The sequence below is a fragment of the Podarcis bocagei genome (genome assembly GCF_964188305.1).
Source record: "Podarcis bocagei genome assembly, chromosome: 1".
Lineage (NCBI taxonomy): Eukaryota > Metazoa > Chordata > Lepidosauria > Squamata > Lacertidae > Podarcis > Podarcis bocagei.
Genome location: NC_138125.1, coordinates 62,921,844 through 63,066,022, shown reverse-complemented (window position 1 = coordinate 63,066,022; position 144,179 = coordinate 62,921,844). Strand labels below are relative to the sequence as shown.

Genomic DNA, 144,179 nt, shown 5'->3' with positions numbered 1-144,179 from the left:
AGTAAATTTTTGCCTGGCACCCCAAAGCAGACAGCATTGGTTTACGGTGGAACCTTGGTTTTCAATCATCTCGGAAGTTGAATATTTCAGCTTTCGAACACTGAAAACCCAGAAGTAACTGCTTCGATTCTCGAATGATTTTCGGAAGCTGAACATGCCATGCGGCTTCCGTTTTGAGTTTCCCTATTGTATTGAGGCTTCCATATTGAGTTTTTGGTTTTCAAACATTTCGGAAGTCAAACGGTCTTCCAGAACGGATTACATTCGAAAACCAAGGCTCCACTGTACTAGTTTACGGCCACCATTGAAAAGCCTTCACACTCCCAGATTTTCAATTCTTTAAGGGAAGCACCAAAACAAGGGACAGACATCCCAAAAACGTAGGGTGTGTGTGTGTTTTGGAGGTTGTTGTCTGGTGTGGTTGTGTGTGGTGTTTGATTTATAGCAAAGCAACACAAAAATATCATTCACAGTTGACCAATAATATAGGTTGCAATCTTAATGCTATTTACTCTGGAAGAATCCCTACTGAATTAAATAGGTTTTACTTCTGAGTAGACCTGGTTAGGATTATGCTGTAAATCTGTGCTGCACTCTTGGGACTCAACTTCTGAGTAAAAATGCTTAAGATTGCAATGTAAAAATGTTGTCTCCGGAATTATTAGATGTTTGTAAAACCTGACATGAGCCGATCCCCATTAAACATCTGTCTGCTCCTGGATCATGCTGTTGGCTATCCAAAGCTGTTCACGGGCAGAGCAGTTTTCCATTGCTATTCTTTCCATGCCGTCCTCTTGACACTAGCCACGCAGGAATGCTGTAGATTTGCAAAAATCCAAATAATGAAAAGCTTTTCCTTAAACTGATTCTGACCCTGCTGTGTCAAGACTTGATTTCAGTTAAGTGATTCTTCAGGCTTCCTGAGCACAACTCAGGCGTAACAGGCATGCAAACAAAAACAAGGACTAAAAAGGGGGATTTCTCCTGCCATTTGGGCACTTCATCTCTCAGGTTCAGATCCATGGAAAACAACTTGACACGGTTGTTATCAGCAGACCTTCTGCAATAAAACAATTTGTATTTTGAAGGTTACAGCTCACAGGTTCCTGCTGTCAGTTCTGTAGATGGATGATGAAAGTGTTCCAGAAAAGCTATCAATGTATTAAATCTTGAACCAAAAATAAGTTAGTGTGGTGGAATAGAGGCAGCCTTCTCTGCATAGGAACCTCCTTCAGTGTTAATAAGGCTCTGTTGCAAGTGGTACAAATTAGGTGTCATCCTCATTTCATAATGACTTGCCACCTTCCTTGTCCTTTGCTGTTGCAACTGCTACTCAAAGGTTGGATACCAGAAGACTAAGCCCTAAGGAATGGCTGGGTTTGGCAGGGAAAAACCTAAAGGCTCTCTGTGTGGGCCTAGAGCTAGGAAGGACTAACTGGAATGTGTCCTTATCTGAGAAGGGAAATAATGTTGAGTTTGTGGGTGTCAGACCACTATAATCTCTAGACCAGGCTAATGTTAGAATTTAGTTAAAGCTTGAGTGTTAAAACTGGGTGCCAAACCAGGAGGCATGAAGTTATGTGCTAGACACCTCAAATCCCCTGGAATCAGCAAGTTTTAAAAGCTAATTAAGCTAGGCTAGCCTCCTGTGTTGTAGTAATAGGCCACTAAGACTCGGTGTGAAATGGCAAATGGTTGGGACCACTCTCCCTCAGTAGATAAAGCCAGAGTTTAGAATAGGAGAGTTAGGGGTAATGTGACAGAGCAACAATGTGGCAGAGCAGGAAGACTGATGGTTGTTTGAATTCAAGGCTGTAGCTGTGGTAAAAGCAAGACCCTCTAGTGGTGATTATACTGTGAACTCCTCCATAGGCTCAGGTTGTATATATGTGTAAATGAACCATATAGCATGAAGACCCCACAGTCTCCACTGTGCCTCATTCTCAAAAGGAGACCCTGGTTAAGCTGTCTGGAACCCCTGAAATCTCGCACCACTCGGATATCGGGGTGACATGCAACAATACATATGCAACCCAGGGCTTCCACTATCAGGGGACAGGAAAATACTGGACACAATACATGCAATATACAGTGGTACCTCGGGTTACATACGCTTCAGGTTACATACACTTCAGGTTACAGACTCTACTAACCCAGAAATAGTACCTCAGGTTAAGAACTTTGCTTCAGGATGAGAACAGAAATCGTGCTCCGGCAGCACGGCAGCAGCAGGAGGCCCCATTAGCTAAAGTGGTGCTTCAGGTTACGAACAGTTTCAGGTTAAGAACGTACCTCCGGAATGATTTAAGTACTTAACCCGAGGTACCACTGTATACATGAAGAGGCATCATGCAAATAAAGGGTGTGTGGTTCTCAAAAAGAGAGCGAAGCCTAGAAGAGAGAAATGGAAGCAAAGACTCAAAAGGCCTCAGTCCACTTTTAACCTTGTCAGAGCAAGTGTATGGGCCTCGCTGCTGCCCCCCTCAGCTTACTGGAAGGAAATGCATTTTTCACATACAGTGTACAGCTGAATCATAAACTGGGAATTAAAATAAGACTGCAATCCCTGCTTCAAAATTTACTCTATATGCTCTTACCTGCAAGAGAACACAATTAAACTCAGTAGGGCTTACTAGACATGCCCTTGATTGCACTATTAGGCAGCCAGGAATGTCCGTGTCAATTTAGCTCAGTGCATGCAGTGCATTACAGAAAGCTGGATGACAAAGAGGCTCAGGGTGGCTGTAATTTCAGCTGGTCCACAAAAGCTTATGCCATAACAAATGTGTTTCTCTTTAGCTATAAAGTAGTTAACATCTGCTTTCTAAGCTGCATTAACAACACTCTGATATAGACAAATAGCATGAGCAAACCTCCAGTGTGGTCTTTGTCTTTAATATGACTCACTTTTCAATTCACAAATTAATTCTGCTTATATCAATTCTTCTTGTTCGCTGCTGTAACCTGGTCAGATCAAGTGATACCATATTGCAATTTACCAGAAACAAAGACAAGACAAAATGAAAAAGCCAATTCAAGGCCAGCTTTTCAAGTTCTTTCAGAATACCAATTATTTTTAAGGGTACTAAAAAAAACACAGAGTTTACTAGTCTTTTTGTTTTTAAAAAAATCCAAATCTTGCTGTGCTTACCCAAATAAAGTACTATGGGCATGACTTCATCACGTGCAATCATTGCACGAATTTCATTTACTGGGGTTTAAGGCAAAATAATATTATTCTATGAATAATATCCGTTGTATTTGACCAGCTTTACAGCTGAACAATATTAGCTGAATAATTTATTCATTGAGTGGTGCTGTATATTTCTTAACAGCAAGCTATTGCTTATTCATCATAAAAATGTACATTCTTAATAACTCAATGCCCCCAAAATATATATCATGATTAAACATAAAATATGTATTAGTGTCAGACAATAGATTTCAGACATTGGGTGGATTTTCTAGAAGCCCAGGGTGACTATGGGGGAATATTTAGCATTAAAATGAATAATGAGTAATTCCTGTAAATAATCTCTGTATTGAAATGCCTAAACAACAATCATGCTGTATATAATGTTTTACAATGCAGATCCTATTGCTTCTGTTGAGGTCTTTACCCATTTACACCAGTAGCATAATAACACAATGGGCCGCAGAGAAGCATGTGCATTTCTATCACACAAAGGGTGAATAAAACATAAGAAGATGGTGCCAGTCAGACAACAAGAAATAGGCCAATGAGGAAATGTTCAAAAAGTTTGGGAGAAAATGTTTCCCTTCATCCATCGTCCTTACTGGTGAGTGGATTTGCTGATGAATTTAACTCTTGGCAATACAACCATGGCTTAGCTTATAAGAACCTAAGAAGAGCCTGCTGGATCAAGCCAGCATCCTGTTCTCACAGTAGCCAACTGTGCTAGGCTGTCCCTCCTCCCTCTCACATTCCAGCTCACATTCCTGTGTCCTTAACTCTCTTTGTCTGTTCTCATTCCCAGCCTCTGTCAGCTCCAGAACGAAGCTGACAGGGCGTCTGGAATGCTTTCTAAAGACACTGTGTCCATCTGCTGTCGCCCCCCTGGTGCTTCCTCTTCCTCCTCATCTCCCATTATTTCCCAACTTTTCCCCTCATCTGATTCTGAGCTGTGACCTCCCTCAAAGGCCTGCTGTAAATCTAAACTGCCTTCCTCTTCCTCCTCCCTGGTCAAACTGGGGAGGGAGCCTCCTCCCTTCCTCTTCTGCCCAGTTTCTGACAATAAGGACTCATGTTTGATCTCTGGCCTTTCCATTTAAAAGAGTTCAATAGAAAAGACTGTGCAGTGTAGTGCTTAATGTGCAGGGAGACTAATAGATCTGCATCAAATCCCTGCCCATCCATGAAGCTCTCTGAGAAACCTTGGGCCAATTACCTCTAATCTACCTCACAGGGTTCTTGTGAAGATAAAAGGTGGGTGAAGAGTGCTGTATGCTGCCTTGAGCTCATGTGGAGATATAAATGTAATAAATAAAGAAGATGGGTGTGGGGGAGGGAATAAAGAAGGCTGTGAAGAACACCTGTGTTGTTGAGAGAGCATGTTCCTCCACCATTTTGGTGGTTTTCCCATTGGCTTGGGCTCCAAATCTCTCAATTTTGCTTTGAAAAGTGGGCTTTTGCTCATGAAGGGCAGAAAGGCTTAAAGCCTCTGGGAGCCTCTCTTGTATTTCATGGATAAGGGAGTGATTCCTACCATGGCAGAGCAGGGGGGGGGCAACATTTGCCTGACCTTCTGGATAGTGGGTCACTGCTGCCTACTAGGTAGAACAGTGGAAGGGGCAAGGCAGCAGGGAGGTCAGTGCTGTGAAGACGAACTGGTGGAACAAGAACAGTGTTCCTACTCCTGCATTTACACAGTATATGCATATGAACCAGCCTTTAGATGTATACCAGTTTAGCCCCACTGAAACAATCCACTCTGATCCAGTAATTCCTTCTACATCCAAGAACTTGCATGGATCTCTATCTCTAGATTGGAACAAATGAGACTATGTTGTCTTGAATGGAAGTTTTGGGTTTAGCTGAGTTCTGGATCAGGTTGATAAGGTCATTAAGTTCAACTGGTGTTACTTCAATGCAGTTTCACTTAAATAAATTTACAACAGAAAGAAGAGCATTCTTATAAAGGCACCTGATAAAATAAGAAAGATATTGTTTGCTTGTCAACTGCATGCTTCATTATGTGAAATCATTATTCTGCTCTCACTTGGTTAAACCTGACAGCTGTGAATGTTATACTCTATAAGAGTAAATCAATTTAAAAATACAACATTTGGACCAAATTCACTTCTCAGTTGTAAATTCTGCTATTGACTGCCTTAGACTTTTGGTGAATTTACTTCAAATTCTGAACATGTGCAAACTTGGAAAACACTGAGTGCACTCATTTTTTCTGGCATAATGAAAGCAACATAGAAATATTAGCTAAAAGCCCTCTTGAGTAATATGTTGGCTTGTTGCACTGGCAATGGTAGACAATCATTCTTCACCTCAAGGCCAACAGTTCAAAATCCATCGTAGCATGATCGGAAATGAACACTGATACCATCTGTTGACTGTAATATTTTGAATATGAGTATATATCACAGTCCAATTCCCAGTGTGCAGGTGGCTGTAATAGAGAAAGCAATTACAGCTTCAATGGGTTAATTGTTACCTCCATTACTCCCTAATTAAGGAAAGCTACCTAAGAATCTATGGGATAAAAAAGTCATGTGTTCATGCAGGTGGACTTCTAGTGATTCCATATATTGGCAAGAGCGACAGTGTTCTATACTTGAAATAATGGATTGTAACAATGCTGTACTTTGACCATGAGAAAACTCCTGAGAAGATTTGGCAATACTACGTAATTGGGATTTAGGAAAGTGTTGTTATGGTTTGTTTTTCAATCGTTGACATCCATCGAAGCTGAATGTTTTGAGATTTGGTACAGATGAAAGAAAGTATGTTCTTAAAGCACCTGCTGAATCTCTATTGGCAGAGATTTCCCAAATAATAGGCTGATGACGCAAAAGGCTTGGTTTCTTGTTGGCCAATGAGCCTCGGCAACGCAAGGAACAATGATAGTCTCAGTGATCAAGCTGGTATATAAGGGTTCATCCTGGACCTAAGAGGCACCTAAGTTGTTTAGGGCTTTGTAAGTTAGGACATCTGTCTCCTGAGAAATCTCTATGTGGGACAAGAAGCTACAGTTACAAGTGGATATGGAACAACTGATTGGTTCAAAATTGGGAAAGGAGTACGACAAGGCTGTATATGGTCTCCCTGCTTATTTAACTTATATGCAGAATTCATTCGAAAGGCTGGGCTGGATGAATCCCAAGCCAGAATTAAGATTGCCGGAAGTAATATCAACAACCTCAGATATGTAGATGACACAACCTTGACAGCAGAAAGTGAGGAGGAATTAAAGAACCTTTTAATAAGGGTGAAAGAGGAGAGCGCAAAATATGGTCTGAAGCTCAACATAAAAAAAACCACACACGAAGATCATGGCCACTGGGCCCATCACCTCCTGGCAAATAGAAGAGGAAGAAATAGAGGCAGTGAGAGATTTTACTTTCTTGAGCTCCATGATCATTGCAGATGGTGACTACAGTCACGAAATTAAAAGACGCCTGCTTCTTGGGAGAAAAGCAATGACAAACCTAGACAGCATCTTAAAAAGCAGAGACATCACCTTGCCTACAAAGGTCTGTATAGTTAAAGCTATAGTGATGTATGGAAGTGAGAGCTGGACCATAAAGAAGGCTGATTGCTGAAGAATTGATGCTTTTGAATTATGGTGCTAGAGGAGACTCTTGAGAGTCTCATGGACTGTAAGAAGATCAAACCTAACCATTCTTAAGGAAATCAGCCCTGAGTGCTCACTGGAAGGACAGATCGTGAAGCTGAGGCTCCAATACTTTGGCCACCTCATGAGAAGAGAAGACTTCCTGGAAAAGACCCTGATGTTGGAAAAGAATGAGGGCACAAGGAGAAGGGGACGACAGAGGACGAGATGGTTGGACAGTGTTCTTGAAGCTACAAACATGAGTTTAACCAAGCTGCGGGAGGCAGTGGAAGACAGGAGTGCCTGGCGTGCTCTGGTCCATGGGGTCACAAAGAGTTGGACAGGACTAAACAACAAAATTAGGAGAAGGACCTTGAACAGGACTTGGTACCACATTGAAGGAACTAAAACTCACCAGTATGAACCAAATCTGCTCCACAGCCTGGAATCCAGGTCCAAAGCTGTGAAAAATAAACATTCTTGCATTCAGATAAAGAGAGCTACAGGGTGGAGTGGCTTATACTTGTATCCCATGCTGGAACCTAGTTCACAGGCACATCCAAAAGTAGATATTGTCCATCAATGATACTGCTTTCAAATGCATGTACATTCCAATGTATTGAGAAGCCTATCCACATTCTAGCACAATTAGTCACATGTAACTGTGTGACTAGAGCTGAACTGGGGCAGTTATCCAGTCCACAATCCCATTCAGAATCATAGACTATTTCCTCACTATGCTTCAGTCTTTATTTATTATATCTTCCTTATCTTGCATTCTCACAGAATTCATACTGATAATAAACTGTGTTTATTACAATTAAACTTGGCCCTGTTATCCACAGGGGCAAAACGGATTCTGTGATTTCCTCCCCTTTTTGATTTTTACATTCCTGCAGGAATTTTTAGAAATAATTGCTGAACAATAAAGACCAGTGTTAAATCTAAGGCGCTCCGAATGCAAAACAGTAATTGCATAGGTGATGTATCCACAGAGACAGCAATGATATATTGTATTGTCTGCTTTGACATAAAACACACACTATAAAGGGCTTGCAAAATGGCCTGGAATATGCAAGTTCATGAGCGGGAGGAAATGAAGCATAACTATAGACGCGAAAGAGGATATCAAAAATATCTCTAGCGAAAAACAGCAACAACAAACAGTAATTGCATATATTAGTTATACCTAAAAGTCAGGAGCATGATAAATAGTACTTGTGGAGCATTTACTCCAGAGTGCTATTCTAAATGAATGTCTGAACTTAGTATATTGCTTTTAAGGGCGAAGGGGGAAAGATAATATTGATGCAGTGCGCCTGCCTCTAAGGACAAATATGCAAAGTCAATGTGGCAGTTCTACTAATATTGGCCGATCTTCCTTTAAGACTAACAAAAATCATTTTTCTAGTTAGCAAGATCAGTTTCCGTGTCCCACCAGGACATGGTGATCTGGTTAGAATCATTCCATGGCTAGAACATTCTCCTCTTCTGTTAATTGGGTCACCTAGCAAAATAATGGCCTAGGTTCCTTAAGGGTAGGTTTACACCAGGGCTAGGATTCTATGGCTCCCAAACTAAAGTTCCCACCTTCCCATGGGCAATGCTGATGGCGGGGGCTGCTGGGACATCAATGGCATCCATTTTCTAAATTAATTGCTGGAGACATGTGCTGTTGTTTCGATGGCAACTGGAGCCCCCTGTGCCCCGGACATGCAGCAAGCCACACAATTAATGTAATGTGTCATAGAGTAGGAGAAGGTGTAGATATGCCAGAAATCCCACCTGCATTTTTCAAAAGGAGATAGCTTTCTTTATTTCTTTCTCTTAATATCTTATATCTGCAACTACACCCTGAAGGCTACACGGTTCGCAGCTACCGGTAAAAGCAGGATGGGTCCAGGCATAACTGGATAAATAGCTTTCTCTCTATGAATTTCAACACATGTGCAGTTGAGAGACTCCACAGTGCCTGCAGTTAGCAGTATTGATTTCTAGAGCATTTGTAATTTCCAAGTTTTTCTTTTTTCCTGGCAGTGCCTAATTGCTCCGAAGCCAGAGGAGAATTTCATTGGAGTTGGGTTTTTGACTTACCTGTCGAACTTAACTGCTAAAGTTATGTAAATGAGATGCTGGCATGGCATTTCCCACCCCACCCCCCAAAAAAACTGTCCATCAAACATGAAAACTAGTGAACATGACAATCACTTTTGGGGGTCATTCCTTCCCTTGTATCTGTGTCAGCTGTTGGTACTGAACCCACAATGAGGAAGTTTGCAGTGACATATAAGATGGACATTCTACTGTTCCAAGTGACTACAGGTACAGTTCTGTCCATGCTTATCTTCTGTGCCTATGGAATATAATGACACTTGGCATATAAAAGATTGCAGGCTGAGTCATACATCCATGGTTTGTTTCATCAGCAGTAAGTCTGGTTCTTTGGTGGGGGAGGGGTAGTGCTATGAGTTTTTGGGTACCAGACCCCTATAATTTCTTTATCAAGCTAGTGTTAGAATTTGATTAAGGCTTGGGGTGTTAAAATTAGGCCAGATCTCTGTGCATTAAGTTGTGTGCTAGACACTTCTAATCTCCTAGAATCAGCAAGTTTTTAAAAGCTAATTAAGCTAGGCTAGCCTCCTGTGTTGAGGTGATAGCCTCGGTGATGGGCCATTTAGAGAACAAAGCATGCAACCATGGAGACAGGGCATAGCCATCTAGCAATTGTGCTCTGGAAAAGCCAAGGCTTCCAGATCCTAATTTCCTCATTCTTGGGATGTTTCTAATTATCGAGGGATCCTGCTGTGCACTATGAAAGGAAGGCCACTTTGGTGTGCGAGTTTTAATGTGACAAGATGCGTCATCGCTTTGCATGTTTACTCACTCCAGCTACTGACAGCACAGCTTGGCTCCCATTTCTCCCTGCTGCTAAAGTTGCAGAGGTCCACTCTCTGCACAGAATCGGAGAATTAGATCCTTTCTGCAGTCCTTGCAGTGGCTTCTGCTGTGTGGGCTGGAGAAGTTGTGACTTTGGAAGGGCATGAGATGTGGTCTTCCAGCCCTTCAATAAGCATACAGAAGATTGAGTGTACAATTTAGCAAGGTTATATCCATTTAGTGTGGGAGCTCAAACAACTTCCAATCACAGGAAGAACATCCAGGAAGTGTTAATGGGTTTTTTTGCTGGGTGGGGGCAGATAAAATTCCACTAGAATGTTCATGAAAATACTTGCCAAGTTGAGGGAACCAAATGTTTTAAAAACCCTGCACATAACGGTTTGTGTCAGTGCTGACATATAAAATTGATCTATTTATTTTTTGCATATGCGACATCCTTCTCCTGGGAAAACTGATCTTATCTTAACATGACATTTCAAACAAAACAAAACAAACAAGCATCTATAGGGGAGTGCAATACAAAAATTTACACATGGGCTGACCTGCTGTTCAGGTAAGCTTTCCAAAACAAATCACTCTAATACCATAAGATGCAGATCTTTTGATATGCATCAAAATCTGCAAACTCCTTCAAAATGATACAGTCTACACTTTTCAGGCAGGAGATATTGCAGATAAGAGGCAGAAGTTCATTGCGGTACATGAAATCTGTATTAATCACTCCCCCAGAGCAAAAAGCATACTTCTCTCCAGGTTCTGTGGCACTCCAGATGTTGTTGAACTACAAGGCCTATAATTCCCAGTCATTTGCTATACAGGCTGAAGCTGATAAGAGCTAGAGTCCAGCAACATCTGGACGGCCACAGATCCCCCCAATGCAACTCTAAGATGTAAATCACCAGTTTTCATTTATAAGCAAGATACATGCCCCTGTTGCCATTTAGAGATGGCACGTGAGAACTGCAACAAAATGTTGCAATACGCCATGATGTTGTTCAAGATTTAAGTAATTCCTATCCCCACCTGAAGCAGTTGGCATTTTGGGCTACTAAACACACACGTCCCACATTGGATTGTTTGGGGGGGTCCCCCTTAGGTCCCCCCTAAATATTTAATATTTTGTAAGCATAGCAGTCCCCCTCCAAGTCAACTGCATGGTACTGTTTTGGCACTCACAACATGAGCACTGGAAATGAGGTATGATAGGAAGTCAGGGTAGATTGTACCTGTTGATGACTATAAGTGTCTGCTTAGGGCTGTGCTACAGATTCTGTGCAACAGACAGACATTTTATTTTATTTTATTTTATTTTATTTTATTTTGCAAAATATTCAACAGAAAATACTTCATAAAACATTTCTCCTGTTCTAAAATATTTGCAAGTAGAAACTAAAATGTTTCTATGAAAAGGTGGAGAGGGTTTGAATGTATAAAGTTTCCATTAATAGTATATCTATACACAGATCAAGTCTGTATTTCATTCGGTTGCTGAATTTTATGTCTTAATGTATTATATATATTTTTTATGTTAGCCACCCTGAGCCCGGTTCTGGCCAGGGAGGGTGGGATATAAATAATTTGTTCTCAGCCTTTTGGGGAGTCATGGACCACTTTGAGAATCTGATGGGAGCTATGGACACATCCCTAGATAAATACACAAAAGTACATACACACAAAATCTTGCATACTATTTATTTCATTTCATTGCCGGGGGAGGGGAGGACATTTTTTGTGCCCAGTTCACAGACTTCCATGGACCCCATGACCAGTAGACTGCCATCCTGCGACAGCTTTCTCCACAGTGGCACTGACCCTCTGGAATACCCTCTCCTGTATCACCCAGGGAGCACCAACAGTGGCATGTTTGAAACACTCTTTTAAAACTTACTTGTTTATTCAAGCTTTCCTTGATTATTTGAAAGGGTTTTTATTTTCCCTGATTGCACTGCTGAATGTTATAATTTAGTATTTTACTGCATTTTGATATTGTGTATCTCTCATGTGGGTTTTTGTTTTAGCTTTCTGCTTTTATGATTGTATTCCTTCTTGTAAACCAATTAGATATTTTTATGTTAAGCCATATAGAAGGTGTATAAATAGAGATTGATCAATGGGTAGTGGTTCTTCAGGATCTCATGCCCTGGTCCTTTTAACTTAGGATTCCAAGGATCAAACCAGAGACCTTCTGCATTCAAAGTCTGTGCCCTGCTGATGAGCTATGCCCCTCTCATGACATCAATAGAGCACCATTTCCCATCCAGTTCTGAAGACCTCTACAGTTCAGAAAAACCACTCTCTACTTAAACAGCCCACTATCCAACTAAAGGGCTTAAGAAACCTGGGCACGTGCCCTGACAAGAAGTGTGCAACCCAAAGCCCCATTAATGCCTTGGACAATGAAAGTCTCTCTCTCTCTCTCTCTCTCTCTCTCTCTCTCTCACACACACACACACACACACACACGTATATGTAATTACATTCAGAGCTTTTTTCAGCCAGAACTCGCCAGAACTCAGTTCTGACACCTCTTAGGTGAGCAATGTTGCCATTATAAGATGACAAGGGAGGTGTTCATGGTGAGTTCCAGCACCTCTTTTTCTAGAAAATTAATGTATTTTAATATTTTGTTGGAAGCCACCCAGAGTGGCTGGGGAAGCCCAGTCAGATGGGCGGGGTATAAATAGTAAATAATAAATTATTATTACTATTACTATTATTATTATTATTATTATTATTATTATTATTATTATTATTATTACAACACTGCTTATATCACTATAATACAATATATCAAGAGAAGACAATGTGGTCCCTTCTAGATGCTGGGTGGATTCTAACTCCCACCAGTCTCAGAGAACATGGCCAGAGTCACTTATGTGAATGGTACTCCATTCTGTTTTGTGTCCAGTCCTTTGGAGTCCTGTATCTGCTGCAGGTGTGCCTACACAAATTGTACTTTAACCCCTATGGCCTCACTTAATCACAGATACAGAGAGCGACTTTTCAAAGTAGAAGCTGTTTTTAAAAAGAAGCCTCTGCAGATCGAATCTTTCCTCCGGTTTCTCCCTATGAAATATTGATGGTTCACATCTCACAATGACTTTACGGTGATGAGGTTTTGTAACACTAAATAGTGTTATTCCAAATGGTTGTCGATATTATGGAAAGCAGAATTTGGCCTGTCGAATTTGCTTTCCTGGGTAGATGTAAGTAAGACACCAATGTGGATCTATAGCAGCTAACTATTTTCAGCACGTCCAATGAATCAATGCAGGGTGAATTCATTCATATAGTACAGCTGGCTTCGCAGATGGTGTAAACAGGAACGGTTTGGATTCTTAGATCACGGACTGCAGTTTCTTGAAGATGGACTTCTGGCAAGTGATGGGCTGCACCTCACAACGGTTGGGAGAAATGTTTTTGCCAAAAATCTCAGAAACCTCATCAGGAGGGCTTTAAACTGACTAATGTGGGGGAGGGAGACAGTGCTCCTGAAGGTAGGAGCCTATCAATTGATGAAGATGATCATCCAAATGTCATAGACCAAATGGAGCAAACAGCACGCGGACCTAGTGGTGGGAGGAAAAAATCCTTAAATAAGAGACACGGGGAAATGATTAATGGACTTCAATGTCTGTACACTAATGCGCAAAGCATGGGAAATAAACAAGATGAGCTTGAGCTCTTGGTACAGCAAACTAAATATGACATAATAGGCATCACTGAAACCTGGTGGGATAAGTCCCATGATTGGAATGTAATAATGGGGGGATACAATCTATTTCAGAGAAACAGACCAGACAAGAAAGGAGGAGGAGTGGCGTTATATGTCAGGGATGTGTATACCTGTGAAGAGATCCAAGATTCAGAACCTCAAAGCCAAAGTGAGAGCATTTGGGTCAAAATTAAGGGAGAGAAGAATAACAGGGACCTCATTGTGGGAGTTTACTATAGATCCCCAAACCAAACAGAGGACATAGATGATGCCTTCCTGGAACAGATGGCCAAGCATGCAAAAGGAAGGGAGATAGTAGTAATGGGGGACTTCAATTACCCGGATATTTGTTGGATGTCAAACTCAGCCAAGAGCATAAGGTCAAACAGATTCCTCACTGGCCTTGCAGACAACTTCATTGTCCAGAAAGTGGGAGAAGCAACAAGAGGAACAGCCATTTTAGATCTGGTCCTAACCAATGTTGATGATCTGGTTAGTGGGGTAGAAGTGGAAGGATCATTAGGCGCGAGTGATCATGCTCTTCTGAAGTTTACTATACAGCGGAAAGGAGCAGCCAAGCATACTAGGACTCAATTTCTTGACTTTAAGAAAGCTGACTTCATAAAACTTAGGGAAGTGCTGGGTGGGATCCCATGGACAGTAATACTAAAAGGAAAGGGAGTTCATGATGGCTGGGAGTTTGTTAAGAGGGAGATACTAAAAGCACAACATCAGGCAATACCAATGAGACGGAAACATGGAAGGTGCCTAAAGAAGCCAGGGTGGCTTTCTAAAGAACTTTTAACTGAGTTAAGATTAAAAAAGGATGTGTACAAAAAATGGAAAAGGGGGGAAACCACCAAAGAGGAATTCAAACAAATAACCAGCACGTGTAGACACAAAGTCAGAAAAGCTAAAGCACAGAATGAACTCAGGCTTGCTAGAGAGGTTAAAAGCAACAAAAAAGGCTTCTATGGGTATGTTCGTAGCAAAAGGAAGAACAAAGAAACAGTGGGGTCACTCAGAGGAGAAGATGGTGAAATGCAAACAGGGGACACAGAAAGGGCTGAACTTCTCAATGCCTTCTTTGCCTCAGTCTTCTCCGATAAGGAAAACAATGCCCGACCTGAAGAATTTGGAGCAAATGATTCAGCAAAGGAAACACAGCCCAGAATAACTAAGCAGATAGTACAAGAATACTTGGCCAGTTTAGATGTATTCAAGTCTCCAGGGCCAGATGAACTGCATCCAAGAGTATTAAAAGAACTGGCAGATGTGATCTCAGAACCACTGGCAGTCATCTTTGAGAATTCCTGGAGAACAGGCGAAGTCCCGGCAGACTGGAGGAGGGCAAATGTTGTCCCTATTTTCAAAAAGGGGATAAGAGAGGACCCAAATAATTACCGCCCAGTCAGTCTGACATCAATACCAGGGAAGATTCTGGAGCAGATCATTAAGCAAACAGTCTGTGCGCACCTAGAAAGGAATGCTGTGATCACCAATAGTCAGCATGGATTTCTGAAAAATAAGTCATGTCAGACTAACCTGATCTCGTTTTTTGACAGAATTACAAGCCTGGTAGATGAAGGGAATGCAGTGGATGTAGCCTACCTTGATTTCAGCAAGGCATTTGACAAGGTGCCCCATGATATTCTTGTAAAGAAACTGGTAAAATGCGGTCTTGACTATGCTACCACTCAGTGGATTTGTAACTGGCTGACTGACCGATCCCAAAGAGTGCTCATCAATGGTTCCTCTTCATCATGGAGAAGAGTGACTAGTGGGGTGCCACAGGGTTCTGTCTTGGGCCCGGTCTTATTCAACATCTTTATCAACGACTTGGATGATGGACTCAAGGGCATCCTGATCAAATTTGCAGATGACACCAAACTGGGAGGGGTGGCTAACACCCCAGAGGACAGGATCACACTTCAAAACGACCTTGACAGATTAGAGAACTGGGCCAAAACAAACAAGATGAATTTTAACAGGGAGAAATGTAAAGTATTGCACTTGGGCAAAAAAAATGAGAGGCACAAATACAAGATGGGGGACACCTGGCTTGAGAGCAGTACATGTGAAAAGGATCTAGGAGTCTTGGTTGACCACAAACTTGACATGAGCCAACAGTGTGACGCGGCAGCTAAAAAAGCCAATGCAATTCTGGGCCTCATCAATAGGAGTATAGCATCTAGATCAAGGGAAGTAATAGTGCCACTGTATTCTGCTCTGGTCAGACCTCACCTGGAGTACTGTGTCCAGTTCTGGGCACCACAGTTCAAGAAGGACACTGACAAACTGGAACGTGTCCAGAGGAGGGCAACCAAAATGGTCAAAGGCCTGGAAACGATGCCTTATGAGGAACGGCTAAGGGAGCTGGGCATGTTTAGCCTGGAGAAGAGGAGGTTAAGGGGTGATATGATAGCCATGTTCAAATATATAAAAGGATGTCACATAGAGGAGGGAGAAAGGTTGTTTTCTGCTGCTCAAGAGAAGCGGACACGGAGCAATGGATTCAAACTACAAGAAAGAAGATTCCGCCTAAACATTAGGAAGAACTTCCTGACAGTAAGAGCTGTTCAACAGTGGAATTTGCTGCCAAGGAGTGTAGTGGAGTCTCCAACTTTGGAGGTCTTTAAGCAGAGGCTTGACAACCATATGTCAGGAGTGCTCTGATGGTGTTTCCTGCTTGGCAGGGGGTTGGACTCGATGGCCCTTGTGGTCTCTTCCAACTCTATGATTCTATGATTCTATGTCTTCTTGCCCTGAGCTTCCTTTTCTTACAATAGCTGAGCCTGCTGGAACGTTTTGGCAATTTGGATTTTTAAAATTTATTTTACATTTGCTAATCTTGTCCAACAGGTCTGGCCCACTGATGAGGCAGGGTGAGGCAGCCGCCTCAAGCAGTGGAAGCCCAGGAGGCAGAGCCTGCCTCACCACTGCAAGCAGTGGAGAAGAAGGAGCAGCAGCAGTTTCTAGTGCGATCCTGCGAAAACCTCGCAAGATCTCACTGAGTGCATGAGATCTACATTCTTCACACTGCCTCCATTCCTCTTTAAGTAAGAGTTTTTGAAACTTTGCTTTTAAAAAAAAATTTACAAAACAAGAACCTGATTGTGTACATTTAAAGCATGTCCCCAAGGATCCTGGGAACTGTATTTTGTTAAGGGTGCTTGGAATTGTAGCTCTGTGAGGGGTAACTACTGTTCTCAGAATCTTTTGGAGTGAGGATGTGGTTTACCTGTATGATGTACACAGCACCTGTCCACCAAGGGTAACTGCATGTTTTTTTCTGTTGCTATATATGCATTTGCCACCTCCAGCATTATCCCTCTGACATCCAAAGAAGCTGAGACAAGCCTTGAAGTGGAAGGATAGCTTCTGCATAGAGAGAGGGAGAACCTTTTACAAAGTTTGTTTACAGAGTCATGCAGTCTACTGTTGGAAAGGACAAACATAATTTCTTAAAGAGGAAGGAGGAAATAAAGGCAGAAGATATATCACTAGTAAGCTCTAAGAAAAACAGAGGTAATAATGCAACCAACAGATGCCACAGGAATTTCACTTTAACATCTTTGCAACAAGGGGATGAAATGGCCACACTTTGGGGGATTGCGATGCATTATTTACCAGTATCCTGGATTAGCACAATGAAATAAAGAGCTACTGTGAACCATAATAGTTCTTCTGGGGCAATATCATCCACCTAGTTGTATTACTATAGCCTTCAGGCAGCGCTTCTTCACTTCTTAAGTTTTAGCTGACTCCATCTAACTCTACATTCTCCCACTTCCACTACTAAATTTTATCACTCCAATCCCTCAGTAGCATCCTGACAAGTGTAGTAGCCAGCCTTGCCCACAGTGGCTGAACTGACCTGTGCTATGAGCAGCCACAGCTGCCAAAACTCAACAGCATAAACTGAGTTGACTACAGAGGAAGATCGGGTAGGACTTTTCCCACCTAGCCCAGGGTACAACCTTTTCCAAGACACAGGAAGAAGGTACGGTGTGAAGAGTTCTATCTTGGGTGTTGGCCAGCCAGAGCCAAGCACCAGTAATCAACCGCAGCAGCTGCCACTCTTGCCCATATGAGACTTGAAGCTGGGAAGTCAGGAAGAAGGAATGGAGGTCCTTCCCTCCCTGTTGTGAAAGGGATGGTGGATTGACCTGAAGTCTCCTTCATTTGAGACAGGACTTTCCTCATTGAAGTGGCAGAGGCTTCACTCAATGCTTAAAGCCAGCAAGTCTTCACCACTAAGGCTTTCTGATGGAACCCCAATAGGTCCTGCTTCCTTATACCACCCGGGTGGCATGGTTCTTCCAGATGCAGTCCTACTCCGTGGATCACACCTTCAGTCCCTGGCACACTGCTGTGTTGACCAGTCAAAGACAGATGGTGAACCTCCTAGTACCGACCAATTCATATGCTTGATGCTGTCTGTCCTTGAAGAAGAATGTGAAGTCTGAATACAAGCAGTCCATAATAGTTCTCTTGTTGTTGTTTAGTCGTTTAAATCCCATGGACCAGAGCACGCCATGCACTTCGTGACCCCATGGACCAGAGCACGCCATGCACTTCTGTCTTCCACTGCCTCCCACAGTTTGGTCAAACTCATGCTGGTAGCTTTGAAAACACTATCCAACCATCTCGTCCTCTGTCGTCCCCTTCTCCTTGTGCCCTCCATCTTTCCCAACATCATGGTCTTTTCCAGGGAGTCTTCTCTTCTCATGAGGTGGCCAAAGTACTGGAGCCTCAGCTTCACGATCTGTCCTTCCAGTGAGCACTCAGGGCTGATTTCCTTAAGAATGGAGAGGTTTGATCTTCTTGCAGTCCATGGGACTCTCAAGAGTCTCCTCCAGCACCATAATTCAAAAATAGTAGTTCTCTAGAGGAGGTCAAATCCTAAGACCGTAAAGCTTTTAGTCCTATGTGAGTGATAAGCAAAATATCATCAAAGACTTCCTTGTATAATTTGGTAGAGCCTCTTTCATCAACAGTATTCAACTTTGAAATAGCTTCTTTTTTTATAGCACAAGACAAATACGTAACTTATGGCCTGGTTTGCACAAACTTGAACTAACAGCATACTGGTGCTCAATCATGCCCACTTCATTTTCTCCCTTTCCAGAGCCAAGAAACAAATCATGGTTTTGTATTATAAGCAAATAAACAGTCAGTTTGTTTTTCTCTTTCTCAAAAAAGAAAAAAGCCAGGAGCGCAAGCCAAGGTTTGTTTTTGGCTTACCAGCCATGGTTTGTTTGAGACAAACCACAAGTCCTGGGCTACATGTAACATTAAGCCAGAGGGTAAGGCAGAGTAGGCAAGGCTGAATATTTCCAGCTGTGACTTAATATTACATGTGAAAGCAGCCACCTTACACTCTTTTGCCCAATAATAAAAATAATACTAAATTTTATTTATACCCCACCCTCCCTGGCCAGAGCTGGGCTCAGGGTGGCTAACACCAGTAAAATTACAGTAAAAACATAATAGGGAGGGGGAAAACCAATTTAAAATACAGGTTAAAATGCAATTTAAAATGCAGCCTCATTTTAAAAGTAGCCCATAGATCAAAACCATAAGGGGAGGGAAACATAACAGACCATTTTCTGTTTTTATGGGTCACTAGAAACTGCAGCAAAGATAGCTTTTAATACACAATTCAAATGGGAGCAAATCGGGTTAGCACAGCAACTGGCCAATGTGGGGAAGCTTAAAGTTACCCACCACAAACATTTTGCTAAATTTCCAGCAGTGACCCAGCAACTTTCTTTCATACTTTCTTTTAAATACTCTTTTATTGTGCACCCTAAGAGTTTGCCGGTTGAACTACATGAGCACTGTATTCACAGAGCCCTGCAGACGGATCAGCTATTAGGAAAGTTCAGTGGTTGCATTTTATCATGAGACCTAGCAATGGCTTCTTTGTGGTAGTTAGCTTAAGAAGATGCTCACCAGGGGATCCTTATGTTCTTGCTCACAGACTTTAGAGGAAAGCTATCTGCTATCTGTGCCCAAAAAATCCAGCAGCTTTGCTAAGTGTGAGTAGAATATTGAAGCAGCTCAGGTTATTTTCCATAGTTATATTTCCACATTGCTGTGTACTATTGCCAGGATGCATACCCATTATTGAGATTATTTTCAATTTTTAGGTCACTAGCTTTGCTCCCTTGATCCTGCCAATTTGCTAAAAATATTATATTTTGTCTTGCTTTTTTAAACCATCCTGGAGGTATTGCTGAATGAATAAACAAGGCTGCAATCCTATACCCTCTTACTTGAAGGTGAGCATCACTGAACTTGCATATATATCTACTCTGGCTTATTTCTGGACAGACTTGTTTTATATATATATTTTATTAAATTTTCTGTTTTACAATTTCAAATACTCATTTTACATAGTTAAAATGACTTCCCTTCTTCTCTTTCCATGGTTCATTTTACATATCTTAAATCCCTCCATATTTTACAAACACTATAACAATCAATATTCCATTAGTGCATCCATCAAAACTTATTTACACTGTTGAATTTCTCTTAACGCTGCTAGTGTTTTCATCTATACACAATTATTTTCCGTATATTCAATAAATGTTTTCCAATCTTCTTTAAACGTATGTTCTTCTTGTTAAGTTATTCTGTATGTTAAGTCTGCAAGTTGTGCATATTCTGTCAACTTAAGTTGCCATTCTTTGGTTGGGACCTTGCTTGCTTTCCATTTTTGGGCTAACAAAACATGTGCTGCAGTTGTTGCATACATAAATAACCTTTCTGACAACCTGGAGATTTCATTCTGAATTATCCCCAACAGAAAGGACTCGGGGTTGGGGGGTTGGGGGGGGAGTACTTTTAAACATTTTTTTTCAATTCATTATTAATCATTTCCCAATACTCTTTTACCCTTTTACATGTCCACCACATGTAACGTTCCCTCTGTCTCTTTACACCTCCACCACTTATCTGATTCTGTCTTGTTCATCTTAACAAGCCTACTCGGATTTAAATACCATCTTTGAATCATTTTCAGGTAGTTCTCCTTCAAAGAATAACATGCTGTAAATTTCAAGTCACTTTCCCAGAGTTTTCCCCAGACGTTAAAGTCTATTTTGTGTCCTATATCTATTGCTCAGTGTGTCATTGAGGCTTTAACAAGCTCGTCTTTTGTTTCCCATTCTAATAACAAAACATACATTTTAGACAAAAGTTTATCTTATTTCTGGACAGACTTGTTATACAGTTGTATACGATGCATATAAATCCTGGATCTCTCAGAAACTAGCAGCAAGGTCCTTGCACACAACTGTTAAGCCAATGCATTAAGAGCTAGTGTGGTACAGTGGTCAGAGTATGGGGCTAGGACCTGGGAGACCAGGGTTCAAATCCCTGCTCAGTCCTGAAACTCAGTTGGACGAGTCCGTTTCTCAACCTAACAGGGTTGTTGTGGGGAATGAAAGGGGGCAGAAGAGAGCCGTGTACCACATTGGAGAAAAAGTGTGCTGTGACTGCAATAAATAAATCAAAGCAACAAAACCTAAAATAGCAGTCAGTTCAACAGGACTCACTCCTTGTAACTGTGTTTAGGATTTGCAGTCTGCACTTTGCTATATAGAAGAAGTATCTGGCATGTTGCACAAACGCCACCTGCATTTCAGGAATGTCCCCATGCTGTGTTGGACTTCACCTTGGATGGAGTATTTTTACTCCATTGGCTGCTGAAAACAGATGATGGTTGTGGAAAATGACAAAGCTGTTTCCTTCAGCACACAGCAGCAGAAGAAACTCAGGCAGAGCTTTCCGGAGTAGTTGGAAAGGGAGGTCAAAGCTTAGGATATTCTAAGTAAAACTGAGAGGGGGGAAAACAAATTCTGCAGAAAGTAGGAGCAAAACTTGAGATGTGTGTAAAAGACATCATCTGTTGTTGTATTGCCACCAGACCTTTAACACCTCTCCTTTTCTTTTGGATAAAATCATAAAAAGAGTGTGCAGGCAGCAATGCTTTACTGCCAACTAAGATAACAAAAGCCAATCAGAAAGAAGTGATAGGGAAACATTTAATCTTGCCTGCTGAAAAATAACACCCTGCTCTTAACAGAAAAACAAATTGGCATAAAAATAATTCATGTCAACGTTACCTGCTCTTGAGGCACTCAGACAAGTAAAGATTCACAAGCCTGTTTTCAAACTTTTCTCCATAATAGAAATTTCCTTGGGATTTTTAAAAACAAAACAAAAAAAATCTGCCACCCTAACAATTTTTATCTTAAGCTCTGAATGCTTTTCAAAACTCCTCAAACAACATGACTTGTGAAATGTGACATTTTAAAACCCAGACCCTCTATGCTCCTTCCAACGTGTGGGTAGTTAAGAAATCAGACAATGTGCTATGTCTCTCAGCCTGTTGTGAAGCTGTCAAAAACAAAACAAAACAGGCTACTTCACATAGAAGAGGGCTGGGATGCAATCCTGATCTCTGTTTGCGGAAAGGTTTTGGGGCTTTGCATGCGGAAAAGCAAGGGCAGTAGATGTTATGCTGGTTTGCCCTTCTTCCTACTGTGACACAGGGTAAAAATCTTAGGGACATAGGTACAAGTATCTAAGAAAATGGAATGTGTGGAAGCAGGAACACTCATAGCAACAGGTGCTAGGGAACAGTTGCTAGGGAGGAGAATTCAGTTAGGGAAAAGATGGTTGGAAGAGGAGATGGGGGGGACGCAAGTACCTGACAAAAAGGAAAAGAGTTTTGTCTCTCTGAAGTGGGTGTCCAACCAGCTGATAGTACTGGCTCTGAAACCCCCCGATCATAGAAAATTTTAAGGTTTTAGTGCAAGAGAATTCTATAGTTGTGAGAGAACGCTTAACACATCTCCCCATGGCTTTTTATTGTCTAAGCATGTTGAAGATGGATTAATGTAATTAAGAGGGTATTCTCCATAAATCAAAGAGGACACAGCAGGATATGGATAAGGAGGTGGTCTTCTAAGCACTGATGATACTGTAAATGGGACAAAACAGAAAATAAATGTGTATATATATTTACCTCCAGCAGGATCCAAGCATTAGAAAATGGTGACTTTCTCCCTGAATTGAGTCATTTTCCAATTTTTAATGAGTATTTTCAAATTGGTTTCATAAGAAATACTATTAAAACCATATTATCAATGGTGCATCCTTATCTTTTCTCCTCAAATTGAACACGGCTTCACATAAATATTCATGGGGGGAAAGGCTTTCATTTGCACATTCTAAATCCTTGCTGGATGGTCTAGCGCTCAGCTTCCAGCACTGTTCAATGTCAAGGGCAATGCATCTTTCTCTGAGCAAAACCTTCACGTTCTGCTAAAAATATGTAGCTGTCACCTTTTCATTTTTCAAATAAATAAAATGAAGTTTTGGGTGTGTGTTGTGTGTGTGTGTGTGTGTACTCTCTCTCTCTCTCTCTCTCTCTCTCTCTCACACACACACACACACTAGCAGAAGCCGCTACCTCTTTCTCAAATTTTTGAGATGTAGTTCTCAGACATTCTAGTCTTTAAATCAGCCTTGCAAATTTATCCACCATAGTTCCTAACCAATGATATTTTTAACTAGATAACTTGCCTATATACATTAATTTAAGGCACACTGATAGCCTGAAAACAATATTTTATAATTTAACTCAGTATAAACGTTAGTGCTTCCATTTACATACTTTATGGTCTGAGAAATTTCTTCCATAAAACCATTCTATCCCATGCCTCCCAAAGGCTTCCTAATAAACCAGGGAATTCCCTCTGCAGAAAAGCACACATGACACCTTTCAAGCACATTTGAAGCACATTTCCTCCTTCAGAGAATTCTGGGATGTGTAGTTTACCCTTCACAGAATTACAATTCTCAGCAACCCCTATCAAGCCACAGTGCCCAGAATTCTTTGAGGGGGAAGAATGGGCTTTAAATGGGCTTTAGGGGTACAGTATGTACATATCCTATTCACTCTATGCTTTAATATATATCTCTGGATCACTGCTTCCCTAAATGTCAACGAAAGTGGTGGCTATTTTCATTAAAGTGGTACCTTGGGTTACATACAATTCAGGTTACAGACTCCGCTAACCCAGAAATAGTAGCTCGGGTTAAGAACTTTGCTTCAGGATGAGAACAGAAATTGTGCTCTGGCGGCGCAGCAGCAGAGGGAGGCCCCATTAGCTAAAGTGGTGCTTCAGGTTAAGAACAGTTTCAGGTTAAGTACGGACCTCCGGAAAGAATTAAGTACTTAACCCAAGGTACCACTGTAACTGAAAACACTGAAAGGTGTGGCTGGGCTTGTTTATCGCAAAACAAATGGGCAGGAGAGTGCCTACACAGTTTGTCTTCTATCTTTGAATCTACAAGGACTAGAGATTAGTTGTTTCTTAAAAGGAAGATTGAGGATTTGGGCCAGCAGCAGGGACCCTACCCAGCGAGGGCCCTGGATCAATGGCTCCAACCATTATAATCTGGCTTTCAGCAAGAGCCCTTTAAACAATGGAGAATGGCATAGGAGAAAAGATCACCGACAGGAGTGTACCAAGCTCTAAGAGTAGAGAAAGAACCATACTCTGTTTGTATGTCTGTTATAAACATTTTTGTATAGTTCTCTGCTTCTGCCCCAGATGCAGCACCCATTACTTCTGGTCTGATTAAGCGGAACTGCTTAATTGGGGAGGAGGGTGGCAGAATGGACTGTTACAGCACTGAGGCACTCCTTGTATATTAGAACGTGTTGTTGCCTTGTGTATATTTTGTTCACATTTATTAACGTCTATGAAATTAAGCACTACCCTCCATATCCTTGAACAGATTTGCTAGATCTCAAGTTATCTGCACATCCACACAATGTAGAACTATAAATAAGAAAGGCAAAACAGTTTCAGAAGCTAAAATATATTAGGCAAAGTGACACATCTGTTATGCTGATTGACACTTCATTATCTAAATGCCTAACATCCTTTTTGCTTTTCAATAATGAGTTGTCAGTGTGCGAAGCCAATTACATTTTAAATGTTGCCATAGTTATTGAAAGGACAAGGAAAACTTTCTTTGCCTTTTCTCGCAGCTGAATTGGTGTTCACATCTCAGCAAAATATATTGCACTCCGAGGGATATGCACTAGCAAACAAGAGCAATGCCTAGAAACCGTTCACGTCTCTCGGACAAAGGAAAGATAAATAACGTTTTCAGAATCAAGTTAGCACATGCTACCATGCTGAGTACAAAGTAATTCTTCAAATGGAATTACTTTGCCTAACCTTGTACCATAGAAGCAGACCATTTGTTTATCTTAGGTGCCTGGCCTTGTATGCAGGCTGTGTCTGGTTCAAGCCCAGTTCATTGGGGCTAATAATTGATTTGAAAGCTCACAGGAAAGGTGGAGGGAATTACAATTTGGATTATATTCAACAGCAAAAGAACAAGAAATCAAAAAGTCTCTAATGGTTGTGCTAAGAAGTAAGATTTAGACCATTTAAATGCCAAAAAATCTAGCAAAGGCAAACTCGTACTTGACATTGCATTTCTATCCTAACCTAACGCTTCACTTGGTGATTAAGTAAGGTTGGTTTTTTTTGTTCCACTGAACCGCTTTGTGTTTTTGAAGGGTCAGTTACAAATGACACAAGTGCACACTAGAAGAAAATGTTGCCAGGAGATGCAAGCTATTAAGTGAGGGATATTATCCTGGGCAGGAGCTGTCAATCAAGAAGACATTTCCCTCCTTTCTTGTGATATTTGCATCTCTTCCCGGTGCCAGATTTAGGGTGGCATGAACAGTTCCTCTGCACAGGGTGCCGAGTCGAGGGGGTACAAAATTGAGAATATCCATAACAGAAGATCCATTTGGGAGGTGCCAAATTTTGGCCTCGCACAAGGCGCTATATTGTGAAAGATGACCAAAGTCTGCCACTGTTTGTCACACCATAAACTAAAGGCTGGCCCACATTCTTTAGCCTTCCATCTAGCTCAATAGGGGCCTTCATCACATATTAGTGATGTGAAGGGGACACCATGTAATGGAGGAGGGTCTATGCTTCTTTCCCTAGTGTTGGGCATGCTGTTGGTCTATGGTTGCTGACAGTGAGCTCATCTGCAGGAAGGAGCCTTTGCATGAGAAGGTGAAGGTTCCATGCAATCAGAACACTCAATCACTCCTAGTAATCCCATGATGCCTCATTCACAAGAATAACATGTGAAGCGATGGGAAAGTTGCTCCTTTATTGACAGGACCAGCCTATTTAAATCAAAGTTTGTCTTCTTAGCTCAGTTGGTGAGAGCGTGGTGCTGATAACACCAAGGTTGCAGGTTTGATCCCCATATGGAACAACTTGTAGGAGGTTGGGCTAGATGATCATCAGGGTCCCTTTCAACTGTACAATTATTTTATTCTTTTTTAAAAAAACAACAACAAACAAACTCCAAAGCAAGAATGTCATTGAAAGAAATGGGAACTGTTTTTGCAGTGCAATTTACAAGCGCAGGAGTGGGGCAGATTTGGATTGGAATCACAGCAGGGGACAAAGGGCTAAAGCCCATCTAAAGCCACATTAGGGTATCAATCCAAATCTCACCCTATGCTGGCATTGTGTGGGTTGTGGGGGAAACCACACTCAAAGATAGAACCACATCATTAAGGTCTTATGTAATTTGTCTCTCATTCAGTCTTACATCAGCTTCTCCTATTCCGTGAAAAGATCTGGAGAGGGGAGTTACAGTACCTAACCAGAAAAAAATGGCCCCAGAAATGATACAGGTCTAACAGCCCTACTGATCAAAATTAGCTTCAGTTAATCTGCCAATTAAAGCTAGCAAGTTTAAGGACACTACTCATTGACCAGGCAGAAACAAGAGCCTTTTGTTGCTGTTGTAGGAGAAAAGTAGATGGGCTAACAATTCATACCAAATAACTAAGGTTTGGTGAGGACCCAATACAGAATCATTGGTTCAAGCAGTTAGTCACAGAAGCAGATGTGAATATTAACCTGGAAAAGGGTGGGCAAGAATAGAAACAGAAAGTCAAACAATTTGACATAGTGTAAGAGGAACCATTGCTTAGCTTGTCCAAAGCAGGCAGTGAACCCAGTTAAAGACTGTCACCAAAGGGGAGATAGAATTGAGAGACTCAGTAGGATAGAGACACCCCAAATTTGATTGCAAATAGAAAAGGGGGTATAAGCTATGATCTGAGTCATGAAGAAAGAACTATAGGGTAAATAAGTAAGTGCAGGAGGAAGATCTGGACCTTTGAGTCAGATGAGTTGTTGAGGCAAGCGGAGGACACCTCCGCTTGCAAGTTAAGAGAACATTGGGCAAAGGAACTTAGTGTGTAGCTTCGCAGGCCCAAGCACAAGCAGCACATTGCCCAGCGGTGGGGGCCCCACCCCCCAAGTATTGGGATGAGAAAGGCCACAACGTTATTGATTACAGATGTAAAGCAGTTTTGGCGAAGGCATTGGATATGTATCCATTATTAACCAGCTCACCTGCTGGTTAGCCTAAATGTTAAAGATCCAGACACAATGCCTTAACCACCACCCAAGCTGGCCTTCCTTTGATGGTTCACCACCCAACTGATCACATCTGCAACCAATCCCTAAGGCCCTTTACCACATCCTGGAGCCAGAATTTGTTAGCCAGATCACTGTGGGGAAACGTCTGTGTGTGTGTGTGTGTGTGTGTGTGTGTGTGTGTGTGTTGTAGCTATAGCTTTAAAAAAAACCTTCAAAAACATTTGAACTTTTCCGATCTATCACTGCTCAGTTCAGAGGGTGGGAAGACTTCAATGGACTATAGGTAGCTATGGAAAAAAAATATCAGTTTTGGTTTTTCTCTAGGAAAGCATAGGCATAATATTACATTTTAGTTTCTAATCATTTTCCTAAATCAACCCTCAAAAACTCAGTCTGGCTTTAAGTATTCAGAAGATGTTGCTGCACAGCCATTTGGGGTTGCAGGATGACATTCAGAGCGTGTTATTGTCATGAAGGGTTGCAACCTGCCCAGCTTTCAATTGACCCGACTGGTTCCCAGTGTCAAGACAACTGGCAGATGCGCATATGCAAATTAACCACCACAGGCAAATATGCCCTGACCTTTTCCTTCCCTCTGGAATATGTGAAAACATTGCAATTTTATTTTTACATAGAATCATAGAATCACAGAATGGTAGAGTTGGAAGGGTCCCCAAGAGTAATCTAGTCCAATGCCATGTAATGCAGCAATCTCAGCTAAAGCATCCATGACAGATACCCACCCAGTCCACCCTCTGCTTAAAAATCTGCAATGAAGGGGAGTCCACCACCTTCTGAGGGAGTAGCAGTAGCTCTCAATGATATAAGTCTGATTTCTATGAAAATAAGAGCTGGTATGCTTCATTGAGAAGGTCAGAAGCTTATTACATAAAGTTTCTTTGGTGTGCTTTTCTTTGAGGGGGTTGTTTGTTCAGTTCACAAAGGGTTTGGTAGGCATGGTTTGCTCATAGCATGTGGTCTTAAATCAACACACAGTCTAGATATGGGCCAAGTTATAATTGTGTCCATGCTCCGGAGAAATTTCTCATAATGGCAGTTGAAAGGACAGAAAGATGAATTGGCGCTGCAGGTTTTGGTATTCAAATGCATCCTTTCTGTGCAGAAGTAACTAAATCACCACAGCCCCCTAAGGAGCGTTCAGTCCACTGACAGACTCTGCTAATAAAGGAGAACTCAAGGCTCAAATGTGCAAAGTTTCTCTATTGCAGAAAAGCCGCCACATCTCCTGCTACAGGAAAGCAGTCACATCAAACATGACACAGCTTACTTTCACAAATGCCACCTAAAATTGCAGGATCTGAAAAACACAGACCGCTTTTCATCTAAGCTTCTCACAATATCACAGAGCTCTGCACTTAAGGTTTATTCTGTGCCTGTTAAACAGCCTCTCTCCCTCTCCCCCCCCCCCACCCTCACCTCCTTTTACAAAATAAACTCACGTTACTTATTCATTGCATAGAAGCCCCTAGATGAAGTCTCTGAAGATAAAGCTCCTGTGGTAAGTTTGCTTTATTGTCCCAATGCTCAGATTGTACTAGAGATACGTGCATTCATTTTGGGACAAATGGAAAAACAAACCAGATGTGCTCCATTTGGTTTAATCTCTGTTTGTCCTGCGCTGATTGCTGAGGGGGGATGAATGGACACAAATGTCCATTTCATCAGGTGTGGGGAGCTTCTCTAGTAGTGGAAGTACAGTGGTACCTCGGGTTAAGAACTTAATTCGTTCTGGGGGTCCGTTCTTAACCTGAAACTGTTCTTAACCTGAGGTACCACTTTAGCTAATGGGGCCTCCCGCAGCTACCGCACAATTTCTGTTCTCATTCTGAAGCAAAGTTCTTAACCCGAGGTACTATTTCTGGGTTAGTGCAGTCTGTAACCTGAAGTGTCTGTAACCTGAAGCGCCTGTAACCCGAGGTATCACTGTAACTATATTTGGCTTCTTTTTACTTCTCTCTTTGCTTTACTATGTTTTGTTGCTATATCTAACAGCACAATGAAGGCTCATTCTACGGCTTCTCCTGGCAGCCACCATTTTGTTTTTCCTACAATGTCTGAGATCAGGCATGACCAAACCTGGCCCTCCAGCTGTTTTGGGATTACTCCCATCATCCCTAGCTAACAGGACAGGGGTGATGGGAATTGTAGTCCCAAAACAGCTGGAGGGCCAAGTTTCGCCATGCCTGCTTCAGATGATGCATTGTTTCATGGTCTGCCAGGAAAAATATAATGCCCACTAGTGGAAGAGCTATCATTTCAGTAGCAGCCGCCATATTGTTTTTCCCACAATACCATGGAATGAAGAGACCTGCAGGACCTTGTCGGAAAAAGTAAATATGGGCTGCCTGGATTGATTAGAAAAGCCAACTCCTCCCACTTCTACTACCATGGCCAGCTGCAAAAAAAACCCCAAACCAAAAAACAAAAAAAGCGAAAGGAGCAGGGTGGGGAGTATGCTAGCAAATGCCTGCCAAAATTAATTGAATGTTGCCTAATGAGATTAGAATTTCAGTAACCTAAATTTAACAGTAACCCCCTCCCTTCAGTTCTCACACATTCCTAAACTGTAACATTTTGACAGTGGAAAAACAGAGTTCTCCCAGGCTACAGCAACTATTTTCAATGCCTTATCATACACAGCTCAGATCACAAGCGCCATTATACACCATTCATTAATCATCTGCGATTTATTTATTTACTTGAAATATTCATATACAGCCTTTCTGCCTGACAAAAGGGCTCCAAGACAGCTGACAGTAAGTGAAAATGAATTCCTAGGAACACATAATATGATTATTTTACAAGGCTTTGGTGTCTTATGAGGGCTCTGAGGGGATGGTAATGGAAAATGTCCACTCCTCAGGCCTTAGATATTGCTGCTGCTCTGTCTGTTTACCCCACATTCTTATACAAGTCATTGATTAATTATATGATTAAATCTAAATAATGTATATGCTGCCAACTTTGCAATAGAGGGGTCTTTCTAAGATAGTGAGCTTACAATTTACAAGCGCTCGTTGTACAAGGCCGCCTGTAATATTATCTTCCATTGCTTCCACAGACAGGGAAAACCTTTTTATTTAAACAGGCAATTGGACTAGTGGCTGTTTTCTTTTGTTCTGCTGCTCTATAGTTCTAATTTGATTACCGGTATGTTTTTTCAACTGGCCGTCTTTTCTTTTTTATCTGCTTTTATCACTATGTGTGTGATATTAATTACTTGTTTGTGGATTGCTTGGTTTTATAATTGAGTTCATTGTTGTTTGTTTGCCACCTTCATAATTTTTAATGGAAAGATGGGGTATTAATGTTTGTACTTTTTATTTTAGAAATATATTATTGGGATACATTTTATTGTGTAGTTCATATTGTTATGGTCATGATCACTCCAGGCTCCCATGAAAGGAAGGGTAATATAGAAATAAAATGAAATAATAAAACAATTATATTTCTATAACCTAAATAACTGGGGGGAAAATAGGCAACTGTGCCTCTAATTCAGTAGGGTCCATCAGTAAAGACTAATTAACAAAATGTTAAGTTGATTAATCTACTGGCTAAAAGTTGCAGGCTTTCTCACTTTTCTTAAACATTGTCCCGGCCTTGCATCCCACACATAACTGCTGTTCTCTCCCAACTGATAAATCACTTCAGATACTTTTACTAGATATAGTGGTACCGCGGATCACATACGCTTCAAGTTACATACGCTTCAGGTTACAGACTCCACTAACCCAGAAATAGTACCTTGGGTTAATAACTTTGCTTCAGGATGAGAACAGAAATCGTGCTCCGGCGGCGCGGCAGCAGCGGGAGGCCCCATTAGCTAAAGTGGTGCTTCAGGTTAAGAACAGTTTCAGGTTAAGAACGGACTTCCGGAACGAATTAAGTACTTAACCCGAGGTACCACTGTATTTTTAATCTTCTTCCCAGAGTACCTGTCCTTCCCTTTGACTGACTAACAGAACAGACTAAGGGGCAGATCCACACTGTACATTTAAAAAATATTCAAAACTATTTAAAGCAAATTACTTTATTCAAATATTCATAGGAACTATAGTTTTCCACTCAAAGAGCTAGCCTTTCTAGCACCCTTAACAAACTAGAATTCCCAGGATTTGGGGGAGGGAGTCATGTGTGTTAAATGTGCTTTAAATGTATACTGTAGATCTGCCCTAATAGACACTTATGTGCTGAATAGAAGGCTTATCTTCCATTATGTAAACATGAGATACTACACCATCAACACTGGAGAATGTTGGAAAAATGCCCGGGAAGGGTGCTACCTTCCCAAGACACTGAGGCGTCTCTCCGGTAGTCACTCTCTGGATGGAAACTGCCCTGAGTCTAGAGAGACCGGTAATAAGCGACCCCTCCATCCTTAGAGGAGCACACTCGACTTCTGGTATCCCATCACAGAAGAAAGAGACAGTCAGTAGTCAGTCTACTCACTACTTTATTTACAGACTGTATGTGGAGCTCTCATCCTACATGTCTGCTCTCCTGAGCAGCTAGCACAGAAGTATGACTCGACACTTACTTCACTCAGAAGTGAACGTAACTCTCCAGTTACTGAAAACAAGCAGAGACTTCCTGTCTCACGCTCCCAGACATCATATGATGTCAACAACCATTGTGCTGCTTCTCGCAGCTGGTGAGATATAAAAATCCCAACAGAGAGATCCACTGAGGTGGGTAGGGCAGATTTCTTTGCCATTATATGTCAGGTGCCATTTTGAATCAAGATGACAGATCAAAACATGACTTCAATGTCACTTCACCCATTTTGGGGCATAGGTTTGGTCTCCTCTTGAGAGAGCCCCAAACTTGGCAAGAAGGTTCCTGATGTGGATCAGGAAACTTCATTGTCATTTGGACACTGGGATCCATTTTAAATCAAGATGGTGGTCCGAAATATCACCTGAGCATGACTTCACCCATTTTTTACATAGCCATCTCTCACAATACCATTGCCAAACTCTGCATGAGCATCCCTGAGGTGGGTTGGCAGTCTCTGTCAATGTTTAGCTGCCAGTCACTATTTTGAATCAAGATGGTGGACTAAAATGTGATTTTGGCATGATTTTACCTGCTTTTTGGCATGACAGGTCCCAACTCACAAATTGCACTATCCATTTAAAAATCACATTTTTTGTGTGTTTCTAAAAATTACCAGGCAGTGCCAGACACTCCGTGTTGGTTGTTCACAGAGCATAGAAGCTGTGCATAAGCCGGGAAACATCAGAGTAGGAAGCAAAATGGTTAAGAACACCACTCTCCTTTCCCTCATTTTCTCTGGTCTATTTAGCAACTAGTTAGCTATAAGTTGCTAAAATTACACAGAGTGCATCTTATTCACCAAATTAACACAATTAATTTGCATAATATGCAAATTTTCTTGGCCTGAGCTGGGAGTTTTACATATGGCAACCTGCTTAGAAAGCATTCATAACTGTGTGTGGATTATGCATGCATGTTCTTAGCTAATGAAAATATCAGATGGCGTGCCCCAGGAAACAACAGCAACCCTATACATCAAAACCTGTTCGTTTTCATACGGTTCATGGTGTTAAGTGTAAATTCTTGGAATAAATGTACCAGCAATGTATACACCAATGAAATTTTTGTTTTTAAAAAAGGAGAAATCAGTCTTAATATCCTATTGCATCCTACTGCAAGTAATGAATCCTTATGTATATGCATATACAGTGGTACCTTGCGTTACAGACGCTTCAGGTTACAGACGCTTCAGGTTACAGACTCTGCTAACCCAGAAATAGTACCTCGGGTTAAGAACTTTGCTTCAGGATGAGAACAGAAATCGCGTGGTGGTAGCGCGGTGGCAGCGGGAGGCTCCATTAGCTAAAGTGGTACCTCAGGTTAAGAACAATTTCAGGTTAAGAACAGACCTCCAGAACGAATTAAGTTCTTAACCTGAGGTACCAGTGTACTGTAGAATACCATAGCCAAATACCAGGACGCAGTGTGTGCCTCACAGATTAGGTTTCTGAATTGAGGTCTCAAGACAACAAAACTTACTCAGCAGATCCTTACATCGCTTGTGTCATATCTGCATACGAGTCAATTGGAGCAGCAAGGTTAAGCTTCAGTATAATTATTGCACAAGTGCAGCCATTATTCAAACGAAAGAATGCAAAACAAAGTCACAGCAAGGGGGAAACTAGCCAATAAGTGCTGCATCAGACATCTTCTCTTTTTTACCTGCATAGAGATAATCCTGTGTATCATGTCTTGTGTGTATAATGTGTACAGTGTCTTGTGTGTGTATCTGTGCATGTTACATACCCTGCAACTGCTCTGTTTAGTCAACTGCATGGCTCATAAAAAAGTGAGAGATCACAGTGCTAAAAAATGCACATGTATAAATTTTATGGGATAAATAAGAAATACGTAAGAAGGGGGTGGTGCGACAACAGAGAAGGCCCTCTCCCTGGTTCCCTGTGACCTCTAAGGGAAGGAAGGAAGGATGCTGTTTGTAGCTTCCTGGGAATTGTACCCCCACCCCCACCCAGTCCACTGCAATACCACAAAGCCAGGTAAGGGAACTTGTGTAACAGCACTAAGAATAAAGCTGTACAAGATATGGAGAGCTAATTTCAAAACCTGCTGGAAGTGAGGTTGTCCTTGGTTTAACTCAATAGAAATTGGCGAGGAGTGGAGCAGCACAGCTTTACCTCTTGATAACCTGTGTTGTTTTGCAGTGGTCTGTCCTTTGAGTATGATTCCATTAACTTTGAAGTGACTTTGATAGCAAGACTCTTTAATGCAAAGGGAATCCAAACTTGCTCAGTTTATGAGAACTGATGAGCAATGAGCCAGAGGTGATATGAAAGTAGGCAAACATTTAGCTGCTCTTAATTACTATTTATAGTTCTTCTGGCAGTAGCTATCTTCTCACGTTATAAATGACTTGCATAATTGCATTAAGCAGGGTTGCACATAACACTTGTTGGTCAATTACTTCTTAAATTATGTATGTTTACTAGATTAGAAAACATTATTTTTTCCTTTCACATGTAAGCCTCCAGTTCTAAATATACACTTAATGTATCCACAATAGTGTTGGCCATTTGTACTTAGAGACAGTATGTGGATGGGTGTTTTGCTAGCAGGGTAAGCTCTCGTATATAAACACCTGCCTTTATTTCTCCAGGTATGAAAGAGGTTTTAACTCAAATACGGACAAATCGATGGGTGCCTCATTCCGGCCTCCAAATTGTCTGTGAGACAAATGTGTTCGCTCCACCAGGGCAAGAAATCTGCATATTAATTAAAAGAGTAACAATACCAAATGATGCTGCAAAGTTAATGTTGTCCTGGGGCTTAATTGTCAGAAAGTTTAGAAGTTAACTCTAATAAAGTCAAATCATTTGTGATGTTATTAGAATTAACTTTTGAACTTCCTTACAAGAATGTTGAATCATTTCGGTTATGTGTACGCTAATATTCGCAAATCACATGCACATGCACGTTGTAGCTCAGTGACTGAGCTGGTTAAACAGGAAACAATGGAGTCCAAGGATTGGTGATGCAGCCAGTGGAGATGAGTCCATTAGGGCTAATGGGTCACTGCTGTAGCAGCCTCACCCTGTCCCCAGCCAGCCCCCACTTGCTTGGCCTTTCATTTACAACTTATCCAGGCAGTGGCATAGGCTGTTATCTTCCTGCTCCTCCTTAGTCTCAATGTTGCACTTGTACAAATCAGCAGGGAGGACAATGCAAACAAAACTAGAATTGGCTCTGTCTGTCATTGGCTCTGGCTCCACCTACTTTTGATATCCTCCTGCCTTATTTTCTACTGGCCTGCCTCCACCCCTAGGGAAGAAATGGCAGGAGCTGTCCTCTGGGTTCTCCTGGGCTCTGTATTTCAGAGCAACCCTCCCCATACAACAGCCTTTGATTCCCACTTCAACCACCCAGTTAGCTTGATTTGCCCCCCCTGCCCTGTTCCTGATGTAAACTTCACTCCCCCCTTCTTTCCTGGCTGGGGTGTGTGTGCCATTTTGTGGTTCACCTCAGGAGCCAAAATATCTTGGGTCAGCCCTGCCTGTTGGGCAGAAGCTACGAATTTTTTCTGCACACGTGACCACATTCAGATGGGTGAACTAGTGTGTTCACTGAGTGGATGCTATCTGCATACCTGGTTATACATTATTGCTATCAGAGGTGCCATCTTCACAAGTTGATTGAAGGGGTCCATCCTGACATTGCACACGCCTCTTCATGCAGCATTGTGAGGAGCCAGGGGGCAGAGGAGCTGAACACCCTCCGAACACCCAGTCCCTTAAAAAAAAAACAAAAAAAATGGTGGCGAAACTGTCTCAGCCCCTAGGAGAGTATGCTATAATTTCCAAAATCGTGATAGATCTTTGAAGGATAAACTCAGCAATCACTTGTAGACTAATGTCACTATGGCAGAGTGTACAAACACAAAAGAGAGAGTTGCCAAATTGTACAAAACCCACATAGTACATAAAAACACATGAGAAGTATACAAATATTATACAATTTGTGATACAGAATCACTTTGCAGCCCCTCAAATCACTAAATAGATTAAAAATACAAATGTCCTTGTGAAGAAGTATCTAAGAATGGATTGCAGATACATTGTTGTATTGTAGATTGCAGATACATTGTTGGACTCCCAACTTCTGGACTTCCATAATCTCTAATCATTGGCCACTCTGACTGGGACAGGTGGGAATTGGAGTCTAATGGCGCCTGGAGGGCACCAAATTGGCTATCCCTGAACTAGATCAAGGTGGGCGGAATGTTCTACAGTATCTCTTCCCCACCAATCCTACCATTTTATCTATTGTAGCTTGTTCTAAACTTGGGGCCTGCCCTTTTTCACCGCAAACCAATCTCAGCCTCTAAGCACTTCCAAGAAGGGAAGAATACTGAGACAAATTGCCTGCCTTCCTGCTTGGACATCATTCCTGAGATTTTTTTGGGGACTGGGGGAATATAGTTGTCTCCCTCACAAACCTGCAGTTATTTTCAGTTAGGGATGAAGCACATTGCTCCAAGGGAGGTCCATTAGCTCGAACAATTTATTCTTTTAGACATCTGGCAAAGCCTCAACTGTTGCAAAAGGCTTTTAATTGATTGTTCTCTTGACGTTTGCCTCCATGATTGATGTTTTATTTGATGTTGTTTGATGTTGTTGTACTTTTATATTGTATTTTTACTTATTGCATGATGTGTTCTTATGTAAGATCCCTTTATTGCACTCTGGGAAAGAAAAATGGGATATAAGCACCTAGGAAACAGCTTCCTACCAGTGTGATACAGGCAGTGGTTTTCTCTCTGTCTCTCTCCCTCTCTCCCTCCACACACACTGATTTATATCATACACTTGCATGCACACACAGAAAGACTTGTGTATTTCCATTGTTTGTTGTTGTGGAGGTGGGGGATGACTAACAAAATCAATCTTCCTGGCAAACTAGGAATATCCCCTCATGGACTCAAGTTTAGGATATTCCACCATTCTCCAGCAGAGTTTCTTTTTCTTTGAGAAAAATAAGTGGCTCATGTAAATGTGAACTAAGCTTCAATAATGAAGAAAACGGTAACAAAATAACATGATGAGAGAAACTAAATACAACAACATGAGGCAAGTCTGAGGCAAGAAAACAAGGAGAGGCAGGGGAGGGGCTGATTCCGGAGCAAAACACACAAGCCCCGCCCAGCAGATAACAAGCACTCTACTATTCAAATTAGGCCCCAGTGTTTTTCTTACACGTGTGATATAAATTGGTATTACTGTTGGGGGTGTGGTGTGTCTGTCAAAAGACATTCAAGAAGGCTGGAACACCATAAACCAAGAGTGAAGGGCAAATTTTGCCACCACTGCAGGAGTGTCTCCCAGGACACCGTATTCAGTCTTGTGAGGAAAAATACTGGGTACGCTGATCTTTCTCCTTTATTTCTTTGAGGCGCTACTGCTCTTGCCATTGGTGACCCTAACTGAGAAACAAGCCCATCCCTTCATTTGTATAGCACCATCCTATGGTTTCTTGGTCACACCCATATGTGATGAATAGTCACAGATTAAGACAGAATGTTGAGAGGTGGGAGAAAAAAGAGACATCCCAAACTCTAGGGAATGCAGCAAAGCTTCAGAAATGCATTGTGGAACTGTAGCTATGGATACAGGGACAGATCTGTGGCAAAAAGTGGCGAAAATTAATTTTACATATCATACAATGTTTTTAAAGAGAGTTATGATTTTATATCACATTTATAATAAATGGATAGAAAAGGCTTGGAATAAAACTGGAAACAGATTAGGCTGTCTTCATCCTCCCGGCAAAGGGAGGCCTGCCATATCAATTGTCTACTTTAGTTCCCTAATCCTGTCTCAAACACCTTCTTTGCAGCCCTTCAATCACATCTCAGACACACATGGACTTTTTGCCACCTAATTCATTCGCTAATCTATCAACATTCGGGCTACTATATGATTCCTCTGAGCATCATCCAGCACCACCTGTTCTCTCTCACAATGTTGGGCACACTGGATGCATCAGCACAGATTCTGACAACTGGTCAAAGCTATATTCACAGTAAGCTATATTTGAAATCTTCTACATTGTATTTCTTTCTCTTCTTTTGTATTCTGTCTCCTTTATTCCGCTGGGAGAACAGAGTCCATTAATTCAGAGATCATAGACAAGAGAATGCTGCTTCTTTTCATATTCATTCTAATGTTAATACACAGGAGGCTGTATAATTCCATAGGAAAAAATTCTACAGTATCTTATAATTTATCCTTTGTCTGTTTCACTTGTCTTAATGTTCTTTGACAACAAGAGCCCAAATATTTTTAATTAGCAGTATCAGCCTTTCTAGTTTTTTATTATTTTTGCTTAACTTTATTTAAATTCTTAAAGCTCTATTATAATTCTCCAGCCAATTTCATTCCACAGTAATTGCAAAAGTTTGATGTGCAGCCAAGAGGTGTGGACACTGGTGACATTACTGAGAGCTGTGGATTAGAATTTTACAGTGTGTCACACAAATATGGTGGCCTTAAACACAGAAAACTACAGATATTCAATGTGGAATCTGGACCAGAGGCAGAATTTGACTTCCCAATGAATCCAGCTACCATTATGAACCAAACACATCACTACACCTTGTCTGAGGATCTGCATCAGTTGGCAACCAGATGAAATCAGTGAGATTGATTTCAACTTCCCTAGTATCACAGGTTAGCAGTGTCTGGGATCCTAACAGAGGAGTAAGTAGCAGGACTGACTATAGCCCCTGATATATGTGATATATTTGTGCTGTGACTCAGACATCAAATCTGTTAATAACATGTTAGGTGAGCAAACTGTAGCTATCTCTTTGAATAATGTTGCTCCTCATACTTTGTGTTGCTGATTTTTTTATTTCCATCATGTTGTATTTCAAGGGTGGGAAAAATTTACAGACTGAGGGCTACATTCCATTCTGGGAAAACTTTTGGGTGGGAGGGTGGGATTAAACTACTGTACTTTACTGTACTTAGTATTGGAAGCATTAGAATTGCAACAGCAGGGACCATTTAAGGGGTTGGTTTTGTTATTGGTCTGAATGACAGCAGTCTCTACTTAGCTGGAGGTTTTAGTCAGTGGGGGATATCAGCCATTTGGGAAAATGGTTGAGATTTAACAGCAGAGTTGGGTGGGGGGAGTCTGAAGGAGTTTTTCTACTCTGCAGCCTTATATATGTCTACTCAACATATTGTTCTTGTTCAGGTTACCTCAGTAAAGTAGGATCAGATCCCTTTTTCTTCTGAACTCCATCTGCTTTATCCCAGTCATTCTGCTAATGCAAAGGATACCATTTTCCCTTGGGAACAAATTAGCATGACTGTGTTTCCAACTTGACAGTCCTCTATTTGAAGGGATCCTCTATTTGAAGGCCTGCTCGGTCCAAGCCTGGATGAAAAATAAGTAATCTTAAGAGGGGAAAGCAGGAGCCTTCAAGCTGTCCATCAGCAACTTGGTCCTCAACGTCAGCCTGAACAGAGATATTCAGGTCAGCTGGTCACAATCTTCACACTGTCATAAGCGGTGCTGTATTTCTATTGAAGATAGCAATTATTTCTAAATTTGCACCTATACAAATAAATTAGCACATGCAATTTTCTGCAAATCTGTATTTTGTGTTGCATTTCTTCTTCTTCTTTTGCAATGTGTAAGTGCTTACCCTGGAACAAATCAGTTTTGTGAGTTTACCAGCTCCAGTGACCAGTAGGTCTTGAGGCTAATCTGTTCTGCATACTGTCTTACTCCTTAATGGTTGCCACAACAGATGTTCCAGGTTAGGTCTCTATTTGCCCTCTTCCAGCGTAAAAATCACACAGAGCACTTCCTATGAAACAAGATGAACAGCCTAGAAAAAAAGACAGGTCTTTAATGCATTTCTGCTTACGCCAGAGCAGAGACAGGAATACCTGACCCAGACAAGCCACTTCCAAAAGGAAGAAGAGAACAGAGGCTGGAGGTCTTGCAGTGAGGAGTGTTTTGAGGTGAGGCGAGAGTGGGGAGGTTACAAATGACAGCCAGCAGGAATTAGAGTGCCGTCATTCCATCTCCTAAAAAGCATTAGTGGACAATGATGCCTGTCTCTGTGGAGATGAGACATGCATTTCAGAGAGTGAGAGCATAAGAAAGAAAGCCAAGAGATCTCTTGTCTTGTCTGAGGTGCAAAGGGCATCTTTCCCCTGAAAATGCTTGGCAAGAGGTGACTGTGGAGGCCAATGTCATTCTTTTTCAGGTGAGGGCCTTTGTGTAAGGACACGTTGGCCATTTTTGCTCTCTTCTTTAGGTGGACAGCATCAGTGTGAGGGTGCATAGGCCAAATGTTCTTCTGGCAAGCAGCATCAGAAAGAAGGTGTGAAGCAGTGATCCTTTTCTAACCCCGCCCCCACCCCCACTTTACAACCCCAGTTTAACCCATGGAACCTCCACAAATAGCAAAGTCTCCCCTGCTTCACAAGTTTACTCTCTACAACAGAGCTTTCCAAACTTTTCATGTTGGTGACACACTTTTTAGGCATGCATCATTTTGCGACACGGTGATTCAGTTTTACTAGCAAACCAGAGGTAAAACTAACCCATTTCCAGCCCCAGGAGGAGCACAGGGAGCATTCATATGACACATATACAAACTGCAGCTGACACACTAACAAGTTACGATACATAGTTTGGAAAGCTCTGCTTGAAGAGTGCCAGGAGTAGCAGTGAAGGGTGGAACTAGTGTGTATCCCTGCTGCTCCCTCCCTCATGTATCAATGAGCTCTTTTAATAAAGGGATAAGATTAATTGACAATGTCTCAATTTGGAAAACAAATCTGAAAGCTAAGATTTAATTCCCTCCTGGAAACTTAATTATATCTGTCAGAATGGCAAAGTCAGGTAGAGAAGACTGGTAATTTCACTAAATGTGGCTAAAACTTATACCCATAGCTACATGCAGTTGAGTCCAGCTTGTATTCAACAGTTCACATTTCTTGCACATTCCAGAAGCAAGAAAATGTTGATGTAGCAAAATGATGTAGCCACAGATCATCTCATATTATTCCCTAGATTCTGGTATATTACGTTTCATAACCGTGGCAGTATCATGCCAGCAAATATACTGAACCTAACAATTCATTAGTAGGGTATGAATCACTGCCCAAATAGTGCCTGGTTATTGACCCAAATATGAAAGAAAGGCCTCCCTGGTGAAACAGATTGTAAGATGCAAATATAGCATCAGGCTTGTTAATAGTTTTGTGAGGTGTTTTTTTCTGGGGGTGGGGTAGGCTGTGTGCTTGAGCCCCTTCTAATTTCTGGATCCAGCAAGGATTCAATGGTCAGAACAGCCAGGCCAGCTTCTTGGTGAATTAATGGCCCCAAAGTAACAAAGGGATAAGTATTTAAGTATCAAGAGATAAAAGGAACAACTGGCAAGTTTGGCCTTGGAGATCAAAACGAAGCAGGGCAATGGCTAGTAGAGTTCTGTCAAGAGAACAAGCTGGTCATCACAAACACGCTTTTCCAACAACACAAGAGATGACTCAACACATGGACATCACCAGATGGGCAACATCAAAATCAGATTGATTATATTCTCTGCAGCCAAAGATGGGGAAGCTCTATACAGTCAGCAAAAACAAGACCTGGAGCTGACTGTGGCTCAGATCATCAGCTTCTTATAGCAAAATTCAAGCTTAAACTGAAGAAAGTAGGAAAAAACACTGGGCCGGTAAGATACAATCTAAACCAAATCCCTTATGAATACACAGTGGAAGTGAGGAGCAGGTTTAAGGATTTAGATTTGCTGGACAGAGTGCCTGAAGAACTATGGGTGGAGGCTCGCAACATTATACAGGAGGCAGCAACTAAAACCATCCCAATGAAAAAGAAATGCAAGAAAACAAAGTGGCTGTCCAAGGAGGCCTTACAAATAGCAGGGGAGAGAAGGCAAACAAAATGCGAGGGAGATAGTGAAAGATACAGGAAATTGAATGCAGATTTCCAAAGAATAGCAAGGAGAGACAAGAAGGCCTTCTTAAACGAGCAATGCAAAGAAATAGAGGAAAACAACAGAATGGGAAGAACCAGAGATCTGTTCAAGAAAATCGAAATATGAAAGGAACATTTCATACAAAGATTACCATAATAAAGGACAAAAGTGGTAAGGACCTAACAGAAGCAGAAGACATCAAGAAGAGGTGGCAAGAATACACAGAGGAATTATACCAGAAAGATATGGATGTCTAGTACACCCCAGGTAGTGTGGTTGCTGACCTTGAGCCAGACATCCTGGAGAGTGAAGTCAAATGGGCCTTAGAAAGCACTGCAAATAACAAGGCCAGTGGAAGTGATGGTATTCCAGCTGAACTATTTAAAATTTTAAAAGATGATGCTGTTAAGGTGCTACACTCAATATGCCAGCAAGTTTGGAAAACTCAGCAGTGGCCAAAGGATTGGAGAAGATCAGTCTACATCCCAATCCCAAAGAAGGGCAGTGCCAAAGAATGCTCCAACTACTGCACAATTTCACTCATTTCACACGCTAGCAAGGTTATGCTTAAAATTCTACAAGGAAGGCTCAAGCAGTATGTGGACTGAGAACTCCCAGAAGTGCAAGCTGGATTTAGAAGAGGCAGAGGAACCAGAGACCAAATTGCAAACATGTGCTGGATTATGGAGAAAGCTAGAGAGTTCCAGAAAGACATCTACTTCTGCTTCATTGACTATGCAAAAGCCTTTGACTGTGTCGACCACAGCAAACTATGGCAAGTTCTTAAAGAAATGGGAGTGCCTGATCACCTCATCTGTCTCCTGAGAAATCTCTATGTGGGACAAGAAGCTACAGTTAGAACTGGATATGGAACAACTCATTGGTTCAAAATTGGGAAAGGAGTACCACAAGGCTGTATATTGTCTCCCTGCTTATTTAACTTACCGTATATGCAGAATTAATCATGCGAAAGGCTGGGCTGGATGAACCCGAAGCTGGAATTAAGATTGCCGGAAGAAATATCAACAACCTCAGATATGCAGATGACACAACCTTGATGGCAGAAAGTGAGGAGGAATTAAAGAACCTTTTATTGAGGGTGAAAGAGGAGAGCGCAAAATATGGTCTGAAGCTCAACATCAAAAAAACGAAGATCATGGCCACTGGTCCCATCACCTCCTGGCAAATAGAAGAGGAAGAAATGGAGGCAGTAAGAGATTTTACTTTCTTGGGCTCCATGATCACTGCAGATTGTGACAGCAGTCACGAAATTAAAAGACACCTGCTTCTTGGGAGAAAAGCAATGACAAACCTAGACAGCATCTTAAAAAGTAGAGACATCACCTTGCCAACAAAGGTCCATATAGTAAAAACTATGGTTTTCCCAGTAGTGATGTATGGAAGTGAGAGCTGGACCATAAAGAAGGCTGATCGCCGAAGAATCGATGCTTTTGAATTATGGTGCTGGAGGAGACTCTTGAGAGTCCCATGGACTGCAGGAAGATCAAACGTATCCATTCTTAAGGAAATCAGCCCTGAGTGCTCACTGGAAGCACAGATCGTTAAGCTGAGGCTCCAATACTTTGGCCACCTCATGAGAAGAGAAGATTCCCTGGAAAAGACCCTGATGTTGGGAAAGATGGAGGGCACAAGGAGAAGGGGACGACAGAGGATGAGATGGTTGGATGGTATTCTTGAAGCTTCCAGCATGAGTTTGATCAAACTGCGGGAGGCAGTGGAGGACAGAAGTGCCTGGCGTGCTCTGGTCCATGGGGTCATGAAGAGTCGGACACGACTAAACAACAACAACAAAGTAGCAAAGGAAATAGCTTTGTGCCAGAGGGAAAATAGGTGGAACCCCTCCTTCACCTGGCTGATGGTAAGAAGGACAAGGGCAAAGGTGTGTGAGAGAGGTGGGCTACAAGCAGCCTGTAAGCAGAAGCTGGAGAGGGAGAGACATGTTTGATTTCTGCTTGAACCCAAGGCTGTGACTGGCAGAAGCAAGACCTTCTTGAGGTGTTAATGTTGTAAGTCCCTCTCTCATAGGCTCATGTTGTATATATGTGTAAATAAACTATATATAATAAAGATACCATAGTCTCTACTGTCCAAGGAGACTGAACCCTGGGTAAACACTCCGAAAAGATAAACATTATTTAAATTCACGTGCCCTATTTAAATTTACTTGCCCACAAGGTCGCTAAATATCCTACCTGATTTCACAGGGGCCAAATGTTTCCACACTGAAAGGGGGACAGGATGGTCAGCACAACTTTATTAAAAGTCTTGAAATAAATCCATAACATCAACTCAGCTATTCATGTTAGCCATATGTGACCCAAAAGAAGATGAGAACCAACTTTGGTAAAACGTAGTAATCTAAGAGGCAGTTTATACACAATGCAGTATACCAAGAAAATGCCTGTTTTTGCACACAACTCCAATCTCTGAGTGTGAGATTTATCTCTCTTTTAACATCCCTACCCCCTGCAAATCCTAAAACATTCTTGACAGTGACTTGGTTACTCTTGACTGCACTGTGTTTCTTGAACAGAATACCTCTTCAAATTATTTTGCATTATGATGTAATATTGTTTGGGGGTGGAGACAGCATCCTCATTGCCAAGAATAAATTTAAACTGATAGATTAAAAAAATCATTTGTTTTAAAAGTTACTAATAAAAGCTATCAAGAAGTTTCAAAGAAAAGGAGAAAACCTAAACGGTGGAGGGAAGCAAACAATCACTACAGTATCATCCCATACAGGTGTGTGTCATATTAAATGAACAATACCAATTAACATACAAATTACAGTGGTACCTCAGGTTACAGACACTTCAGGTTACAGACGCTTCAGGTTACAGACTCTGCTAACCCAGAAATAGTACCTCAGGTTAAGAATTTTGCTTCAGAATGAGAATAGAAATTGTGCAGCGGCGGTGCAGTGGCAGCGTGAGGCCCCATGAGCTAAAGTGGTACCTCAGGTTAAGAACAGTTTCAGGTTAAGAACGGACCACCCAAACAAATTAAGTTCTTAACTCGAGGTACCACTGTATATCTACTCTTCCATATCATCTATAAAAGGATGACATAAATCATGAAAGGTTTGGTTACACTTACTGCACACAAATTAATATATTTGGACATTTCTGCTGTAAGCCATATTTTAGTTAACCAATTTTAATAATGAGACACTACTCTTCTCCCCGTTAGTGGGGACATGTATAATGATCTCTGGCAACGAGCCGGTTGACCAGCAGTAGGAAGACTCCCGTCAGTTCAAGATAGTTTTATTTACAGAAACAAACAAACAGAGTGGAGCTTCACACTCCCTGTCAGCAATGATAGATGCTCTAGTCTGAATCCTCTAGTCTGACCCTGCCCCCAACAGGAACTATGGAAGAACCTCGTCTTTCTACCCCTCCTCTCCCACTCTTCTTTGAGCCTTTCCCATTGCTGGAACTGAGGACCGAGAGCCTGGATTGGCCCTTCCCCACTGTCAGTGGACAGAGTTTCTGAGCCTATCTTATCTGTTTGCAGCCCGGCTTCACCTTGGCCACCTTCCAACTCTCCCTCTTCATCTGAGCTAGCAGTGTCTGGCCTGGAAAGGAGGGGCTGTGGGCTGTCAGCTCTGAAACGTAACACTTCTCCCTCATCTGCAGAGGCAGCCTCTTGCTAACTTACAGAGGTTGCCTCCGCTGCCAGGTCCTGGGGGCCCACGTTCCTGACAACATGTTTACCTAATGGTAATAAATTCCAGCCTAGCCCGTGGTGTTCCCTATGCACAGTCCCCTCGACCCATCACAACAGTATAATGAATGGGTTCAGAAGTTCCTCAAACTGTCACTATGTCGTCACTATTCAGTCGCATAGCAGACACTTAGGTTTGTGCAATTAATGTGGATTTTAAAATGTGCAACAGATCCACATTTATTTATTTTTTTAAAAAGGATACTTTTGTGGCGAGATAATTGATGGGGAAATGTACTAAAAGGTGTAAGATGGATGGAAATACATACAACTGCACAAACAAATAAAGGTGGATGCTCATTGTAGTATGACCTCCCCACAAACCAAACAGAATGAGTGCTTAGTAAAAAGTGGGCATTGTATAACCACTGCATAAGCTTTATGCAAGCAAATTAGAATTAATATTCAATCAACAGGTCATGTGGAAGAGCCCTGAGTGCCTTATTATTATTATTATTATTATTATTATTATTATTATTATTATTATTATTAAATTAAATGTGTATACCGCCATATACCCACAGGTCTTAGGACAGTTCACACAAAAAACCTGACCTTTTGCCAAAAAGAAAGTTATCTGGAGACACATTGTCCATTAACCTGCTTCACCAGTATTTCTTGTGTCTCCTGTTCTCTGTGTGCCAAAGAAGCCCAGAGGTACACTATGGCTCTTCTAGAGTCACCCCAATTTTTTTTACCAGAGTTGAATAATGTTTCAAGTCATTAATGAATTCTAGAGGCGATGAAAGAGCCAATGATCTCTTCTGCTATTTCACACAGAGGAATAAAAAATAGATTAACTGTCTACATAGCACTGCCTGCTGATAATAGCTAGACAGGTGGAAAGCTGGGAGAACTGCAGGAGATAGGCTTATTTGTCTCCATTAAGAAATATAAAATACTCTTTTTAGATACTGTGCACACAGGTGCTGATGAGGAAATATGCTGCTGTCAACTGCTGCAGTTCCATCATCCATATTCCCTCCCATGTAACAGTAGTTTCAGCCGAGTGTTATGCCTTCCATGAAGGTTTCACAGTCATCCATGATAAGGACTGGGCTATGATCAGTGCTGACATTGAAATATATAATGACCTGCTCTATGAGTTTGTGAAGTTTGTGAAAACATGAGTTTGTGAAACATGTAACTGATGTAATGTGTTTGGCCCACATATATTAGGTTTTGTGGATAAGTGAAAGAAAGTGCAATGCCAGGGGGTGGAAGAAAGCCAAAAACAGCAACTCACCTATGACAACGAAGGACATGATTTACAAATCTCTGACATCAGCACAAATTATCTGAAAATATGGTTATGCCGGGAGAATGAAATAAATGCCATCCCTCATGTAAATGGTCCTTTCCCATACAGAAGAAAGAGGCTCCTATTTTTGCAATCTATGATTCCACTGAATAAAGGTCAACCCTGTTGACATCACATGATGCGCCTGTCTGTGGGAAAGAAGAATTTCCCAGGACGTTCATAGGCTGGATCAGTGGCGTAGCGTGGGTTGTCAGCACCCGGGGCAAGGCAAGTAATTTGCGCCCCTAACCCGTGGATTTGCGCCCCCTAACCCGTGGATTTGCGCCCCCTAACCCTAACCCCCAGATGTTGCGCCCGGTGCGGCCAGCCCCCCCCTGCACCCCCCACGCTACGCCACTGGGCTGGATAAGTCTCTGTGAAGAGTGTAATTTGAAACCTTCCATTTGCGCATGTTCAGGAAGTTTGTCAGACTTGCTAGAAGAACTGAACTGAAAGGACATGTTTTTTCTCTAGTGTTGTAATGTCAGAAATAAACATCATGTAAATAGATTTCTGACTTATTTTCTTTCCCCTGCGGAAGCAGGAGGGAGGGGTTGTGCATTTTACCCACGCTTGGGAGAATGTCGCCTATCAAAATCTCCCTGGTCTGTCTGGATATCAGCCAGAGGAGGTTACCGGTAAGCAAGCTCCGAGGACAGTGAGAGGGGCCAGCCTCTATGGAGGGGGCTTGCAAACCAACAAACCCTGGACTCTACCTCCTCACCCTGTTATGACTATTCACTTAAGAAAAGAGAAGGCCTTGCAGCCACTTATAGTAAGTACAGTTACACTTAGCCAGTCTTTTATCAGCCCAGGCCTGAGGTCTTGGGTTGCCTCTGTCATGTTAAAATCTTATATTTCAAGCAATGCAAAACAGATTCATGAAAGGATGAAACCTGAGAAAACCTATTCCAATAAAAACTCCTAGCTGGATATAAGTTATTGAAATGCAAACAGTTAATCAAATAAATTCTTTCCCATGAATTATTTGTTCAGCTGTGTTCATTACAGAGACAAATCCACAGCAGAATGAAAGTTATCTGCTGTATTTTTTATTTCATTTCATTCTTTCATCTCCTGGTTTATTCGCAGGCCACAGGCATTATTCCTGTTTATCAGCATCTCATCTCTCTAGCTTCTTTTCATTTTCCTTTTAAAAAAGAAGAAGAAATATCTCCATTAGCTATAGAATTATCTTCTTGTTAAAGGCAGATGCTTACAAAACTGGGAAGAACAGCTGGCTTCCCAGTCTAGTTTTGCTTCCCAAGCTTTCATGTGGCTCTCAAAATAACACAGTAGCTGAAATGATGTCTAATGTTGTACTTAGAATAATAAAATTATAGTGTTGGAAAGGACATCAAGTGTCATCCAGTCTAACACCATGCAATGCAGGAATCTCAACTAAAGCATCCATTACAGAGGGCCATCTAACCTCTGCTTAAAAATTTCCAAGGAAGGAGAGTCCACCACCTTCTGAGGGAGTCCATTGAACACTGTTGAATAGCTCTTACCAGCAGAAATTTCTTCCTGATCTTTAGTTGGAATTTCTTTTCTTGCAACTTGAAGCCATTGGTTCGGGTCCTAGCCTCTGGAACAGGAGAAAACAAGCTTGTTACATCTTCCGAGTGGCAATCCTTTAGATATTTGAAGATGGCTATCATAGCTTTTCTCAGTCTCTTCTTTGAATTCTCAGCTCTTCTCAGTCTCCTCTTGGATGAATTTATTCATCCAAGTTGTTTATAGAGATGATGAACAACTGGTCCAAGAGAGAACCCTGTAGCAACCCACTTGTCACTTTTTCCCAGGATGTTGAGGAACCATTACTGAGCCCTCTTTGGGTTCAGTTAGTCAACCAGCTACAAATCCACCTAACAGTTGCCTTGTTCAGGCTTCCTGTTTCCAGTCCATATGATGGCGGAGGCTCTCTACATTGGAGAGAGGTGCAGGCGGCAGAGAGGTGAGCAAATGGGGCTAAAATTGGTCTCCGAAACCTCCTGGCGGTACAGGAGGACTAAGGGGCCCACTGATGCCTTGATGCTCCCTTCCTGAGCAGATTGCAGCGGGGGTGGGTGGGAGGGAAGTGCTGGGTGCTAAGTCCACCGCCATGATGCAAGCCCCCTGGGTCTGCCGTCGAAAGCAGGGGATGACCCTTGTAATTTTTGAACTCAATTGGCATTAAGGGCCCTTGCCAGAGAAGATGCTTGACATCGGAACTGCAGACTAAACAGCTGTAAAGGATTGATATTTGAGATTGGAAAGGATTCCAAAGGCGTTGGGAAGTGGAAAACGGAGAGGGGAGCTTCTTTGTTATATTTTGTATTTTGAAGTCTCTTGGGTAATTTGTCAACCGTCTCCTGAAATAATGATTATTGAAATAATGATTAATGACTACAAGTGAGAATCTGAATCTGTGTATGGAATGCTTAAAGAATAGAAGAGGGGGTGAGCCATTCCGTTTTGATTGGAGGATGTTTGAGAACTTGGGTCTATCCCCCTGGAAAGTCTGTGGAAATTTGGATCTGGAAAATTTGAGATAAACTCTTGTTATTCTCAATAAGGCCATTGGCTAGAGTAAAATCTTGGTGTGGTGGCGCAAAGAGAATAGACTGTCAGTGGCGTAGCGTGGGTTGTCAGCACCCGGGGCAAGGCAAGTAATTTGCGCCCCCTAACCCGTGGATTTGCGCCCCCTAACCCTAACCCCCAGATGTTGCGTCCGGTGCGGCCGGCCCCCCCTGCACCCCCCACACTACGCCACTGTAGACTGTGAACAACATGGAGAGATTCGGCAAGTCGCAAGTAAGAGGCGGTCCCTTGAGGAGGATGCTGGAAGAAAGCAGGAAGGGAAGGCGGTCCCAAACTGTGGGATGGTACTAAGAGAAATACCTTCCCCCCTCTGCACTGATGAGATTTAAAGGAGATGAGAATGGAGAGATCTTGGAACTTGTTGAGAACAAAGGCGAGGACTGTCATTTTTGGACAACAATAGACTTCTTGGAGTATTATGGGATGGAAGTGCCCAGCTTAGCAGGAGGAGGGGCAGAGTTAACATTGAGATACCAGCTATGCCCTGAACAACAACGATAATAGCACTGCAGGCACCCAGAAGGAATGCTGCTGAAGGTCATCTTTGGAAATGGAGATGTTTGATATAAATGGCAGAGGATAAGGCCAATGAAGATTATATATGAAGGTTATATATCAAAACTGTCATATACAGAATGAAAGGAAAAGAAGTATTATATTCTCATTTGAAGTTTTACAAAAGTATGTAAATGCTTTAAATAATGTTTCAACACGAATGGAAATGGCTAAGAATACAACTGACAATTAGGGAATAATTTTGGGTAATGGATTGTAACTGGAGACCATGTAAAATACTTAATGCGGTAATATTAGAAAGTAAGGTCACGTCAACAATGGTGAGTGGGAAGTCATTTAATTAAAATTGTATTAATTCGGTATTGATTTGTAATAATCTGTGAAGATTGGGCTGAAATTTGGAAAATCAATTTTAAAAAAATTGGCAAAAAAAGTTACCTCATCCAGCCCATATTTTAACACCTCCTCAAGAATATCATGGGTGACTTTGTCAAAAGCCTTACTGAAATCAAGATGCAGTACATCCACAGTATTTCCGATCCACCAAAAGAAAGAAAGAAATGAGATTATTCTGGTGTGACTTGTTTTTGTGAAACCCATGCTGGGTCTTAGTAATCACAGCATTATTTTCTAAGTGCTCAAAGACCAAGACCAACCATTTAATTCTCTGTTCTAATAACTTCTTTTTTTCCTCTTCTGAAGATGGGAACAACATTTGCCCGCCTCCAGTCTGCAGGGACTTCATCTGTTCTCCAAAAATTATGAAAGATTATAGACAGAGGTTCTGAGATTACATACACAACTCCTTTAGCACCCATAAGTGCAGCTCATCAGGCCCTGGAGATTTGAATTCAAATAGGTGTTCCCTTACCACCTCTTTTCCTATCTTGGGCTGCAGCTGCCTCCTTACACCATTTATTGTGTTATCATCAGGTTGGGCACTGCTTTTCTTTTGAGTGAAGATAGAAGCAAAGTAGGTGTTAAGCGGCTGCACCTTCTCTCTGTCACCTAATAGCATTAACCATCTTCTCCATGTAGAAGACCCTACCACTTGCTTGTTCTTCTTCTTGCTTCAAACCTAGCCAAAGAAACCTTTTATTATTATTTTTAACGTCTCTTGCAAGCCTGAGCTCATTCTGAGCTTTAGTCCACCTGACATTCACCCTGCCAACAATTGTTGGCTACTCATGTATACACCTCCTTTACGATTCCCCCTTTCTTCCATTTCTTATACATGTACTACATAAATCTCAGCTCATCTGCAAGCTCTTATGCAGCCACACTGGTTTCCTTAGATGCCTCCCCCCTTTTTTTTCTTGTTGGAATTGTCTGCATTTGTGTCCCCAATACAACACAGAGCAAATTTACTCAGCAACCCACACCATGTTGCTTGTTGCTATATGCACAATCACTGAGAGTTATTTCTTATGATGAAAAGATTGAGAGACACAAATTAGTGCTGGATCTCCCTAGCCTAAAGTAAGATTAGTTGGATCAACATCTCCCTACCTGCCAAATCCTAGATGAACACAGCTATCCATAATTCCATTTGCCGGCATTAAAGCATCAGCTCCCCATGGAGGGCTCAAGTCAACACGCAACTTTCTTCTTATAAATAAAAGTAAATATTCAGTCACTAGAGAATTAGAGAATAACTCACAGGGAGACAAATATCCCATTCGGTTCCTTTGAATAGGCAGTAAAAAAGAAAGCATAATATTTTGTTGAGTCCTTAGTCTAGTAATATTGTCCCTTAGCTACCACTTTTGCAACAAGGTTAGGAGTGCGTATAATAAGAAAATGGCCACCAATATTGCATTGACTCCATTCTAGACATATGTGAATGCAAACACACAAGATCAATGCAAATATATTGAAATATGATGAAATAGGTTTTAAAAATGGTTGTCTTGGAATCTAAAAGAAGAAGCTGGGGGGGGGGAATGGGAAGGAACAGAAGCATTGTGCACCAAGATGAAATGAAAATGGTCATGCTCAGGCATAATCTGGACAGTGGTGCAAAATGGCCACGTGACACATTTACAGAGTTTATTCCTATTGTGGAGATTTTAATTGTACTTGTGGATATTAAAATAGTACTTTTGACAGAGGAGATTCTAGCGTGCACTGTGTGGAGTGGGCGACAGTTTCTTTTTTTCAAGATTACAACTTCTGTGCTGACTCATTACTGTGTAGCCTGGTGAGTAGTCGAAGGCCATAGTTAGAAGTTAGCATGTTGAACTAGGAGTAGAGAGATGTGGGTTCAAATACCCACTCAGCCATGAAACTTGCTACATGGCCTTGGGCCAGTCACAATCTCTCAGTCTAACCCACTTTACTGAGTTCTAGGAGGAAGAAGAGCCATGGACATCTCTTCTTCAAGGAAGGGTGGGGTATACATATTGTTGCACACCACCCCAATCTCTGAGCAGTGTGAAATTCCAGGGGTTCCAGGCACTTACTCAGGGTTCAGTTTCCTTGGAATGAGGGCCAGCAGAGATTGTGATGCCTTTATAATAAATGGTTTATTTACACATATATACAATCTGAGCCTACGGTGGAAGGGCTCACAGCATTAACACACCAAGAGGGTCTTGTTTCTCCATAGTCACAGCCTTGGATTCCAGTAGAAATGGCCCTTCAGCCTGCTTCTTGACCAGCTCTCACACACTCAACTGTCCAGGCCTTTGTATTTCTCACTACCAGGCAGGTGAGGGAGGGGGCCCACTCATTTGCTCTCTGGCACAGAGCAGCTTCCTTTGTTGGACTAACAACCAAATTTAGGACCCTCAACTCACCAATAATCTTGCCTGGCTAGTTCACCAATAGAATCCTCCTGGCATCCAGAACACCTGCTGGGTCCAGGACCCCAGGAATTAGAAGGGACTCAGGCATCATACAGGCTAACCCCTCCCTTCAACCTCACAACAATGTGGACCACTTTGTGAACTTTTCTGATGAAAAACAGTATATAACTACTAGAAATAAAAAAGAAATAAAAATTGTAATAGTTAGTGAACAATAGAAGTAAAAAAAAGTTATATTCAGTAAAGATGGGGGTGGCCTTACCCAAGAATAAATCACATGGAACAGAGGCTAGTGTTTTTTGTCCATTTTCACTGAAGTTCATGAAAATCATTCCAGTTAGTCCTTGAAATCAAATTAAGTTCAGTGCCACATCCAGACGCTGCTGGGAATTGGATGCTTTCATCTTAATCCCTTTCCTAATACTTCTACCTCCCGCCTGAGTTAGGAAGACTGTTGACACCAATCCAAATTTCACCTGCAGTAGAATTCTGGTGGTTTTCTCTGTTGTTCGAGCAACGTATAGGCAGCTGATATTTTCCTTCCATGTTATTCCCACCCTTAGGGAATGTAAGTGTTCACAAGGCTGACAAGTATACTACAACTGAGATAGCCAAAGTGTCTTTTTTATTTATTTCCTCCCCTTCATTCAATTCCTCTCCTTGCCTGTGGAAAAAAAGAGTTAGAAAGCCAGCAGAATTTAGTGAACACTGTTAAGTCAAGGACTGTCAAGAGCATCTTGATAGACAGATGAGCTGTCACTTGCATTGGGAGTTCAACTCAGAGCAAAAGATATCAGTATTTGGCCATAACAGAACCTTGAGAGATCTCCTTGGAACTTGTATAGTAAGTTATTTCCCTCAAATGTGCTTCTTCACATGTATTGTGCAAACTTGTGGGATCTTCCCTGATATCTTACTGACACTTTTCAGAATGTACACGTCTGTAAAACTCCATCACACTATCACCCCTTTCTCCCCTGAATAACCTTTTCTAATCTATTGAATTTCAGTGAATTTCCTACTTAAGACACCGATGATTCCATACATATAGGAGTTTGGCTGATAAATCTTTCTGATATCAGTGGAGGAATATTAGCAGTCTGTGTGCTACATAAGGGAAGAAGCAATATTTCTTCACATACTAAAGAGTTTTATAGCAGTTGAATGGGCAATATTGTATTTTAAAAAGCTCAACCCATTTCCTGTTAAGAATTATCTTATTCTTTTCTGGAGGAGTATTGATGAAATGGAAATAAATAAAGAATAAATAAAATAATAAATCTGCCAGAAATAATGTTCCCTTTCGGCCCATCTTTCCCACTACATTTACATATTAAAGCATGCCCTGGACAGATATTAATATTAATCACTGTAATGGGTTTGACAAATATACCTCCTACAGCCACATATTGTTGAATACCCAACACTACTGAAGAGTAGCACAGCTTTGCTGAAGTAGATTTTCTTCAGAAGACCAAAATTTGGGATGCTGTGAATCTTTTTCATTGCTATTATTATTTAAGCATCTATATCGGTTGAGAAGAATTGGCGAAATAAACAAAAAGCAAGCCAGGTTGTTTCCAAGAGAGCCAGGCAGGGTCTCCAGGTTCCAGGAAGGACAGAGCTTGAAGGGAACTTCCAGTCTGTTTACAGCTAATCTCATGGTCTATTAAGACGAGAGCCTAAATGTTTTGCTGCCCTGGGAGAAATATTAAGATGCCACGTCCACACTGAAATCCACAGCTCTTGATTTTGGCAATGAATTATTGACTCTTGTTGGTTTCCTTTCCTGCTTCATTCTCCCAGCCTACTTGTCTGTGGACTGTGGCTTGCCATCTCTGTCCAGTTTCCCAGTGAGTCGTAGAGCTAAGGTTGGATGGGACTATTTACACACTCAGGACCATGTAAACATTGCAAAAGATGTAGGTGTCATGTGCAAAAATGTTATGTCTAGCTTTACATCTGCAAAGTGCCTGTTTCGCAGAGAACTATAGCAGATGCAAAGGGTTCTTGTCCAGCTAAAGCCGCAAAAACAGATGGAGTCTTTGTTTCAGTGTTGTTAATTGACTTGTCCCTAGGAGTCTGGGTCTCACTTATACAGTGGTACCTCGGGATGCGAACGGGATCCGTTCCGGAGCCCTGTTCGCATCCCGAACGGAATGCAAGACGCGATAGCGCGTCTGCACGTGTGTGGGTTGCATTTCGCTGCTTCTGCGCATGATGTCATTTTGAGCGTCTGCGCATACGCGAGTGGCGAAACCCGGAAGTAATGCACTCCGTTACTTCCGGGTTGCCGCGGAGCGCAACCCGAACTCGCTGAACCTGAAGCACATTCAACCCGAGGTATGACTGTACTGAAGAAGCAACTTGCTTATCTGAGTCTCTCTGGGACCAGAAAGAGAATACAGTGGTACCTCGGGTTAAGTACTTAATTCGTTCCGGAGGTCCGTTCTTAACCTGAAACTGTTCTTAACCTGAAGCACCACTTTAGCTAATGGGGCCTCCTGCTGCTGCTGTGCCGCCGCAGCGCAATTTCTGTTCTCATCCTGAAGCAAAGTTCTTAACCTGAAGCACTATTTCTGGGTTAGCGGATTTTGTAACCTGAAGCGTATGTAACCTGAAGCGTATGTAACCTGAAGTACCACTGTAGTTCTTTGAAAACTGGACTGCATTGCTAGCTGTTTAAGAGCAGTGTGTAGATTTGTATTTTCAGTGCTTTAGTAACAAGTTTAAAGTCAATTTGCAGTGAAACTTTGGAACTCTTTCTTGTGGCGGAGAGCTTACCAATTCATACTCTGTACAAGGTCGCTCTCCCCCCCTTTCAGGTTCGGTGGCCTGAAATCCCAAGAGGAATGAGCTCAGGCCTGAGTGAGGAAGAGGAGATAGTCTCCCCCTTCACCACCACCACCCAGTCTCAAGCCACATCTCTTGCCTCAGATACATGTTAAATGTAATTATGCCCTTGTACTTGCTGGTTATGAGAAGCAGTGTGTGTGTGTGTGTGTGTGTGTGTGTGTGTGTGTGTGTGTGTGTGGTAGCCCCCCTTGTCCCCCCAGCCTGCTTCAGCCAGAGCCCCTACCTCTTGGGACTTCAGGCTACTGGTATTGAAGTGAGGGGAAGGGAGATGTTTAAAGCAGCTGACAGAGCTGAAGTGGCTGATAATCTGGTTTGTGATGGGGAGAATGCTGCATTCTGTTAACTATAACTCTGTCAAACAGAGGCTGCATGAGGATCCCTAACAGCAGGTAGGCAGTGGAAGGTAGGAAGTGCTGACATCTGAGATTGAATTCTTGGATCAATTTTGCAAAGGCATAGCAACCTATTCTTAGTGAATGCTGAGATGGTGGCTCTTAGTGAGCTTGTGGGACTCACTGAGGACAGCAGAGGACAAATTACACACCTGTGTTTCCTTCCTAGTCGCTATACCAAAACTTTTATACCGTAAACACTGCACTTGCAAAACACTTCCGCCCCACAACCCTCTCCTGTTCTCATCCAAAGCTCTCCATTGAAAAATTTTGAACTGAAACAATTATAGTTCATTTTCTTGATTATGGATGTTATTTAAAAGTGAATAGGCACCAATTAGAAACCACATGCACATGCATCCATCTGCCACCTACCATCACCAAAGGAAACATTTTTGGGGATTTCTTAAGAAAAAAAATAGTTTGGATTTAAAATGAACCCCATAATCACATAAGAGGGGCCCTGCTGGGTGGACCAAGAAACCATCTAATCCAGGATTCTGCTTCTGAGAAGCTTACATGCAGGATATAATGTTTTAGACATTCACTCCGTATTTTCCTAGAAGTTCTAATATAGTATCATAAATTTTATAAAGGACCCAAGCTCTCTCTCACACAAACCTGAACTGGTTGGGCGGCCAATTTAAGAGGTTGCTTGCTTGGTTCAACATAATGAACTTTAACTAGTGTAGTTATCTCCTCATTGGACTGCAGCTCCCTTCACCTCTGACCATTAGCCATGCTGGCTGTGTCTGAAGGAAGTTAGCAGTATCTGGAGGGCACCATGTTTGTTACCCTACCTAAACAGTTACTGTAATAAAGCCATACTCCGGTTATATCACTTTTCTGCATTTTCCTACATCCCTGAAGAATCTTTCAAAGGGCATAGACAATATATCAGCTGTGTTGCTTTCCCTCGGCATCTGACAGCTGGAGGTGTACTGCATCCCAGTATGGGGGTTCCATTTAGCTATTATGGTTAAAACTCAATGATAGGCCTACCCTCCATGAATAAATTATGGAGGACCTATTCTCCTTAATCTTCCATGAAAATGAACTTTGCACAGATTTTTTTCCCCAGACTTGCTTCCTGATTGAATTTTGCTGTACCTGGTTTATTAGATTTTGACCTAGAGAGAACAGCAATACTCTACTCAGTAAGCAAATTTCCAGATAATTCTGTCTGATAAATATTCTAATAGGCTGGACAGTGGCATAACAAAATGAAAAATACAACAGTGTTGCTTGCTGGTGCGCGAGCTATTTTGCTGGCTATGCAAGGTTGGAAGCAAGAATAAATAAAATGCACATAATTACTGACAGGCAAATCTAAGAGAAATAGGATTTGTTTCTGAGATCACTGTGCATAGGTTACAACTAAACTGCTGGCCTTTGCAGGAAAAAAATTGCCTGCAGATGAAAATATTAATTTTGGGAGCTCTTAATATGCTATAAGAGCCCATGCAGCAATCTTCTAGGTCAATTGTGTATTAGAATTCACTGGCTGATGCTCCAGAGTAATGTACCAACATTTCCCAGTAAAGCAAACAAGATTTCTTCATCAAGATGGTAGTGAAGCTGAAGTCTTGCTAGTTTGTCTGCAGCCAGCATTAATACACTCTGCTCTCTTTGTGGACTGCTGATGAATAAATCAACAAATATAAGCCAACCTCAATTTACTCTGAATGTCATCGTGTTTTTAGGTTCGATCGTAAAGGACAGTGCATCAAGACACCGCCCTCTTTCAAACAGGAAAATTAATTGCATCGTACATTAATATAACTGCAGTACGGAACATTACAACTAACCATAATAAGCTGAGTTTTGCATAGCTTTGTGCAGAAAGGTGGTTAGCTCATAACATAAGCGTACTGTCAAGAAAATAAATTGCTTTTCTCACTTTTGGTCGCGGAGTGAAGCTACTGCAACAATTTAGCCAAAACGAGGCCCTTAATTATAGCACCTGTGCAGTGTAAAGGGACTAATGTTGACAAAAGCCTTGGCAGATTGCAACAGAAATTCAATAGAACGAAAAGTTTAATCACCAGTGAAATGTGAATGAAATAGATTCCACACATGATGGACCTGTCACAGGCAAAAGGTTATTAACGATTGTTAGAGCGGGTGCTTGTCCTTGTGTTCTTACTAAACCAATGACAAATAGATCTGAGGGAAACACCCACCAGCCCCGGAGAATACAAAGCAAGTGTGACTGAATAGCTTAGTCCTGCTCCCGACACCAGCAGAAGTAGCAGTCCAAAATCTGTAGGAAACAGATGATATCTCATTAGCATACAATGCAGCAAGTAACTTTTATGTTGGCCCCTTTGTACTGAAGCACAATAAACAAGCAGTTTTCTTCCCCTTTGATTTGCCCTGTTGACAAGAGAAGACCATAAGGCTGCTTCCAATCCAAGGACCACATAATGCTTGCCCATCACGTTGGTTGAAGCTGAGCATCCACAGTCCCTTCAGTGCCTGAATTTGGATTTGGAGTCTGTGTGAGTTTTCTAAGTGGTCCTAGTCTCCAATCACGAGGCTCCTGATTCAAGACTACAGAACAGGCTCTTTCAACATTTGCCATACTCTGCTCATCCAGGAAAAACCTAGACAAGCTGTTTTATTATGGGATGTATTCCTCGGGGGCAGTTTTGCACTTCCATTTAACTTACCTTCTTCCTTGCTTTCTGTATCCTTTTATCCTAACTTAGGTGTACATGGCCCCAGTATTATCAGACTGCTGGCCAATATTTCCATCCAGAGCACAAAGCCCAATGTGGATGTCGTCCTTTTTTCTATGGATACATGAAGAATGTGTTCAATTTTTCATTCACCCCCACAAAAGAAAAAAAATCCCCGCAGCCAGATAATAAGATTGGAAAGTTACATGGCAAAACAGTAAATCTTAGTAGCATTTTGAACCTTTGAGCTAAAGTTTCAACCAGTGTTATAAATTCTCAGCATATTACAGCGTTAAAAGGATTGGAGTATTGTTAAAACGCTATAGCTGAGAGTTTGGACTGGGGCTTCAGAATTATAATTTAAGTTTTATGCCATTAATTACAATCACTGGCAGCACAGTCCATGAACCAGTTAAGCCAGAATGATTATATCTAAGCTGCTTGCCTTCATATCATCTTACTTTTAATTGACTTCCATAGGGCTAAATTGGATTAGATCCAAGTACTCTAGATTAACTGGTCTGCAGAATAGACTGGCACTGACCTTAATTAATGGTGAAGAGCCCGAGTTGTATTTCAGTAGTTTTTGGAGTCCTGTTTCAAATTCACAGACCTACATCCGAAGCTGATGGAATTCTACTAGTTTTAAGGGACTGAAGATCAGGGTGTCAGTTACCCTGCTCATTGAGGTGGCACCAGCATGAATTGGTTGAGCGACTAGTAGAATAGACACGTGTTACCTGCCATAGGGCCCACACTCTTCTTGGGAGTGTAATAAGTTTTAAACTGTTTTTAACATTGTGTTTAAATGTTGCAACCCACCCTGGGATCTTAGAGTGATGGGTGGGTAATAAATTGTTTGGTTGTAAGCAGGGCCGTCTTTAGCATATGCGCCACCAGGGTACAACGATCCACCCAGCGCCTCCGAATTTAGTTTAGCCACCCCCAAATTTGGAGGGGCGCGAACTCAAAGTTGTTGAGCTTTTTTGGGGGAGGAAAATCGCTCTCACCTATAACTGAAATCGGCACCCGGGTAAAGTACTGCTTATAATAAAGACGGCCCTGGTTGTAAGTCATTTTGGGTTGCCTTGGGTAAGATAAAGTGACTGACAAATTTAATGAAGAGTTGTGCATTCAAACCCAAAAACCTCCCCCCCCCCCAAATAAATTCACCCTTGACTCAAATTTTGGTTTTGGTTTTTGGCAGAATTTAGGCCAGAACTTTATTGATTACAGAAAGTCAATGGTTGCATAGGCTCTGGTTCGACTAGCTCCCTGCCATGCAGGTAGCGCTGACCCAGGGTTCCAGCATAGGTCAGCCAAGGGTGAACACCTGGCTAAGGCTATCTCCACCACCCAAATGTTCCCCTGGACTCAGGCATGGGCACAACCCCCTCTCAGGGGTTGACCAAACCATCGAGTCCCTGGATTCCTTTAATGGAATACCCTTCACATAGGGGCGGCAAGAGCGTTCTCCCATCCCTATCACCTGAACCAGACTCTATCCGCAACCTTACAAGTTGTGACGATTTGCTACGCAGCAGGTAAAACCCAAATGGCACCAGCCAATCAGCCAAGTGGGGAAATTCCCTGTCACAACGACAGACGACACACAATGGCATAGCAAGGTCAAGTGCACAAACTCTAAAAGTAGGGAGAAGTGGGCGGGTGTTCTGAATGCATGTGCTGAAAGAGGAAGCTCTGAGTCACGTGCATGGGCATAAATAGGTTTGGACTGCGTCCCATTGGCCAGATTGCACCCAGCTACGAGGGACCTACCAATCAGGTGTTGTGGCTAACCAATCGTACCCACCCACAACACAGGGTGTCGGTTTCCAGGTCTCACCACAATACGTGCCCTCTTTAAGGGAGGACCCGATTAACAATAAATTATTATGATAATATTTAAGAATACAACATGACTAATAATGACTGTGATATAATATCAACCACATAATAGTTATAATCAGTTTTCTTGGGGGATACTCAAATGTGTTTTTTTCAAATGTTAAAAGTGTGGCGCTTACTGTAACAGCTTCATGGTTTTTCCTGAAAAAGTACTGCTTATAATAAAGCCAATTTCCATTTGCTTGGCTCAAACCCTAATGTTAGAAGCAGCAACTTGTTTAGCAAGCCACATTATAGTTAAAGAGCACCTGAAACTTGAACCTGAATTGTCTCTAACATTTTACACACACTGAGATGACCTTTGAACTTTGCAGAGTAGCCTGGCATTTGGGAGGAGGAAATTACGTTGGAAAGGTCCACAGGACTCCTGCTTTTGTTGCTGATTATTTAGAACTGCTTTGCTTTCCTGCCAATGGAGGCCTTCCCATCTTCACAACTTTGGGCTGGGCGAACCAGCACTCAACCAAAGGTCGCAAACCAAAAGCAGGAACAAATGAAACAAAGTGCAAGTAATAAGTTTAACTGGAAAATGTTTAGGACTCCTAGGACTCTTTATGCAGTTAGAGCTAACTGGGATACTGTTCACTGTGGATGAGATAATATCAGCATTGCAGCAAATAAGCCAATCACTGAATCCGTATAATTATATTTACACAATCATTCCACTCATTCCATTTTTTAAAAAAGAGATGTTCTTTTCTATATAATGTACATTCATATTACAGTTGTGTGAGGGTAATTATAACTGATCTCACAGCTTTCCTGGCGCTTTTCTCTGGCCTATCCTTTCATCTTTTTGTTGTTCTTTAGTCTTTTTGTTGTGTGTCCGCCCCCAGCCCCAAATTAAGTAGAGCTGGCTGTGTGGAACGTGGTAAAATTATCACCACAGCTTTTCTTTAATGGTTGGTATCTGTTCCATGGACCTCATTCCAAAGACTCACCTTTTCTGAACTCCACAATAGATCACAGCTGTTTTACACTGGCAGTTTCTTATTAACATCCAATTTAAGAAAGATCCACACATGGAGAACTCATCTTTTCCTTTATGGCATAATTAGACATAAACTGCTTAGTGCTGAGAAGAGCCTACATCTTCCCCATCCAGATAGGACTGCTTTTTTCTCTTTCTCATACTGAAGAGAAAAGCTGAATCTCCAAATGTTGTCACTACCTAGTAAAGGGAAGGGGAGGAAATGGGATCCGGCAGATGATGATGTGTTGACAGCAATACTACAAAGTCAGTCTGGATATAAGTTTTATCCTATCAATTGAAGCTTTCTCTCTATCAACAGAATTTCATTTTCCAACTCCTTACTGTTCTGATGGTAAAGAGAGAAGAAACGATTAGTAGTAGTAGACTATAGGGGAACAAATTTGCAATAAAACACAAACACACAGAGGTTGATCCCACAATGATAGTAAAGACTAGATGGGTATGTGATACATTCTTCAAATGCCTTTTAAACAGGGTTCCATGGCTATGAGAGTTCTTATTGCTTCATGTCGATTCATTGGGAAGGAGTATATTGCATCAGAACCATTCACACAACACATTTGCACATGTATCCTGTTGCTGGAACCATCACAGATACCCTGTGTCTGAAAAAGCAAAGTAAATGGAGTGCAAAAATATGAAACAGAGGGAGGGAAATCTGTGAAAGAAAGGGGTTTGTACTCAAAGGAGTTAATTGTGTGTGCTTCTGTATTTAATTATTTAAAGTTAACCCTGCCCTTGAACAACAACAAAAAAAACCTCCCAGAGTGGCTTGCACAGGTAAGCAGTAATGCAATCCGCGCCCTTAGGCTTGCAATCTAAAATGCATGATGCAAGAAGAAGTGGGAAGATGGCGAAGGAGGAGGCACAAAGCAAGCTTAGGCATCACTTCTGACAAGTCCACTCACCCTCTCAATGCGGTGGCTTCGCAGGATGGTGGCACCTCCTCCAGAGGCCCCTAGATGAGAGCTCAGGTTTGGAATCGAACCTGGACAGGCGGTGCAGGCGTAAGCCTCTGCTGCCTATCAGGAGCTGGATCCAAGCTTGCTTGCTGGATTGGCCAAAGGGGGGCAGTCTTGGATGCTGGGCTGAGCCAGGGGGTGGAGCTGATTGAGCAGGAGGACTTCCCTCAGGTCTTCTCCTGGGCCTTTAAACAGCCCGTACCCGGAGCCTGCGCCTGGGTTTTCCCCCTCATCTAATCCCCCATGCACCCACCCAAAAGGTTTGTTGTTCCTTGACCTTGCTATGGCTTGCTATAATTGCTATGGCTTGCTATGATTGGCAGGAATTTGTCCACCAGGCAAATTGACTCTGGCCTGGTGGTTTTGCCTACCTCATGGCAATAATCAAAAGTGGCTTTGGGGATTGGGGCAATCCTAGTTCCGGATGGAGGGGAGCCTGTAGTTACTATCTGCTGCTCCAAATGCTGAGGTATCCCGTTAAAGGGATCCGTGGGAGGGGGAGCTGCCAGGGGGCCAGGGCCAATGGGGCTCCCCCAGACGGCGATCCCTGCTGGGGTCACCCTATATGAAGAAAGTCTTAGGAACCCAAGTCAACTGACTCACCTATGGCATCACTTTTGGCAGGCGAGCCGGAAGTATTCGATTGTCCCATGCCCAAGACAAACCTCTTTCATCTGTATTCAATAGAGTTGTGGCCTGTTTTGATCCAAATCAATCTATGTTGTCCTTCAATTATTCTGGGAGGTTGGGGATGGAGGTGCGCGATGCCTGGGCCTTCAATGACCACCTGAGTTAGAAAGCAATGATGTAATGGCTACCACCAGCTGACAGTGGCTGGCATCTCAGGAGAGGCAATAGAATAGCCCTGCTAGTCTCTGTCTACTCTGTAGCTGGAATGGCTGGTGTTAGGTAAGAGTTGGGAAGACTGCATCCAGGCATGGAAACATATACTGGTGACCAAATTTCCTTTTAGGCAACCTGCCGGGGGTCTAAGTTAGTGGTGGTTGGGGCCAGAGGCAAATGTGAGTGAATCAATAAATGTGAATTTCACCTTTGTACAGTAGGCTAGTTTCTTAACATTCACATGGCCCTCTCTGTACTCTACCCTGACAAGCAAGAAGCAATGACACATTCCACCCAGGTAAAAGCATTCAGAGACGATGCTAAGCAGGGCTGGGAAAGGGTGTGGCTCGTGTGTGTGTGACTCAGAGAATCCTGAGGATCAGACCGAGGATTGGAGGGCTGCCTTTGTCCCTGGGGCCTGAGGGTCCCCACCTATTAATTAGTGCAACAACACTCATCTCTGCCCCGCATTTTGATCATTGAGGGCCTGGGCTTCAGCTGAAGGGGTTGTGGATATCTCTGATCTGGAGAAAGAAGGAACCATGTGGTTTTAAATGTCTTGTACAGTGGTACCTCGGGTTACATACGCTTCAGGTTACATACACTTCAGGTTACAGACTCCGCTAACCCAGAAATATTACCTCAGGTTAAGAACTTTGCTTCAGGATGAGAACAGAAATCATGCTCTGGCGGCACGGCAGCAATGGGAGGCCCCATAGGCTAAAGTGGTGCTTCAGGTTAAGAACAGTTTCAGGTTAAGAACGGACCTCCGGAACGAATTAAGTACTTAACCCAAGGTACCACTGTACTAGCAACTGAATGTCTCGTTTCACCACATCTTACTCAGGCACTGGTTCAAACTCTGCATTGGTGTTGGTCTGGGTAAAGTCGAGAGTATTAGAGAACTGAGGTCGTATCTGGGTTGAATGTTTGCAGATTCCTAGGATAAGATTCCCACACTTTTCTCTAGGAGATGGGGCAGAACTTCACTCTTTTAATCAGCAGGTTCTATAGCTTGCATTAGCCAAAGGACTTGCAGGAGATATTCAGCAGTTTTCTCATTAAATAACAGACATCCAAATCTTTGTCTACAGAAGACCCAGTATCTTTCTTCCTTATTTATCAGATCTCTTGGATCAATGCACTGTGTTTCAGAGCCTTTGTCGGGGAAGACAGAGTCTGATATTCAGCAAAGTGCAAAGACACGCAAGCCTTGTGTCATGCCAGGATCCAACAAAGGATTCTGCTCCAATTGATACGAGGACTCTTATTCTCCAATTGTCCTCTTCTACAAGAGGAGAGATCTTCAAATGAATACTGAAAGCATCATTACACTGTTCACTGTCATGATCTGAGCTGTATAAGGTGGTTAGAGAAGTGGCCTTGTACCAGCACAAATGTGATCTTTTCGATGCACTAGGGAAGACAGAACCACCCCCTGAAGTAGACCAAGTAACTTGAGAATCAATCAAACTGGGCATTGCATGAATTTAAAGTAGGAAGATAAGGGGCACTGCAAGGCGTAGGCATAGGAAAAAAAGGTGGCAGTACTGTGTGCAAGATCAAAACTGTCAAGGGTTTTAAAGCATAGGAAGCAGCAGGGCAAGGGTAGGGGAACAGAAACAACACCCTTTGCACACTCTCCGCAGGCAGAGCACCCTTCAGAGGCAGCCTTGTCACTAGTTATGCGCTCTGCATGTGCTCAGGAGTGCTGCTGCCTTGAGGCGGTCGCAAAAAAACCTGGCACCTTCCCTTGGTGGGCCTCTCACCCCCATGTTGATGGCCAAAGACCAGCACTGGCTCCTAGCACGGATCTCCACAAGGGGCCAGGCACACTCCCACAGCAGAATATCTTGGAAGAGAACATGGCAGGCTATCTGGAATCCTCCACACTGAAACATTTCGACACAGGTCTCACTTGCCCCTATGATTGCCCATCCTCTCTTTAATGGAAACATCTTGAAGAGCAGATCCCAATGTGTCTGTCAGTCTTTTTCTTCATTGCTGTTAATTCTGTCCTGCAGGCACAAACTTGTACAAGAAGGCGCTTAACTGTGTTAATTAAAGATGCCAACCAAGCACGATGCTTAAAAATGATGCTGCCAATGGGATGCTCTCCTTTAAAGAGAGAGATTGATTTAAGGCCCTCAGCCAACTGCTCTTTAAATCTCATTGCCACTAGCTATTGAGTTACAAAAAAACCAGAAGAATCAAGTCTCCTTTGACATATCTGGACTGTAGCCATGCAGTGGAACCAGATGGAGACACTGACAGTTACTCTTCATTTTGGGGGAAGGAAATGAATTGTTTCAATTAGACATGGCTTCTTGTTGTTTTTCTTTTGTTAATGTGCTCCAACACCCCTCAACCTTCCCATCTGCCTTTAGATGCCAAGTCAAAATGTTATTATTTCAACGTGCTTTTGACTTGGGTGAACCTGGCTATTGTGGTTGTATGCGTGGGGGTGGTTTTGCTCCTGCTAAATTGTGCAAAAATTTACCAATTGGGGTTTAATTTATAAATGCTGATCAACCTTGTTTTTTTAAAAGCACATTTATGTCTGACTAATTGCCGTGAGGATCCTATACAAAGCAGAATAAATATGTTTTAATTACCATATAAATAAAATCTTAATAGTGATCAGTATGCCTTTTCCTATCCCCGTGTTTTGCCCATAAGTGAAAACCGAAAGACTCACAAAGTTCAACTGGCAGGATTGCCACTCTTCCCTCTGCTTTATTCACATTGTGCTCCTGCTCTGCAGTGCTATCCTGGCCATGTTTTCTGAGAAGTAAACCCCACTGTGCTCAGTGGGGCTTACTCACTAGTAAGTGCACTTAGAATTGCAGCCTGAAAATATTATCATCATCTCAAGCGGACCTAGAGCATCTGATTCCCTACTTGCTTTTAATACCAAGGAAGTTGTATTAATAGGATTCCGTGGGAGGACATTTTAGGCTTTCCTTACTTGCACCGGGGAAGCTGATTTATTGAATTTCCTGCAATTGTGTATTTGGTTGATTTTTCCAAACCATTCAGAGGAGTTTGATCAATGGGTGGTCTAGAAATGGCAGTGATGATGTTGATTGTAGGAGAAAAGGCCTAAAGTAGGCAATCTCTTCCCTGAGCACATGCCTTTGAATTCAGGATTCTTACAGCACCACATTAGACTGTCAAGATTTAGCTACTTAATCTAAAGGGGCTGACATTCACTGGGGTTGTTAACACGGCAGCCTTATCTTGAGACAGCACTCGGCTTCTCTAAGGTTATACCAGGGCATTCTCATTCTCCTGCACACAGCCTATTCCAGCCTCTGCTTTAAAATTAAAAAAACCTAGCATTTAAAGTATACGAAAAGTAGCCATTAGTCAAGTCAAACATTCTTAACTCCAAATGGGGCAGAAAAGGAAATGATTCCCTTAGAGGAAGCATATGCAAATGAAATGCACGAACAGCTGCTGGGATTTCTCTTTGCACGTCAAGGGATGTCAGTGCTGTGCCATTAATGGGAATGAAACTGGTATGCCCCCTGCCTCCACAAGGATGCCTAATGATAGAGATTCACCGTGTTAAAACAAAGAGTACTGTAGTTCGTTTGGGATGGACTGGACTGTTCCTTCCGATTCAGAGGCTTTCCAGAGCTAGTTTCTGTGGCAACAGAAAGCCAACGCCACAGCAAGATTAAAAATACGCTCATGCATGAAACATCAGTTCTAGTCATCTCTAATTCTGTTATGTAGTCGTGCAGGCTGATAATACAGCGGCAAGAAGTCGAGTGTCCCCACTCTTATGAATCCTTCAGCAAAGGGCATATCTAGAGCACAGCTTTAGAAAGGTTTAATGGCCTTTTCATAAACGCTGGGAATTGTAGTTCTGTTAAGGCTAACAATGTAATTCTGTCATTCTAACCATGAATTCTCCTAGCCGAACTGCCGCATTCTTTTTTCAAAGCCATGTCAGTTAAGCTGGTGGAAAACCGGAATGTATGTATATATTTGATTTATATCCACATCTATCCTATGGCTCAGAGTGGCTTACATCAGTTCCACTTCTCCCCCCACGAATAGTTCTGTCCCCCACAGGCTCACAATCTAAGGCAATCAAAATATTTGAGAGACAAGAGACAAATGAAATAAAAACGACAGTGTAGACATAAAATCTATTCTTCAAAAAAGAAAGGAAAAACAGTTACCAATCCAAATAATAAGTAACCAATCCAAAAAATGTTCTTCATTCTTCTTTCTTTCTTCTTTCTTTCTTTCTTTCTTTCTTTCTTTCTTTCTTTCTTTCTTTCTTTTTTGAGGCAGCCACCCGTCAGATGTTTTGTTTGTACAAGAGGAGCTACAAAGTTGGAAGAGTGTAATGGCTATGGTCTGCCTTTACAGCAGTGGCGTAGCGTGGGGGGTGCAGGGGGGGCCGGCCGCAACGGGCGCAACATCTGGGGGTTAGGGTTAGGGGCCGCAAATCCACGGGTTAGGGGGCGCAAATCCATGGGTTAGGGGGCGCAAATTGCTTGCCTTGCCCCGGGTGCTGACAACCCACGCTACGCCACTGCTTTACAGTCGGAGGCAGTGCTGCTTTGCAATACCAGTTGCTGGAAGCCACAGGAGAGGAGAATGCTCTTGTGTTTGAATCTTGCTTGCGGGTTTCCCAGAGGCATCTAGCTGGCCACTGTGGGAACAGGGATGCTGGACTAGGCTGAGCCAGCAGGCTCTTCTTAACATTCTTACAGGTTTGCTGTCTCTGAAGCAATGCGCAGGAAGTAGGTAGATTTTCACTTCCGGAAGAGAAAGAAGAGTCATGCTGGATCAGGGTAAAGGCCTATCTGCTGCTTGCTAAAGAGATAAGTTTAATGCACATAACCTGTTGTGCTTGAATATATTGTGTTTAAAATGCTATAATGGGAAGCCTACTGCAAAAAACTGGGTTTTCCATTGAGGGTGGGGTAAGCAACCTTATGACTAGTCTCATGACTTGTCACAGGTTAATCATAAGACGCAAGATGTAACCTGGGAATCTGTGTATTTACCTGTAGGCTGCTTGCAACACAGAGAAGCCGAGGAAGGCAAGCAGGCAGGTGCAGTTTGCGTTAATTGTGTTTTGGTGAAGATGCTCACTTTGGGAGCAGAGTGAAGCGTTTACAGGACTGAGACATGCCACTGACACATTAATGGTGATTTCGAGGCAGACTTATACTGGACCACCTGCTCTCTGTGCTGCTGCATGATTTGTTTCACGATGCTTCCTCGGTGTGATGCTTCCCTTTTCACTGTCAGCATGCCAAGAATCACTCACATCATAGCTGCCTACTGTCCCCAACTTCTTTTCAACCCCATCAAAAGCACAAATCACCCTGAATGAACATTAAAAGTCCCATCTGTTGAGGCCCATGGGGCCAACGTGCTTACGGGAGGCCTGCAAGTAGCTTCCAAGCAACTGTTATTCAGAGGCATGCTGCCTCCAACAGGGGAGGTAGTCCAGGTCCTGAATGGTTCTTTTCCAGTAGCAGCAGTGATTGTGTAAATTAAAGAAGGAATATACATGATAAAAGTCTACCATGTAGATGTGTCCTATTTTGTTTGGACTCCTGCTTTAATCTTCCTTGAGCTTTGAAATACCACATTATGCCTTTAAATACACATTCACATGGTTTTTTTATTACCAGCCGGGAGGCATACAAGCCAGAAGACATGATGCTCTTTAAAGGACAACAAAATGCATACACGAGGAGACGGGGGTGGGGAGTGAAAAATCAGTAATTTGCTCAATGGTGCTGCAAATGAAGCATTTCTTCTTCACTCTGCCAACTTCCATTTGTTTACCAGAATCTAATTTGTAGAGTTATCGACAGTACCAAATAATAGTGGTGTTGTTCTATTAAGCGGAGGAGACTATAGTCCATTTCAGTGCCGCTGTATGATTTGTATGTAGTGCTGTTGGCTGTTGCACAGTCTATTATGAACAGTAACGGGCATTAACACCAATTGCCATACAGACATATACTATTAACTTTTAAATAATAAAGCAGTGGTGTTAAGCAAGCAGCTTGGGTGTATTTGTCCCCACAATGAAACAGATAGATGGTTTGTCTTTGGCTCGCAGAGGCAGTGAAAAGTATTTCATTACAGAGACAAGGCACCTTCCATATTAAACACATCCCTTCCTCCCAAGCTGCATTGGGTTAGGCTACCTGTTCAGGTTAGGCTACTGTATCTAATCACTCTACATGGGCAGTCCTTGAAGAATCTTCAGAAACTAAAGGTGATGCAGATTGCCACTGCCTATCTGTTATTAGTTATCAGTAGGGACACTTAAACCCGTTCTTATAAACCTCATTGGTTACCGCTTTGTTTCTGAGCCCATGTTGTTTGCTCAGAGATAAGTGCAAACACTTTAATTCCACTGGATATTTGATCAGTAGTGGTTTTCACAATTAGATGTATCTTTAAGGTTTCATGGTACAGCCAGAAGCCCTTGGGTCAATGAAACCACTTCGCCGGATACCTCCCATGTCATTTTTACTTGTGTTTTTAAAATTTCTTTCTAACTGCCTTGTGTAGTTTTATGTTGGCAGATGGCCTATAAATAGTGTAAGTAATTCTAAATATTTTTCAGAACAGCTAAAAATATCATCTTATACAAATCCTTAAACCCAACTAAAAAAACCACCCCAAAACTATGTAATGACTTTTAACCAGCAGAACAGCAGATAGCCTTAAAGCAGAGCCAAGCAAGATTAAAACAATATCTAAAGGGATTGGGTTTGGCTGACAGAAGCAGGATAAAAATAGGCAGACCCCTCTAGAGAAGGAATACCAAGAGACAGAGCAACTCCGCTGAAAGGCCCTTTGTCAGTTCACCAGTTGTCCCACTTCTGAAGTCAGAAGGCCTGTAGAAGGGCACCTGAAGGTTTCAACATCCAAGCAGGATTGTCATTGGGGTCTTACACCATAAAGGGCTTTAAAGACGATGCACCACTGAAACCCCATGCACATGTTCCCTCCATGCATGATCTGGGAGCAGAAAGCAGCATCATGCTCACAGGCCCAACTCACAACTAATGTCCACATATTCATCAGGATGCCTGAAATGGTGTATGCAGTGGGAATGCAGCCCTGCTTCTCCCTCCATGTGTAGATTTAGAGAGAAACCTTAAAAAGGATTTGAGTGTTAACCTTATGTAATTCTCTCACATTCATAGTTCAGTAATAGATAAGGCTGCAAAGCAACCATGAGCAATCAAGCTTCTGCTTTATTCTCTCTTTTTAGTTCTGGGACTTCTGCCCTTGATAGCCCATGATCCAGCAGTTGTCAAGGGGGTGGAAAGAAGAAACCCCCTCCCTCCATTGGCACAGCCAATTCATAGGTCTTTCAAGAGTTGGCAACTGGTATGGAAGCAGTGCTCACTGGAAGGGCAGATCGTGAAGCTGAGGCTCCAATACTTTGGCCACCTCATGAGAAGAGAAGACTCCCTGGAAAAGACCCTGATGTTGGGAAAGATGGAGGGCACAAGGAGAAGGGGACGACAGAGGACGAGATGGCTGGACAGTGTTCTCAAAGCTACCAGCATGAGTTTGACCAAACTGCAGGGGGCGGTGGAAGACAGGAGTGCCTGGTGTGCTCTGGTCCATGGGGTCACGAAGAGTCGGACACGACTAAACGACTAAACAACAACAACACGGAAGCAGAGTGACATCCTCTGTGGTGGAGTGGAACCAGAGTGGGCCTAGGGCCCAAACTATGAGGCAGATGATGGTCCCTATGCCCTAGATTCAGAGTTGGCAGGTATCAAAAAGAACAAGCAGTAGGCACCAAATACAGGGAAAGAAGGAGCAGTGCACAGCAATAGGTGCACAGCAATATGTTTATTGATCCCAACAATTTTCAGATATCCCTTTTTAGAGACACTGTTGGGTGTACCAAGTTTAGGCTTGGCCTGCAAAATCTACTGCAAATGGATCTTGCAACAGAGTTGTAGGCCCAAGCCTCAAGTTGATTGTACCTAAATGTGCCCCAGAAGACAATAATTCAAATGCACTGGGCTCAGTAGACGTATCTCCATACTCTGAAAGAGAAGACCCTAACTGAATTGAGTCTGACAGATTCAGATGACCAGTATCAAAACTACAGTGATTTGCTATCTTTAAATAAGCAGTCTTCAGACAAAAATCTGGCTGCTTAAGTATGATTTTTAATTACATAAGAACTTGTTCATAGAAAATCCCCTTATTTACACATTTGTATGCAACACACATCTCCTTGCTGGTTTTCCAATTAATGTTAAGCATTCAGAACTGGATTGTTTGACCAGTCTGTATCTTCCAATTAAGATTAAGCATTCAGAACTGGACTATTTCATTAACATGTATTACTGTTTCCATGTGTTGGTTGGGGTGATTTCTGGACCATTAGTGGCTCTATGGATGAGAGCAATGGTATTACAAGAATAGAGTACTGGGTCATTTCACTGCAGCCACTGCTTTAAATAATCCACTGAGCTCCTTCGAGAAATGCCTCTGCATGTGATTTAAGGAAGATAGGGGTTTTTTTGCTATTAGCCTTTTAAATTCTCTCAGCGCCTTGAGGTTACTACTGTTAAGATTATACGAGAAACCAAAATAATGTGAAACCTGGTAACAACTCTCACGCAGACACACACTTTGGGAAAATGCTGAGGAGATAGGACAGGGGGAAGGGTAGAAAGCATCTGCAGGAGAAAGCAAACTCAGAGGAAATATGGGTCACCCAAGAGGAAGGGCAGAGCACGCTTGTACATCTGTCACTTTAGTAGCCGGGTTCCCCATGAACTTTTATTGAGATCCGATTAGCTCCACAGGGAGCATCCAAATGGGAAAGCATTAGAAGTGACTGAACTTGTGATAAATCCTTTTCTCACCCAAGCATTAGTCAGTTTATTCAACACCCCTTGAAGTATATTAGGATATATACTGATCTAATAAAAAAAAGTGATGATGAGGTTTTTAATACTGAGTGCTACTTTCAGGATTATAGATAAAATGGATCATTTAGCGATGACTTTTATAATTCCCAGGGGTAACTAAGAGAAATTTTCAATTTGAGGCTGGCATTATATGAACTGAATGGTTTTTAAGAGACTATCGATACTACAAAACAGAACAAGACGGGAGTCATAGTAGGCCAAATTAAATGGTAGCAGGTTTAGAAAACTGCTTAGAATAAAAAAGCCTCTATCGCTTCACGGGGATTTTAAACTTTGTGTTTATGGCATCAAAGAGACGGCTGCTTTGATTTGTCTGGATTTTTAAATTTGGTTCAGTTTCCTTTTTAGGATCTAAACGCTATGCTGACATTTATGCAGCCAAAAATTGCATTTGCTTTTTTTAACAGCCACGTCACACTGCAGGCTTGTCTTTAGCTGTGATAAATTAAGACACTGGAATCCTTTTTTACATATACCATATCTCACCTATCCCATACCTGCACCCTTGTCCCTAAATGTGGAACTTTACATCTTGCTGACTTCCTCTGGCATATACATTGCCACATTGCTCCATGGGGATCATGGTTCAGCCACTGCATATTGGTTGTTGCAGACGTGTTGTAACCCAGTCTATCTCTTGCAATGCCACTATGAGTTTCTTTGTGATCAGCTAAATGTTTGCTTCATGGTGGCTGTTCTAATCAATTCAAGTGAACTGAGGAAGATAGCACAGTCAGTAGAGCATGAGACTCTTAATCTCGGGGGGGGGGCGGAGTTGAGCCCAACATTGGTCACATTGCATCACAGGGGTTGGGCTAGATGACTCTCATGGTCCCTTCTAGCTCTACCTTTCTAAGATTAAAAAGTTGTAGCAATTAATTATAGTCAGTCCTCAGCTTGTGGTTGAATACTCAAGCCCATGTCCTTTTCCTTAAAATGAGAAGCATTCCATCCCTATGAAATGAAACCTTGCTTTCTCTTTGCCATGGCTGGTCATTCAGCCACAGTAGGGTGTGCACTTCTCAAGGCTGCAGGCCACAAGCTGCTACTGCTTCTTTTCAGTAGAAGTTTCACCACATAAGTGGTGGCTGGGAGATTTACATTTTCCACACTTGATCACAGGATATGCACATTTCCTCCTGAAGGACTCAAGTAGCCCAAAGGGTGGACTCCCCTACCCACCTCTCTTGGAGTAACTGATCGAAAAACCAGCAGGATGAGATCAGCCTTCTCCAAGCCAGTGTCGGATGTTGCTGCACTCCAACTCTCATCAGCTTCAGCAATTATGGGAGCTGTAATCCAACAATATCTTGAGGGCCACATTGGGGCAGACTGGGGTGGGTTTTTGTAGTTGCAGAAACCCTTGGATGCAACCAATGGGAGGATAATAATAGCAACATATCCCCACCTCATTGTTCAGGTGTTAAATAGGGTTTTGTTTGATTGTGAAGTAATTTTATCAGGAGCCACTTTAAGGCAGCAGTGCACCCAAATGTGGCTTCAGACAAGGACATCTAATGAAACAGAGCATCTTGAAGGGAGCTGAATAAGTGCTACCCAGAGCAGTAGAACTTCCCAGAGTCTCAAAATGTGCAGGACCCTCCATGAGTACAGAAGGCTCCATTGCTGCCATTTATCACCCAGGAACACATGGAGGGTGATGGGAATGGAGGAAGAGCTTGGGCACTCATGCACACTCTCCCATCCTCACTTGTTCAGAATGCCCAAACATAGCTCTATAGTGCCCTTTATTTACACCAGATAGATGCGTATACAGAACCTAACAGGTAACACAGTAGGTTTGGCGTAGGTTGCTATTCCCAGACTTACTGTTTATAGAGTTTATATCTTGTAGGAAGAGAGATGGCTTCACAGCAACACATTGTAATGTTATAAGCTTGACAGCGCAGTCTTTTCATTTGTATAAGGCTTTGAAAATATAATTTAGCTTCTATTTGGGAAGCACATCAGTGTGGAGTTATCTAAATCCTGTTGATGGCTGTGAGATGGCTGCAGAGTAAACTGTTTGAGGATACAGCCCAGCTGTTTAAACCAAACAGCAATGTAATTGAAATCCTAACCATTGTGTACATTTTCATGCATCTCCCATTCATCTGACTCCTTTAGTTTTCTCCTTTTCCTCTTTATTTTGCTTCCCTGCTTTATGGTACATCTGCTCCCATTCACTTTGCTTGTTTACTTATTGCCTCACCTTCCAGGATACAATCTAGCCTGATTTCATAGACTCAGAGACTCACAGAATTATAGATTTGAATGTATTTCTATCAATTTGTCACCTGGATGTACTACATTGCCCTGACATCCTCCTTTTATTTGGGCCCATTACAACTATATTGACTTCAGGACGGTGCATGGATTGCTCACATACCCTGCTAATATTTTCGTGAGTATGACTAGCAAAGGCAGCTTTTCTATCGCTTGTTCATATTCCTGCTATTTAACTTGATCCTTATCAAAGGTTTTATTCCAAAATTCACTGCATGGCCTAAACATAGATTAGGTTATGGGAGAAGGTAGATGGATGAATTTAAAGACATTGCTAGGGTAGAGACTAAAACAGTCACTGACTTTTGGTCACCCCTGTTACATGGAGTGCATCTTCCCTCATCATTCCAACAGTGTATTTAAATGCATCCTTCTACTTTATCCCATGTGAATGTATGGCTAACATATCAACAACTGAATTCTTGCCAAGGTGGATTGGAGATGTGGTTTAGCCTAAATACATGACCATTCCCCCTTAGACAGCTGATAGCCTAGATCTCTCTTTTTAATGTCACCCATCGGGAAATCAAGTCTCAATAATAAGATTATAGATTTTCAGCTTTTTAGACTTGGGGATGGGTGGCTGGGTTCCTATGTTTGACAATAGGCCCCAAAAAATTTAATTTACACCACCCTTTTATACCCCTGCTCAAAACTGTTGTAGGATCTACTCCTTTTCCCTACTTCAATCCTGTTAATGACACGTCAACAACACAACTTTGATATAAAGAATACAAATGGAATCTGCTGCAAGGAGTGCTCTTCGCAGGGCTTACTGCTGGCCTGCTTATCTCTGTTCTTCTCGAGAATACTGAAAGTTGTGTGGAGCTCAACAGGCTATTCCAGCTCCCCGAAACCATTTTCCATCTTCCTTTTCCAAATGACACTCGGTGGGCACCACTATGTGGCTACTGAGCATGCTCAACCTTCATTGGGGTATAAGGTAAAGACCCCTGGGTGGTTAAGTCCAGCCAAAGGTGACTATGGGGTGCAGCGTTCATCACGCTTTCAGGCTGAGGGAGCCGGTGTTTGTTCATAGACAGCTTTCTGGGTCATGTGCCCAGCATGACTAAACCGCTTCTGGCTCAACGGAACACTGTGACGTAAACCAGAGTGCACGGAAATGCCGTTTACCATCCCACCACCTATTTATCTACTTGCACTGGCATGCTTTCGAACTGCTAGGTTGGCAGGAACTGCAACAGAGCAACGGGAGCTCACCCCATCAAGGGGTTTTGAACCGCTGACCTTCCAATTGGCAAGCCCAAGAGGCTCAGTGGTTTAGACCACAGCGCCACTCACGTCCCACTCATTGGGGTATGGGGGGGAGGTTGCCCCCTGAGATTTGGACAACCCTTGGGTTCTGCCAAGCATGCCAATACTCCATTTTGTTTCTCAGTTGCTTTATTTTGGCACTCATTGCTCAAATTTGCTATGGGAGAGAGGGAAGAGTAACCTTTAATTTTAAAAAAAGAAAATAGGCATGTCTGGTTGTTAATGGTAGGTCAGAGACTAAGAATTATGCTAATTTGAAAACATAATTAGATATTCTTAATTGGTTCTTTACTTATATTTGATTATGCAAAACACTTCTACACACACACACACACACACACACACAGCATTCGATTGAGCATTTGCCTTATATCTGTACCTAATCCAAAGCATGTACCTAATCCAAAGCAGAGGGAGCTTAGCTAAATCAGTCTGCTCTCATCAATATCTTAGTTTGGCACTTTTTGTGCAACAACAGCTTTGACAGTAGCTATAGGCGCACATACATACACCCAATTAAAAATGCAGTGCGGAATAGTCTGAAATATGATTACACCTTTCAATAAGCCTTCAGAAAATTAACAAAAAGGTGTGTGAAAATATATGCAATCACATTAATGAGGTGAATATTGCATTCCGTTTAAATAACTTTGACAAGCACAGTTCCTAAACCAATGGATTGTTGTGGATTCCTAAGAGTCCCAAGATGTCAGGATGCTGTCAGCTGCTCCTGGCTGGTTGCCCAGGAACATATAAAGACAAGGAAAAGTTTATTACAGTCCTTTTTTATTTCAAACTTTACAGAGAGATGCTATAGAACCCAGCCTTTTGGATACAGTGGTACCTCGGGATGCGAACGGGATCCATTCCGGAGCCCCGTTCACATCATGAGCAGAACGCAACCTGCGTCTGCGGGTCGTGATTCGCCATGTCTTTGTATGCGCGTGACATCATTCTGAGCGTCTGCGCATTCACGAGCGGCAAGACCCGGAAGTAACCCATTCTGTTACTTCCGGGTCGCCGCAGGACGCAACCCAAAAAAATTCAACCTGAAGCAAATGTAACAAGAAGTATGACTGTAATGGTATTGTCCTGAGTGAATCTCTACCCCACACCCCAGTCTCTCCCACTGCTTTATTCTCCATCATCATCACCTCCTGTACGGGGGCCGCTAAGTGCCCCCTGTCTTTGAGCTCTTTGCTCCCCTACTTTTAAGGCTCGCTGGGTTCTGGGAGATAGAGGGTCTGGAAAGCTTTCTAATGACAACGTGTCAGCTGGGTGCTGTTCTGGCTCTCCCATAATTTCCCAGCTTTCCCCCTCATCTGCCTCTGAGGTGCTACCTCCCACAAACCCCTGTTGTAAATCTATACTGTCTTCCTTTCCCTCCTACCTGGAATGGTCAGGATGGGGAGGCAGTCTCCACCATTCCTCCTCCTCTGCCCAGTCCCTGACACAAGAAATCAAAATATCCCAAAGTGTCAAGGAATTACTTGTTTCCTACTCCCCCTTTTCAAAGTGGCTCTCCCCCTCCAAGACTTCATTTAAGGTTTTAAGTACTAAGTTCCCAGCTAGTTAGCTAGTTGGTTCATTTGACATCCTATGAGAAATGTTGGAGTATATTGTATTATTTATTTTAAGAAAGAAAAACAACAATCTAGGAGTACCTTAAAAATAAATATATTATTGCATAAGCGTTCATGGAACATGCTGACATTTAAAATCTGATAACATGTATACTTTGTAGTTCTGTTCCTGAAAGAGTTCTATTATACTAAAAAAGATCGAGTAGGTGGTATATTAGAATTCAGTATAGTGTTTTTAGCCACTATTGATTAACCTCATCCTCTATCTAAAACGTGGAACTCACAGAATGGCTGTAATGGCCACTCTACTCTTTAATATGGGAATGGTAACAATATTCTACATTACAGGGCTATTGTAATCCACCCTCTCTCAATCTCACACCCACCAACAATGTATGGATACTAACAGTGGACTGCTTTACAATTACTCATGTGCAAATTTACACAAATATAACCCACCAGAAAGGGACATTGAGCCTCTTGGGCTTGCCAATCAGAAGGTCAGTGGTTCGAATCCTTGCGACAGGGTAAGCTCCCGTTGCTCGGTCCCAGCTCCTGCCAACCTAGCAGTTTGAAAGCACACCCAAAAATGCAAGTAGATAAATAGGTACCGACGTTTCCGTGCGCTGCTCTGGTTTTGCCAGAAGTGCCTTAGTCATGCTGGCCACATGACCCGGAAAAACTGTCTGCGGACAAACACCGGCTCCTTCAGCCAGTAAAGCGAGATGAGCGCCGCAACCCGAGTCGTCTTCAACTGGACTTAACTGTCAGGGGTCCTCTACCTTTTTTTAACCCACCAGAGTAATCAACTAAAACTTTCTGAGTAATTGTAGACTTGTTTTCCATAAATCTGCGACTGCTGTAAAATGTGAATTCATTAGGGAGAGAATATGAGAGAGCTTTCTTCTTTCCTGAAAACATGTTCAAAATTTTATGACATGAGCAGCTACAACATTCATTTTAATGATGTCACTGAGACTTGTAGTGCCAGGTTGGGGGATATGAGTCTCAGGTCTTGTAATGCTCACCTCAAATGTGATGCAAGTATTACGACCTCTGGATTCTTTTACAGATTTGATACATATCTGAACCAGAGAAGAATTCCCCCTTCTGACCTATCCATTTCCCAAATCCACTTCTGTCCTTCTATCCACTGATTTTTCAATCCCACTTTCCTTGTTTACAAGGCTAGAGCTCCTATAAGCAAGTGGGGAGAGGGAGGGAAATAATGGAAGTTTTCTCCTGAGTCCAAGCATGATGGAGGGAAAGGTAAGACTTTTCTTGAGCCTTTAGATACATGGGGCCTCAGCATGGGTTGAAAAGCCATCACCATGAGGAAAACGTTGAGACTAAACTTCACATTATTTTCCTGTTTCTATATGAGAAGTCTATATATCTTGTAAGATTTTATTAGATTTGCTGGAGCCAAATGGAAGCAATGTTAAGACTAGAGACTGATCTTGTGAGGAAATCTAGGACTTGCAATTTGAAAGTCAGAGGGACATGACCCTCTTTGGGTCATCACCCTTCAAGATACGCCTATCTATAAATGCAAATCAGGCAGCCTTAAATGCAAGGAGCTAAAACAAAGAGATCTACAGATGCTAAAGGGCCCCAATCAGTTTTCCAGTTTTTCAAAACAGACAAGACTGTGTGGGGAGGGGAAGGGAGTGTATGTTACAAGTGTATAGCAGGCCCAGAGAAATTATGCTTGGAAAGGTTTTTTTGTTTTGGTTTTTAAGGAAATATCTTGACACTTGTCTGTCATGGATTACTGTAGGGAAAGGCATATCCAATATCTGATACCAACTGTCTCATTAGAAGCAAATGAAGTGTCTTCAACTCATATGTTCAAAATCATTATCATCTGAAAGGCAGTTGTTTGGCTGCTAAATTCCTTCTCTTGCTATGAAAATCCAGCTCATTAAAAATTAAGCACATTGCTATTTCTGTTTGGGAGAAAGTGTTTTTATTACATTCCCAAGCCTACTGCAATAGTCACTTAAATGTAATCACCTTTTACTTTGTAAGGTTGGGGAAATCACAGCTTTCCCCCCTGTATTATCCACGCAAGTTAACCTGAATGACTTATATAGTTTTAATTGTGCACAAGAGATACTTAACCAAGCACTTATGCTTTTGAGTTTTATTCTTACAGGGCTCTCTAAAGTGATAGCCTCATCTTTTAGGGAGGAAAAGTAGCGAAACTGCACACTGAGGATTTAAACATTGACTTTTCACCTAATTTGTCCTCGTTAAGCAGCCCAAATTCTAAATGCAAATCAACTCTCCTTTAATAACGGTGACACTCCTGACAAACCTGGGCTTTGCCCCTAGCCTAGTGGTAGAGGATGACTTGTGCATGAAGATGCAGAAGGTCCAGTCCTGGAGATTTTAAGTGATGTGAGAAAGCTCTGCCACAGATCCTGGAAAGCCACTACCATTCAGTATAGACAATGATGGGTTAGATGGACAAATCACCTGACCTCGTATACGGCAACTTCCTAAGCATTCATTCATAAGAAGATGAGAAGAGCCTACTGGAGCAGCCCAATGGTCCATCATCTTCTTCTGCTAGTGGCCACCCAGATGCCTTTGAGGAGGCCACAAGCAAGACCTGAATGCATACTGCTTTTGACAGTGGAGATAGAAGATAGCCATTGTGGCCAGTAGCCATTGAGTCCTATGCCATCTTTGCTCCATTTATTCTTGGGAAGATCAAAATAATTTCATTTTATATATGGACCTGGATCTGGTACCTGGTAAACTTTGTGTTCCTCGGGGGGGGGGGGCATTTTTAGACCACTAGGTATTGCAGCTGCCTTCAGGTACAAAGCCCTGAAACAGAAGATCCATTCTCCTTATTTCATCACCATTTTCACTGTGAGTGTGTAGTGTGTATGTTGGCATGCCATTTTTCAAGTCTTCTCACTTTGCAGTGTCAAAAAACATCTATGTGAAGGTGATTATAAACAGAAAGAATCTAACAACGCTTGAGCAGAAGGAACTCCCACTGAACTGAATGAAGCTGACTCCCAGATAAGTGTGTTTAGAGGAGGTGATTACTTTGTGGCCCTCCAGATGTTGTTGCACTCTAACTCCCAAGAGCCCCAGCTAGCATGACAAATGGTTAGGAATTATGGGAGATAATCTGGAGGGTCACAGGTTAGCCACCCCTGGTGTTTAGAATGCCAGTCTGCAGGAACAGCTCTCCTATGTAGGATTCTGTGGATGAATCCCCCTTAGGAGGATCACTAATTGATGTATCCTCTGCATTTACCTGAATCCTTGTTATCAGTCACAAATCTTATTTTCCCCCAAAAGCATTTTGATTTCCCAAATTGAGAACTATGTTGATCAGGTTTCCAAATGTAAAAGTGAGTGGCATGCTTAAATACTTTTCTCGGGAATGCATTGTATTAAATCGCTAGAGTAGGCATAAAGAGATCTTGAATCTTTTCTGAGTTTAATGCAATGTAGGAAGTCAATGATTAAAGTCATATATTGTTTCTGTGATTACTCTCAAGTCAAACCCTCCGATATGATTCCACGTGATACAGCACAGGTGAGGGGAGTTTACTATACAGTGGTAGCTCGGGTTACATACACTTCAGGTTACATACGCTTCAAGTTACAGACTTCGCTAACCCAGAAATAGTGCTTCAGGTTAAGAACTTTGCTTCAGGATGAGAACAGAAATCGTGCTCCGGCGGCGCGGCAGCAGCAGGAGGCCCCATTAGCTAAAGTGGTGCTTCAGGTTAAGAACAGTTTCAGGTTAAGTACGGACCTCCGGAACGAATTAAGTACTTAACCTGAGGTACCACTGTACAGTAGGCCTGAAACTTTGTCCAATTTACTTCTGCGATCACAGTCTTGCATGCTTTGCCAAATGAATGAATGAATGAATGAATCAAAGGAAGACAGGAGAGCCAGAGAGGTAACATTGGAAGGGGTTTTGCAAGATCTCAAAAGAGTTTCCAGAGCATAGCTGTCAACTTTTCCCTTTTCTTGCGAGGAATCCTATTCAGAATAAGAGAATTTCCCTTTAAAAAAGGGAAACGTTGACAGCTATGTTCCAGAGCCATGGGAAGCAAGGTGGAGGGCTTTAAAAGTTCTTTCAGTGACAGAAACACCTGATGCAGAAATAATTTTTAAGCCCTCCGCCTCACTTTCCAGCCTCTAGGAAGGTTGCAGGGGGGCTCTGGAAGGTCCTTTGAGGCTTCAAAGATCTCTCCTGCTAAGTGCATCTGGTTGCACAGCGGGTGGAGGGTGGTTTCAGGGCTCTTCCTGATTTTTCACGATTTTGCCCTTGCACACAGACCCCTGGAACATAACCCCGACTTAGGTTTTGGGTCTACTGTAATTTAAATTGCATTTCCTGGTCTGGAGTAGTCCCATTCACATTAATAGCAGTTTTACAAGAAATTGTATAGTTTATGGACAGCAGCATACACTATACAGACTAGACTTCAGACATCATAACTCATGATTACACTTGAAAGAGAAATTCAATATAGCTGTACTTTCCAGTACATGTACAAATGTGGGTAATCCCACAAAATTTAATTGGTTTTCCTGCAGGTTTAAACCAACCCCATTTGTATATTTCTTAATGGATCTTGTCCTATAAAACCATGTATTGCTTTGAATGTTTTAGAAATGCTTGCATCTTGGCATTTGTCCCCTTTATTAACTCTCTAGTAAGGGAGAGATAGGAAAAAGAAAGAGGGGATAAAATTAATTAAACACAGTAATTTGTTTCGGAAAGCACTGAAGTGATTGAAGAAAGTTAAAATTGTTTTTAGAAGCAAAAGGGAGGAAACCCATTTTAGAAGCGGGTGGAGGGACATATTATCACATAATTGGTTTTACTAAAATAAATCACATAATTGATTTCCCTAAACTAAATCAAAGTATGAGAAATCTTAAAATGGGATTATTTTAAAGAATTGGGTTGTGTGTGTTTTTTTAAGGCTTACGAAGAAACACTGAAGAAAGAAACACAAGCTTTGCTTCCTAGTTCTCGTTTTTAAAAAAGAAAAGTACATTCAGCTTCTCTGAGCACCTGACTTGAAACACTCCAACTACATCTGATAAAATCAAAGCGGTAAAAATGATTTGCTGGAGCTTATATGGAGATGTTAGGCTCTTCTCATTTACAAACTCTTTTCAGATGTGGTACTTCAAACTTAACTTCCCACATTTGATTTGGTGTGCTGACATCAAATGTAGAAACAGAAGGCTTCTAGTTTATGTATAAGGTCCTATTATACCTCTTAGGCCACCGTCAGTAAACAAGAGGAATGAGTGATCTCTCGCTGCACAACAGACTAAAAATGTAAAAAGGTAAAGGACCCCGGTGCTCATCTCACTTTCAGGCCGAGGGAGCCAGCATTTGTCCACAGACAGCTTTCCAGGTCATGTGGCCAGCATGACTAAACCGCTATTGGCACAATGGAACACTGTGACGGAAGCCAGAGAACACAGAAACACTGTTTATCTTCCCGCCACAGCAGTACCTATTTATCTACTTGCACTAGTATGCTTTTTAACTGCTAGGTTGCCAGGAGCTGGGACAGAGTAGCGGGAGCTCACTCCGTAGCAAGCCCAAGAAGCCCAAGAAGCTCAGTGGTTTAGACCACAGCACCATCCATATATACCATGATTGGTATATGCAGACCATATAAGGGAGCAGGAGAGGGAGCTAGAGTCCCCTATAAGATTGGCTGTGTGCTCACACACCACACACACACACACACACACACACACACACACACACGATGACAAGTCCAAAATGCCATTGCTGAAGTTGAGAATAATTGGTGAAGAAAGGAGAGGTGTGCAGTGCTTTTCCCAGGACCCAGTAACCAACTGCATCTCACTTTTTGCTATGCCTTGGCTGGGAAACACAGCTTTGCTGTGAAGGGAGGAGCCAAGCAGAACTGAGGTGAGTTTGGTGGAGAAAGAGAGGGAGGGGGATAGAGTTGTTGTTTTGTTAAAATTTGTATAGCACCATTCATCCTAAGATCTCAGTGCACTTCACAGCAAAATACAAAAGTATTACCTGGAGAGAGAGAGAGAGAGAGAGAGAGAGTGTCACCTATTCAGATATCCTGACAAAACTTCAGACAGGAAACTAGTCAGAGTGAAGAGGCTAAGCCCTAAGAAGCCCAGTGGCAAGCACAGAGTTGTTTTTAAATCCAACCTCCTAAATTTGGCCTCTCACCTGTTAAAATATTCAGTAGTCATTAAGTGCCTTCAATCCTTACCCAATTTTCTGTCCAGATGTTAGAGTTTCGAATAACCCAGTTATTTGTTTCTGAAGTGGAACTGATGCTTCATAAGTCCCCCACTAAAAAAATAAATAAATAATGATAATCTGAATCTTGCACACAGTGGTGTGCGCACACAGTTTGTTGGCTCTTTTAGTTCTGGACTACATAAGCAATCGGTCTTGATGTGCTTGCATGTTTGGCAGCTTCAGTCTTATTTTTGCCTGCTGTTTTACTAATGCTCAGGACTATTAGTGAACATCAATAAAATGCAGCACAAAAAAGAACCTTGATGCAACCACCCATACATAAAATCACATCAAAGTGGATTTTTGGCAGCATTTTTATTGGCCAGTTATGCACTGCTAAACAGAGAGCACACATTACCCAAAAAGAGAACACGGGTGGTAATCTATATGTATGCATGAATTTTGAGAAATATTTTTTATAATTCAAATAGAAATACAATACAACTCCCCATAGCAGGAAGCAAGTTTATGAGCAGGTGGACTTGTGTGCCTGCCTGCTCAGTCTGCTGTCTAGGTGCTCACTGTGGGTAGGCAGCTTCAAGATTCCTGCTCTCCCTTTTTGATGATTCTTTAAAGTAGCCTTAGAATGGACAGGCCTTCAGATAGAAGATGCCTTAAAATAGAGGACTGTACTCAGCTCCAGCAGTGCTTCAAATAAAGGACTATCATCTGTATTTGGGACATGTGCCAACTCTATACATGTGTCTCAATAACAAGAAAGGCGGTGAGCCTGCTCTACATGCATACGCTCCCCACATGATCTTGAATCCTGATCATGCCAGGGTTTTACAATTGGCCTTCACCAACTCTCCCTTTTCTCTCCCTCACCTAATTCTAACAAGGCAGTGCTACTATGCTGCCTGCATGCTCCTTTTCATAATGAAAAACTTCCTGAGAGTGGAGTGGTGAGTTTCAGCTGCAGAAATGCTTTCCAAGCCCAGTTAATAATAGCCCTATGAAAGCAGTCTTTAGCATGGAAATAAAGTGACTTTTAAAAAAAACCTCGCTAGGTATTGGCAGGAACCACCCAAGAGGCGGCAAGAAACATTGGAAGTATACTTAAAATACTAGCATGCTACCAGTCTTTTAATCACAGGTTTGCTTCTTCAATGGCCCTCGAAATGCCTCAAACCTCCTAATTACCATAAATATTTACTAACTGGATAATCATCTGTAAATTAATATCCTCTTTACATAGTGTAATTAAAAATCTGAATCAATAAAAATGCAATTGTGGGTGGTTATTTTATTGCTTTAAAAGGCAGCTTAATTGCAAATGAATGAAAGCAGTAATTTTAATGCATTTAATATCATTGCAAACCTCCCATTAATTTCTGTGGAACACCGAAAAAGCCTGATCAAACAGCTATATCTATAGAATTTTTCTCAACAAGAGTTCAAGGCATTGATATTAACTTGGTGGCAACAATAGTGGTGAACATTAACAGACCTCACTGTGTAGCAATATAATCTGAGGTTTCTATAAAAGCAGTGGTACATTAGCAGACCTCACTGTGTAGCTGTTTAATCCAAGGTTTATATAAAAGTAAATAAAATTATTTTCATTTGGCTCAGTTTTTAAAAGGAGAAAATAGGGCTTTAAAAAAAAAGAACAGAAAAAGAAATTTGTTCATGTTAGGCAGATCCCTTTGTATTGCTGTGCTCTCTTCAAGGAGTAAGAAGTTTCAGGGATGCAGCACTTACCCAAATTCAGTTTCCTTTGAAGGAGGTCACTGGTTTTATAAGATAGTGTTTTGCAGCATTTGAGTTTATTTACAAATATCCAGGTTGAGCACAGGAGGAGCCTCAGCTTAGCTGCAAATGACAACCAAATCTACTGTACCACTTCAGATTTTAGGAAATAGGCAACCAGCATTCCAAAACACTATTGGGTTACAGAACTCCAAAACTGAGCAGAGGTGGATCTAAGGCAGTGTGAGTGGTGGGGCCGCGTGGGGCACCAAACAAAAAGGGGGCACTGCCAAGGGGAGGAGAGAGGAATGGTGAGCAGACAGCCCTCCTGCTTGCCCCTGGGCTCTCCTGTGGACCCCCCTCATTTGGAAAATCTCATTTCTTTGGCCTTCAGTCAGTAGGGCAGCGCCTCAGTTCCTTGCTCTAGACTGTCACCCCCGATTAAGGGGAAAGGCACTTCAGATCAGAGGCAGGTTAAGGCTCCCCAGATATTCCCTGTGTGGAAAAAAGACCTCACAAATAAAATCTAAAGGGCCAATGAAAAGGCCTTCTCTAGACAAAGCCTGACTTGGTTAATTCCAAAGAGTGATTGACATACAATATGAACGTTGTGTGATCTTGCTCCCAAAAAAACAACCCAAAAAACTAGAGCTATGTGATTTGGTTTACAAAGCCAGCACCCTCATCCCTTTGACTAGATGTATTTTTATTTTAATAAATTATCTTCTTAGATGTAATGCATGAGAGCAGTAAGGCAGGTTTGGAGACTGGAAGCCAAAGGTTTGTGCTCGGAATTTTTTTTTTAAAGTGAATGGTGGTTTGTTTTTGTTTTTGCGTGGACAGGCTCAGTCCCCCAGATCCCAAGCAGCCCCCCGTCATGTGGAATAACGACTCAAGACAACGTGCTATGGGATTAAGTTGGCCACAACTTTATTAAATTTCAAATGTGGGTAGACCTTGGCTCAGGCATTGGGCGTTCTCCCTCCCCAGTCCCCAGCCAGGGACCTTGGGAGCATCAGGGTTATCCAGTGTGGGGGGGGATGGGCTCGCTCTGGAGAACATATGTTCAAGCAGAGATAGCCGCCCCCATTACGCCGCCGCCGCAGGGGAGGGCAATGACGACCTTTCGGTGTACGGCCAAAGCCTCCCTTCAGAAACCCCTTTAACAGGGAACCCTGGTATCGCCGCCGCAAAGAGGAAGATGGACTAAAGGATTCCGCCCAAGGCCTGATACCGCCAAAGTTTTGACGTTTTGCTACGGGAAAGGCGAAACCTGCCAATGCAGGGAAATTCCTTTCCGGCCCTTTAACAGTGACCTTGACGTAGCAGCGCCTGTGAAGAAAAGTTAAACTGCAAAACCTGTGAAGAAAACTTAACCTGCAAAACAAGACATTAACTGAGGGTGGATAGGGTGGGAGAAGCTCTGGAGCCAAGTGAAGATTCCCAGGTAAGATCCTCCCTCTATTGTGTGGGCAGGTAGTCCCTCCCCTACCTGGCCTAGTCTCCTTGGCAATGCTTCCCCCAGGTGGGATTGGACAGCTGACTGAGGTAGGCGGAGACCTCCAGGTATCCCACCTGAGGGAAGGCGAAGCCAAGCCTATGCTGATGGAGCTGCTCCAGATCCAGGGGCTGTGCGCGTCCACGCAAAGGGCGCCCCCCCCCCCGTTTTATGCGGGGAGTGGTCATTTGAGAAAAGGGGAAAGAAAAAAAAGAGGGAAGTTCTGAAGCTTTGACTATTGCGTTCTGCTTGAGAAGGATAGAAAGGGAGGAAGGAGGGAATCCGGAGAGATCCCTCTGACTGACTTCAAGGCAGAAGAAGGCAGGGAGAGCAAGACAGTGCAGCTCTGTCTTCCTCAGCCAAGCTCGCTCTTTCACAGCCTTAAAGTAGCAAACCTGCTCTTTATATGCTTGTTCCGCCATCACCAGGGGTGGGATTTTGTCCTCACACAGGATGCTATGTTGCCTAAGTTCATCCCTGAACTCAACTATGAGTCTCTCCCAAAAACAGTCTGCTCCCCTTTCCAGCCACTCACACAGTCCCAGGTTACACCAGCAGTCAGAGGTGCCAGCTTCAATAAAATATTGGGAAGAGGCAGGATCACAAGGTGCGGCACACCCACCCTATATGAATGGCAATGCCCATCAACTTTGGCAAGGGACCCTGCCCCCTCAACGCTGGGCTCCAAAGAGCCCTGAGAGTTTCCTTCCCCCTCTATATCCTACCCCTTTACCCACTCATGCCATCCTTCAACTTGTCTCATCACGTTTATGCAGCCAGTCTGTAACCATATCTTCCCGTCATTCTTTTTCTGAATTGATCCTGTTCATTTTCCATTTGCTTTTTCTCCTTAGACACCCTCCCATTTTCTCAGATTTCACCAAAATATGTAATTGCTTGTTGCTGTTTCTCTCCATGACAGTCTCTCTCTCAATCTGTTTCTCTGAACTGTGCTGATCTCACTATCCATCCTTCTGCCCTGGCACATTCTTGGGATGAATTTGCGACTCCTTTGTTCCCCAGATCCAATCTGTTTCCAAAATCTGTTATTTATTTTCTCTTTCATAGTACATCTTCTTTGTCTATTGATATTTTTTTTTCTTATTTCCCCCCTTCTTGTTATTCGTCATCTCAGTTACTACAATATTCCTTTTAGTGATTCATCTACCTCTCCCTTTCAGCCATTTATCTCTTGTTCTGAATGCTTTCACTCAGCTAGTTATTTCTGCTGGCCACCTTTCCTTCCCTTTTTTCTTTACCTGGGTACAGGCAACCATTTCTGTAAGCTACTGGTTTCCCTATAAGTGCTACCATGATACACATTCTGACCCAGCAGTAGTAGCCTAGAGCAGTGTTTCCCAACCTTTTTTGGGCAAAGGCACACTTGTTTGATGAAAAAAATCTCGAGGCACACCACCATTACAGCCCCGTGACATCAGCGCACAGCGTCACGCCGGGAGGGACGCACGAAAGTGTAAGTTTCAATTTTTTCCCCTCCCCCTTGCCGGAGAACCTCCAAGCTTTGGGGGTGGGGGGGGAGGAGGCAGCAAAGCGAGGCAGGAAGGAGAGCGCGGCTTGGCTGGGTGAGCTTTGGCAGGGGCAGGGAATGAGAGCCGCGAGGCGGGCGCTGCGGACGGAGGCGCTGCCCGCCGAGCTCGCAGGCAGCCAGGCAGGCAGACGGCGAGAGCCCCGCGCTGGGCGGCCTCTCCTCGCCGCCCCTCCTCTTGCCGCCCGACTCGCCCACCTCCCTCCAGGCAACATCTCGCGGCACACCAGGCAACATCTCGCGGCACACTAGTGTGCCGCGGAACAGTGGTTGGGAAACACTGGCCTAGAGGAACCTAAGCAGAAATGGCATAACTTTGCATAATGTGGCATCTAAATCTGCATCCAGTGCTAACCTGCCAGTAACTGCACTGAGTCTGCTCCCCCACAAAAATGGAGGGGACTGACAGAAACCCTCCATTGACTTCCAAAAATTTCATTTTCCCCTTAGAAATTTCATAGCATAACTATTTGGTTTTTTGGGGTAGGTGGGCAAGGGGCTTTCACCATTGCCAAGGTGCTGATTTTCCTCTCATGTGTTGGAAGCTGCTGAGCATTAGTGCTGCTTTAACTGCAGCAGGGCACCCGAAGATGTTCTCCTCACCTAGCTGTGGGCATCATCACCCATGATCACATTCTGGCATAGAATTTATGGATAGCCAATGGCCTTTGATGGTAAACAATTCAATCAAAGCCAAGGATATTAATAGCCTTTAATGTATTCAGAGCATGCATTTTCATGTGGCAAAGTGCATGATCTAACCCAAGTTAAGCCTTTTTAATAGGGAAGTTCTGAACGTGTCTTAACTCTCATATTGAAATCAATGGGACTGAAGAATGCTTGGCTTTGGCTGAATCATGCCCAGTTTGTTTCTGAATACTTTAGACCGTTGGAGGCTTGAAATCAATAATAAGAAATGAAGTGCTGTGTTTTTGTGGATGGGCTATAAAATGCTTTTGCTGAAGCACCTGGAACTAACCTCTTATTAAAGGCTGAAATTCTAAGAGAACTTACTTGGAAGTGAGTGCCACTGCTAGCAGTATGACATACCTTCAATTAAACAAATGGATAGAAATGGAGCCAAGCCTGCTGTGTTATTTTGGGTCTGCTTTCAGGATGCAGCACATCCCTTTTACTCTGTGCTTCTTTTCTTGCAAGAGAGAAACTGACATTTGAATGGATGTTACTTTCTTCCCATTCTTCCCTGTATAGACAGTGGGAAATGAAATTGTGCTTTCCCACTAGAAACATGGGCATAACATTTCATGAAAAGTTCAAGACACATAAGCCTAGTGGCACTGTTGATTTCACAAATATATGAATCATGCCCATGGGATAATGGGCGCATCAACCCTGCTCATATGTTATGTTATGCCCATGCATGGCTGGTATGCAGGATGGCATGGAGCAAGTACATCCTGGCCAAGTGGTTTGTTTGATCTCAGTGCTAGAAACAGTCTTCATTCTTATGGGTCATGAGTTCTTCTTCTTCCTTTCGTGGTTCTAATAATGGCTTTATATAACTATAATGCTATATATAGTTACAGTTGCATAACAATGAAAGGTTTAAATGTCTTGCACAACAATTAATTTGAGTATATGTAATATTTCTCCACACTGACTCAACATATGCTATGAAGATCTGCTTAGACTTGCATAAGCTTTTTTTTTTTGTTTTGTTACATAAGTTTTTCTAAGTCATCTCAACTCAGAAATAGAACTTGATGGGAAGGTGGAGGGAGAGAAGCAGATGCTGGAACTAATTTTGTGGTGGTCAAGAGGTAGGCAGAGGCATGCTTCTGGAATGTTTTCTGTCAAATGCACTATCCAGTGCAAAGGGGCAGCCAGGGAGATTCTTGTTATGTTGTTCGTGGAGCCCATGAAGAAGGAGGAGAAGGCTTGATAGAATCCCACTCCTTTCTTGGGAGATGGAGTGAAGATGCACAACCCTGAAGATATTGATCAATCGATAGATGCCCTCACTCCACACTGGACTTTCTTATGGAGATGCAGTTGGGAGGACTTTGGAGGACATTGGTGGGAAGCACTCTTGGCCAGTTGCACCTTGATAGTACAGGGTAAACTTCTGACTATTTTACAAGGGCCTAACACCAAATCAGACCATCTAATATGGTCAGAACCACAACCATTTCCATTGTGCAGAATTAAATAATGCACAGTCGGTGTTCATGTCACACCTGCAGCAAATTTTGTTACTCCAGTTATTGAGCTTCTCAAAAGCATCTTAAAAGCTAGCTTAGGTTTAGACAGAGTTAGGATAAGGCAGGCTAGTTGGGATAATGAGAATGTGTCAAAAATGTCAGGCTCTGAAGGAAATAAATATCATAAGCAGTCATGGTGTGATAGCGTACAATTAGGAAACTTACCTATTCATTTCTCATAGCTACTGGAAAACAAAGTGATGAGAGGAGAGGCAGGCAAAGACACTGCAAGCAGCACCTCTGGCTTTGAGAAATCTCAATAGATTCAGTAAGAAAGTATATCCCTTACATAAGACATATAAACTCTCAACATGTGGACAGGGGCAAAAGTGTGCACACAGCATCCTCAGATGCCTCACGCCCCGTATCCCTGACCATCCTCATGTTGCAAGGGCTGCAAAAGGTTTCCACTTGCATTCATTTGAATTCTTTGTCAGGCTCCCCAGCTGCAAGGAGCGCTCTACTTGCACTCAAGCAAGCCCAAGTAGAATGCCTCTGCAGATTTTCCTCGCTCAGTGTGGGGATGGTTGGGGACCAAGCGCATTGAGGAATGTGCTCAGAGACATTGGGGATGAGGGTTGCCTGTATGCCTCTCCCCATACCACCACCATTATTCATAGATGCAGAGTTCACCTGTTCAAGCAAATGCCTCAACATGCCTAAAGGAGATGGTGATAAAAAAAAAGTTGTATGACTTCTTCAGAGACGCTCTGCAGACATGCTAATAGTTTTTGTTGCCAATGAAGTCACAACAGTCAGCAATCAAGCTTCCTGATGCTGAGACTGAAGTTATCACCTCACCTGCTACTGGAAGTGTGTGACAGCATCATCAGTTTCTTTCAAGGCAGCACAGTGGCTCAAAGAGGAGTTTATGAACCTTTATCAATCAGCATCTGCCACTCAGCCAACTGCATTGTGACCACTTTGTTCCAGTAGTTCTGACGTTGGAACCTCGTTAGGAACAGGTGTGTTCCTAATGCATACACATAAAACAAGCACATTTCTGTGGATGGCTGGCAGGGGACAAACAGCAAGTGGGTCTTCAAGGCTGAGTCTCTCCTTGCCTTCACCCAGCACTTTTGATGCCTCTTTCAATGTACTGTTGAAAGCAATTAGGATATCATTGATTTCAATTGTCACAAATTGTTTGTCAAAGTGCTGGCAAAATCTCTCAAGCTATTGTAAGCATTCAAAGGACACTCTTCAAACCCCTATTCATTTTGGAGCCTGTAATTGAGATATTAATCCATTCCTCATGCCATAGCATTAGAGAGGAACATGTATTTGAAACTATGAGTGCTTTTGTTGAGCATCCCACAATGAAGAAGGAAGACATTTGTTTAATTAAGGAGATACACAAGAAATGCATGGTGTGGTTGTCTAGAATCTATAAATGCAGTTTTGAAGGTACAATGTACACATATAATTTAGCTTTTGTAACATTATGGTGATAGACTGATGAAGAATGGAAGCAACCAAAGAAGAGGTAACATTATTTTTAAGAAATTGGAAACAGCTGTACAGGAAATGTCCAATGGAAAGAACATGTGATGCAGCATTTGTTCTATATAACAAAATTCTAAAAGTTTCCAAGTTAACTTTAACATAAAACCCTAAAAAGAAAATATATCAGTAAAAGAGGAGAAAGTGCTTCTGAACTTGCTGGACACACTTATGTAAATATTAGGGTGTGCATCAGATTCAGATGAGTCCAGAATCAAAACGGGATGTTGGATAGATCCAGGCTTGTTTGAGCCAAAGCAGGCTCTTTCCAAAACACGCCAAACTGCAGCAAAACCCCCAAAGTACTTTAAGGCACTTTGGAGAGTTGGATTAAAAATAACCCTGAAAACATAAAACATTCCTCTCCTTGTCTTCCATATAAATAAAACACCAAGGTGGGGAGAGAAAGGATAGTTCTCTTGTGACAGACAGGTCTGGCTTCCAATGAGAGGGAATAATTACAAGAGCTCTACTCACAATGTTCTCAGGAAGGGATAATAAAGCAATGCATTACCTTGTTCCTGTCTGTTCTGCATTCTTGGCCACTTCTGCTAGTGGTAGTTGTTTCATTCAAGCCCTACTGCCTCTGGGACACATGCCTACACATCCACTCAAGTCAAATCATCATTGCACTTACTTTCTGTGACTTTGGTGTCAATTGAACAGAGCACAAGCCTGAAGGTGTTTTTTTCATTCATCATAATTCCATGGCTCCTGACCTCATCCTTCTGAATTTTCCCAGACTACTTGCAAAATTTGAAGCCTAGGGGGACCTCTATGATGTATGTTTTATGCCATTTTCAGAATAAAACCATTGCCCAAAAACCACAGGAAGGAAAGGACATTTTAATGCTTCCCCAAAACCCTTTAATGGTGCCTAGCACACACACACAAAACTCCTGTGTCTATTTGTCTGCAATTTGACTATTTTCTTACCTAGGGGTATACCACTTTAGTGTATGCAGTTTTCATTACAAATTGCCCATAAACCATAGACGAGATTAAGCAAATCTTTTGTAACTAACTCAAAACTTTAAAGCATGTCATTTCAGGAAAACCACCGCAGCTGTCCTTCTGAAATTCAGTAGAATTGTTTGTATTTGGACGTATGAGGCTTTATCCATGCAGGACTTCAGTGACTGCAATGTCTTCCCAATTCTGTCAAAAAAAGAAGAAGCTGTATCTGATTAAAAAAAAAATATGTTACTGTATTTACCTGTGATAGTGAAAGGGGAATGTATGAAGTTTTGTTTTTCTGAATGAGTATCCAGATTTGGACCCAAAGCCCTCAAAGTGCTTCCGACATAATTGTGCTTTTTTCCCTGAAGCTCCAAATCAGAGTCTAAACTGAATCTTGCATTGCTGGTGCAAGACATTTTGCTACTTGAAGCAGAGAAGCAAATGTTCCCCCTTTCCATTCACAATAGGCAGCAACTGAGGCTAACAAAGTTACAATGGTAATTAACATCGCAATCCAAACTATAGGAAGTCAGCCCAATTTAGGCTAACATGGCGCTGTGGTCTAAACCACAGAGCCTAGGGCTTGCCGATCGGAAGGTCGGCAGTTCGAATCCCTGCGGCGGGGTGAGCTCCCATTGCTTGATCCCAGCTCCTGCCTACCTAGCAGTTCGAAAGCACATCGAGTGCAAGTAGATAAATAGGTACCGCTCCGGCGGGAAGGTAAACGGCATTTCAGTGCGCTGCTCTGATTTGCCAGAAGCAGCTTAGTCATGCTGGCCACATAACCCAGAAGCTCTCTGCGGACAAATGCTGGCTCCCTCGACCTATAGGGAGAGATGAGCGCCGCAACCCCAGAGTCATCCGCGACTGGACCTAATGGTCAGGGATACCTTTACCTTTTTAATTTACACTTGCATAAATGATCCCTATTCCAAACTCTGTTCAGGAGCCTCTGGAAGGAGCTACTGCCAGCTGAGTATGGGCCTGAGTTTTGAGGATTGGTCCCTAGGTGATCTTCTTCTTCTTTGGAGATCACTCATAGCCAAGTAAGATTGGCTTCCATAAACACAGTTTTAACAATGAGTCCATAAGTGACTGTGGAGGCCAATTCTGGACCCACACATCCTTCCACAGTGGGGGCATTGGTTTCCGGGCAGGAGTTGATCATGGTGTGGATTTGCCAAGCGTGCCTTCCTCCTAGCATGTTTCTCCCTTGCATCCTGAGTTTGAGTGTCCTCAAACCCATGACACCTTTGGTAAAGGCTATTTTCCAACAGGAGTGCTTGCAGGCCAGTGTTTCCCAGTTGTCAGTGTTTATACTGCATTTTTAAAGATTTGCCTTGAGACAGTCTTTAAACCTCTTGTTGACCACCAGCATTACGCTTTCCATTTTTAAGTTCGGAATAGAGTAGTTGCTTTGGAAGACGATCATCAGGCATCCGCACAACGTGACCAGTCCAACGAAGTTGATGTTGAAGAATCCTTGCTTCAACACTGGTGATCTTACTGCCAGCTGAGTATGGGCCAGAGTTTTGAGGGTTGATGCCTAGGTGATTTAACAAGATGAACAGGTTTTGGAGTCCTTACCCTGCCATGCTTCTTTTAGGGATTTACATCAGATGAGTGGGAGATTTATGCTAGCATATCTCCAGTTTGGCTAGGGTGAGGGACTTAATCAGTGTGAAAACTCAACATCTGCTAAATCCAAACTGTCTCATCCCAGTGGATATTGGCTTTGGATTGCACTTTTAAGAAGCCCTTTCAAGACACCAAAAATTAGCTTTCTGAGGCAGCTGCCACACTTTGCATAATGATAGGTCCAGCCCTATTCGTGTGAGTAATGTGGCAATGCCTGAATGGGGCCTTCTGTTTCTATCACATTGAATTGTATCCTCTTTCCCCCACTCCCAGTAATATATATTACAGTGTTTTCCATGGTGAACATCCATCTGAAATCTGATTGTGAACACTTCTGAAAATTGACATAGCTCTTCAGTGAAATGAGTTCTTTATTCAAACAATGAGTGAGTCTTTGGGAATCAGTCTGAAAAGTCCAGCTATATATTCTCCTGACAATATCTTTTAGCAATTCTCCTTGAAGTGAAAATGAAAGATGGTTAGTTGATCATATCTATTCAAATTCAGTTAGTAAATGGTATGTGCTAGAAGTACATCCTGTCAAAAATATATCGTGTATAGGCAGCTCTGAATATGAATATGGAAGGCAAAGATGTGTGTGCCTGCTGCAAGACAAAACATGTATAAAGTCATCTCCAATGCTTCTAGCAAAGGTTTAGAGTTCACCATCATGCTACTGAAAGTGGGGCTGTGGGCTTTAGATGTTGAAAATGCACTATTAAACTTAATTCTGTTACCAAAAAAACGAATATCCCATTTTCCTAATATTAATAATATAGTAGCTTTATCATAATGGGAGGTTTAACTTCTCCTGGACTGACAGGAAATCTGACGGGATCCTCCTCCCACATAGTCTTCAAATTGTATTGTAATGGCCTTGGGGATTATTGCAGTTCTCCTGAGGGATTGTGCATGATGTACAGCTTCAATAGGATCAATGAGACGAAGTTCTCCATAAAAAGCAAGCACTGCCATTCTAAGGGGTTAGATATTACTCTGGGTTTTAAACAGAGAAGCAGCAGGTAGGGGGAACACAACTCCAAATCACCCCTCCCAAGGCTGCTTTTCCTAAACAGCCATTAGGGCTTCGTTACAAATGTTTATATGTAATGTGTGGTTCCTGCATCTCCTTCCCCTTTGGTCATACAGACTTAATGTGGTTTAACTATCGTCTCTTTCTTGAGAACCCAGGGGGGTGTAGCTTTAAGAGAGAGATTAGGGATCTGCAGAGTAAATATACTCTTAAATTAATAATGTTACACAAGTCAACAATATATGTTATATAACAGCTTTTTACAGAATTCCCTGTGCCAAACATTACTTGGGAAAATATTTACTTGGATATTTTTAAAATCAATTAGCACCCAAAGATGATTCATCCTCAGAATTTAGTTGAAGGGTAATATATTAAAGCCCATAATTAAGTATATGAAGCATAGTTATTTCTGAGAGTTGTAGAAAGTTTTCTGCAGGATTAGCTGTTTCATACACCTAGATCACAAATGTTTGGGTTTGGTGAAATATATGTCTAGGAAGGTGCAATTTAATCCCTCAGAAATAAGCCCCACTATGTTCAATGCAACTTGTTCCAAGGGTAACTCTGTATAAAAAGGTAAAGGACCCCTGACAGTTAAGTCCAGTCACGGACGACTCTGGGGTTGCAGCACTCATCTCGCTTTACAGGCTGAGGGAGCTGGTGTTTGTCCGCAGACAGTTTTTCCGGCTCATGTGGCCAGCATGACTAAGCCTCTTCTGGCATAACCAGAGCAGTGCGCAGAAATGGCGTTTACCTTCCCACCGGAGCAGCACCTACGGTATTTATCTACTTGCACTTTTTGGCGTGCTTTCGAACTGCTATAGAAGTCCTAAAATACAAAATTTAACAGCAGGGACTATCCTGATAAAGTGACCTGCATGTTCTCAACACATATAAACTTCAGGAGAATCGTGCATTTTTTATGCTCAGCCCAAATAAGATCAATGAAGTAATGTTCCTCAGAGGTAAGTGCCATGGATCTTTCACAGAAGGATGTGCATGACTCTGAAGCAAAATCAGGAATGAAAAATGTAACAATTAATTATGACCCTACTTTTAAAAAGTGGGAAGGAGACCTGAGTGCAGAAATAATCTGGTAAAACGTGTTCTCACTGAAAAGAGAGCACGTGTTGTGGATGGGGCCGGCCTAAACACCCTTAGTTGCCAGCCAGATTGATACAAGGGGACTTGGATCAGATTGGTGGCTGGTGTTGCTGGGGTAAATTTGATGTTGCCAATTTAGGGGTGGGACCAGAGGTTATTTAAGCCAAGTCCACAGAATGTTCCTTTCTCTTTGCTGTGGACACCGGATCAGCTCTGGAGTGATTGCAGCTAGAGACTGGTTGTACAATATTCCCCTTTTCCTTTGCTTTTCCATTCTTGCCTACTCCTCTTCCTTCTCCTTATCATTCATTGCTATCATTTCTTTTTTTTTTCTTTTTTCTTTTTTTTAGTTACCCTCTTGCTATTAAATCTAATTCGTTTCTTACTAAATTGGTTCCTGGCCTCTGGGGGTGGGGGCTCCTGGTCACAGTCAGCTTACGGCCCGATTCTCGGCCGAGCTTGAGGGCTGGGCCAGGGGTTTAGGCCTCCTTCCCTGCCTTGCGGGCCTTATCGGGGGCCGCGGGGGCTACTGCCCTTGGCGCGGCTGTTTGGCCTGGTTGGGGACCTTCCTTTTCGCCCCCCCTTCTCTTAGGCCTCGCGGGTGCTGGCCGGGACTCCGGCTGCCCCAGCGGCCTCCCCGTCGCGGCCCCGCCTTGGGAGCCGGGAGGGACCCGCTCCCGCGGGTCCGCCCACCCGCAGGGTCCCGGGCTCCGGGACGCGGCACGGCGACGGCATCGGCCTTTGGAGGGGGGACTCACCTCCTCCGGGTGCCTCTCCGTCGTCGCAGAAGGCGCTTCGGCGCTTGCGTGGGCGGCGCGGCCGCCGCAAGTCTCCCGGATGGGCGGGGGCGCGGCGTGTAGGCCTATCGACAGGCTGGTTGGCGCCTTAGTGCTCCCGGCCTTTAAAATCCAGCCCCCCCTTCCTTTTCGGCCTCAGGCGTTGGTGGGGCCCGCCATTTTCGCGGCGATTTTGGTGGGAGTGCCATTTTGTTTCTCCTGGATTGGTGACCCCGCCATTTTGAGGCGGTTTTTTTGGCGGGAGCGCCATTTTGTTTCTCCTGGCCTGGAGACCCCGCCATTTTGAGGCGGTTTTTGGCGGGAGCACCATTTTTAACCAGGCCGGTTGGCGCCTTGGTGCCCTCGGCCCTTAAGTCCACCCCCTTCCTTTTGGGCCTGGGATATTGGGGGGGAGGGCGGCTGGAGGCCCCCGCCATTTTGAGGTGATTTTGGCGGGAGCGCCTTTTTGTTTCTTCTTTTCGGCTAGGTGGCAACCTCCGTCGTGGTGGTGGCCCCTAGTAGCCGTTGGAGTAATTGTGTGGCGTTTTAACTGCCTGCTTCACCATTTGTTGGTGGGATCTATTACTAGCCAACTTTATTGTTCCAGGTTAATTAGTTAATCAGAGTTTTGAGTTTATGGTTGTGCTACCTGTTGATTAATTTTAGTGCTTAATTATTGTTAATTGTGTACGCAGTTATTCATATTTTGCCTTGTTTGAATATTTTTCTGTTTTCCACCTATAGTAGGGATGGCTCCAAAGAAGGCAGCTAGGAGGCCTGAACTTGCTCAGCCTGCGAAGCGACCTATTAAAGGCCCATCCCAGGCTTTACGTTTGCCGGAGCCCAGCCAGACACTGAACCGCCTCCAATCCATGGTCACTGGTTTGGGGGGTGACCCAGTTGTGCTGGCGCGGGTCGAAGCTGAGATGGAAGGCTTGATGCAACGCTACGCGACGCCGTCAACCTCCTCTGAGCAACCAGCTCCTCCAGTGGTTGCTTCCTCTTCCGTGTCATCAGCTAGTGAGGCAGAGGGAGAACCATTAGCAGCCGGTGTTTTCTTACCTGGCACGCAATCAGCTCAGTCCCCGGTCTTATCAGCGTCGCAGGTTGCTGCGCCAAGGGGTCGGGGCCTTGCCAGGAGAGGGGCCAGGAGGAGGGCACCGGTTCAAGGTCGAGCTGTGCGGGGTTCACCGGCACAGCCCTTACTAGCTGGCAGTCCAATTCCGGGTCCTTCACAGGTTGTCTCTTTTCAGTCAGTTACAGGCTCTGTACAGCAAGATGATGTATCGGAGTCTTCGGTTGAGGACAGCCTTCTGCCACCGCCAAGGTCCTCCTCGGGCGGGCACCGCCGTCGCAAAAAGAGCTCCAAGAAGCGCGCCAAGAGGAGACGGAAGGATACTTCGTCTTCCTCTTCAGGTACTACCTCACAGAGTTCCAGCAGTGATGACGAGCTTCCTTGAAGCTTTATTGGGGCTTTGGTGAGACCTCAGGGCTCCCTAAGTGTGTTTGGGAGCGGAGGGCAAATTCCCATAGGGCCAAGTATGGGGCGGTGCAAGAATGTCACGAGGGGGTCTTGGTGCCTGACGTAAAAGTCTCCACCAATTCGGCGAGGGACCTTATTCCCGGTGCCCACTTGTCTACCAAATTGCGGTCCAGGATTTTAAATGGTCGATACGTCGATATATTCAGCCTAGTCCCTCCAATCGACGGTCAGGAGCCTTTAGATAAAGGCTTTCCTGCCTCAAAAAAGCGGGCGGTTGTAGCCAAGGCTGATAGGACTTTTGAGTGTTGGTTAGATAGTTTTCAAGTTTTTGCTGGCGTCGTTTCAGCAGCCTACCCTAGAAGGTCTTTGCACTTATGGGTGTATCTGTCTATAGTCCGTTCGGCCTTCACGATGGCCGGAGAATCTGCTGCGCTGTCCTATGATCAGAATTTTAGACGTAGAGCGGCCAAGATTCCCACGTCTCCCTGGGATCGCAAAGACTTGGATGTTTGGACCACTTACGTGGCCCCACGTATCGATAAGAAGGCCCCTGATCTGCAGAAGTTTAAGATCCTCCCTCAAAGGGCGGGTCGCAAGTCGTTCTGTTGGGACTTCAATAAGGGTGCGTGCCAGCGCCAACCCTGCAGGTACTCGCATCTGTGCGACAAGTGCTCTGGGAACCATTCAGCGTCAGTGTGTTGGGGAGGACGGCATCCCTTTCGTAAAGGAGGGGGCTCCCAGCAGCCCCCAAAAGTCGCTCCCCAGGTTCCAGCCTCTGGAGCCGGAAAATAGTTCCCTATCCACCTTGGCATATACCCCGGTGCGGCTTCAGCCGTTGCTGTCCTTATTGGATTTGTACCCTGACAAGGAATCGGCGTCTTATTTGCGTGATGGTTTTTCTTTAGGTTTCAGGATTCCAGTGGCATCGACCCCTGTAGCGGGTATTCCTGTTAACCAAAAATCCGTTAAGGATATGCCGGAGGTGGCGCGTAAGAAGATCAAAAAAGAACTGGCTTTACATCGTATGGCCGGTCCCTTTTCTGTTCCCCCTTTTCCCAACTTCCATATTTCACCCTTAGGCATAGTTCCTAAGAAAGCTCCAGGGGAATTTCGCCTCATTCATGATCTCTCTCATCCTAGAGGCACGTCAGTAAATGACGTGATTCCCCCGGAGCTTTGTTCGGTGAAATACGCTTCTCTTGATCACGCGATCAAGATGATTCGGAAGTTTGGGACTGGTGCCCTTCTGGCCAAGTGCGACATTGAGTCGGCATTTCAGCTGCTTCCGATCCACCCTGATGATTTCTGGCTGCTTGGTTTTCAGTTTGAAGGAGGTTTCTATGTTGATAAGGCCATGCCCATGGGCTGCTCTGTGGCCTGTGCAGCTTTTGAGCATTTTAGTTCTTTCTTGGAATGGGCCTTGCGCAATAGAACTGGTATGGGCGGGGTCACTCATTACCTCGATGATTTTTTATTGGCTTCCGCGAACGATACGGGGGACTGCGTAGCATTGTTGCAAGCCTTTGCCTCCTTAACGGAAGAGCTGGGCGTACCGTTGCCAGCTGAGAAGACGGAAGGTCCCTCCACACAGCTGACTTATCTGGGTATCTGGTTGGATACCGTGGCCCAAACCTCCAGCCTGCCGGCAGACAAGATAACCGCTTTAAAAGGGGTCATCGAGGAACTGCTTCCCTTGAAGAAGGTCACATTGCGGCAGCTGCAGTCGTTGTTAGGTCATTTGAATTTTGCTTGCAGGGTGGTTGCCCCTGGGCGACCGTTCTGCTCCCGTTTGGCCAGGCTCACCTCAGGATTGAGGGCCCCGCAGCACAGGGTGCGCCTTTCCCGTCAGGTGCAGACTGACCTTTGTATCTGGTTGGAATTCCTGGAGGATTTTAACGGGGTGTCTTTGTGGCAGGACACCTTGAACCTCCACAATGACTTCCAGGTGCATTCTGATGCAGCGGGTTCCCTCGGGTTTGGTTTGTTCTGGGACGGGAGATGGTGCGCTGAACGGTGGCCTCCTGCTTGGCGTGGGGAAGCTATAACTCGGGACCTAACTTTTCTTGAGTTTTTTTCCCCATTGTAGTGGCCGTGCACTTGTGGGTTGAGCATTTCAAGGACCATCGAGTTTGTTTCTGGTCCGATAACCAGGCAGTGGTGAACATACTAGCCAAGCAGTCTTCACGATCGCCTAGGGTATCAGCCCTGCTCCGGGCTTTCGTTTTACATTGTTTGCGTTTTAACATTGTATTTTCTGCTCGTTTTGTTCCGGGTGTATCTAACGAGATTGCTGATGCTCTGTCCCGTTTTCAGATGGAGCGATTCAGATCCCTGGCGCCAGTGGCTCGAGAACGTCCGGAAATTTTCCCGGATCATCTCTGGAACCTTGGCAGCACTTAGTTTTACAGGGAGTAGCTGCATCTGTTGCCCCCTCTACTTTGAGGTCCTACAAGAAGGCTTGGGCTGACTTTTTATTATTTAATGGACAGACGGTTGTTGGGGAGGTTACTGCCCCCCATTCTACCTCTCAGGTGCTCAAGTACTTGGCGCATCTATTCCAAATGCGACGGGCGGTTAGAACGCTGCGACTTCATTCGGCAGCAATTTCCTTTTTTAGCAGGGCATTTTTTAACAAGGATCCATGTGGAAAGTTTGTAGTGCGCAGAGCTTTGGAGGGGTGGGGGCGACTCACTCCTTCGAGGGCTGTGCCCAGACGGCCCATCACATTTGAGCTGCTGGTTCAGATGCATAAAAAATTGTGTGGCATCTGTTGGTCTAGGTTCGAGGCTCGTCTATTTTCCGCAGCCTTTTCATTAGCTTTCTTTGGGGCCCTGAGAGTGGGTGAGCTGGTCCTTGAGCCCATGCGGGATGGAGGTTCCAGGGGCTTGTTGTTGCAGGACGTGAGTGTGTCTCCGTCAGACCTGCAGATTAATATTAGAAACTCAAAGACGGATCAGCTGGGCAGGGGAGCAGTTGTTAGACTCCCAGCAACTGGGGAAGCCGGTCCCTGTCCGGTGAGGGACCTTAGGAAGTATTTGGCCTTGCGGCCTGCGGGTGACGGGCCTCTGTTTCTAAATGAAAATGGGCACCCATTGGTGCGGCACCAATTCACTAAGGTGTTGCGTAAAGCTGTGGCAGCATGTGGCCTTGTGGCAGCGGAGTTTGCTCCTCATTCCTTCCGAATTGGTGCTGCAACGACAGCTGCGCATTGGGGTTTATCTGCAAAGCGGATAAAGGACCTGGGCAGGTGGAGGTCGGATGCTTTCAAAGCTTATGTGCGGAAGTAACGTGGTCTTGTGTACTTACATTTCTGTTTTAACCCTAGGTCCGGACACTATCCGTATCTGGATAGTGGGGCACAGTATTGTGCATTGGGCTGCTGTCAGAGCTCGCCAGTCTGGATTGGGAGATGGCCTGGGCCTTCCGCAGCACGTACAGGTGTCCTGGATCTCCAGAAGGGGGATGCTGTGGAAGGAATTCTTACCACTCATGCAAAGGCGTGTCCTCCTGGCTGGTCCTCCTGCGGCGATCATGGTGCAGCTTGGGGAAAATGATCTGGTTTCCTCTTCTTGCTATGGGCTGCGTACTGCTATTTTACAAGATCTAAGGGATCTGGCGGCTATGGTACCCAATTCTACATTGATTTGGTCACAGTTGCTGCAACGCCGCATTTGGCGGGGTAGTCCCAGCCCACCGACTGCCGAGCGTTCTAGGAAGCGGATTAATTCCGCGGCAGGCAAGTTGGTGGTGGGCTTGGGCGGATTCGTCATTCCTCACCCTCTGATTTCGTTCAAGGCTGCTGAGTTATATAGGGCCGATGGGGTCCATCTTTCCCCGGTTGGGAATGATGTGTGGCTGGATTCAGTGATAGCCAAGTTGAGGGTGTGGTTTGATTTGTGAGTGGTTGGCGGCGAGCGTAAGGGCTCGGGTGGCGGTTAGGCATTGGTTAAATTGGTTGGTGGAGGGGTATGGATAGGCTGGGCCTGCCCCTCCAATGATGCTGCTGCATGGGAATTCCGTTAAAGGAATTCTGGGGCTTACCATCCCCTTGACCAAACCCCTGGAATCGGGTGCGGGCCGCGTAAGACCCCAAGGAGCATGCGGGGAGGAACTGAAGGGTCTGTGTCGCAGCCCCAGTTGCCCTGATCTTGTTCCTCCACACTGACTCTCGCTGGAATCCGGGAGTCAGTGCTATCCCCCAAAGGCGGGGGGGATAGCTAGTCATAACCAATGCCTAAGCAACCACTCACAATTTGTATGTTAATAAAGTTGTGGCCAAAATCATGCCAAAAACCTTAAACAAAATTATGCGTAATGTGTGAGTTATTGGGGAAGGGGTGTTTTGAGGGACCTCAGCACGCAAAACTGCTGGATGAAAGACTAAAGAAACTTAAGGTTTATTACTCCTGGCAAACAAAGCCACTCAAGTACAGGCTTACTTCATGTAAGCCACTGATCAGTTAGTGTTAGGGTATAAAATGTTGCCTTTCTGTCTATTGCTTGCCCCATTGTAACTCATTGCAAATGTTGTTGCTTTACTCCCAAATGTATGAATAGCTAGAAACTTTGTTGTTGACAAGGTTGGAATCCCCTGAAAGCCTTTCAAGCATTTACCAAGCATTTCACATGGAATTAATTAGGCTTTTCTTACATTCCCTTTCCAGTGATCATGGCTGGTTTGGCTCCACATTTGAATTGGTTCCTCACACCCTCAATGGCACTGACTTGCTTACTACTCGCAAATTTAAATCCCCCAAGAAAGCTTAATTGCCTCTAATGAGTATCAAGGGATACACTGGTTGGTGATATCTCCTTTGACATGTTCCTTCACAGATGTCTGGGTTAACTTGAAAAACATTTGATATGTGGCAACTCTGTTGACTGCTTCAGTCTCTCTCACTTCTCAAAGCCTTTTGAAATTACTTGCTATCTCTCAGAAGCAATATGTGGAGGTTTGGAGGTTACTATTCTAATGGAGGACAGGGGGTGGGCAGGTGTGGAGGACTCCCTGGTCCTGGTCCTGAATGGGGCAACTGTGCCCCTGAAGGAGCAGGTGCGCAGCCTGGGAGTCATTTTGGACTCACAGCAATCCATGGAGGCGCAGGTCAATTCTGTGTCTAGGGCAGCTGTCTACCAGCTCTATCTGGTACTCAGGCTGAGACCCTACCTGCCCGCAGACTGTCTTGCCAGAGTGGTGCATACTCTAGTTATCTCTCGCTTGGACTACTGCAATGCACTCTGTGTGGGGCTACCTTTGTTTTTTTTTAATGATATTTATTAAGGTTTCAAAGAAAAAAATTACATAGATAAAAAGAAAAGAAAAAAAAGACAGAAATAAGAATAAAAGAAAAATACAAAAAACAGATAAAAAACACTTTAAAAAATACATCAATCTTTCCACCTTACATTCCTTTCCTTGCTTCCCTGACATCCTCACACCTCCCTTTTTTGTATTCCAATTCAGTTAGTTAATTCAGCAATTTCTTTCCCTCTTTGTTTTTATCTTAATCCTTTAACTTAATATATTATAACTTTGGATTCTGACCTGTTAATAATCCATTTTTACATACACCTTTATAACATTGCTGCTTAAACCACTTAACTTCATTCTGACATCATTCTAACATTCATTAATTTTGCAATATTTCTGTAAATAATCTTTAAATTTCTTCCAATCTTCTTCCACCGACTCTTCTCCCTGGTCTTGGATTCTGCCAGTCATTTCCGCCAATTTCCATCCCCAAGGTGGCTGTCACCGATGGAAGCGAAAGCTCAGAAAAAGCTCAATATGGAGGTCAAATGGCCGAAATATTGGGAAATTTTGGAACAAGAGGGAGATAGACTGAAATTGCAGAGTTTTGAGAAATTAAAAAACAAAGTGCGAGACTGGCTTCATTATTATCAGATAATGGAGGCATACAATTTGGACAAGAAAATTGGCTTCCAGGTGGAAAAATCAAAATTAGAAACAGAACTGCTAGAACCCAAAACTAAGATTTTGTCAAAGATGTATAACTTGCTGTTGAAATGGAATACACAGGATGAAACGGTCAAATCTGCTATGATTAAATGGGCACAAGATGTTGGACATAACATAATGATGGCTGACTGGGAACAGTTATGGACCACAGGTATGAAGTTTATGGCATGTAATGCCTTAAGAGAGAATATTATGAAAATGATATACAGGTGGTACATGACACCAGTCAAGCTTGCAAAAATCTATCATTTGCCCGATAATAAATGTTGGAAATGTAAAGAGACTGAAGGTACATTCTTTCACCTTTGGTGGACGTGCCCAAGGATTAAGGCTTTCTGGGAGATGATTTATAATGAAATGAAAAGGGTATTTAAATATACCTTTCTGAAGAAACCAGAGGCCTTTCTCCTGGGCATGGTCGGCCAAATGGTGCCAAAGAAGGACAGAACTTTCTCTATGTATGCCACAACAGCAGCAAGAATACTTATTGCAAAGTATTGGAAGACACAAGATCTACCCACTCTGGAAGAATGGCAGATGAAGGTGATGGACTACATGTGTGGGGCTACCTTTGAAGGTGACCCAGAAACTACAATTAATCCAGAATGCGGCAGCTAGACTTGTGACTGGGAGTGGCCGCTGAGACCACATAACACCGGGACTGAAAGACCTACATTGGCTCCCAGTACATTTCTGAGCATAATTCAAAGTGTTGGTGCTGACCTTTAAGGCCCTAAATGGCCTCAGCCCAGTATACCTGAAGGAGCTTCTCTACCCCCATCGTTCAGCCCGGATACTAAGGTCCAGCTTCGAGGGCCTTCTGGAGGTTCCCTCACTGCTAGAAGTGAGGTTACAGGGAACCAGGCATAGGACCTTCTTGGTAGTGGCAGCTGCCCTGTGGAACACCCTCCCACCAGAAGTCAAAGAATTAAACAACTATCTGACATTTAGAAGACACCTGAAGGTGACTCTATTTAGGGAAGTTTTTAGTGTTTGATGTTTTATAGTGTTTTAAATATTATATTGGGAGCCGCCCAGAGTGGCTGGGGAAACCCAGCCATACGGGTGCCGTATAAATAATAAATTGTTGTTGTTTGTTAGTTCTCTTGGGCACATACCTGTTCCTATTAAATAAATAAATAAGATCCTGTTGGTAACACCATAGTACTCTAGAAACTTCGAAAGGGAAAGGGAAACCACCAGTTGTCAAGGCTGAGTCATGGGAAGCAATCTGAGGTGAGGCAGGACACAAAGTCAGGAATTGACACCAAAGAGAAAATCAGGACCAAAGGACAAATCAGGAGACAGGTGTGAAGAACAAATGAGAAGCCAGGCCTGGCAGTTAACCAAAAGATACAGGAAAAAGATACAGGGTTCCATTAGGCCTGGGATGAGAACCATCCTGAGGACCACATTATCCCATAATGGGGCCATACGCCAGCAGTGGGTGGGATCAGTGGTAACAAGTGGATGGAACAACAGAAGTGACTATTAATCTTTGTCCAGTAAGCTATCATCCAGCCACGCAAATATAGAGGTTTCCTTCTAGATATACATGCCCCACTTCACCCCATCCTCTCTCTGAACCAAATGGCAATGGTGCCCACCTGAGAAGTGCTGGAGCTGATGCAAATAAGACTACAGACCAATTCAGGTAGTTTCCTGAATTTGCGTAGATTCAAAGTAGGGATGGGCCAGGTGAGTGCTTTCAAGTCTCATGCCCAGCATACCCAAGCATCGGGGCCTCTTTTCGACCTTGCTGGGTTTAGTGAGAATGTCTGCATAGAGTTTCTAAGTGCATTCCCTCTGGGTTAAACATGCAAAGGTCTAAAAAGGAGTCTACACACCCGGGGACATTGGGACAGAGTTTGTGGGTGCTCTTCTGCATTGTACCCACTTTAAGCCTATGCACAGTGCTTTTTTCTGGGGGGACACATACCCCTAAACATTTTGTGAATTTAAGTTTGGCCTCATTGAGGGGCAGTATTTCAATATGAGTAGGAAAATGAGAGTACCCCTAAACATTTTCTTAGAAAAAAAGCACTGCCTGTGCATATTCAAACCCCAGAGTGGGGCTTATGACATGCATCAAACATTGATTAATACAACATGGTCATTGGTCCAATCCAGTTAGTTGTGGGTGACTTTGTGGATTGGAACCATTGCATAAGAGTGGATAATATTTATAATTATTGCATCAAAGTGCTGCCATCATATACCCGCTTGATTGGGGAGAAATTCAATTCAGCTTAGTAGGACTTTCTTCTGAGCATACATAAAATTAGGCTGAAGTTACTTATTGTAAATCCTTTTTCATCTAGCCACATTTAACAGCATACAATCCTTTAAAGAGAGGCTGTTTACTCCAAAATGGACTGGGGTTTTGATTACTCAGTTAGATTAATACATTTTCTGTGAACTTTAGAGTCTCTTTTGCACCATAATACCTGTAGGTCAACAGAGTAAATTATGCTGGCTTGAGGTTATAAGAAGCTAATAAATTTGCAACTGATGCTCAGTTCATTATGCTCTTACCCTGTCTGTCATTATCAGGTCAAAAATTTTGAACATGGAGGTAGAGGAGAAATTAGACATTCCACCAAAATGAACCTCTATTCTAGAGTTTTTCCCATTAATAAATCTGTCATATATCAAAAGGCAGTCTTTCCCAACTAAGAGCAAAACAGATGGCAAAAAGTGACGCTGTTGCTAAATTAAACAAGTTGCTTTCTGGTTAAAATGTCCTGAACATCACTAAACCAAACTTTTCCAAATGCTAAAATAATAAGTATCTGGGTCAGGTTTTTTGCATATCCAGGAGAGTGTCAGTACTTTCAACTGAATAATTCAGTTGCCTTGTAGCAGTGGTTCTTGGTGGGTTTTTTGTGCTTTTTTAAAGTTACAGCATAACAAAATGGAAGTTCTTGAAGTTCTAAACAGCCTAAAATCCCTTTAACTTTAACTGATAATTGTGGTTTCCCATAAATCTCTTGAAATTCCACATAATGTTGATATATTAGCTCACTTAAGAAAGCATTTTTAGCAGCTGATTGCTTATATAATCTTTCTGGCAATTTTCTACATTTTACTTGCCCTGATTTTGTGGCAAGGAAAGATTTTTTACTTTAATTTGGGCCATTAATTTCCCTAAGTCATTTGGACAGTGAGGTACTTAGCCAGCCTCCTACACACTTGGAATGAGATACTATTTCTAAAGCACTTCAGCTGAGTGCTTATTCTAAGGTTTAAGACTTTCATTAGGAATAGACTAGACTATCCGTGAAAGATTTATACTCTATGAATAGGGGTGTAATGTAACCAGAAATAGAGGCTCTATCTTCATATAAAAGATTGGGCTTTCCAAAAACCATGCTTGAAAGGATTAAAGCTTTCTACACCATCCACTTTCTCTTATTTTTTTTAATATCACCATTAGCGATGAATTAAAAGTAATTATCTGCTAATCACCATACGAGTCAGGTCAGATGTTCCATTCCAAATCTATGATTGCTATAAAAGCCAATGTGAGCAAAGGGAATATTCTTTGGCCATGCATGGGGTGGAAGATGTGATTGGCGACCTCTCAGAATGCTGTGCCTTTTAGATTTTTGCTTGCCTTTGGGGCTTTGCAGCTGATGAGCAAAATAGGAAGATTTATACTGTTTTTTTCCTCCCTGAGCTCAAGCCGTTTGGTTCGGAAACTGTTTTAGCAATTTGTTGATACAGACAGAATCTTAACTAGACTCTTTGAGGTACTGATTAAGCAAAGCCCATCTCTCTGAATTACCGTGCAGTTAATAAATAGGTGAACAAGGACCCTCTTATCTGTGCCACCTTCTTGTCAATGCTCACTAATGTTAGGCATGGAAATAGAAATCCAATCAAAATAGTAGAGGGCAAAACAAAAAATATATAAAACCTGGATCCCAGACCATTGCAATGGGCAGAGGTGGGGGTTCTTTCAAAAGAATTTAATTCAAAATAATAGCTGTGCACTTTTGGTAGGAACCCTCATCCATGTAAATGATTGCATATATATCTCTATATCTGTACAGATATGTGAAATAATTTAGTATCACTTTCATATTCTGATCATTGATACTATGTTGCCAAGTAATATAAGTAGCTCAGATCATATCAAATTGTGCCAGTTATTCTAAAATCCACAGCATCCTCCAATCAATTAATTCTCTGTGTTAGCCAACATATCTTGATGAAACTATGTGCAGAAAACCCAGCTCTCCAATTTATTTGAACATGGGGTGGTCTTTTAATTTACAGCTATCCCCTTGAGCTATTAGGATAGGCAAGGTGGAACTGTAATGAAAGTTTCTTTATTGAGTGCTCTAGGTACATATGAATACACAAAAGTTTGGTCACATGGTTTATGGCTGGGGAGCAGAGGAGAAATCCACAGTGTCTCTGCTGCAACACAATTATTTTTTACTCTTTCAAAATGACACAGAAACTGACTACTCTTTGAGGTCTGCTGGGGATACACAAATTCAGTGTCCCATCAGAGTCTACCAGTGTGTTGGTACATGGGCAATCTTGCCCCTCCCTTTCCCTTTCTCTCCTGATAAGAAGTGGCACATGATTGACCAGAGCTCAGGTGAGTACCACTGCCCTGCCTTGCCATCCACAACTGTAGGATGTGAACCTGGTTCTTCAGGGAGAACACAACCCATCCAAATCAAGTTTCAGTTGTTTCATCCATCTGTCTAATTGGGGTGTCTTAATTTTTGGAACCTAGTGAAGCCCATATTGTTTAGATAGGCTTTTGATTTGAGGCTAATTTTCCTGCTTCCCTGGGTAGTTGGTTTTAATATGGTTCTCTTATGGGTTGTGCCAAGATGAGATATCTGTGCTATTATGTTTGTTTATCTTTTATATTGAATTTTTAATTTAATTGTGCAGTGCTTTGGGGGCCTTGTTGGCTGAAAAGTGGTCTGTAAATTTGTGTGTGTGTTTGTACAGACACACACATACACACACAGTCTGCTGGAAGATAATTTCTATCTCGCCTTTTTCTTTTCCTCAAAAGAAAACATCTCTTGCACATGCCACACTCTGAATGACACTATTCAGAGTTCTAGTTACAGGTAGGTAGCCGTGTTGGTCTGCTGTAGTCAAAACAAAATTAAAAAATTCCTTCCAGTAGGACGTTAGAGACCAACTAAGTTTGTTATTGGTATGAGCTTTCGTGTGCATGCACACTTCTTCAGATAGCAGCATGCACACGAAAGCTCATACCAATAACAAACTTGGTCTCTAACGTCCTACTGGAAGGATTTTTTTGATTTTTTTTTCGACTATTCACAGTGTTCTTAAAATTGAATCTCACAGTTTCACCTATCTATCTATCTCTCTGTGGCTGTGTCACCATTCACTTATTTTTCTCTGCTGAATTATGGTCATAATGCTTCAGCCTGACTGAACTTGCAACATAGGAAGCTGCCTTCAAGCAAGTCAAGACCATTGCACCATCTAACTCAGTATTCTCTACCTGGAGAAGGCAGGGCTTGAACATGGCACCTTTTGCATGCAGAATGTGTGCTCTACTACTGAGTTATGGCTCTTTTCCTCAGATGTATAGTTGCATTAGCTGAATGCTCAGTTATTGTTTTTTCTTATTAGGCACTAGATCTTATTGAATCCATATAAGAATTATGAAAAGGAAGTCAGTGCAAGCACCAGGCTCACTCCATGAGAACTTTGGTTTTGTAAAGCAAAATAGAAAGAGTCAATATACAAAGAAATATAAAATGGGCTAAATGGGCTTTTGAAGCATTCCAGTAAAATGCATAAACATCCCCAAATATGCACCCCATCATCCCTGTCCTACCCGTTTCCTCCAAGTAAACCTGACTTTCTGTGGGTAAGTACAAGGCACACAAAGGGCTTTACTTAGGGAGAAATGTTACAGATAGGTAGCCGTGTTGGTCTGCCATAGTCAAAATAAAAAAATTCCTTCCAGTAGCACCTTAAAGACCAACTAAGTTAGTTCTTGGTATGAGCTTTCGTGTGCATGCACACTTCTTCAGATACAGAAGTGTGCATGCACACGAAAGCTCATACCAAGAACTAACTTAGTTGGTCTTTAAGGTGCTACTGGAAGGATTTTTTTTATTAGGGAGAAATGTTGCTCTGTACAATTTGTCATCTCCGAATGGAACATGCATAGGAACATAGTCTTAAACTAAGTCATACCACTGGCCCATCTTCCCCAATATGCTCAATGCCAATTGGTAGCAGCTCTTTAGGGATTCAGACAGAAGTCTCCCCAACCCAACATGGAGTCACCAGGGACTGAACCTGGACCTTTTTGCATGCAGTGCAATGCAATGCAATGCAATGCACATGCTCTAGCATTGAGCTATTGCCCTTTTCCTAATGGAGAGTATGGGACTTGTAGTTCTTTCCAGGTAGAAAATGACATTCCGTTGTTTCTTGCAAGCAAGATTGCTTTGTCTTAGAAATTGCATGAAGGTGGGGGTACGTAGCTGCAAGGTTGAATAGCACCAGGGGCAGGCTGAAAATCCCATTTTCAAGGAGGTCCATCTTGAAAGGCTCTGTACTTGACTCAAAATAGAGTCAGATATGCATTCCAAGTCCCCACCCCCCATGAAGTATCATGCAATGTCTAGTCAGTGTTATCATCCCCATATTGAGTAAATGGTTTTAAGGTAAGTCTTGTCCTGATAATGAAGGGATAAAGCAGCATATTGAATTCATGACAGAAACAAGTGTTGAACTGAGGCCTTCCTCCTTCATAGCTCAGCTTCCCAGTCACTATCCTAGATCACCAAGTTTTTGCTTGATGACAGATGTGTGACACACACAAAATATTGTGTTTGAATTACAACTGGGTGGGTGAAAAGTTAGTCTGCAGTGATTAATCTATGGCGGCTGCTTCAGTCATGCTTGTACACAAGATCAGCAGGCTGGATCCGAAGAACCATGAACAGAAGGTAAATAGCTGCTGGCACCATCCTACAAATTGTTTCACATGTGTAATTATGGCCAGCGCTATAATACATAGATTCTGTGGCAGTGCTGCTTGAACAAAGGGTTGTGCATGCTCTTGTTCAATCATTTACAGAAGCAGTAGAACTTTTCTGGATTTTGTTTCCCCTTTTTTCATGCTCTTCTGCTCTACTGTACACAATTTACTCTACTAAGTGGTGTAGTGGTTAAGAGCAGTAGAATCATAATCTGGTGAACCGGGTTTGTGTCTCCACTCCTCCACATGCAGCTGCTGGGTGACCATGGGCTAGTCACACTTCTTTGAAGTCTCTCAGCCTCACTCACCTCACAGAGTGTTTGTTGTGGGGGAGGAAGGGAAAGGAGAATGTTCACTGCTTTGAGACTCCTTAGGGTAGTGATAAAGCAGGATATCAAATCCAAACTCTTCTTCTTCTCTTCTACTGTGAATTTTCAGTGTAGTTGTTTTGTGATCTTGTGCATACAGAAAGACGCCTGCGGATGATGCTCAGTGAGTGCTCATTTGAACCAGTGAGGATGAGTGGCCTGGTGAGCTGCTGTTGGGAAAAGAAGAAGAAGAAGATCTCAGGAGGCCACTGAGAGGTGGCATAAACTAGATTTTTTATCATCCAAAGCCACCCTCTCTCAAGGAGATAGTAACTTATAGCCAAGTCATTAATGCTATTTCCTCACCCAATTGTACCAAATGAAGCTTAACACGAGACCAGAGAGTTGCCCAGAATATTGGCCTCCTTTTTAAAATGCCTGTATAATGCTGTATTCAGCCTCGGCAACACTTCATTAACTTTTATTTCCTTATTGATCTATAAAATATGGAGGTTTGTGTTTGGCTTTAAACCTTTAATGTACAATTTCAGGGACAGTGACTCCTAACTTTGTAGCAGAACTATCTGTAACCATGCAGATAGATATACAGAAACTGAAAGGGGTTAATAAAATTTATATGTTTATGCTCTGAAGAGCATAACTCCTTGTGTCCATGAATATTTACTAGATAGATAAAGGAACTTTGATCTAAATCAGCCTCCCCATTTTCTTAATGTGTTTTGCTGAGACCACAGTGTTTTACCACCCCCAAAATTGGATTTTGCTGGCCAGGAAACCAATGGTACACATAAAGTATTTCCTAGCACTGGAATAATATCACTTAACTTTGACAAATAAGGCTTGTGGAGAAAGTTCTAACAGAAAGTACAGAAGGCCATGCCAAATGGCAATATCATAAAAAACAGAATGAAATTGGGGGGGGGGGGCCAGACCCTCCTCCTTTGTAATTTCCTTACATAATGGCCACTTGTGTTTGGAAACACATCAGTTTTGCCTTGTTGGCCACATTTGGATCTTTTATTAGAAGGATTTGTGGTCATATTCCAAAAGACTCTAGTTTGATCTATCCCTTCTCATGCCATGCCTAGATGGGTCTTTGGCATGATTCAGCAGGACTGCTCTTAGCTCCTGCTGTACTTTTGTAATTTTGATTTTTCTTCTCAAAAATACAATGGAATTCCATTAACCGTGCAACTAAAAGAAAAAGGCAGCAAAGCCTGACAGTTTTTTTAAAAGGGTTATCTAATATGGATAAAAAGCAAAAACAATCATTACAGGGATGAAACTCAGGTAATTATGCAAGTAATTAATACAATTACCCATCCCACAAGGTGCCCCAAATGCCCCTCTTCCGTGGTTATTGCACTTGTCTAGAGAGGGGTCTTTGTCTCTGAAATAGCAAGCAGTACTTATAATTAAGACACTTGATTTACTGAATCAAAACTTATAATAATTCCCAGTTCTGCAATCCCTAGTCAGGTGATTTGTTAACACAACAACAAGAAATCTCCATAATATCCTTGCAAGCCCCAGTATGTAAAAGACAAAATTTGAAACAGATATGGCAGACATTTAGAGTAGAAAGGCAATAGAGAATAAAGAAATCTACAAGAACAAATGAAAGATTCTAGTTTTGAGTATCAGGACTATAAATGCAATGACAATAAATATAAATGACTAAGAAATCCATTTTCTTCTTGGTTGGTTTTCTCCCAGAGCACAGCAGAGGCACAAAGGTACTCAGTACCAATCACATTCACTCAGAGACGCGGTGCGGGTTCATGGCTTGTGAATACAGCATGGAGTTTATAAATCAGGCTTCTAGTCTGATCCCCATCTATTCATGCTTTACAAACAAATTCTGAAATCAAATGCCTGCTCTAAATTGCATCTTTAGGACTGCCGCCCTTTGAAATGACATGAGTTTTGTCAACAGAAATAAAATGGCTGATCTGTTGGATTGATATGCCTGTTCATGCTTAACTTCAAAGAGCCATCATCTTTTTGGCTCATCTTTATGAAAATTATCAGCCCAGCTTTTGTATGAGATGGCCTTTGAGTGAAGGGCAGCATATAAATTCTCTGTGTGTGAGAGTGAGAGAATGTAAAGATTCTGCATGTGTAAACCATTTCAAGTAGAAGACTAGTTCTCTGCCAGTAATGTAAATTTATACACGAACACATCCAAACCTTGAGGAGATCACGTAACATTTCACAGTCACTTGAAGTATCAGACATACCTATAAATATGTATTTATTTACTTATTTATTAAAATGATTTTAATTCCACCTTTCATTTCAAAGACATACCACAGCTGGCAGGGGTCAGAAAACTTTTTCAGCAGGGGGCCGGTCCACCGTCCCTCAGACCTTGTGGGGGGGCAGACTATATTTTGAAGGGGGGGAGAATGAATTCCCATGCCCCACAAATAACCCAGAGATGCATTTTAAATAAAAGCACACATTCTACTCATGTAAAAACTGTCAGTAGTGCAGCCTACACTTGAGTAGGACCCTGGCAGAGACACATGCCCGACTGGCATGTTCTCTCCCCCCTGGTCTTTCTTTTGGGAGCTTCAAAAGCTTTCTTCAGCCCGAACATCATAGCGACCGATGCCAACTGACATCGGCACACTTAGGGATCCACAGAGTCTTTGCAACTTGCGTGACAAACCTCAGCAATTCAGCATTTTCGCTAATCTATTTTTATTTACATATAAACACACATGGAGCACTGCAACATGGCTCCCTCTCTCTCTAGCATCAGACAGCAAAGAGAAAAATGAAACAAAGGACAATAGCCCCACTTCAGGAAACACAGTAACACAAACATCCTGTCTCCATCACTTCCCACTCTGTGGAGTCAAAACATATAAAGTCATGTGATAGCCAAAAATCCCATGACTGCAATCATGGAGCAGTAATTCTAACAAAAACACCAGGCAGGCCCCACAAATAACCCAGAGATGCATTTTAAATAAAAGGGCACGTTCTACTCATGTAAAAACATACTGATTCTCGGACCACCCGCAGGCCAGATTTAGAAGGCGATTGGGCCGGATCCAGCCCCCAGGCCTTAGTTTGCCTACCCATGCCATAGCGGTTTACAGAACAGTAGAACAGCAGCATATAAGAATAAAGTTGAACTAAAACATCAGTGTCAATTACAGGAGCCAGAGTTGCAAGGAGGAGCTTGGGTAATGTTTTAAATTACTTAAAGCTTTACTTTTAGTGTTCTGCAGCAGGATGAAACTTTCATTTGTTTTCAAATACAATCCCATGGAAAGATCCTTAATTATACTTACAATTTGAGCTCTATAGGATATATGTTTTAAAACTGCATACAGCTGGGAATTTCAAGTGGTGCTTTCACCCATCTCAGAGATGGGAGGAGAAACCACAACTGGCCAAACACACACACCCTGCAATAAATCCATTTTGGGGATTTAAATCTAGTGATCTTTAAAAATATATATTAATTACATTATCAGTATTAAAATTAAAATGCATCAAGAAAAGCTGGAATCATATGCCTGCTTTCTGGGGAACTCATGGAAGTTTTTCCTTAGTCAATATGTAAAAAAAATGAGCTGCACAATTATTTAATAGCATTAAAGCTATAAGGATCATCGACAGCAGCAGGGCTTATTTCTGATTAGAAATTCATTGGATTGCATTGTAAATGTTATAAAAAGCTTGTATTGACTTCTTGGCTCTTTCGCATTATTTGAGATCCTGCCACCCACTAGCACCACAAAATATCTTGCTTTAAGTGTGTTTTCACAAGCCTGGGATCAAAAATACTGCATGGGGTCAAGCTTTCCTATTTGTGAAGAAATGGGTAATAAAATTGTTGGAAAAGGAAAGGATAAAGTCAAAGCAGGCTGAGGTTTGTGTTGTGGGAGGCTGAAGAAGAGTGAGATTAGAAAGGGCACAAAGAGAAAAGGAGGCTTAAAATAATGGAGACTTTCACCCTGATCCAACCGTGCCAAAACTGCTCATGTAGCCCTTTAAATGAAAATTATATGGATCAAGGGTTTGGTGGAGAATCAGAAAGACAAAATAAAGTCTCCTCTTTCCCCTTATGAACAGCTGAGTAGTTTCCTTTAAAGAGTTGTGAATATATAACCCTAGCTGTTGAATCAGGTTAGAAAATCACATGTAGGACACAGCCACTCATTTAGGCGGAGCTCAAGGTGTGCATAGATAAAAAGCTGCTCTTACATTATTATGACGTTAATCAAGGTGGCTGTTAATGTCTTTATTTCTGGATGTCTGCAGTTCCAAGAACCATGACTTTGTTGATTCATCCATCAATTTTCCCTCAGTTATTTATGTGATCCATGTTAACATAAGTGAGGGTCAACAAAAGTGAAATCGCCACGATGCTTAGGCTGGCAAAATAAAAGGAAAAATAATGTGAAAGAACTATTACAATATTTTAAATACTGCTGTATTCATTAGGTATCCATGCATCTTTTTAACGTGCACCTAACAAAGCATGCACAGCTGCTCACACAAGAAAATGAGCAGGCATTTTCAATTTTCGAATGGTCCCATTAAATATTTTGCAAGAGTTGTACATTAAACAGAAGAAGATATTATTGAACAGCAAGTAAGGCATCTCACTCTTTTACCACCTCGGAGAAAGTGTAATTAAAGTTTAATCATTTTTCCCATGTGTTATTCGTGAGCTAATTGAATTTTTACTAATCGTAACTTTTATTCAAATAAACATTAAGTGAACCGTTTCATTTCTAAATCTTAAGAGAACTCGGAAACTTGGGGCACAATCTGTCTCCTAGATTGCTTTATGAGAGGGTCGGGCATGCCAAAAGTATTTCTCGTGGTGGAGAAGCAAAGGGAAGAGATACAGAGCTCTCTGAAGCCCTTCTTCTAAGTGTGTGGAAGAACAAGCAGGAAAGGCGGGTCATATTCTTTATTTGATTTGATTAGCTAAAGGAATTCTTAGTGCAAAAACAACAACCCCTAGCGCTGTGCTGCAAATTTATTCTGTGCTCCCCACCCCACTGCAACCATTCTCCATCAATTAATGAAAAAAGGAATTTCGTTCAGAAATTATCAAAGTGGACAGAACATTTCCATGAAATTTTTATGGGTGAGATGCTGGGATTTTGTCATTCCAAGGAGTGTTTCTGAGTGGCCTTTCTTTCATTTGACAAATCATCACACCAAGTGGTCTGCACTCTGCAGCATTCCTGGCTACCCACACTTCAATTAGAGCCCAAGGAAAGGCAACAGAAGAGCGTCTTTAAAATGCACGTTTAGCCATGCTTTCCTTGACTCATACTCTCAATTTTTAATTCTCTATTTTGCACTCTGCTCGGTTTTAGTTATGAGATGTAGTTTTGTTCTATTTGCACCCTGTTTTTCCAGAAAAGTGTATGGGGTGTTAGGGAAGGGCCAGTACTTCTGCTGGGGGACATGTCAAACCCTCAGTGAGTTAGAGAGTCCCCCTTCATGCAAGGACAGGCTCCGGCGGATTGAGCAGACAAGACCAATAGTGGATCCAGTGGTCAAGAAGGCGGTTTCTGCTCATGCTGTGGGTGGAAATGAGGGGCAGATGGGGCTCATCAACCTGTGAAGGCAGCTCAGCTAGGAGAAGTAAACTCTGATCCTAAACTTTGCCTTGTGGGATATCTTTGGGGAAGGAAAGGCTACGGAGTAAAGCTTATACAAATCAAAAGTGGAGTCTCTAAGACAGTTGGATGGCGCCTTATATGCCTCCTTCTGGCAACTCCTGCATCCAAGCTGGTACCAAATGAATTGCTCTGCCTTCCTTTGGACCACACCAGCAGGGCCAAGAGGGTGATTTTGTCATCTGGGCAGCCCATGACCTCCACACACACTGCCCAGGCTTTCACCCCAGGGAGGTCACTTCAGTGCTGATAATGCAGTAGTGTGGCTTTGCCCCCAGGAGGCACACTCCATTGTCTCTTGAGACAGATGGAGGACAACATTATATTATTAAGATTTAATTTCTTATAATTTCTAATTTAATACTTGCATTGAAAGCAGCACATTCCACACACAAAATCAGCATGCCAAACATTGTCACTGTTCAAAGCCCTTTTGCTCCTCTGACTCAGGGGTAGCCAGCATGGACCTCTCCAGATATTGTTGGACTCCAACTCCCATCAGCCCCAATGGCCAGGGATAACAGGAATATGAGTTGAAGGACATATGGACAGCAATACGCTAGCTGCCCCTGCTCTAGCTACTGACTCTTCTTTGTGCTATTTCTTCTTCTTTGCTCTCACTTTGCTCAGACCAGTCCTTTGACCAACGCAGCTGTTCAGTTTGATTGGCCATCGTGACCCACATGGTTTTGTTTATGAACATCTGCAGGATTGTGCCATGAGTTGTAGTGACATGACATCACCAGTATGAGCAGCTAGTTGCCAGCATCATTAGGATTAAACAGCAGTGTGAGCAAATGTTGTGAGGACAAAGGTAGAGAAAGGGAATGTGGTAGGCAGAAGAACAGTCTTGACAGAGCAGGAATGGAACAAGTACTGTATTGGAACAAATACTGAAAACTGCCAACATTGAGGGGTGACTACTAAATGAAGTATGTTGCTGTGCTGTAATTCTGCTTTAAAGTCTCACATATTTAACTAGGAGTTAAGCAATTTTGAAGTGCTCCCATTGAACTCAATGGGACACAAGTGCTTAATTTTGGCTGTATCCTGTTGGTGTTCTAGAATCAATCCCCCATTCTCTGTTTTCAAACAATTAAATTGCTAATTGCACTGATTATTAGCACCATGGTGGCTAATGCTCTTGAACACCTTTCTGCTTTTTCATTATCATCCCCTCAACAAACACCTGATAACAGAGAATCACTGCACTTCTAGACATAAAAAAGTGAATGGATGGAAAACTCTTGACTTCTGTAGCTTGCTTATTTCCACGGCACTTTCCAAAATTACCCACTTTGAATCCATTACAAGTATGGCATCAACAGAATCTGAATGCAAGCAACCGTTATTCCTTGGCAGTAGGGTTGCCTCAACAATCTTAAGTGGACAGTTATTGACTTCCTGTCTAAATGGGTTGTTTCATACAGTAGTTACCAGGCTCATCTCTTTATTCTCCCCATAGGAATAACAGAAGGCACCTGCTCGACTTGATAAGAACCAAATTATGCAGAAGAGGGAACTATTTTTTTAATAGGAACACTAGTATAAAAGGGGGGGAAGTATAAAATATTTAAAATGTGCTCCTTTGTGTGTGCCTGTATATATAATACCTCTTCTATATTTAATCAAAGTGTTTTTCCATTTCCCTGGGCTATAAACCAGGAAATCATCAAATCTTACAGGAATCCACGTTAGCTCATGATAGCTTGTGAGTTTTTATGTACCTCAGCTCCCAAGATGTACATGAAAGTCTGCAAGTATGAAGCCTAATTTGCCCAGATTTTCCTTACCTACAATAGATTCATACACAGATACATACACAGTACCTTCGTCATATCTGTCTGCTAAGGTGGCTGGTAACTGGACAGTGGCTACTAATGGTATTAATGGTATTATTGTTGTTGTTTCTTTCTTTCATTCAATTTATATACTGCCCTTTATCCAAAGTTCTCAGGATGGTGTACAACATTAGAAACATAATTTACATAGCATAATAATAAAAGACAATAAAGCAATAACCGGGGGGGGGGTGGATCTTATTAAATGCAGGTGGAACACTGTGGCCCACCAAATGTTCCTGGACTACAATTCCCATCATCCCTGGCCTTTGCAATCTTTTTGACTAGCACAAACTATTATGACCTCCACATGGAACTGCTGTCAGTTGGAAGGATGTTGGCAGGTTATACTGAAGGGAACTTAAATACAGACCCATCTTCCAGAATTTGCTTGTTTTCCAAGTCTCCCCCCACAGTCTCATGGCAGACTTCACAGAGATCTTGATTACAGTAGGTTAGAGTATGTTTTCGTAGGCTATATTTATGGGGGTGACAATGTATTTCATCTCCTTCATGGTGGCATGTATGCTCTTATGGGTGAATAATGCAAAGATGGTCAAGATGTTTGTAACAGCCTTGTCCATTATATATTGCAAAATGAAATAAAAACAGCTGAAGAAAAAGATATCTAATACACAGGAAGTGCATTGCATAACTGCATTGCAAAATTCAGATATGTGCAATTTCCCAAGAAACTCTGTTTTGTTTCAGAAAGTACAAATTTGATAGATTCACCTTTAAACAGGAACTGATTTGGATTTTTCCCCCATCCCTATTTCAGGCAGATGGGTTTCAACACTAAGAACCTTAAAGTTTAAAACCGATAGTCTAAAATGTTGAGGTGAAATGGATTCACTTACTCTGTAATGCTTTTTAGGGAAGGCACTTTGTAAGAAAGTGTAATACATCATAGATGCGCCCTTAGGTAAGTAACCTGCAAAATATTAGAGGGGTAGATATTAGAGGGGTAGAATGAAAGATAATCTGAGGCTTTTCTTCTTGTTTTCTACTCAATTGAAGCATTGCGATTGGAAGTAAAAAGTACAGCTGTCTCTCAAAATGCTACCTGCTCCATAATTAAAAGGTTATAGAGATGGAAAGTCCAGGACTGTCTCTGTGGGATTTCTCAGCTTCAAAGTTGCCTTCCACACTATATTCTGTTCTGCTCTTTGTTTCTCTGAATTTCTCTGTGCTATTTTAGTCTGATCACAGTTGTATTCTGCCTCAGAAGAGAAAAGCTATCTTCCGTCTGATGTGGATGACCCATCAGGTTTTCCTCTGAGATGGCACTGGAGCTTTGGGAGAAACACAGTTCAGTTCAGGTTGCCACAGAGGACATCTACTTTGCCTCAGAAGACCATTTGAATAACTCTGAAGCTGCCCATTATCAATATGATTACTGTATCAAGAGATCTCTTGATGCAAAACCTAATTGAGCTGTATTCAAAGTGGCACTAAACAGCTCTTTGCATGTGTGAAACAGTTTCTGTTGGATTTGTTTTTTGGTTTTTTTATAAAAAAAATTATTGGTTTTACAGCATTTTTTAAACAATACAAACAAATAAAAAGACAAACAAACATGTATAATTTCGTAACCTTATTTTCATAACCCTCATTTCTCGGACTCCCCCATACCTCCCCTTTCTGCATCCCAATTTCCAAAATTATTTCAGCAACTTCTAAGTAATTTTATCAAATATGTGTCCTCTTAGTTTTTTCTTCGGCTTAATCTTATGTCACTGTAGTCCCTTTTTCTTTCTCAAGACCTTAACATTTTAACATTCATCAATTTTATAATAGTTCTTAAGATAAACTTTAAATTTCTTCCATTCCTCTTCCACCGTCTCTTTCCTCTGATCACGGATTCTGCCAGTCATCTCAGCCAGTGTCATATAGTCCATCACTTTCATCTGCCATTCTTCCAGGGTGGGTAGATCTTGTGTCTTCCAATACTTTGCGATGAGTATTCTTGCTGCTGTCGTAGCATACATAAAGAAAATTCTGTCTTTCTTTAACACCAATTGGCCGACAATGCCCAAGAGAAAGGCCTCTGGTTTCTTAGGGAAAGTACATTTAAGCACCTTTTTCATTTCATTATATATCATTTCCCAGAAAGCCTTAATCTTCGGGCACGTCCACCAAAGGTGATAAAAGGTACCTTCGGTTTCTTTACACTTCCAACACTTATTGTCAGGCAAATGATAGATTTTTGCTAGCTTGACTGGGGTCATGTACCACCTGTAAATCATTTTCATAATATTTTCCTTTAAGGCATTACATGCCGTAAATCTTATACCGGTGTTCCACAACCATTCCCAGTCAGCAAACAGTTTCTGTTGGATTTGGGGACAGATTTGGGGATAGCACTGGTCATACATTGGGGAAGCAAGGCGGAGTCCCATTGCTTTCCTGAGGAAAGCGGAAGTCCTTTTGCTCACTCTGTTGAAAACCACCCACAGTGCCTAAACAGATCTAACCCTATAGCAGAGATCTTCATGAGAGAGGTTATGTTGAAACTATATTGGAAAAGAAATTAGAAGGAAGTTAAGGTTACCTTTTTTCAAATGTTTCAAAATCCAACTTCCAGTTTTATGTTTGCTCAATACAGCTGCCACATATATAAGCACACTATTTTAAAAAGGGATAATTATGATTAATAATAATTTATGAATCACCTTTTGCATATACAGTGGTACCTCGCAAGACGAATGCCTCGCAAGACGGAAAACTCGCAAAACAAAAGGGTTTTTGGTTTTTTGAGTTGCTTCGCAAGACGATTTTCCCTATGGGCTTGCTTCGCAAGACGGAAACGTCTTGCAAGTTTGTTTCCTTTTTCTTAAAACCGTTAATACAGTTGCGACTTGACTTCGAGGAGCAACTTATAGCACATGGTGTGGTAGCCTTTTTTGAGGTTTTTGAAGACTTTGGTGATTTTTGAAGCTTTTCCAAAACTTTTCCGACACCGTGCTTTGCAAGACGAAAAAAACCGCAAGACGAAAAAACTCGCGGAACGAATTAATTTCATCTTGCGAGGCACCACTGTATGTCACAGGGCAATTTACAGCCATATCATAAAAACAGTGAAAATAGTTTAAAAACAGTTCTAAAACAACGGAACATAGGCTAAAAATACTACAAAATGAATGCCTAAGGTGCAGACCTTTTCATCCAGCTGGGAATGCTTTCCAAAACAAAATTCACTGCAAGTGAATGTGGAGCAGGCTTCTGTTGTTTGGGGGATTTTAAGGATAAAATTGACAACAGAACACAGTGACCTACTGGATATATAATGGATAAGGCAGTCTCTCTGGTCCTGAAATGTATAGGGTCTTCTGTCTCGCACATATATGCCAACATTAATATGCTTCAATTAATAGAGATAATGATATTTCAAAGTACCAGTAGAATTTTTGCTGTAGTTGATGATATAGGACTTCATACTTTGGATTTGAAAACCGGGTGAAATCTACATGGGGGGATTCCTGATCTGTATATGGTGTCCGGGAGGACTGCAGTACCAAAATGCCTTAATTTGTGGGCTAGGGATTTAAACAGGGGTCTGAATAGCGCACGAAAAACAAAACAAAAAAAATCTGTCAATTATCCTATTAATGTTAGAGCTAGCCTTAATATTCAAAGTTCAGAAGCAGATGAGTGAATTTCACAGACTGTAGTAACATCTCTTGCAAGCCCGGCAATGAAAATCAGGCTCTTTCATATCAATCTGTTCTCCTAGAAATGGAACTAATTTGATTGTTATTTTTATATACTTTTGTTGAAAGGAGATGAAGGCTTTTAATCATATATGGTAAAAACTCATTAGCGCTGATGCTGTCTGCCTTTATCCCTTCTGCTGGAAAGAAGGCTCTACTCACTGGCTCTCGCACCTGTAAGAGTATTTTCTAACTCGTCATTTTCTTCTCTAATTACTTCTTGATTGTGGGGTAAACTCTGAGCTGCTGGTGGAAAGGAAATCATTGTCTTTTTATCCTCTCTGTGGGGAATTGATTCCACTTGTTTACTGATGTGTATGGCAGACTGAATGAAATGATTCCTAATTAGCATATATGAAATAATCATTGGTCTATCTGGAGTCATAATTAATGCATTAGAAGAAATTTACCGAATGTCAAGGAGAAAGACATTAGCATAAATGAGCTTATTTTAGATAGGCTGTGATGGAGAGAATACTTTTCAGCAAGAATGTTTACTAAAATTAAGCAATAACAACATATCAATTTACTAAGAGCCATTACCACGCATGATTGGAAACATTAACTTTTGAAGCTGATCTCCATTTCCTCCTCTTCGCCACTGTGCTTCGTCTAAGCATCTTCATGACATTTGAAAACAGTTAATATACATCCATCACAGTGTGGGGGCAGGGGAGGGCTAAGGGAGGGAGTACCTTGTCAATGTAACTATTTCTTTAAACCTTTTTATTTCACATATTCACAGATGTGTGGAAAAGGGTTGGGGGAGCGCAGAGCTCTGCGAGATAAATCTGAGCTTCAATTGTTTAAACTACTTCCTCCTGCTAGAAGTATGACACACCGAAGAGCAAAATAGTGTAATTATCCACCCACAAATTAATGTGAGTAAATCATGTTAATTTCAGCGATGTTGCTGTTTGTTAGGTAAAGTGACAAGCTGTGATTACACATTCTGAATGTTATCTCTTTCCGATGAGTCACTTATCTGCAGATCTGAACTTCGGTCTGAAAATGAGCTGATATCATGAAACTAGATGCTCATTTTGAGATAAAGTTTTGAAACTAGCTTTTGTGTTCTACGACTAATAAATCAGAATCCCAAGTGACTATACAGCGCTGAAATAGACCACACTTCAAGCATCATATCTATCTCGCTATCGACATATGCACATGCACACACACAAACAGGGTTGGATCAAAAGGTTTCATTTTCTCCTGTTAAAAGAGCTTCTTCTGAGGGAAGGAATGTTCTGTTCCTTGGAAGAAGATGCCTTCCTTTGGAGTTTCTGGATTCAACCTGATAACTATTTGATGAGCAAATTAGGTGGCTGTTAGGTGGTTTTGTAGCTGGTTGACTGACTGAACCGCAAGAGTGCTCACTAATGGTCCTCATCATCCTGGGAAAAAGGGACAAGTGGAGTGTCTCTTGCTCAAAATCTTTATAAATGTCTTGGATGAAGGAATTGAGGGGATGCTAATCAAACTTGAAGGTGACATAAAACTGAGAGCGGTAGCTAATGCCGCAGAAGACAGAATTGAGATTCAAGATGACCTTAACAGATTGGAGAACTGGGCTAAAACTACCAAAATGAATTTCAGTAGGGACAAATGTAAGGTTCTGCACTTGGGCAGGAAAAACCAGCTGCACACATATAAGATGGGGGACAGTTGACTTGTCAGTTGTAGATGTGAAAATGATCTAGGGGTTGTAGTAGACACCCAGCTTAACGTGAGTCCACAGTGTGATGCAGCAGCAAAAAAAAAGCTCCAGAGATACTATAGCCAAATATTTAAAGGTCTGTCACATGGAAGATGTAGCAAGCTTGTTTTTTCCTGCTCTGGAGGGTAGGACCCAAACCAATTGATTCAAGTTACAAGAAAGGAGATTTTGACTAAACATCAGGAAGAACGTTCTGATGGTAAGAGCTGTTCAACAGTGGAACAGGCTCCCTTGGGAGGTTGTGGACACACCTTCCTTGGAGGTCTTCAAGCAGGGGTTGGATAGCCATCTATCATGGATGCTTTATTTGAGAATCCTGCATTGAAGGGGGTTGTACTAGATTACCTTAGAAGTCCCTTCCAATTCTATGATTCTATAATTTTTTTCTGTCTTACTTTGGCTCAAAAACACTCAAGTTTTGCTTCAGAAAATAGAAGCTATCTACATTTCCCTCCAAGGTCTTCAGGAGAAATATGTTCAGTCCAGGACACAGCAGATGACATCTGCTTCACCTTGAAAGAGCGCTGAATCTATACAAAACTGCCCAGGATTGATACATAATTAATCTGGTGTTTAAAGTGGAGAGATCTCTTGATACACAAACTAATTAAGCTGAACTAATACTGTTTAAATAATCTAACCATATAATAAAGTTCCTCATAACAGTGATTATGTTGAAACTATATTGGAAAAATATTTAGGCAGGAGTAGAGGATGCCTATTTTCAACTGTTTGTACACCTAAGTTCCAGTTTGATGTGTGCTCATTTTAACCGCATACTTTTTTTTAAAGCTAGGGGAAAGCTTTCCCTAGAAAGTTGCAACATCCATTGTGTGAAAGCAATAAAAGCATAATCATCCTCATCCTCATCTTAATCTTCATCATGTCTCCTACCTTAACTTGTACACCATGTAAGAATATAAGGTAAAGGCAGTGGCGTAGCGTGGGGGGTGCAGGGGGGCCCGGCTGCACCAGGCGCAACATCTGGGGGTTAGGGTTAGGGGGCGCAAATCCACGGGTTAGGGGGCGCAAATCCACGGGTTAGGGGGCGCAAATTACTTGCCTTGCCCCGGGTGCTGACAACCCACGCTACGCCACTGGGTAAAGGTAAAGGGACCCCTGACCATTAGGTCCCATCGTGACTGACTCTGGGGTTGCGGAGCTCATCACGCTTTATTGGCTGAGGGAGCTGGCGTACAGCTTCCGGGTCATGTGGCCAGCATGACTAAGCCGCTTCTGGCAAACCAGAGCAGCACACGGAAACGCGGTTTACCTTCCCGCCGGAGCGGTACCTATTTATCTACTTGCACTTTGACGTGCTTTCGAACTGCTAGGTTGGCAGGATCAGGGACCGAGCAACGGGAGCTCACCCCGTTGCAGGGATTCGAACCGCTGACCTTCTGATCAGCAAGTCCTAGGCTCTGTGGTTCAAGCCACAGTGCCACCAGCGTCCCTGTAAGAACATAAGAATAGCCTATTGAATCAGGCCAGTGGCCCACCTAGACCAGCATCCTATTTTCACAGTGTACAACCATATGTCTGTGGGAAGCCCATAACAGGACATGGTTGCAGTAGCACTTTCTGAACTTGTGACCCCATTGGCATTATACATTTAAAGCCGTATCAGACTACTTTATACAGTTAGATCTTCCCCCACAAGAATCCTGTATACTGTCATTTGTAAATGTGCTGAGCATTGTTAGGAGACCTCTCCTCTTCTCCCAGAGTTACAATTCCCAGAGTTCCCTGGAAAAAGGATTGATTATTAAACCAAACAAAGAAAAATTCCAGTTTAGGTGCCCAACAAACAGCTGCTGACACTTCCTTGGTGCAGAGCTATACCACTACTGCCATATAAGATATAATTCATAATAGGCGTCATGAAAGAATATTTTAAATGGTCTCAGATACGCGCAACACAATTTCCTTTTGGAAGATAAAACTGCAAATAGGAAATGACAAGAAATACAGTGCACATGGGGGGGCTTTTATAGTACTTTTTATTATTAATCTGTGTTAGATGTTATTCTGGAGGGTCTTTCTCCTGCTTCATTTTAAACTGTTAAATTAGAGTAGTTCATTCATATTGTTTCATACAGTGCCTCATGGATTGATCTTTTTAAACGATTCTTTTATTTATTGACATTATGATGATTTGTAATGATTCTTATTATTTTTAGAAATCATTATTGCTCTTCATTTGATGTTTTACAAGTTGCTTTGGGTGCAAAGTTGTGGGAGAGTGGTATAGAACTTAGGATGACCATGCAGTATCATCTGTTGTAAGCTATCCTGGAGGATCCAGTGGCGTAGCATGGGTTGTCAGCACACAGGGCAAGGCAAGTAATTTGCGTCCCCTAACCTGTGGATTTGCGCCCCCTAACCCTAACCCCCAGATGTTGCGCCCGGTGTGGCCGCCCCCCCTGAACCCCCCACGCTACGCCACTGGGAGGATCTTCAGATTGAAAGGCAGGCTATAAATATTTAAAGCAAAATAGGCAAATACTAATAAAATTACATGTAAAGCTGGGTAGACATTTCAGTTCAGCCATATTTTTCATGTTATTTCTGCAATGAATCCCCATTAAGGGTGGATAAATACATGTACTAAAATGCTGCTGCTATTGTTCCTGCTATTAAACAGTACTAGTTATTACTGCACAAGCCTCATCTATAGTCTCCCATACATTTTTATAGGGTTTGGATCAAGTTTATCATTGTGCTCTTTGTAATAAGCTGTGCAAATCACATTTTGCAGTATATGAAGCAAAGCATTTTACTAGCTAAGTTTGAACTAATAATTGTTTAGTCAGTCAAAACGCCATTTGTGATTATTCCATAACTGTACAGGATCAATGGTAGCATAAAATGAAAAGATATATTGATTTACAAGTTCTCTTATTTTATGGCTCTTTATAGCTTAAAAAAAACCTTTTTTTAAAAAAAGCTAAAATATGGCATTTTATGTTGACTAGGTAATCACACTGAGTGTGATTTATACACCGTTATGTCCTATTTGCTGTTTTATCTTCCAAAATGGCACTGTGTTGTGTATATTTGAGACCATTAATGTAAGCTTTCATTACACCTACTACTACTGCCATAGGAAATATAATTTGTAATATCGTTCTGAACCAAGGGAGTGTCAGAAACTGCTGGTCTGTGTCACAAAACTGGGAATTTTTGTTGTTTGGGTGTTGCTGCTCCATATGGTTTCAGTCTCTGTATAGGCCAGAAGTCACCAACTTCCTTGAGTCTGCTATGGAAAAATTTAACTACCACCTCTAAAAGAGCAGGAAAAGAGAGAGGTTCATAAAATGATGTGAGCATGTCTTCCATTGACTCCCATCAGTGGGGAAAACGTACCTACATCAGCCACCACAGAAACAAGCTATTTTTACCTCCCCTGATATGAATGAGCCAGCTCCCAGGGAAGGGTTGCTGCCAACTGAAGAAAGCAGCCAAGAACAGAGAGGGTTAACTGCCATTCAGAATGAGCATCAACTAGTGCCAACTCACCCGCCCCTTGGAATGCCGGCTGATAAGGAAATGGTGGAGAGCAAGCTAGAACGCAGTCAAATGAGCGCCAGTGTGGTGCAGTGGTTAAGAGTGGTAGATTCGTAATCTGGGGAACCGGGTTCGCGTCTCCACTCCTCCACATGCAGCTGCTGGGTGACCTTGGGCCAGTCACACTTCTCTGAAGTCTCTCATCCTCACTCACCTCACAGAGTGTTTGTTGTGGAGGAGAAAGGGAAAGAAGAATGTTAGCCGCTTTGAGACTCCTTCGGGTAGTGATAAAGCGGGATATCAAATCCAAACTCTTCTTCCAAAGCTCGACGGAAGCACAAACAGGTGGGAAAGAGTTAAGAGATAGCCTCTCAGAGAATGGGGAAGAGGCGGGAGCTGACCCACTCAGTCTGAGGTCTCGATGAATGGGAGGGCTGCAAGATAGGAAGCAAAACAAAAGGCGTATGAAGCGAAAGTTCAGTTGCTCCTGGTCATGCCGGAAGCAGTCTTCAGAAGGGTCATATTGATTGATGAGAGTGGAGGCTGTGTAAAAGCCGTCCGGAGCTACCTCTTTGTTTGACAATAAATCATGTTTTTTAATTAACTACACTCACTGTGTTATCAAGCCAGGGACTGGACCCCTGAAACCCCCTCTGTTGAGAACAGACCTGAACGTAGGCATGTTTAAGGGGCCATGTTCAACGTAGAACCGAGAGAGCCAGTGCAAACTGGAACTGAGCAAGAAGAGGAGATACCCATAACTGCTCACAGTATTCCAAGTGTGGCTGCACCACATATTTATATGAAGGTTCTCTAATGAATGACAGAGACGTCAGCATTTTAACGAACTCTGTTATTGTCTAATGATGACAACAGAACAGTCCTAATAAACTCACTAACACATACCATCTTTGCATTTCAGTCATTCCGTTCTAGTTTCACTTTCCATTCCACACACTCTATAAAACCTTGCCTATACAGTGGTACCTCGGGTTAAGAACTTGATTCGTTTTGGAGGTCCGTTCTTAACCTGAAACTGTTCTTAACCTGAGGTACCACTTTAGCTAAGGGGGCCTCCCGCTGCCGCCACACAATTTCTTTTCTCATCCGGAAGCAAAGTTCTTAACCCGAAGTACTATTTCTGGGTTAGCAGAGTCTGTAACCTGAAGCATTTGTAACCTGAGGTACCACTGCAGTGCATAAGCCACTGTGGTCTGTTCAGGATCACATTTCACTACAGGCATTTTATTTTTGATCCATTTCTTAATAATCCCCAACACAGAGTTCTGCTTTTTCACAGCTTCTAAAAATGTAATACAATAAAATGTGATACAAATGTAAAAAAATAAAAATAAAATAAGCAAGTGAAGCTTTTCCTGCTATTTTATTGGAAAGAACTTCATTGCCAAGTTAATCTGAAGATTTCTGCACATTCAGCTGCTGTTATAGGCAGAAGCGGGGCCATTAAAAATATGGGAACTTGGGCAGTTTTTGTGGGTCCAAACCCAAGATTTGTTATATTTAATTGACCCCCAAATGTGTGTATTGTGGCTATATTTTCTTTGGAATGAGCTGCTGTATAAACAAAGTGTCCCTGTCTACAAGTCACCTATTCTGGGCTTCTGTCCTCCTGTGTCTGGATGTAATTTTCATGGAGCGTGAAGTAAATTCTAAGTAAATGTGTTTAGAATTGAGTACCCATTTGTGGAAAGTGCCCTGAATGCCAGGGGTGCTATTTTAGATGAAAACAATTAAGCATTTATCCAAGTGTTTATAATTGTTTGACTGGCTCAGTTCATTGGCATGGCCAGGAACAAACAGCCAAGAAACTTTGCGCCTTTTTAAGAGTCGTTTGCATTTGCTTGAATAAAGAGCTTATTTTAGCCTTTCCTGCTACTTTCTTATTGCCTTTATAGATAATATATTTTGCAATAGTTTTCCCCCTGACATTTTCTAATCAGGTTGCCTGCCTTTATACAGAGGAAACAATGGCTAAGAAATCAGCTCCTAGCCTATTTCTATTTGTTCCTGTCCGAGGAGATCTTTATGGGGGCATCAGCAAAGGTGATATTTCCAGAAATATATGCAAACTGCTGTAAGTGCTGCTACCCTGTTCTTCAATGACATTTTGGCCCAGTGATAAATGCTGTAGCAAAATAAGGCCATTCCGAAAAGGTCAACGGCAGAGAACCGATTAACGTGGCAGCTGCTTATGGAGGCATGTTAGTGTGATGGAATATACTATTTGCTTCATTTTTCTTTGGGGCTTCCATGCCATTAAATAAGTAGAAGGGGAGGGGGGAAAGAGGGAAGCCACTGTAGTTGTCTGCTTGAATATGTAACTTCGCAGTAGCAGAAAAAGGAAAGATCTAGCAAGGTTGATGGAAGCTCAAGTGGCCTTCACAACAGGTCGTTCCTTTCACTAGCTTAGGCTGATATGCCTTCTAGCCTTTCTTGGATAGGGATTGCTTGGCTACAGTGATCCATTAATTTATTTTGTTATTATTAAATTTATATCTCACTTTTCCTCCCAAAGGACCCGATGTCATGGCTGCCTCAAGACTGAGTTATTGCAGTGCTATTTACCTGTGGCTGTTCTTCTAATTGGTTCAGAAGCTGCCTAGTTCCAGTGCATCCATTTCAATGTACACTATTGCAATGTATTCTATTTGTACTAGGATCTGAAAAGCACATACACTCTAGATTCTGCAAGGCTGGGTCAAGGGCAGGAAGAGCCACATTTCAATGGTGCTACTCCTGGTTTGCATGGAAAAGGGCCCAGGCACAACCCCCAACATTTCCCCAATGGGGTTGAGAAAGACTTCTCTGAAACCCGGGGGATTTGCTGTCATTAAGAGCAGAAAGTTCTGTGCTAGCTGAACCAATGGTATGACGTAGTATGAGAAATCTCCCTATGGAGAAGGGATGTCACCTACAGGCATCACAGGGGCACTTCCATCAATCACATTTTAAACCAGCCCTCAGGCTCAGAGAGTAAGATGAATAAGTACATGAGTCATACTGTGGATCAGGTGGTATGGTGTTTGTTTGTTTGTTTGTTTGTTTGTTTGTTTGTTTGTTAATGAAATAGCACAACTCCTTTTCAGTTTTTGGTAGGCACATCCCTGAAACTTTTAAATACTTCCATTGGAGCGTCTTGGTTTTAGAGGGGGGAATCATTTAACTTAATGGCTGTGGAACATGCAAATAACTTAATAACTAGAGGTTTATATAGCAGTGCTATTTACACAGGCTAATTAGATGGGAGACACATGGTAGATTCAGATAATCAGCCATTTCTGAGATGCGAGGTTCACATAATGTAGGTAATATTTTATAACATTTACATTTTTCAAATACATCATTTAGCATTTAGACTTGTTCATTTTCCTAACACATGGCTTTCATGCACGGATGGCTCTGGCAAATTTCTTTACATATTCATACTGTTTTAATTTTTCCCCTTTGCTGACTTAGGAAGACCAGGTGTGCAGACGTATCTTTGGAAGAAAAAAATTCTCATCTTTTAAAAAGCATTTCCATTTCGAAGTCAATGTTAAATATGCAAATTTAGGCAATAATGACATTAACAAACATCTTAACATCTCTTTAGAAGGCTGAAGTTTGACATGTAAAGATCTTCCAATCAGAGAGAAGAATGACAGAGAATATTTTCAACTCTTCAGCCGGCGTTCTCAGTCTCTACTTTTTGTATTTGAGTATTGATAGTTGGTTACAAAATACCGCAGGCCCACTGGGGTTCTGTCCATCCACTTATGGAAGAATCTTGGCTCAGCAGAAGCTTCCATAAGCCAAACAAAGCATGGAGGAGTGCTCTTTGTAAATTCTCCCTTCCTTCTGCACTCCTCTGTGCTACCTGCCACACTCTTCCAAATCTTTAGAGCAAATCTAGGGGGCTGCATGGGAAAGGGAGAACCAGTGAAAATTGGTTCCACCCTTTCCCACCAACTGAAGCTTCCACTAATTCAAAGAGCTTCAGTGGTGGGCACAATGGGACCCAACCCATTGGGCCAAGCCATGTAGAGTTACGTATCTTCCCAAGGACTTCGCATAGCTCTTCTGTTTCATGCAGGGCTATCCTACCATTAAGTAGAGTGAAGCAGCCATCGCAGGTGGCCGATGCTGGGGGGTGGGAATGGCAGCAGCATCAGTCTCCTGGCCATTCCTTCCAAGTCCCCTGAGCATTCCCTCTGTTGGAGGACAGAGCAGTGTGGCCAGCAATGTGCTCCTTAATAGCCGACTGCCCTCAGGTGTGACAGAGGATGCTGCCCCGGATGCTGCTGAAATAAGATTCAGCTGCCAGTCTGGTTGACTTCTTTATATGGAATGGAGTGAAGGTGCCATTTTTTCCTTTGCCTCAGGCATCAAAATGTCTTGTGCTGGCCCTGCATGCAACTAAAGAGATAAAACCTAAAATGGCTTCTTATGTTTTTCTGGCAAAGAAAGCACAATTATGTTGTTTCGTGTGCCATTTTGTTGTCATTTATATGCTGCAAGAAATAAGGAAGCCACTTGTCTTTTCTATGCGGACAGCAAGTATAGCATATTTTCTATGCTGGAGCCCCCTATAACCTATAATAAAGGCCCAAATCTCGATAAAGCCTTACAAACCTAGACAGAACCTGGCACTATTAAATGCTTAGGAAGGTGGTTCATCCAGCCCTGGAAACAGCAGGTATCTATGTACATTTGTGATCATTTGAGACAATTAAATATTGATTGTGTCCTTATACAGTATATACACATGTTGATATTTCTTCTGGCCTCCCTTTGAACCTCATTTTCCTTATGAGATTTTTCATTTGCTGTATAATTGCAACTGAGGAATTATAATGCCTTTTTGCAATGTAATTCATAAAGTCACTTACGGCCTTGCATAATTAAAATGGCCATATTGCACAGCTCACTGCACTTTGAAATGCATACTTTCGCTAAGAAAGTGTGTTTCATACAAGGCCCTAACAATGTGTGAAATGCTAGATACTTCGACAAACAAAATTATTCCAACATAAACTTTACAATAATACTCAGAAGGTGGATGCAGAGTTAGCTAAAGATGTTTTGCTGGATGATGCAGAAAATTCAAATACCTGTTGCAGGAGAAGATAAATGAATAAAATAGCTGGTAGTTTGCTGCCTTTCCATGATACCCTGCAAAATATGCCACCTGAATCAGGTCTCACTGCTGTACCTTGCCTAATAGCAGGGCTCGGCCTGAAAACATCACTTCCATTCCCGGCATGGAACAATGTAGATAGATTAGGGAGCTTGGTGTAACATGCTTGTGGTAGGCCTAACCTTTACAGTGCTGAATAAATATTTGCCTGCAGAATAACTAATCAACTCTTTTGTTTTTAGAAGCTATACAGCTTTTGATTTTGAGTAAGCCAGTAAATCTACAGCATAAAGATAAAAAAAACAAAAACTTTCAACTCTTGTAACAACTGCTTTCACCTCTGTAAGGAGGCCTGCCTAACAGATCCATCACTGCCAAAGCACTTCTTCATTTGATTAATGATATGAAAAAAAAGAATCTATAGTCAATTTAGTTTTCCCCAAGCCAGTGAGATGCCTTGTGCAGTCTAATCTTAGCCATGCTTACCTGGAAGCAAGTCCCAATGGATTTACGTAATGGGGTTTACTCCCAGAAAGGTATTCACAGGCTTGCAGCCTAACAGCACTCTGACAAGGGAAGAAGAGATATACTGGCAAAGCAACAGCTGCGCCTTGTGCCCTGCCATTTTGTTGTGGGCAGGGTGGGAGGGCAGCTTTCTCTTTTACCTTCCATTGACTACATTCAGATAGAGCGCTATGATGCACAACCTATGCTTGCTTGTTTGTCAGAGAAAGTCATACCACGCCCTTTAATAAAATCCCTCATGCAGCTTATGTGATTTTAAAAGACACTAATATTTATTGGGGGGGGGGAGAGACTTAAACAGTAAAATCACTAAGACCTGAGAACCAGAATATATTCTGTTTAGAATGGAATTTTTATTTATGCACCTGGTTCCGCTAGCAAGAACCAGCAGAAGGACTGCCACTCATGCAATAGGGCTTTCATCTACCCACACCCATATTTGCCCCCCCCCATACACTCTAAAGGAGAACCCCAGCATATGGGTGGTGGAAAGGGCCGCTATTTCACAAGACAGCCAGAAATCCTTGCACCGACAAAATAATCTCCTTAGTACTACATTAAATTCCATCCAAAGTCTACGAGCATTCAAAAGAAACAATGGCGATGTAATGCATGAAGAATTAATAATCTTGCCAGTTCTGTTTGAAAACAGAACCTTTGAGAAGCGAAACACACAATGGTGTTAGTGTGCTGACTTTGACAAAGTTTTACTCTCTTTCAGATCTCCTGCTCTTTGCCATTTCCTTTAATTGAGGAAGACTCCAGCGTTCCAAATGAGGCTGTTGTAATCCTCATTTCCCAGGTGAGCCAATGGAAACTCAAGAAGATCAAGCTGTGTTTCAGCGAGCTGGTGTGATATTTATTCCCATTTCTCACTCCTCACTCTTAATGCGCGCACACCGGCTCTGTTCATCGCTGCCATTCCCACAAAGATGCTGTCCTGCCGCTTCATAATTCATTATGAGGAGTGTGTGTAAAATGCACACTGACACATAACAGTTCTCCATAGTCTAATACCACCGCAGGGCTGCTTGTGAGCCAACCCACCCAGGACCGATCTACAGTGAGCTCCAGATTGAGAAATCAAATCCCAGGCTGATGTCTGTGTTGCCTTTCTGGCGTTTGCAACCAGCTGCATTAGCATTTCCTAAAATACAGAGAGCAGTTGTGCTTTTGGAAGCTGCCCCAACGGGGACTCTCTGTTACTTCTCTCCTGTTTCTCAGTTTCCCAATAATATCTTGAGAAAAGACGTAGGGGGGGCATTTATTGATTTATATATTTTTATAAAAAATAGTTAGCAATTCTTGCCAGAAAATAAAACAAGGATGGGGAATCTATGGCCCTCCAGATGTTTTCCACTACAATTCCAATCAGCCCCAGGTAGTGGGAATGGATGATGGGAATTGTAATCCAAAACACCTGGAGGCCACTAGGCTGGGGAAAGCATCTGATATCCATTGCATCTGATAGTGTGATGCCGAGTTTACAGACAAAACAGTGCAGCCAGCCCAAGACAATTGGCTGCCCAAGGAGAAGGGCAAGATTACGCTCGTTCTCCCATTTCATGTACTGAAACTGATAGAACTGGTGGTTGGTGCTAGTTCATGGGTACAAGACAAGCTGCACGCAGGGGCGAAGGAAGGGGAACCGGCACTCGGTGCGGGGTGTTGGGGGGCGGGACATGCGTGCGCGCCGTACGTAGGGCGCATGCGCAGCACAGTAAGTAGCACTGCCATGCATGCGCCGCTGGGCAGTTTGCTGACAGTTCTGCTCGAGTGCTGCGCGGACGGTGGCGGAGGGTGCAGCCACAAGCGGAGGATTCTCTGCATGCGGCTGCAGTGGAGCAATGGCAGTGGTTCATGCCAACGCGCCCAGGAGGGGTAGGGCAAGCCCCTGGTGGGGTGCCTTCTTGTCACCCCATCAGAGATGGCACCCGGGGCAGACTGTCCCCCACCCCCTTCCTCTGCCACCGGCTGCACAGCCCCACAGCTCAGTGCTTCCAAACCTCATCACAACCCACCAGTATCTACTAACGGTAGGGCCAGCACTGCCTTTTCCAGATATGTGCCTTTTCTAATTATCCTGTTTCTAAATTATTCACATTGATTCAGTAAACTAGAAATAGAAAACTGGGAGGAAGTGGCGTCAATAAAAATGCCACCATTGTTCACAAGGAATTCAACCCATCCTCTTTTGTTCACAATAATTTGTGGCTCAAAGGTTTTTTATTATCTTGACTGTATTTTCTTTTCATATTCATGAACACCTCCTAGCTGTAAGCCATAGCAAATGAGTCTACTGCTTAAAAATATATATCTTGCTTTGCTTTTCTATTTCTATTTTTATTTATTTCACCCACCCACCCATTTATTTCTGTAAGTCTTTCCCTATGAAGAAAGCTACCTTCTTATCAAGAGCAATCTGAAATCTTGTTCTGTAAATGGGCAAAATATTTTGCTGGCAAATCCCAGAAAAACTTATCCATCTCTTTCTCTTTCTCTCCCTCTCCATCCACCCTTTTTGATATTTTGCTAGGTGAAGCCAGCTCACAGCAATGTTCTCTGCAAGGACCCCTACAGTGAGGCACCCTAAAAGAAACATGTCAATTGTATAGTGAAAGGGACGTTAGCCTGGAACAACGTTGTTGACATGAAGTATTGCATTAAACATGAAACAAAAGTAAGTATCCTGAAATTCTGTCTGATATGAAAGCACTCTTGGGGGGAAATGAATAGCCAGACAGGGGTTCTTTCACAGAGGTCAATGCCTTGCAGAATTCACAGCTTTGGGTGTGCAATTGAGCATTACAAATACAGTGGTGCCTCGCAAGACGAAATTAATTCGTTCCGCAAGTTTTTTCTTCTTGCGAGTTTTTCGTCTTGCGATGTACGGTTTCCCATAGGAATGCATTGAAAATCAATTAATGCGTTCCTAGGGAAACCGACTTCAGACCAGGTCCGGGGACAGTCTGTCCCCCGACCTCTTCTGAAGGCTGGGGGGGGGGACAAGGGCTTTTCTTCCCACCCCCAGCATTTTAAAATCGCCCCGGGACAGCGGAGGACTTCTCCGCTGTCGGGGCGATTTAAAAGCCCCTGGGAAGGCAGGCAGGGGGGACAAAGACTTTTGCCCCCCGCCAGCCTTCAGAAGAGGTCCTGGACCTCTTCTGAAGGCTGGCGGGGGCGAAAGTCTTTGCTCCCCCTGCCTGCCTTCAAAAGCTGTCCGGCCAAGGCTTCGCGGACCTCTCCGCCAGCGGCAGCAGCGCTGCCGCTGCTGGCGGAGACTTGCCGGCATGCCGAAGCCTGCGCGCAGCGCGCCCAGGCTTCGCGGACCTCTCCGCCAGCAGCGGCAGCGCTGCCGCTGCTGGCGGAGACTTGCCGGCATGCCGAAGCCTGCGCGCGCTGACATCAGCGCGCCCAGGCTTCGCGGATCTCTCCTGCCTTCAAAAGCCGTCCGGGATAGCGGGAAGCGCTTCCCTGCTATCCCGGACTGCTTTTAAAATGCTGGCGCTGGGGAGCAAAGCCTTTCGGCCCCCGCCAGCCTTCCTGGACCTCTTCTGAAGGCCGGAGGGGGGGGGGAAAGGCTTTGCTCCCCACCGCTAGCATTTAAAAGAGGTCCCCGGAGATTTCCCTATGGGCTTTCGTCTTGCGAAGCAAGCCCATAGGGAAATTCGTTTTGCGAAGCGCCTCCAAAATGGAAAACCCTTTCGTCTAGCGGGTTTTCCGTCTTGCGAGGCGTTCGTCTTGCGGGGTACCACTGTATTAGATTTTTCAAAAAGAATTCCTTGAATATACTATTAATATATGGGAAAGTACTTTAATCTATAGGAAAGTACCTTCAGGGGCTAGAGGCTCAAAGTCTGGGAACAGAATGCTGCATTGTTGTACATTGCTTTGGCTACTTTAAGGGACTGAATGGGCAAGTGGTCTTACCAGCAGGATACATTTTCATGTATTATGTGATCACTGGCAACGGATTGCTCTGCACAGGGGAAACATATCTTTCGGAGGCACTATTCACTCTTAATCCTGATTAAAGACAGCTGGAGTTTCAGCAGTTTAGTATCTGTGAACATCAGCCCCATACTGTACAGCCTCATTTTGGAGATAAATTAAGATGAGCGAAAATAGAGAAAAAATATATATTCAAATTAGGATTACTGCAGATGACAATGGATAATGCCCTGGGGTACAGGCTCAATATCATTTGTATCTCGGGCTCATTTAAATGTATGCAAAATTTATGTCGTATGAATGTCCGTATTAAGATTTTATAGCATACAATTTGTATGTCATTATTTCTTGGCATATTAAAAAGACTTATGGCTGCTAATGTTGCTTTTGCTTGTAACATAAAGCTGGTGAGAGCACTGAAGTGCATGGATACCAGTATCATAGCCATCTCTTTGTGGCATGTGTAAGACTTTCAAAGGCATCATGATGAAATGAACTTTTATATTATGTTAATTCTCTCTGTCCCACCACCTCCTCTGTCTAACCACTGCTTGCCCTATAACCCCTTTGGTCACTTTCAGCAAAGTCTGGACTCATTATTAGCATCATTCATCATTGGTTTGTTTGTATGCTGCTAATTTTTAACACACACACACACACAGAGAGAGAGAGAGAGAGAGAGAGAGAGAGAGAGAGAGAGAGAGAGAGAGAGATACCCTGCTTTGTGCAACTCCAAATCTTGTCTACCATGTTGCAGACTTTTGATAAGTTTCTTGGGGTTGTATCCAACTAAGTCCTATTCAGAGCAGACCCATTCAAATTACTGGATCTAAGTTAGCAATTTCTATTAATTTCAATAGGCCTTCTCTGAAGAGATCAAACACTGGATACAATGCTTAGCATGTAAAGGTGAAATTAGGCATTGTGCTCTTCCACTTCTTCCATCTGCACAAACTTCCTAGATGGAACAACCCCCCTGCTTACCCTGTGTGCTGTTCTGGGGGCTTGCCCCCCCCCACCATTTGGAGGGGTACAAAAAGAGGAGTCAAGGAAAAGCCCGGTTGCCCAAGCAGAAGTTCTTATGCATGGTATCTACTTACAGGGCTCATTAGGTGAATCCAGCCCCCAACCCCCCATTATTTTCATTCTTCGGGCAAATTTTCTTGCAATGAAGGCTAATTTGCCATTTTTCCATCCAGGAAGGAGTTGGCAAGGAAGTTGCAGCATTGTTATACTGTGAATAGCAAAGGAAGGCGGCATGATGTACAGGGTTCTTCTCTTGACACCCTGGGCAAGCTAGCAGTCAGAGGAAAAGATGGGGCAGTTTGGTTCAGTATTTGGGAGTATCCCCACACATTGTGTGATGCCGGAGAGCAGGGCAGCATAAACCTTCATATCCTTGTGCCAGTGCTTTATCAGTGCAGGGGGAGAGCCTCCCAAATGTGCATTTGCTGTTCATGTGAAGAGCCAATGCATGTTCAAGAAGCAGCCGCACTATAGGCATACCATCAACACATGGATAGCATTGCAGAGGGGCCAACAGGGGACGAATGGTGGGTAGAGTTGCACAGCCCCACAATGACAGTTATGTGTGACTGAATAAACAACAACAACAACAACAACAACAACAACAACAACAACAACAACAACAATTTATTATTTATACCCCTGAATAGGGCTTTTTAGAGTTAGGCGGAAGTGCAGCATGGCGCCCATGTCAGCAAGATATGAGAAAGAGTTGTTACTGTTCTTTTTACTCAATGTAGGCGCTGCAGAGAGTGGTATAGGAACACTGACAAATATTTAGAGATAAGAAAGTATACAAAATGAGAAATGATAGCCGATGGTGGCTCCGATGCAGGAATAAATAAGAATTTCCACAAGCTGCTGAGTCTAAGAAAATGTCTAGGTCTGGAGTATCTGTTAAAGTAGAAAAGGCCTCTCCCTTTCCTACACTAAAGATAAGAAAAATTATCTCCCCTTCCTGCTGTTTCTTCCATTTGTCCATAACTTAGATGAGCTAGTTAAAAATAAAAGTCATAGAAAAGAAGTTTGGGGAAAGAATAGCAACCATTAATTCCGGGATGCTACGAAATGGCACCTATTTGGTTTATTTTTATGCATTTCTGAAATGAATAAATAAATAAACATATATATTTTGACATCATCAGCACTTTATACCAGATCAGATCATTGTAAGAATGAGTTATCTGGTCCCCATGACGCTGTAAGTCAAACTATCACTTGCCAAGCCTACACTGCCACATTGAGCTAAACCAAGGTTCGGCTTAGTGTGTCATCCCAATCTGGGCTCATGGTTAAGCTCTCTGCTACCTAACCATGACCAATCTAGGAGCTGCTAGCTTTGAATGGCCCAGGTGGCTTGGTTGGTTTGGCATGCAAAGCTAGGCCAATGGAAAATATAACATGATAATTTAATTTGGAAACAAAGAATGAGATCCAACTTTGAGGGCCACTGCCTTTTGTTTTAGTGAGAGGGTTGCAGGCAACAACTTATGTTTGTGCAACAGGACTCCCCCCCTTTTCCATTCTATGCGCCCCTAAACCTGTTCTAGGGAATTGCCCCAACACCCTGGAACAGATGTGGGGGTGGTATGGGGCACCCATGAGAAAGGGGAGAGGCCTGCTGCACCGTTATCCCACTGGGGCAATTATTCTGCTGAAAACCACCCAAAGTTTTTAAGGGCATAGGTTTAGTTTAATAAGAGGCCCATAACAAGATATGCATTTAAATGATAATGACACAAATGTGCAGCTGTTGAGGATATAAAGCACATTTTCAAAGCTTTTATTTTGGAGTCAATATTTCCAGAACATTTCCAGATCTATTTTGAGTCTCATTTTTGTATCTTCTACAACTGACTGTCAATACACATCCTATAGAAGTCTGCTCAAAAGTAAGCCCAACTGAGTTTGATGGGATTCATTTCCCAGAAAGTGGGTATAAAATTGAAGTCTAAATCTCTCTTGCACTGTATGTTTTCCTTTGAGAATGTAAACCGCTCACCACATTTCATCACAGCTGGTAAAAACTAGGTCATTAATATTTCTAATCAGAGCTGAATCCTGGAAGGGAAATACTTTTAAAACGCAGAGTCCATCTTGCTTAGCAGTATTATTTTAAACATCCCTAAACTGTATTGACAACATGTTGCAATACAGAACATTGCACCCACGGTTATTCCTTCATTCTGGTGCTGCTTGCGTTAAAGTGTAAATTGCGCTGTTTGTTCTTTCCCCAAAAGAATGAGTGATCAACACTGTAAATGACATGCAGTAATTATCTTTGATTAGCAACTATGCTAACTTTAAGGAAATAAAGTAGATGTTGATTACCAATCACTAATGTAGTGCTTTCATGAACATCCATAATTCCACTCATGAATATACATTAATCTTATGCATGAGCTGTTATCTTTATCTGGAAATGAAAGGCACTAACAATTTCATTTTATTTCTCAACAGGAACATTTTTTTTTTTTTAATGGGGAGGCGGGTAAAAATGGGTATTACCTAAAATTTCAATGGCTCATTGCTCATACTTCACCTGAAACTGTACCTGTGCTCTTTATCTACTAAAAAAAAATGCAGCACTTTATTAAGCTGGCTGATAAGCATGAATAATTGCTCACACGTGAGCTGTGTAGCGTCAAAGAAGGTACTTGTGGCAAATTGGAGAAAAAGGGAATTTCTGCTTTCCATCATGGCCCTTTTCACCGAAGAAGCTGCTGCGCTTTTTCTTCAACATTACTCATGCGAGGAGCCCTCTGCGCTTATCAGCCAGCTCTTACGAGAACAAGTTCTAAAGCAGGAAAAGGCAACAAAGCAAAAACCCATAGGTATTTTTTCATTTAAAACTTTCCTCCCTCACTTTTCTTTATAGATTAATTTCAGGGAGCTTATGGAATGAGTAAAACACATCCCAAAAATAAAAACAAGAACAACATCCAAAAATTGCTTTAAAATGGTATTGTAAGATCAGAGCAGATTAAAATGAGTTGGGAGCTTGGGAAACATCTTCAGATGAACAGTGCAGTCCTATGCATATTTACTTGAAAATAAGTATTGTGTTCAATGGAGCTTACTCCCAGGTAAATGTGCATAGGTTTGCAGCCTAACCACATTAAAAGTTTGATGGAATAAAAAAATCGTAGCTTAAAAGAGAGGAAATCAACTGCAACTCTCAACAGAGAGAGTTCTGTAACCTGAGCACCAGAACAGAAAAGATACTGTCTCTCATTCAAACTAACCATGCTTCTGAATGTGGTAGAACATATTGCAGGGCTCCAACATGGTGGGTAGAAACAATCATATGGCAGAAGAAAGTGCTTCAGGCAGGATCAATGAGGATGCTTACCAAATGGGGAATCCCATAATAAAAATGGTTTCCTATCTGTTTACTAGACCAACCAAGGTCATTGCCAAAAGTCTTCAGCACAGATACACAAGTACACATGCCAATATTGCTGCAGTAAATCCACACTTCCAAGGCAAAGGCTCTCTTCAAAGCAAGCATCTAAAGAAAAGAAAAAGCACATCCAGGAGAGGGATGGTCAACAACTCATCTCTTGAGAGTTTAGGTTCTAGGGTGTAATGCTTTTTCATAGTTCCTTCATTTTTGGAGTCATCCTTCAAGCAACTTTAGTTAGTCGACACCTGTGCATTGAAACTCCCATTGCAGAGCAGACAAGCACTATCTTACTTCCTTTTTGGTACTTATTGAAGACCTCTCTCTTCCAACAAATATTTTAAGTGGAATGTTTTATCCCAGTCCTTATCTGTGTTGGCCTAGAAATTGTATTTCTCTGTGTTTTTATTGCTGGTGTTTTTATTGTGAAATTGCTTTGGGATGTTTCATGGGAAGTGATTCATAAATGAAATGAATTAAAATAAATAAATCTTCATGGTCTATTCCCTTTATTCTCATTTGATTGTCATTTATCCCCTCTGGGAAAAGACTTATTATGTATTGATGTGATCATAGCCTTTGCGCAGAATTTTACCAAGGCAAATGGCACATGCACTGGGGGGGGGGGACCAGCTTAAATGCAAACGTGATGTGATTAAACAAACAGTTGTAGCATTATTATTTTTTGTGGTGTTTTGCCAATGTGCCGGAGTGTGGTAGCACAATACTGCTACATCTGTGGTCACATCATCTTTGTTGCAAACGAAATGAAAGCTGAGACAAACCAAACACGCTCCAATTGTGGAATTAATTTTAGACATTGTTTCAGTTAAACAGAAATTTAGAAGGAGAACAGCAGGAACAAGGGTGGAGCAAACCAGAGGAACAGTAAAAGAATGAATGGAAGGAAAGCCTTTCATGTGCACCTTGTTCTTATTTAGGCCAGCCTATGCTGTTTATTTGTTGCATCACCAGTCAAGGATCTGGAAATGCTGCCAGTAGACAAATGATATTTCAGTCAGACACATAATACCAGGCTTCACCTCATTCAGCCTGTCGGTCATACTCCAATACAGTATGGGAGGAGGCAGAGAATTCTGAGAGAGAACTCAAGAGACTGAAACCCAAAATGTGGCTATGAAACTAAAAGGCCACTCAAAATAAGAAGCTGAGCTGCCAGTATAACAGTGCGGTGTAAGTGTTTGAAAGGTGAAAGGAGACGACTGATTGCTCCCGAACTAACTTCACCTTAGCGAGCCAGTGGAAGTCTGTACTTTTACAGTACATGTACAGCTGCTTACCTTCAGAAGCAACTGGCAGGATGGGGTGGCATTGCCTCCCTGGTATCATAAGCAGAGGTTGCTGCCGGTAACTGAGAGGGTGAGAAGGAGATAGTGGGGCAGTTGGCATGGTGCCAACAGAGCAGC

General features: G+C 42.5%; 1 long non-coding RNA gene across 1 annotated transcript; it reads left to right on the top strand.

Annotated features, from left to right (window-relative positions):
- The first annotated feature begins 29,568 nt into the window (after positions 1 to 29,568).
- On the top strand, positions 29,569 to 143,192 carry LOC308571719. The gene is made up of 5 exons (XR_014001581.1): positions 29,569 to 29,722; positions 37,374 to 37,559; positions 135,094 to 135,174; positions 136,909 to 137,052; positions 141,936 to 143,192. It is a non-coding gene; the product is annotated as an uncharacterized lncRNA (long non-coding RNA).
- The last annotated feature ends 987 nt before the right edge of the window (positions 143,193 to 144,179 follow it).